General features: G+C 36.0%; 13 protein-coding genes and 1 long non-coding RNA gene across 36 annotated transcripts; 2 read left to right on the top strand and 12 right to left on the bottom strand.

Annotated features, from left to right (window-relative positions):
• On the top strand, window positions 6,062–9,301 carry LOC18784834 (DNA topoisomerase 1). 2 transcript variants are annotated; one of them, XM_020557519.1, is made up of 7 exons: window positions 6,062–6,405; window positions 6,442–6,586; window positions 7,295–7,387; window positions 7,531–7,683; window positions 7,778–7,838; window positions 8,555–8,679; window positions 8,848–9,301. In XM_020557519.1, exons 1-7 carry the CDS (start codon window positions 6,182–6,184, stop codon window positions 8,914–8,916), a joined length of 870 nt encoding a protein of 289 aa, XP_020413108.1. In that variant the 5' UTR covers window positions 6,062–6,181; the 3' UTR covers window positions 8,917–9,301. The 2 variants fall into 2 exon arrangements, with proteins under 2 accessions (XP_020413108.1, XP_020413107.1); XM_020557518.1 differs by having other exon boundaries at window positions 6,063–6,586.
• Window positions 9,475–13,657, bottom strand: LOC18784918 (vesicle-associated protein 1-2). The gene is made up of 8 exons (XM_007218166.2): window positions 13,384–13,657; window positions 13,168–13,238; window positions 12,970–13,051; window positions 12,749–12,864; window positions 12,491–12,652; window positions 12,343–12,393; window positions 11,205–11,282; window positions 9,475–9,945 (listed from the first exon to the last, which is right to left on the bottom strand). Exons 1-8 carry the CDS (start codon window positions 13,433–13,435, stop codon window positions 9,835–9,837), a joined length of 723 nt encoding a protein of 240 aa, XP_007218228.1. The 5' UTR covers window positions 13,436–13,657; the 3' UTR covers window positions 9,475–9,834.
• On the bottom strand, window positions 14,165–16,920 carry LOC18787723. The gene is made up of 2 exons (XM_007218260.2): window positions 16,449–16,920; window positions 14,165–15,546 (listed from the first exon to the last, which is right to left on the bottom strand). The coding sequence occupies exon 2, from the start codon at window positions 15,493–15,495 to the stop codon at window positions 14,497–14,499; it is 999 nt and encodes a 332-aa protein (XP_007218322.1). The 5' UTR covers window positions 15,496–15,546; window positions 16,449–16,920; the 3' UTR covers window positions 14,165–14,496.
• On the bottom strand, window positions 18,428–19,084 carry LOC109947414. The gene is made up of 2 exons (XM_020557375.1): window positions 18,952–19,084; window positions 18,428–18,855 (listed from the first exon to the last, which is right to left on the bottom strand). The coding sequence occupies exons 1-2, from the start codon at window positions 19,082–19,084 to the stop codon at window positions 18,428–18,430; spliced, it is 561 nt and encodes a 186-aa protein (XP_020412964.1).
• On the bottom strand, window positions 47,208–48,755 carry LOC109947413. The gene is made up of 2 exons (XM_020557374.1): window positions 48,732–48,755; window positions 47,208–47,708 (listed from the first exon to the last, which is right to left on the bottom strand). The coding sequence occupies exons 1-2, from the start codon at window positions 48,753–48,755 to the stop codon at window positions 47,208–47,210; spliced, it is 525 nt and encodes a 174-aa protein (XP_020412963.1).
• LOC18785380 lies at window positions 53,002–54,873 on the bottom strand. Its single transcript, XR_002270473.1, has 2 exons — window positions 54,792–54,873; window positions 53,002–53,641 (listed from the first exon to the last, which is right to left on the bottom strand). It is a non-coding gene; the product is annotated as an uncharacterized LOC18785380 (long non-coding RNA).
• On the bottom strand, window positions 57,933–60,814 carry LOC18785441 (SPX domain-containing protein 3). The gene is made up of 3 exons (XM_007218760.2): window positions 60,366–60,814; window positions 59,207–59,372; window positions 57,933–58,553 (listed from the first exon to the last, which is right to left on the bottom strand). Exons 1-3 carry the CDS (start codon window positions 60,798–60,800, stop codon window positions 58,177–58,179), a joined length of 978 nt encoding a protein of 325 aa, XP_007218822.2. The 5' UTR covers window positions 60,801–60,814; the 3' UTR covers window positions 57,933–58,176.
• Window positions 62,317–72,823, top strand: LOC18784912. Of its 21 annotated transcripts, none has more exons than XM_020556772.1 (18): window positions 62,321–63,366; window positions 63,645–64,184; window positions 64,266–64,385; window positions 64,464–66,458; window positions 66,538–66,654; window positions 66,819–67,001; window positions 67,086–67,148; window positions 67,649–67,720; window positions 67,819–68,082; window positions 69,039–69,158; window positions 69,807–69,866; window positions 70,327–70,367; window positions 70,570–70,647; window positions 70,745–70,829; window positions 70,970–71,135; window positions 71,256–71,319; window positions 72,010–72,097; window positions 72,203–72,823. In XM_020556772.1, exons 1-15 carry the CDS (start codon window positions 62,521–62,523, stop codon window positions 71,096–71,098), a joined length of 4,713 nt encoding a protein of 1,570 aa, XP_020412361.1. In that variant the 5' UTR covers window positions 62,321–62,520; the 3' UTR covers window positions 71,099–71,135; window positions 71,256–71,319; window positions 72,010–72,097; window positions 72,203–72,823. The 21 variants fall into 21 exon arrangements, with proteins under 21 accessions (XP_020412372.1, XP_020412370.1, XP_020412361.1 ...); XM_020556777.1 differs by having other exon boundaries at window positions 71,985–72,097; XM_020556767.1 differs by having other exon boundaries at window positions 71,256–71,323.
• On the bottom strand, window positions 73,155–75,269 carry LOC18785840 (putative pre-16S rRNA nuclease). Of its 2 annotated transcripts, none has more exons than XM_020556787.1 (6): window positions 74,850–75,260; window positions 74,696–74,755; window positions 74,483–74,595; window positions 74,170–74,238; window positions 73,695–73,746; window positions 73,155–73,525 (listed from the first exon to the last, which is right to left on the bottom strand). In XM_020556787.1, exons 1-6 carry the CDS (start codon window positions 75,141–75,143, stop codon window positions 73,388–73,390), a joined length of 726 nt encoding a protein of 241 aa, XP_020412376.1. In that variant the 5' UTR covers window positions 75,144–75,260; the 3' UTR covers window positions 73,155–73,387. The 2 variants fall into 2 exon arrangements, with proteins under 2 accessions (XP_020412376.1, XP_020412377.1); XM_020556788.1 differs by having other exon boundaries at window positions 73,409–73,525; window positions 73,676–73,746; window positions 74,850–75,269.
• On the bottom strand, window positions 76,014–80,114 carry LOC18786855. Its single transcript, XM_020556786.1, has 2 exons — window positions 79,096–80,114; window positions 76,014–77,886 (listed from the first exon to the last, which is right to left on the bottom strand). The coding sequence occupies exons 1-2, from the start codon at window positions 79,615–79,617 to the stop codon at window positions 76,342–76,344; spliced, it is 2,067 nt and encodes a 688-aa protein (XP_020412375.1). The 5' UTR covers window positions 79,618–80,114; the 3' UTR covers window positions 76,014–76,341.
• LOC18785850 (protein transport protein SEC16B homolog) lies at window positions 80,465–88,683 on the bottom strand. The gene is made up of 14 exons (XM_020556784.1): window positions 88,461–88,683; window positions 86,227–88,218; window positions 85,722–86,042; window positions 84,954–85,070; window positions 84,656–84,778; window positions 84,382–84,543; window positions 84,012–84,137; window positions 83,777–83,911; window positions 83,294–83,421; window positions 83,084–83,192; window positions 82,710–83,009; window positions 82,008–82,139; window positions 81,602–81,900; window positions 80,465–81,497 (listed from the first exon to the last, which is right to left on the bottom strand). The coding sequence occupies exons 2-14, from the start codon at window positions 88,033–88,035 to the stop codon at window positions 80,966–80,968; spliced, it is 4,293 nt and encodes a 1,430-aa protein (XP_020412373.1). The 5' UTR covers window positions 88,036–88,218; window positions 88,461–88,683; the 3' UTR covers window positions 80,465–80,965.
• On the bottom strand, window positions 100,167–101,787 carry LOC18785625 (zinc finger protein ZAT9). Its single transcript, XM_007219396.2, has one exon. It carries the CDS (start codon window positions 101,598–101,600, stop codon window positions 100,425–100,427), a length of 1,176 nt encoding a protein of 391 aa, XP_007219458.1. The 5' UTR covers window positions 101,601–101,787; the 3' UTR covers window positions 100,167–100,424.
• LOC18786527 (zinc finger protein ZAT9) lies at window positions 109,316–112,608 on the bottom strand. Its single transcript, XM_020557982.1, has one exon. It carries the CDS (start codon window positions 111,663–111,665, stop codon window positions 110,184–110,186), a length of 1,482 nt encoding a protein of 493 aa, XP_020413571.1. The 5' UTR covers window positions 111,666–112,608; the 3' UTR covers window positions 109,316–110,183.
• Window positions 120,108–121,588, bottom strand: LOC18787730 (putative expansin-B2). Its single transcript, XM_007220802.2, has 4 exons — window positions 121,348–121,588; window positions 121,106–121,218; window positions 120,776–120,963; window positions 120,108–120,516 (listed from the first exon to the last, which is right to left on the bottom strand). The coding sequence occupies exons 1-4, from the start codon at window positions 121,535–121,537 to the stop codon at window positions 120,189–120,191; spliced, it is 819 nt and encodes a 272-aa protein (XP_007220864.2). The 5' UTR covers window positions 121,538–121,588; the 3' UTR covers window positions 120,108–120,188.

Genomic DNA, 122,325 nt, shown 5'->3' with positions numbered 1-122,325 from the left:
TCGGCTATGCCTACGTCCTCGGAGAGCAGCAGTAGTAACTTTTCCACTATGTAAAATAATAGGGCTACAAGTTTAGTGTTTACAATATATGTGGCTCACTGAATTTTCTCTCTAGGAGAATTTCTCTCTGCTCTCTCTTTCCTCTTTCTTCCTTCTCTTCCTTTCTCTTTTTTCTTCTCTTCTTCTTTCCGTTTCTCTTCTTATTTATAGGCTGAAATAATCACTATTCATCACTATTCATCACTGTTCACCCGTGACAGACAAACTCTATCAAAGCCGCCAAATGAACAGTAATGAACAGTAATGAACAGTAATGAAAACTCTATCAAGCCGCCAAATGAACAGTAATGAACAGTAATGAATAGTTAGTGGGCTCCACATGTTTATTCTTTTATTCTTTTACAACACTCCCCCTTGGAGACCACTAATGATATGTCGGTTGTATCATTAAAGACTTGCTTGGAGAAAACCTAGTAAGGTAGAGAACTGATGGAAAGAAGAGTACAACAATCTATATAGCATACTTCTGGATGCTCCCCCTGATTAATATCTCCCCCTGATGTCTTCATGACTATCTTTTGGATTGAGAATCTTTCGGAGTGAGTGGATGATGTAGCCACCAACAATTCATATAGTAAATATATTTTCAGTGAGCTATCTCTATGTAAATCATAGAAATTTTCAGAGTCCGCATATCTAATAACGACTGGGCTATTTATAAGTTCACTTGAAAGAATATGCCCATACATGGTGTTATGCGAAAATAGCATCAAATATACCTCACATCATCCCAAAATGATGGTGATGGAGTTGAGCCTTATCTGGAAAATATGATGTCCGGTCCAACATACTTCCGGAAAATCCTTAAAGTGCCCAACGGATAATTCTCATAAAAATGCTTCAATACTTTCTTAGTATAAGCAAGTATCTCGTTGGCATAATGCTCGATCTTTAAGTCGAGACAAATATTTCTGGAATTCTTGAGAAGCTTGAATGTGTTGCAAACACATTATAATCAATATACTCACTGAGGCAATTTATGTACATTAATATTGAGTACAGATTTCGTGCTTCAGGCATATGTCCACAGACTTGCTTCATGCAATTTCAATCCTTTCAAGGATTTTGTTTAAAGGGATTAAACTCTATGACACATTATATAGCTTTAACCTAGCTATTTATACATCTTTAGGGAATCACTTCAGGTGATATGCTCTGTGCATTTAATAACCCTTAAAGATAACATGTTGGTCTCCGTAAATGTGCAATAAAGGGGCACAATTGAATCTATAAATATGGAGAAAACCCAACATCCCTTGTTTATGTCAAAAACATTTATTCCGAACACCCAAGTATAACTTTTAATATTAACATCTTTTAGGATTCGTACTGTGGGTTTGTTCTTTCACGTTCATTCTCATCTATAATGGAATTGCCTCATTCCATTTTGGCCAATGATATTGTCGACATTTAATAATTGAACGTGGTTCCAATCAACACAGCCCATTGATGATTTGAGTAGCTACTCCAAAACCAAAAATTGTCATTCATCAATTCATGATCCCACCATTCTCATGTGCATGCGCATGCATGAATTATAAGCATTTATTTGCCTTTGGGTACCCAAGCCACTTCATGGGGCTTTTATTATGTGAGAATGTGGATTATAACCTCCATTGGAGCGTTATTTAGTAGTAGGGCGTGGATAATCTCTATTTAGGGAGTTGGAACATTGAGAACCCATATATCTGTCATGCTGCAGGCATGCCACAGATTAATACATACATGTCAATTAATTTCTGGGACTTTAACCCATATTATGGGACTTTAACCCATATAATTTGCTACGCATTAGGCGTGCATAATATCAATATTGACATGTCAAAGGATTGTCCATTTGGGACTTCAATCCACATCATTTGCTACGCAACAGGCGTGCATCATATTGATCACTGCTATACCCATGTTATGTTCTTATGGGACTTTTAATCTGTGCAGTGTATTATCAATGTATACAACTTGCAATCTGTAAAATTTGCATTAATAATTCATGGATACATACAAGTCATTCTTTTGGAACGGACTTATCTCCCCATTTGGTTACCTTTCAAGATAAAATATCAAATAGGTATATAAGCATAAAATAACACAAGTATTGCTTACATCCTTAGGTGGGAGAAACTTTTCTCAAGTATCATTCAAGCTCATATCAGCCCAGTAAATGTAATGTAGCGCTTGATGATCTAGTTATATCCTGCAAGAGCAAAAATCACAACTCTTTTCCCTCTGTCAAAACAAATAACCCTTATAGTTAGGATTACTTCATGGATTCATTCTTCAGATGTTCATTCTAAAGAAATAAAATCTCTTATGAATAGAGAGTTATAAAAAGAGAAAAAATGCAAAAATAATGTGATATTGATTGCAAGAGAAGGTAAGCAATCAGGGAAGGAAGCTGGTGGGAGCAGACAATAAGCTCTCATATCTCCTAGTCTAGAAGGACCTCAGGAGATTAGAGCATAAGGCCGCCTTTACAATTCCCTGATCTTGCAGAAACATGATCAGGGATAGTCTTGCTTCCTAAATGGATGATCAGAGATAGTCTTGCTTCTCAGGCATATTAAGTGCTTACTGATAAGAAAAACAAGTAGATATCGCATCACTAGGTATGGAGTAAACTGGATGTCTTCTGCAAATAAAATTTCGTTAGTAACACATTTATGCACAAATACAATGAATAGGTAGAACCGGTGAATTTCAAATTAACCATAGGAAAATTGCGAGATTCTCGGGATGCTGTTGAAAAAGTGCGAGATTTTCGGGATGCTTTTGAAAAAGTAGCTCCGTGAAATCCGTAAAGCAAGATCGGCTTTGAAAATAATGCTTGAAAACGCCGAAAGTGCCGACAGGCATTATTAGAGGCCACGTGAAGTTTTGGACTCTAGGAAAGAAAAAGATAATATGGGGATTCGAGAAGATATTGGGGTCCTGAAAAACAGTAGCCATATTTCCTCCTATAGATATAGCCTTTGTAAAACTTGATTGGAGCAACTGCGTTTCAACTCAAATTTCTTCATTTTCTGAAACTTTAGTTTTCCTAAGACTTTCTTCGAAACCTTCTCAAAAATGGCTTCCTCTTCTTCCTGCCCAAATTATTTCAATTTAAATGATGCTCCAACAGCAAACAGTGACGCCAAAGTTTGGCGTCCATCCTTTGTATCCCAAAATCGTCATCTCACAGTTAATGATTCTGTGATGATGAATGATGCTACTGCTGTCATAGTAGCTAGGAATTTCATTACTCCAATGGATGAAATGCTGTTAACAGGGAGGTCTGAGGAAGAGGCTATTGATGACTCAATGGCTTTTAGCATTCAGAGTGCTGTTTCTGTTTCTAACATGGCTGATCGTTTGCGTGTTAGAGCAAACGAGGTTGAGAAGCTGACAACTGAAAATTCGTCTCTCCAAAGAATGCTTCATGAGTCTCAACAGGAGGTTGAGAAACTTAAAGGAGAGAATAATTCCTTGTTGAAACTGGTGAGTTCGTACTCAGTTGATACACTGAGAAGGCTAGACATGCTGCAGGTCTCCAATGAAAGAATTTTGGGAGACCACGAGAAGCTCATGGCTAAGCTTAAGAGGCGCCGTCCTCTTCCTTCAGAGGCTTCCAGAACATAATGTAATTTTATAGATTTTACAGGGCCTGCACCTTCATTGCAGGTGGAAAAAATCTATCTGTTGTATGTTTCTGTAATAATAATTGCGCACATTCTTAAACTTGCACCTGTGGTTTTTACGTCTTTTCAAAATGACGGTTTGGAACCTTGTGCCTTATAGGTTCAAATAACCACATTGTCTCTCCCAAATTGCATGGTAGCCCGGAACTTTTGGCCTGGGCACAAAACTCAGAATTTATTTGCCCTTTTCAAATGGACATGAAATATGAATTGAGTAAAAGCCACGATAATATCGCAATATAGTAGTGAAGAGCATTAACTACTATATACCCACAACTTCAAGTTCAGGATCTCTCATATATTTGGATCCATGGGCTTCTGGCCCAGGTATAATAAAATATGTGGGGAGCATCAATTCATTATTTGAAGTTTATATTGATATTATCCATTTCGCGGTGTATTCTTAACAACCGGAATTCACAAAATATATTTCTTCCTTGAGGTGTCGATTATAACAGAATCGAACTTTATTAAATTCATCATCTTCTTATGCTAAAGAAATATGTGGTGTACCACAATTTGTAATAATACCTCAATACTCTTAAATTTTGAACTTCAGGCCAAAGCCACATATTCTCATGGTATGGACATTTTTACAATTTTCTGTACATATTCCGGGACTTCAAGCCCTTACATAATTGTCCATATTTTGAGGAACTTCTGGCATCTCATTTAATTTCTCATCCATGAGTTTAAGGAACTGCAGGTTCCCTTTTGTATATAGTGACGGTTTACCCAAAATGGTTCATATTTATGCATACGTCACTATTCATGTGAATAGTACTATTCATCAAGTCATGAATACGTATCTATTCATCTGCCAGTACAGTTATCATCAATGTGTACGGCACCATGAAACTGCAGGTTCCCTTTTGTATATAGTGACGGTTTACCCAAAATGGTTCATATTTATGCATACGTCACTATTCATGTGAATAGTACTGTTCATCAAGTCATGAATACATATCTATTCATGTGTACAATACATCTGCCAGTACAGTTATCATCCATGTGTACGGCACTATGAACCAATACGGTACTATTACATCATTAAGGAACCCCAGGTCCTTATTCACATGTCAGGGATCAAGGACCTTTAAGTCCAATCACATGTTTACAAGTATAGTACCGGAGAGACTGCCAGCTCTCATATCAATATCATCATCAAGGATCTTCAAGTCCTGATGTAATTGTATGATGAGGATCAAGGAATTGCTGGTCCTGATCTGCATACTGTAAAAACTCATCATACAGCACATTTAGTCTATAAAATAAATTGCTGGTAAATAAATTACTGGTATGGACGATAAAACCCGCACCACACTTTAAATAAAAGTAAAGGCGTGGACGATAAACCCGCACCACCCTTTTAAATAAATGTAAATGTGCGGTAATTTAAATTCATAAATTAAACGTGCGTGTATGGGCACTAATTCTGCTCCATACTTTTAAATGAACGTAAAGGCGTGGACGATAAACCCGCACCACCCTTTTAAATAAATGTAAATGTGCGGTAATTTAAATTCATAAATTAAATTGTTAGTATTAGTAACGGTCTCCCACTGATAATATGTTTAGTATTACCAAGGGTCCATTTTTGTTAATGGTTAGTAATAGAAAAGCAGATAAATATAGTATATTATATTACCATCAACTTTTCATATATATATATATATTAGTGGAAAGCTAGATGCGTTGGCTTTTCTTCTTTACATCAACATAATGGTTAGTATTATAAATAATAGTGCAGCACAAAAATTATACCTGAGAGCTTCTCGTGCTGATAACGTGTTATAAAATAACCTAGAATATGGGCGATAATTCAGAGCTGCACGTAAAGTAGATGAGACACAGCATTTAACGAGGTTCGGCTATGCCTACGTCCTCGGAGAGCAGCAGTAGTAACTTTTCCACTATGTAAAATAATAGGGCTACAAGTTTAGTGTTTACAATATATGTGGCTCACTGAATTTTCTCTCTAGGAGAATTTCTCTCTGCTCTCTCTTTCCTCTTTCTTCCTTCTCTTCCTTTCTCTTTTTTCTTCTCTTCTTCTTTCCGTTTCTCTTCTTATTTATAGGCTGAAATAATCACTATTCATCACTATTCATCACTGTTCACCCGTGACAGACAAACTCTATCAAAGCCGCCAAATGAACAGTAATGAACAGTAATGAAAACTCTATCAAGCCGCCAAATGAACAGTAATGAACAGTAATGAATAGTTAGTGGGCTCCACATGTTTATTCTTTTATTCTTTTACAACAATAACCAAATATTGGACCAACAGCAACAACGATTTAATTCAAGCTACGGCTCGAACTTTTGAACGACGTGTCGTTATACATGTTTGTGAACTCCGCGAAACCTATTCTTCTCGGTTGAGACCTCGCATAGCGAATTTGCCAGAATCTGATAATCTCACAGCTCCATTCTCATAATCCAAAATGCCCAAACACGATCTCTCAGACACGGAACACGAAGAAACCTCCGAGAACTCAAGCTCAGAGTCAGAGGAGGTGGGAAAGCCCAGCAATGGCCAAAAAGACCGAGTGGGATCATCAGTCTCAGAGTACGAGAAGCAGAGGCTATCGAGAATTGCAGAAAACAGGGAAAGAATGGAGGCTCTAGGTCTGCCTAAAATTGCTTCTTCCGTAATGGGTTCGGGCCAGAATGGGAAGAGAAAGAACAAGAAGGTGCAGAAGGGGAAAGCCAAGGTCTTTGAGGACGATGAAGAGTATAGGCCTGAAGAGGAGGAATCTTGTTCATATTCTAGCCAGGAGGAAGCTATGGAGGAGGATGATGACGATGATTATTTGGGTGAAAAAACATCTGGGTCACGCAGAAAAAAGGTTAGTTCGTGTTCTGTGTACGTCTGTGTGTCTGGAGATTTTACTGTATGAATTGGTGAATTGGTATACTTTATCTTTGTTTCTGTTTTGCTTTTTCTTTGGTGAGATATACATTATGTATAAAAAAGAAAGTTTGTATTTTTTCCAGATACAACAATGCATACGTGTGGAAAGAATGAATATACGTTTTAAGATAGCTGTCATCTATTGATGCTTCAACTATGGATATGGATAGAAGAGTTTCATAATTGAAATCAAATATAGAAAAGGAACATGCGAAATTGACAGTGTAAGTTGTAACTTAGGGACATTAGATTTTTCACCAAATAAGGAGAGTTATGTGAAGTTCTTAAACAATGGGGGAGATTCTCGTGTTTTCTTGACTAACCTTTGAATTTGAAACCAATTTAGTGGATTGATCCCTTAGAAGACTATGAACTAAAGTTGCTAGTCTGGTGGAGCCATGCAGTGCACAGGTGGGTCTAGATTGGGTGCATTCAGGATTCTGCATGAGAGTTTTATAATAGTGATAGTTGATTTAAAGGTAAACAAAGCTTCAATGTACGAATTGAGAAGACAAGACGTTCTAATTTGACACCTTGGATTGGTCAGCAAGTTTTCTCATTATATAGAAAGACATATGCTATGGCATGACCTCTACTAGTTGGCTGACTTTTTAAATTCTTTCTTTGCTGAATCTCTATCCAGGTGAAGAATAAAGGTTCAAAATCTAAGAAGGCTCTTCCCCGAAGTATTTTGAGTAACAACGATTTCATCAATGATGACGAGGCGTTGAAGCAGGTATGTTTCAGTATCTTGTTAAACACAAATAATTTCTCATTGCCCAGTGTAGATTAATAGTGTGACCCTTAACCAACTGCTATGATACTGGTCCTAGGCGATTATTCAGACAACTATACTCATCCATTTGCATTCATGTGCAGGCAATTGCTATGTCATTACAAGGGTCGGTAGAAGTTTCAGCTGTGGCACATAGTGGGCCTTTACAGCGCCCTAATGTGGATAATGCTAAGGTTAACGAAAGAAAGGGAAACAATCAGATTCCGGAAGATACAGGGAGGAAGAGGAAAAAATCGGTTTGTTATCTTAAGCAGAGATGTTTCTCCTTTCTCCTATTGTTCTTAGCCGACTGTCCCATTTTGGTGGTTTTCTTTGATTTGTGTTCGGCAGTTTGCTAGTCGGCTGCAGATGACAGAGGATGAGTTGGTTTTGCATTTCTTCCAGTTTGATGGTAAATTCTATTATCTTTGTCTTGTAGAGACTAGAGTGGGGATTAGGCGATGCTTATTTACTCTCGAAGTGGGTACATTAAGGAGAGACGATGCACAGTTGCTCATCATCCCTTTCTTTATGTTTACTAATGGTAATACCCTACATGAAGCACAATTCGCACTAGTTAACATAGATCTCACTGCATCTTTAAAACAATTTCATGGTTTGAGAACAGAAGCATCCCAAAAGCGATAAATAAGGTTGGTTATGAAGCTAATAGTACAAAGAAATGGTCAATAATAACAGGATACTAGATCTGGTTTTGTCTAGTCATTTGCTGATAATTATAGCTCCCACAGCATGCTATATACATTTGAGTAGTTATCTGATTTAATGCCATCTTGAGAAGAATATCTTTCTATTAGCTTAAGTCTTGCTTGGTTGATGTTTGACTTTGTGAAGAAAGCTTTTAACCGCTTGCATTTGAGACTTCTCCGATGAGCATGTTTAGAGAAAACCCATTGCTACATTGGATAGCGCACATCTGACCATGGTGGAGTTTTGGTTTCACTTTCTCTTATGTCTTACTATGAAACTTGTGGCACATTCTCTTAGTTTATATATGTTTCCTACTCAAATTTCATATGCTTTTGAGTAGTACAGTCAACTCTTACCGAGCCAAAGTAGAAATATGCACAAGTGTTCTTAACCTTGGTCATTGCTCCTGGCATGCAGAGAACTGCAATGGAGGACTTTCTCTACGGGATTTACAAAGAGTGGCAACTGCTCATGATTTTATGTGGACTGATAAGGAGTTGGCTGACATGATTCGCTGTTTTGATAGTGATGGTGATGGGAAGGTCAGTTCCTGCTGCTCTGAATGTTTAAGCAACTTTTTTGTTTCCCTTTAACATCTCTACTAATTTAAACTTTTTTTTCCTTCCTTTCTTTGAATTGAATTGAAAAGAATTAAGTATTTTTCTAGGCTGATAAATGTAGTTTTGGATATGATTTGCAATGTATTGCAGCTGAGTTTGGATGAGTTTCGGAAGATTGTTGTTCGTTGCAACATGATAAAAGAGCCTGAACAGTCTTGATGGGTTGAAAGCGATTGTGAACTGAAAAGAATGTTTTAAATTTCAGAGGATTAGAAGGTACATAATATCTTTGAAGGTTGGAAGCAGATGTAAGATGATACCGGAATCTGTTTCGGTTTATGTGAGTTGATACACAAACAGGTGGGCAAAAACGAGGTGAAGATACTTTCAAGAACGGGAAGGGTGGTGCTTACTGTTTTAACTTCAGGGTGTGTGCTTTGGCTGGAAACTGAAAATTCTAACTTGCATTAACTCATTTAACTAATTATGTTAGAATTTGCTTGGCGGAATGAGATTTTTGGAATCTCGTACCCATTTCCATTCGTTTTGAAAATATTAAGCATAGAAATTGTGTTATAGTACACAAATATGCCATTATCATCCACCCATTTCCTTCTCTATCAAATTCTTAGGTTAAAAACTAAAGAATGAGAAAAGGGATAGAAAACCTATTCTTTCCAATGTTTGCACCTACCAAGTATGAAAATGACATGTTACCCCATTCATAAGTATAAAATCTGCAAGACAATACCTAAACACAAATTGTTTCAGACCACATTAAAATCAACTCTTCAATTCCGATTATCTCACAACACTACAGTCAATCCATAACAATTATTTCATTGGGGGAAAGAAACACAAACAATGTTCACGAAGGTGATCACACAAAGGAAAACTTTCAATTTCCATTGTCAATTACAAAACCCGCTTAAACAAGTTACCTTGGTGTCGACACCAGCTAATACAATGACCCAAAGTTCCCTCTAAAAGTCGCACATTTCACAACGTTCTCTACTGTCAATACAGATTGGTAATACGATAAGCAAAAGTTACTGCTAATCAATCACGCATTCAATTTCTGGTGGTTTTTTTACTTCCTGTTTTTACATTTCATTGTCCAGCAAAGGGAGTGCCTGGTCATGTCTTCTTCAGAAGGTACCCCAAAATAATGCCAATCAAGCCAACTAGAACAACATATATAAATGGGATGCCGCTACTGCTTCTGTTGGCCCCGCGCTTCAAAAGATCCTGAAAATGATAATCTTTTAGTTAGATCGTCTCTCTGGAAAGCTACTATAAATTTCTGTAATCGAAACCATAACTATTTATCGAGAATGAAAATTGAAATAGTTATTAAACACGGCCAAAAACAGTGTTAATATGCCTTGTTCTATGTGCCTATTAACTATATACTTCAGCTGTATATAAGTAGAAATTCTTACAATTCAAATATATTGTTTCTAATCCCATCCCCCTTCTTTTATTCTAATAACAGCCACAAAGAAAAATGTGGCAGCATATTAAGACATAATAAGGAAATTATAATACATTAAACACTTTGAAATGGTCAGTATTTAAACTACCACAAAGTCATTAACTAAGCTTTTACTTTAATCACATCTTCTCTTTATCATGGATTCCATGATCAGAGAAAGTCCAATAATCACCTGGTGGAAAGGAAATCAGTGTGGTTTAGGTAGTAACTATTTTGAAATTATGGGCATTTATGTTATGAAGAGGACTTCATTATGCAAGAGGCTACCCCAGTTCCAAAAGGCATACTTAGGCAATGACTAAATCAGATGGTTGCAATAAAATCATGGGAGGAATTTTCCAGTGGTATAATCCAGAGGTGATTAAAACAGCCAGATTTTTTATTATTGGCAAAATACGAAGCTAAGCCTGACATTATCCCACACCCAACCATTCACCTCACAAGGCCCAAATATGAAATAGCATTTAAAAAGTCTCACGCAGATGAATCACTTTTCACAATGTTCACCCTTTCCTTCTATAGCACACAATTCGACAATCTTGTCTTCACCTTCACCAAGATGCTCAATTCTATACACAGATTTGTAACACAGCTTAAACGTGCATAGGTGTCGTGTCATTGTGGTTATGTTATCATGAATGGTGGTTCCAAGAAATATCATATGCTGTCAGATAAGATTTGACAAAATAGCCACAGTAAAAAATTATATTCAGTATGTTGCCAAAACTTTAAACACCTAGGCCATTTAATGAAGAATGAAGCTTTCTAGATTTCAATAAGCGTTTCAGATATAATCAGCCAAGAATCTAAATATCATTATTAACACAGTTACACAGCCCATTTAGCTCAAGTCGGTAGTTCTCATGAGCATTTAAAATCATGAAAACTTCTAAAGATACGCATCCATAAAGAGAGGGCCAACAAAGTAGAAAACAAACACCAACAGGTTTGATATGAGCCTCAAATATATATCAACTAGACATTAGAACGATTGAAATAAAATGTCCCTCACCAGTTCTTGCTGAAGCCTGTTATTTTGCTGAATAGCAGAATTTTTCTCCTCAGTCAGCCTCACAATTAGTGTCCTAGTCTGCAATTACAAAAATTACTCAATAAATTAATTACCATGTACCACCATCAATATTGCAGCAACCCCACAAGTTCATTCAATTATAAGAAACATCCTCCACTATTAAAAAGTACACCATGTCAATGCTTGGAAGAAGGATAAACAAGGGTATAATTGGCAACGAAAATTCAGCATGGTCACCAGCAGTGACTCTAAATGACAAACTTGAAGTGGATAATCCAGTTGAAACGATGCTTAAGCTCACTATACAGTATTGTCAAAAGGACATTTTCCAAAGTGAAATTTCTCAAACTACACAAATACAAGGCTTACAAACTATACTGGAGTCCCATGCTCCACAAAAATCTGAACTGAGGGAGGGCCTCATAATTGAAAAATGGTAACTTCGGAATAGTGCCTTTATGAACAACAGAATCTAATGGAAGGCAAGCAAGGCAGTTCTCTCTGTTTCTATAGCCCAAAATATCTGAACAACTTCACAAGATACAACTAACCTTGATCTTTGACACTCAAGTAAGAACAGCCTAGAGTCCCCAATTGGAAACATAAAGCACACGCCCTCAGGTCTGCCAGGTCATTAAAATGCTTTTCCATGATGATCAAAGGCAGTTTAAATTCTGAAATTGGGAGTTTCAAGAATAGCTCAAGTTCTTATGGATGGTTAACATGAAAGGTAGCACACTTGGATAGGGTTATAAGTTTGAAATGTAGTCTTGGCTAATGAATTTATGGAGTGAAGCATTTTATTTTTATTTTATTTTAAATAAAACCAATAGTCTGAACTACTCTAATTTAATCTATCTACAGGGAGGGGGATTCGAACTTGGGTGCAAGGGGGCGGGCTCACTATGCTGGCCAACTGGCCTAATCCACATCTACTAAGTGAAGCATTTTATTAGTTGAATTGTACTAAATAAAACAAATGCAACTGTAAATCATGCAAAACAACCAACATTTATTAAAAAATTATAATTTCCTCCAAACAAACTTCAAGTGACAACCATACAACCCTCCAAAGTTCAAGACTTAATATTCCACATAGTTTAAAATAAAAATATACCTCGGATGAGTTATCTTGAGGCTCATGTTGCTCGGCAAAAGCTCTTGAAGCCTGAAACCAAAATTACATAATGACAACATATTATATTACAGTTAAAGGGAAACATAAATTGTTTTCTTTCTTTTACGATCTATCAAGAAGTACTCACAGCTTTAAACTCAGAAGCAATTGCACTCCCGTTGTCCACTGAAGCCCTGGGTGACGAACCTTCCTCTGAACCTTCATGAACCGGAGATGGTGGCCGAGGCGGAGCAACATAGAGAACCCTCAACTTACACTCTTCAACATTATGCCCCGACTCCTTATTGAACTGAAATGAACAAACACAAAAATTCAGTTGCACACATATTTTGCTAAGTAAACAATTAAACTCATACACAAAACCACTTAGAAGTCATGTGACTACCATCTCTGGAGTGATATCCTTCGGGGTAGCCCCGGGGCCAGCAACTACGCTCTGAAGAAGGAACTTGTCCTTGCATTGCATATCCGAAGGTGCTTCCTTTTGTGCTTGCATTGTTACTAAACCCACATAAATTTAAAATGTTAGCACATAGGGATATCAAAATTAAGCACAGAACTAACCACAAAGCGAAACCAATTTAGCATGAAATATAGTGTGTGTACCTATAACATCACATGTAGACCTTGGGGACACAACCCCAGTGTTGGGTCTAACACAATACTTTTTGGGATTTGTTGTCTTTACCTAAAACACCAACCAATAACACCAAAATCAAGATTACAAATCTCTAACAGGCAAAATTGAACAAACCCACAATTCAAATGGTCTGCTGAAGAAAAAAGAAGAGTGAAATTGAGTACCTTGAAAGCTATATAGCTATCGGTCTTATTGGAGAGAAGTAGAGAGCAAGAGATCTGCTTCCTCAATTCAACTGTTTGCTCAAATCAAAAGAATCAAAACCAAAGAAAAAGATAAAAGGAAAAATCAGAAACAGTGAAAACAGAGAAAACAAAAAACCCCGGATCTGAAAGCAAAAGAGAAACAGTTTAAGAGAGTTAAGTTTGGAGAAAGTTTACAAGGGAATTGGAGCTCTTGGGGTTCGATGCTGAGAAGCTCGCCGGTGCTCATATTTGAAGCGATCGGAGAAGACAGAGACTGGTGGTTTTACAGAGGAGATGAGCGGTTTTCCAGTGACGGAAAATGGATGAGACAGATAGAGATTCAAATGATTTGAAGAGTGGTTTCCGAGAAATGCAAAGAGTGAGAGAAAGAGATGCGAAGAAACAACGTGGGACTGTTGCCTTGTCTCTCTTTCGCCTCGGGTTTTGGTTTGTGACGTTCCTTCGGTTCGTATCAGGCGGTTTACTATTGAAGGTTGGAGGATATATTTGTCTTTTTCTTATTCCTCCATTAACAAAATATTGTTTTTGTGTTTACGTCCAAAATTCACTTCACTCTTTACTTTCATTTTTATTTATTTATTTATTAATAGAGAGGGAAATTTAAACTTGAACCACTACGGATAAATGTTTTGAGTCACTTGAGCTACAACTCCTTATATAAAATAGATAACTATAATAAAGCCAATTAGATTAAATTAATCTAATTTACAGTGAGGAGAATTTTCAATTAAATTTATTTAATTTAATCTACGATAAAGAGAATTTGGCATGCTCATTTCATGCCTTTTATTAATGTAGGTTGTTCAGTTCCGGCAGCTAAGGAGAGAAGCTATCAGATGTTGCTTGCAGAAGTGACGTTTTATAAAGACATATTCAATGACTCAAGTACGGGGATATAGTAAATTTGGTTGACTTTGCCACTAGAGACTCTTCCCATAGAAACAGAATCCTAAAGTTTTCTTCAAGCAAATATTACATGCTGAAATTTATTTTTCTGGGGACATAACATAGTGCACATAGACAAGAAAAATGTATAGTTGCATTGCTAAAGATCACCTTAAGGTCACAACAAGAAAATTGAGATCTTTACAGACTGAGACAAAAAGGACCTGTACTGCATGACACGACATTTCTTTGTAGCTCATAGATACATCACTTGTGCATATTGATATGAACAAAGCAAATAATAGCGTCACTAAACCACATATTCCTTCACCTATAAAACAAAACAAATATTTAAAGCCAGCGTTGATTTCATTTTTCTTTTCCAAGCTAGGGTATATATCACTAGTCATCATCAGAAGGCCGCTGTTGCTGATGACGAGTTCGAGAAGTAAAGCCAGCATACCAAGCAACTCTCATCAGCTGCATGCTAAGAATTAGCACCCACCAGGACACCAGTCCCCTAATTGTATGCATCATCCATGCTGGTGCACTGAGCTCAGTTCCAAGCTTCAATCCCCTCATCAGCTGCAACAGCCGGTAAGCCTCGTACACTACAGGGGTCACCAGCCAAACTGGTGACTGCCAATGCCAAGTCAGCATCTCAGTCAGTATCTGTACTGAAATAAGCAGAAGGTAGGGACCCATTAGAACTGAAAATGAGATCAAAGGCAACTGGGGTTGGAGGAAACCCTTTTGGGATCCAAAAGCCATCATCAGGGGAATGATAAATCCAGTCACAGTTGCAACCATATTCCAAAACTGGTAGCTAAAGGGAGGCTTGCTTTTGCAGGCTTGTGCTGGGAGTTTGGGGCGAGCACAAGAATCAGCCATGAGGAGAAAAAGGGTTGCACCAAGATTAAATATGCAATCAAGTCCGACCAAGGAAAGCAGGCTGGCTATGTTGGGGCCAAGGAATATGGACGATAGCGGTAGCCACAAAGTTGGCACCATGCCAGTGATGAGGAGAAGAGAAGGGCCCAAGAGCCACATTGGCCATTTGAGGAACTGAACCTCTGGTCTTGTCTGATTACTTGCATCAATACGCTTTTCACTGTTGGTTTCTTGTGCTTCATCAGTGCTAACAGAAGAAAGGGTTTCAAATATGTTGGTGGTTTTATTTAAGAAGCTGTCATCAGCACTCTCGGTGGGGGTGTATGTGGCAGATGAGGGCTCCCAGCGAGTCAGTTTTGTGCAGCAAACAGGGGAATGTTTCATCCGAATGTGAGACAGAGTATGTAAATGTACTGCATGTGAGGTTTTCAATACTTTCTGCATTGGGGAGCGGACTCTGGGAACTGAATTGGTAGACATCATGAATGGAGGTTGAGCTAAACATGCCATTCTTTAATTACAAGTCGAGTATAACTTTGATTAGGGCCTATGCTTTGCACTCTGAAACATATGAACATAAAATTAAATGAAAGAGAAATAGTAGAAAGCACAAGACTTAGAAAAAAGATAATGGCCTCTGGGTTCATGAATCATATAGATTATTCCTATAACGCAAGAAAAGTCCATATCATAACCTTAAAAGCAGACCAATAAACATATGAACTTTCAAACGTCATGTGCATTAGGCTAAGCATAAGAATCCCTTATGGATCGATATATAATTTGCAAGCAGATCCTGAAATCATCTTTACTATTGCCTTTTGACATGAAGGTTCCTCAAACAGCTCAAACGGGTAGTTGTACCACAACTTGCAAAATTCGCCTCACCAAATCTCCCCAATTTAGGGATGCAAGATTTACAACAGTGAACTGGTTTTCACTATTCCGGGGTATCGAAATGCCCCTTCTAACATGGAACACCCAACCAAAGTGACTAAACTGGATATTTTGTAACCCCATCTAGACCCAACTTGTTCATACTAAGTTACCAACAATCACCAAGCACCACTCTTTTTTTGGGGGGTTAAATTTAAGATCAAACTATTAGTGAAGACCCTCTGGTCTGGTTCATTAGAGAATAACAAATTCTCATACAACTCAGAAACTTAACACTCCCACAAGAAGGTGTGCTTCAGATTTAAATTGCCAACAATAGGACCCTATGAGCAACAAAACCCAATTTTTATTCAAAGATGCAGTCTTTCACAGAACCATTCAATTAGAAAGAAACCCTTTCCATATAAATCTATTGCCATTCAAGTACTCATGTTTTCTCTTAAAAAAATGTGATTTATTACATTTTATTTTCATTCCCCACACTTTCCCAGCAAGCAAACAGAACACAAAACAAACATGAAGGAAGAAACAGAGAATTGAAAATTTGGGGTCAAAATTACGTTTACCTGATTGAGGATAGTCCTTTCCTTCAGCCAATCTGGGAATCAATCTCACGGTCCACGACGTCGTCGGAACGTATACCGTTGCGACGATGGCGACGCTGCTGAAACCGGACGGCTAGGACCGGGTAAAAAAATAAAAGATGGCGGGTTTGTCGTGCAGTGTATTGGGCCTTACTTGGCCTTTTCTTTTAATTTTTTCGACAAAAGAGAAAACTCAAGCTCAAGCAAAATTATAATTTTTTCCCAATTTTTTCTGATTTTAATTGTCTTTTTCTTTTTGGTTTTGTTTTTTTGAGGTGTGGGGTCCAGATTTAGACCAGATAGAGATTGATTGAAAATAAGTTCATGTATATGATGCTTGCTATCAGTATTTTATGACTTGTGTTGTGTGAGGATTTATTTCCAATTTCAGCTTCAAATGTTGATGTGTCATATCGACCAACGCACACGTTTCACTCTCGTGCGACACATCTGACTTTTGGAGTTTTGAGTGATAGAATATGTGCATGGATGAATGAGCTTACAAATTGCAAGCAAAGATTGACTCCTGCTCAAGAAAGTCATAAGGGTCGAGTTTAATTATTGAGTTGAGCTTGGAGTTAATTGTTATAAAATTTTATGTACAACAATATAGACCAAGAGCTTCAATTTCAGGATCCCGCAATTGCAAGAATGTTATATGTGAATCTGGAATTCTGCAATTTCAATTTCTATGTTAATAAATAATGTTCATATTGTAAGAAAAGTATACACATTTTTATAGAATTACTCAATAATATATTTCAACAATGAGAACAATATACCTTTTAAGTTATCCTTTAAGAGTTTGAAGTCGTTTGGTCATATAAAATGTGCAAAACAAACAAAATTCTTTACATAAAACTGAAACGAAAATATGGATAAGTAGTTTCATGGTTCAACTAATTTGTTGCATAGATTATCCTTGAATGATGAATTAAAAGTTGAACGTTTTCGATCATTGATTTTTAGTCCAGCAATAAGATGTATTTAGTTGAACTTGGGTGCATGACTGATTGGCATCCATTGAAATATGTGTGTTACATTATGATAACCATATGCATTTACGAATAGAAATCACCTCTACATATGAATGACTCACCGCAATAACCCTCTATATATGAAAAAAGAAAAAGAGGTTGGATTGAATGATGCCTAGCATGTAATTAGGTTGGGCTTACAAAAAGTTTTTGCCAAAGATACAAGCCCAATGATGACATAGTGTATGAGAACAAAAAATTATTGAATAATGATTATAGATAATCCATTTAGATTACCATGGTCTCCATAGGTATATTTTTTTTATTTTATAAATAATAAATAAAAAATGACCAATAGTGTATCGAACTTATGGCAAAAACCTCAAGGATTAATAAAATCTTAGTATTCAATAATTGCTCAAGGATTGAAGCATAACTCACATACTCATCTTACATGTTTACGCTTAGAAATACTAACGTGGATAGTGGGGTATAATTCAGTTGGTTAAGCTCTTTCACCTCCTTATTTTTTTGTGTAAACCCCCTCTCCCTCAATCACTTATACTTTTTTTAAAAAAAAAATGTATTAATTGACAAATACGTAAGTCCTCAAATGTTCCAAGCATCAACAAGTTTTAATGATCTCATATCTCATTCCTAAATTGGGTATGCTAAATAAAATACTTAAAACACTTTGCTTTGCCTAATAATTCTATCAATTGTCCTATCTTTTTCTTTGAATGCCCATTTCTTATAAGACTTGTTTTTTTTTCTGGGTAAATTAGGAGACTAATCTATAAGAGGGTAAATCAATAAGAAACAAACACACACAACAAAAAGAAGCAAGAAATATAATAAAATAAACTAAATTTGATATAGTTTCTTTCTGAATTACAATACTCTTGCATCTATATAAACTAATAAAAGAATTGCATAATAATCAAAAAACAAAATATAATCCGAGCTACATATGAACTAAAATGTTCAAGAGAGACGAAGCCCCTTTGGTTCTGGTCTTGGTGGCACTTTGAAGCCAGAGTTGATGTCTCTGCAGTTGTAAATAGGAGTGATCAAAGAATCAAACACTTTACTCTTGCAAACAAGGCATTCCCTGTGAGCGCTGTAGATATTCAACCAACTGTACAAACAAGGCCAGCAATATAAATGCCCACATGAAGTCACAACTGGCTCTCTTGCCACTTTCATGCACATGTTGCAGTCAAAGTATAATACAGATCTTGGTGGGGACAATGGCACTGTCAAATAGCCCTCGTCATAATCACCATCTAGATAAAGGGTTGGATCTTGATCATCATCTTGATCAACGGTTGGATCTTGATCATGACCATCCAGGGACGGAGTATAATAATGATCACTTGTGAAGCTTTCAAACTCGTGTTGATCAATTTCATCTTGCACAAGCAGTGAGAAAACACTATCATCATCATCATCATCATCATCATCATCATCATCATCCTCCTCATCATCCTCATCATCCTCGTCATAACCATCATCATAATCCTCATCACCATCACCATCACCATCATTATGATAACAATAATCATTATGAAAATGACAATAACCAACCTCCTCCTCCTCTTCCTCCTCCTCATCATTATCATCATAATCATGATTATCCATATGTTCGTACCATTCGTGTGCTGGTTTTGGGCCATGGAAAATGTCGTGGGGCAACATGAAACTCATTGGTGGCTTAAGTGGTGCTCTAATTTCGTTGCTGGAAGCCATGCCCATGAATATAGAAACAAAGGAAATCAAAAAATTGAACACTAATTAAGAACGCTTAGAAGAACAAATTCAACAAGAAGAGAAATAGTAGCTATAACACTTGGGGTTTCTATTCTAAAAAGACCTGTGTATATATAGGGGAGAGAGTTCAGAATTTAAACCAAATACGATTAAGATTAGGACTAGGACTGGGATTTCTTGATTCACAAGTTTCCAAATCCGATATATATATATATATATACAAGAATAATAGAAACGTGTATATAACAGAATAATTAAACCTAATCCTAAGCCTACTAGGATTAGTATTGGACTTAGTTGATAAGTTTCCAAATCCAACTTGATGAGTAACAACTTCAAATTTATTTTTTTTTGAAGAAAAAATTTACATCCTAATTAGTGTAGGAAAACAATCCTTGTACAATTAGGACATTATTGCTTTCTATAAATACCTCCTTTGAAGATTAATACAACATACAGAAGTTCCTATATTTTCATATTTTAGCATCTTGAAACATAAACACTCAAAACAGAAAATTGTTGAAGAAAGAATGGGGAAGAGAAAGTCGTCGTCGAAGGCAAAGCTTGTAGCTAAGAAACCAAGGGAGAAGCTTGATACAGTATTCTGTTGCCCCTTCTGCAACCACGGGAGCAGCGTCGAATGTGACATTGACATGAAGAACATGATTGGAGAGGCTCTCTGCAGCATTTGCCAAGAGAGCTTCAGCACAACCATCACAGCTTTGACTGAACCCATAGACGTCTACAGTGAATGGATAGACGAATGTGAGCGGGTCAACACCATTGTTTTTGATGATCTAGCTTAGGATACAGATAGGGGTTTTTATAATATAAATTCATAATTAAAACTCCAAAATCTTTTGCGGCATGTCTGTAAACTCCATATCTTTAACTTGTTGATGCCATTATAAATTTATAATTTTATCTTGGTCCACAAGTTTCCAAATCCAACAAGTGACAACCTTCATTTTTTTTTTAAAGAAAAAAGAAAAAAGAAAGATAGAAACCTAGGCATATATTGGTCTGATTTGGGCTGATTAAGATAGAGTTGGATTTGGGCCTTTGACAAGTGAAAAATAGCGGGCTCTTTTGAAGTTTTACTCTACTAATCACACTGCAAGGTGACCCCCATCATCAAGAACTAGTACTAGAAAAGGGAAAGTTAAAGTTGCTTTTGGTTTTTTTAACAAGTGCTTTTAGCTTTGAATTCTAAATGTAGTGGGGTTTAGCGGATATATAAAAACAGAAGTGCGTGAGAAAAAACCTTAACGACCAGCTTGCCATCATACTTGTCAAAAGGGGTAAATAATGCTTTGATATTCTAATGACCTTGTTTCACAAAAGAACAAAAACGAATATGTTTGAACGCGTGCACTTACAACACTAGCTAAATTGGGCTACTAAATTATTATTATATGATAATTTTTACATTCTTTCTTCTATGAAAAAGTTCTAGTCAAATAAGATCAAGCTGGTCACCACCAGTCCAATCTACAAGAAATTATATATAATGCTTTTTTGAACAAGATCCCTTCAAAAGTCTAGGTCTAGGATAAATGTTGCCATCTACACCAGTGTTCCTAGAGGGCTTACACGAAGAAATATATGGCATGGTACCGTGTGTGTTGGGGTTATGGCTAGGTTAGGAAAATCGAGTAATTATAAAAATAAACTAGAAAACATTGTCGATCGACCCGGATCGATCCAGCCCTCTCTTCTATTGAGTTGTCCGGCTCAAACAACCTCTAGACCTCAACAAATAATTTCACTTGTCAACAATGTATATCAAATTAATGATATATGTTCATTTTGATTGCATATATGTATGGACAGTCCAAGCATGAGGACAAAGCTATATATATATATATATATATATATATATTTTTTTTTAAATATTATTTATTATTTATTTGGTTAATTTTTTAATAGATGGTCATTGAAGAAGGGTGTAAACATATATCATAAAATCACATTTTGAGGTGGGCTAAAAAAAAGTTATTTGTGATGTACATAGTAATACTCTCTGTCATTTTGGCCATTAAATATGGTACAAATCACATTATTATTTTGTTCACTTATGATGAGGTAACAGTTTATAAACAAAAATCTCATATAAGATCATATATAGGTCAATGAATCCAAGTGTGTCTGAATTTTTCCGAATTAAAAATTATAAAAATAAATTAACAAAATTAAAGGTACGAAACGACATACATGAACCAAAAGTAACTTTTTCCGTAATCAATTTCACTTTCTAACATTTTCCTTTTGGGCAAGCACAGCTGCACAGCACATATAGTAGAACACACTCCATTAATTTTGTACGCATCTGACGTAAATTACATAGAAGATGCTACAATGAGTCTTTTTCCCCATTCATTGTCTTGTATCAACTGATTAACCAATTTCATTGGTCTAAGTAGAAAGACTGCCTTGTTTCTTTAATTAGTTTGAGGGCCCGATATAGGTACTATTGTAAAAGCCAGCACAGTGGCAAGCTTACTTGTAATACTTACTATACATGGAGAGTAGGGAGCAGCACCACCCAGTCTACCCAACTGGCTTTGCGGTTGGGAGACCTAGCAGCAACAAAGTCTCCAAATGGCATCAGATCCAGAAAAGGAAAAACAAAAAATAAGAGGTATACGCTGTGAATGATCTCCTACTTCTCTTCTTCGTATTATTGCTGATTCTGCTAGCTGTTTTGTTATATACCAAGTCTTTATCAACTCATTATATATACGCGTACGGTACATGGAGGTTGCTATATTTTTCATCTTAGACATGGCCAAACAACCATGATCATGTCATGAGAGACCAACTTCAACAACAGAACTTAAGGGCCCGTTTAGGATCCTACTTGGATCTAATTTTATAAACTCAAAAATAGAATTGCCCCAAAAAGCTGTTTGGTAGGCTCATTTTTAAAAACTCAAACCCAAAAAGCTCTCTCTCTCTCTCCTTTTCTTTTGTTAATTTCAATTTGGGGATTAGTGTTTATGATTTTATTATTTTAATTTCAATTTTTTTAGATCTTAAAAATAGTTTGGAGTTTAATACCAAACAAGTTTTTAGATCTTAAAATCACTATTTGAAAACTCATATTTTAAAAAAGAATCATAATTTTTCAGTTTACTTTTTTAAATAGGATACCAAATAGGGCCTAATTTCCCACAACTACTTCTTCCCTAGCATAGCTAAATATTTTGTTATTACTTTTACTTGTACGCAAACAGTAAATGTAAGATTTACTTAAGGGGTCTTGGCAGGTTTTGAGCAGAACAGTTACCAAGAGATGGATCATGGCCGATCTGGATCATATTTTATTTTTAATTAACAACATATCCATCGTTGAAGGCTAGCCCATTTTCCACTTTTTCCAAACTGTAGGAACCGGCTAAGTGTGTTATTCATATAAAGTAAGGTAGTAGCTAGGCACTTTGCTCTCCAACACTTCTAGCCCTTATGTGAAACCCCTGTTTTGAGTGATTTTACACGTCTAACAAATGCTTAATTATGGTTGCTGTTGGGTGATCATGAGTTCTTAATTATGTGAGATTCATTTTAAGATTAACTTTTATGTTTGGTGGCTTTGATATAGCACATTGAATATTAATTTATGCTAAAATCTTATATAGGACTTTATTTGGATTAAAGGATTTGAAAGAAATGATTTGGATTTGACGTCAAGGCAAAATTTACTACATAAACAAGAACCGCATTAGATTGAATATGAATTTGAAATAACTAAATGACATTTGAAATGAATGTGAAATGACTATGCAAATAATCATTTGATGAAATCCACTTGTTTTCTTTCATTCTTTCATGTTCAAATCTTGGCATACATTGTTAGAAATCCATAGATTTAGAATCCCTCCATCCACCTTTTTATTTTGTTTTGCAATGTAAGCTATGGGTTGGATTATTGCCAACTGGATTATATATATATATATATATATAAAACAGTCCCATTTTATTGAGGGATTCCTCAAATAATTTGAGGGACACCTTTTAGAGTCTCTTACGATTTTTTTTTCAACGATGTAAATCATCTATTTTTTAAGTCTATATTCACAGATCATCCTTGCAAAAATTTAAACAAATCGGAAACCATTTCAATATCCAATTGTGTCCTATAAAATCAATAAACATGGTGCTTCAAGAAAGTTCTAAAATTTCAATAATTCAATTGAGTGGTCAAATGATATCAGATTCAAGTGATTTTTTTGTAGAGATGATCTTTGAATGAGTGTCTACAAAATAGACGGTTTGGATTAGTGAAATGCATTATGGACTAAACCCTACAAGGGTGTCCCTCAAATAAAATAATTTGAGGGATCCCTCAATGGAAGCTATATATATAGTGAGCTTCTATATTGAGGGATAACCTTGTAAGGCCCACCACACATTATTTTTCAATGATCCGAATCGTCTTATTTTTAGCTATTCCATCAAATATCATATATGCAAAAAATCATTTAACTTCGAAACCATTTAACCACTCAATTATATTATTGTTATTTTAGTATTTTCTTGAAGCATCATATTCATTTATTTTGTTGTTAGCAATTAGATGCCCTAATGATTTTCAGTTTTTCTTATTTTTTGCAAGAATGATCTATGAATGAAGACTTGAAAAATAGATGAGGTTTAATTATAGGGTATCCTAAAAGATATCCCTCATATAAAATTATTTGAAGAATCCCTTGGGACTATATATATATATATATATATATATATATATATATATATTAACCTACCTATTAACCCCTAAGCTTTTGGGCTTTATATATTGTTACTGGTAGTCAAACTTAGTAGCCATGCATTATATACATAACCATATTGTGCAGGTTATTGCAAGGATTCATTTCCTCAATGCCATGGCATACCATCTTTGCATTTCTGAATCCACTGCTAATCGACATCTTTCAAGTGAAATGTCAAGGCGCAAACAAGTCTTTATTCGACACACACCGGGGAGTCGTGGATATTTTTGTTGGCAACGTTAGTCTACTACTTTGCATTTGCAGCTAACATGAAATCACGCCGTAATTGCTCTACAGTGTACTCTCAAATCTCCAACCATTTTGCAATTTTCAGTGGATCTATTTCCTCGGTCTCGTTCAGTGTTTTCAAAGGCATGCCTTCGCGCTCGTCAGCTTTTGCATTGGAGCAAGGTGACAAAGAATCTCCTAAGGTGGTCGGCTGTTTCATGTTTAGCGTGGGAAGGCGTGAGGAGGTGTTGCAAGGCGTGGCCAGGCGGAGCAAGGCGGCGCTGTGTAATCTACAAATTGGCTGTGCGAAGAAGACGACGTTGCGAGAAAGAAGACTTTGCGTGTTTTTTTTAAGGGTTATTGTAATGAAATGACGTCGTTTCAATTTCAGTGTTTTAAAAACTTTAAATGAAATGACGTTGTTTCACTTTGAATGTTTTGAAAAAAATTAAACGCAAGTTTCATTTTTTTTTTTGTCCTTACCTTTATTCTAATAAAATTAAGTAAGAAGAAATTAATATATTTCTTGCCTTTTTTTTTAACTCCAGGTGGCTTTAGCTTTTATTCTACTTACCTTTATTTTATTTTTTTTCCCTAAATTAATATATTAACACATGGACTCTTATATATATATATATATATATATATATATAGTACAACCCTAATTTCTACCTCTACCATATAATCTCTATCAATTTCAAAAATTCTCTTCATCTTTAGACTACAAGTAAGCCATTCTATTTTTCTGAATCTTAGAAATATTAATGGTGTTGTTTTATAGCTATAAATCTAAAAGATCCTGTGTGGAAGTATGCAAAAGAAATAGAAGGAGAAAAATATTTGAGATACGCATTTTGTGATTAAAGATGTAGTGGAGGAATTTCTAGACTTAAGCATCATTTGGGTCAAACTCATCATGGTATGCAATAATGTAAGAAAGTTCATGAACATGTGAAAAAAGAGTGTGCCGTAAATTTGAAAAAATTTCAGCTTGAAAAAAGAAAGAAAAATGAAATGCTTAGAGAGATTGGGGATGGTCTAGGAGGAAGGGCTCAGAGTATGGAAACTTCATTGGATGAAGAATATGGAATCCCCTGTACTGGGAGTACTCCAGTTGATGAGGCTCTTAGAGCTCAACCTAAATCAAAAGGACCAATAAATAGATTTGTCACTTTAGAAGCTTAGCAAAGTACATTAAATTCAGCATATAAACAAGAAGAAAGAAAGGAAGTTTGTCAAAAGATGGTCGTTTTTTCTTCTCTAGGGCACTCCCATTTAATATTGTAAATGATCCATTTTGGCTACCTGTGGTAGAAGGGATTGCTGCATATGGTGTAGGATTTAAGCCTTAATCAATGCATGAGCTGAGGACTTTGATCCTTAAGGAAGAATTTGGCGACATTAATACGATGATGGAAGAACATAAAAAAGCTTGGGCAAAGTATGGATGTACCATTATGTCTGATGGTTGGATTGATGGTAAAAGTAGAGTGCTAATAAATTTTCTTGTGAATAGCCCTGCAAGTGCTTGGTGTTTGAAATCTATTGATGCATCTGATTCCATTTTTTTTTTTTAAAAAAAAGGAATGATATTGTTCCACTATTTAGATGATGTTGTCAAAGAAGTTGGGGAGGATTCAAGTAATAATAGATAATGCTTCCAATATAAGAATGCTAGAATGAAACTTATGGAGAAGATGAAGAAATTATGATGGACTCCATGTGCTGCCCATTGCATTGATTTGATATTAGAAGATATTAGCAAAATGACAGTTTTTGAAGATACAATTAGACTAGCCAAGCAAGTAGTGAAGTTTATTTATGGGCATACATGAGTTCTTGCTTTAATGGGATCTTTCACGAAAAATAAAGAGATAATTCGCCCTGCAATCACACAATTTGCTACTCCTTATCTTACTCTTCAAAGCATCTATAAGCAAAAGCAACCTCTTCAGGCTATGTTCTCTTCTAGAGAATGGCACAATGGACCATTTGTCCAACATAATGAAGGTATTAGGGCTCACTCAACTATACTTTATGATGTTAATTTTTGGTCCCATGTTGCTTTTTGCATCAAAAGTGTTATTCCTTTAGTATCTGTTTTTAAAGAAGTTGACTCAAAGGAGAGACCCGCCATGAGATTTATTTATGAGTTAATGGATGTTGAAAAAGAGAAGATTACTTTTAATTGTGGAAAATTTGAAAGAAAGTATAAACCAATTTGGAGAAGAATAGACTAAAGATGGGGCCCACAATTTCATCAACCTTTACATGCTACTGGTTATTATTTGAACCCTCAATTGCGTTATGAAAAAACCTTTCCTAATGTTGATGAAGTGAGGAAGGGATTGGAAGATTGCATGACTAAGATGTTGTCTTTTGAGGATTGTATGGCTAATTATATCCAGTTGGACTTGTATGATGAGGCAAAAGGAGAGTTTGGAAGTTGTCTTGCTTTGAATTTAAGGAAACTACGAACTCCATGTTATAATCTTTAATTTTTCATTTTAATTTGAATATAATGAACACTTAATAAATGTTAAACTTAATTAGATGGATTTTTTTTTTTTTTTAGCAAATTGGTGGAAGCGTTGGAATGGACACACCTAAGTTGACGAAGTTTGCTATTCGGGTCCTTAGCCTTACTTGTAATGCATCTGGGTGTGAGAGGAATTGGAGCACATTTGAGCAGGCAAAGTTCTTCAGTTAATTTATTGTTCAAATTTTGATGCTTCTAAATCTAATTTTGTATGTTTATGTTCATTTTAGATTCATACAAAGAAAAGAAATAGACTTGAACATCAAAAGGTCAATACTCTAGTATATGTGAAGTATAATACGGCACTAAGAGAGAGAATTATTAGAATGAGGTCAAAGATTGATCCAATATTGGTGAATGAAATTGAGTCTGATGATGAATGGATAGCTGAGGTTGAAGAACCAATTCTACCAACTAATCTTACTTGGCTTAATTCTCAAGAATTATAGGATGTTGGTGTCATCAGAAATATGCCCACTAAACCTTATGAAACAGATTTACATACTCGAGTGCCTATTTTTGTGGAGCCTATTGTTGATGCTAGGACTCAAAAAAGAGGCATATTCATGTTAAGACTCAAGAGCCTATTGTCCATTCTAGAACTCAAGATGCAATTATTGATGACGATCTTATTCTTGACGATGATATTCTTCTTTCCTCGCTAGCTTCAAAAGAGAGAAAAGATGGTGAAACCTCAAGTAAGTACGAAAAGTAAATCATGGAGTGAAATTTACAATTAGTGTTTAATTCATTACCATTAAATTTTATAATTTTAATTCATTGTTCATATATACAAGTAAGAGGAAAGTCAAAAGCAAGTCCATAAGAAAGATGCTTATGGATGAAGATGATGCGATAGATAAAGATCCTTCAACATTTGATAGTGGGAAATATCATTTTCATATTGATACAGTTGATCAAGATGATAGCGATACTAGTTTGAATGATATTCGTGTTGAGGAGTGGGATGAGTGAATTATGTTTTTGTTTTGATGTTGAATAAATATTTTATGTTTTGGGATTGATTATTATGCTTTGAATGACAATTAGTACTTATATTTGATTATATTTAAAAGATTGTTATGGTTCAATAAGAATTAGTTGTACAATTTAATTGTATTGTATTATTTATACATTTATCTTATTAAAATAAATTAATGTTCAAAAGGCTTACGCCTCACTGCTTTAAGGCTTACGCCTCGCATAGTGCGACTAAAACACCTCGCATCAACACCTCGCCTTTCAAAACATTCGTCTCGTTGTTCTCCATCTTTCTTCCAAGATTCCTAATGAGCAGCTTGTTTTCTTCTTGTGGATCATTATGCCTTTGATTGTTGCAAGAAAGTGGATCTATTGAGCGTGTCAAAAGCTTTGCAAATAGACTTCAGAGGAAACCTGACGGAGCAGCCACAATTTCCAGTGTAGTCCTAGCCTTGCCCTTCTTCAATGGGGTGGATGGGAACATATCTGCCAATAAGCTCTGTGTGTGTGTGTAAAATGGTCTGGAGTTAACTTTGTTATATATATCTGTGAGTCATTCCGTCCAATTGAGCTGTTAAATGATGATATGGCAATCAAGGTCCCACATGAATTGAAAAAATAAAAATAAAAACAAAAAAACTTTCTCCAGCACTAGCCATCTCCCACTCCCAAGCCACAATCCACCATCTCCGTGTCGAAATCTCTCTCAGTCCCGTTGCTCTTCTTGGACCTGCAACAGCCCCATCCCACCCACCCTCTGCCGTACCTCCCTAGCCCCCCTAAAAACATTTCGCAGCACACCTATCCCATCCCTCCCTATAAAAAAAAAAGAAAAAAAAGAACTGTGACCATCAAGCAGACCCATACCTGCAACCCATGACCACCTCAAACACAAAATCAAACCTGTCCCAAATTTGTTAAGCCTCTTTCTAATAATATGGTCTGGTGTGCTGGTTTGAGAATCTTGCCTTCAAATATGGTGATTTCATTTTGAGATGAGACATTAGTTTGAAGGTATAAATTTGTTGGTTTATGTCTGCAATTGAAGTTCATATTGTGATTTTCATACTGATTCTTGCTTGGGATGGACTTTGCTTGTGTCAGTACGTTTAATCCTTCACCATATCTCAACGCAAGTCGGCCATGAATTCAAGTTCCAACTCCATATGAAACAAACTCATATCTGGGTTTTCGGCAGACTTTTGAGATTATAAGAGAGAGGGAGTAGGACTGCTTTCATGGTTCATTTCCTCTATTGTGAATCTTTGAATTTGAGATGCTGGGTGTGTTTAGTTTAATCATTTTGTGTTTGACTAGGTTTCATTGATTGAAAAGGGAAATTTCAAATTGTTGAATACACTCTTGAAGATGCTCTAAGGTGAGCCGTCAAGTAATTGATGAAACAAAGGCAAAGTTACTTTTGGCTTTTCACAAGTGATTTTAGCTTAGTGGGGTTATCTGATAAAAAAATAATAATATCTAGTGTGAGAAAAACTATAACCACCAGCCTTGTCATCATATTCTGGAGAAAGATTAGCGATTAAATTATAAAGGCAGTACAATTGGGGTCAGAAAACTAATTAATCCGTCAAAAAGGGTAAATTATTAGTCTTTCTTCTTTGGACAAGTTATGGTAAAATAAGATTTAGCTGGTCACCAATCGAATCTAGAAGATCCCTTCCACCGCTTCAAAAGTCTAGGTCTACACAATGAAATAACGAAGTGTCTACATCTATTAATAGAAAAACTGAGTAAGTGTTTATAAATAAACTTGAAATGCATGTTCACTTTGTGGAGTCGAAAAAGGCTTACGTCAATATATATAAAGTTGATGATGATAGCAAATATGGACTTAGCCAAGTTGGTTAGAACGGATATGCTTCTTATTATACACCCGAATTCGTAATTTAGATTAATTTAAAATAGATTATTGCTTGTATAAAATAAAAATAACAACAGTTTATGATATGTTCAATTTGATTGCATGTATATCTAGTGGAAAGAAAAGTAAATACGTAGAAGGATCAGCCAACAAAAGCTCATACTTTCAATAATTACTCAGTTTCATATCATAGAAACACATTGTTGGTGTTATTATTTGTGTTTAATCATTCATGGTAAGTCTCTCTCTCCCTCATTCATATATGGGTCAAGTTCATAGAACACAATGATGTATCTGTTTTAATTTTATTGAGAACATAAAAGGTTTTCTTTTTTTGATGTGGTGTTATAGGCTTTTAGCTCTTTAGATGGTTAATTGTTTTAATCTAAATATAATATATTCGCTCGTGATGAGTTTTATTTGGAAAACATTTTGCAAATGGTACTGTTTTTTTAAAACCTCAGTTTCAGTGCAGATTTTGAATTTTGTTTGGGATTGCTTTTCTAAGAAGCATTTCTGTTCACAAGTGCTTCTATTAAAAGTGTTTTAATTATCAAAACCTTTAAATTTTCTTAAGAAATCAAGTGCTTCTTGGAAAAGTATTTGGGATCGCTTCTATAAAGTGCTTTTATGATCCAGAAGCACTATTAAAAATGCTTTTGGTTGTCATAAAAAGATTTTAGCCATTCAAGAAGCACTCCCAAACAGGTGTGCCATATACTAGCCCCTTATGTAAATAATCATCAATTATACTTCCTTTCCTCTCCAACTTTGCGAAAGCACAAGAGCACATAACAACATAACACACTTCATTAATCTTGTACGTATCTGCCTCAAATGACATAAGAACATATGTTGCCAAAATGAGTCCTTTTCCAAACTTGTAAAGCGTTGCTCACTAGTTAAAAATTCTTGAATCTTGCTATAGTAGTGTGAGGTTTTGTTCTATATGCTCTCTAATATTCAGAAATAAAAAATAGTCAACCAGTTAGGCAAGGCATGTTTATTTATTTATTTAAGTTTTTCCTCGAAGTAGAAAGACTGCCCTTGTTTCATTAATTTATTTTATTTTAAGAAGGCCCCCTATAGCCACTAGCTAGCCAGCTATTTATAAAGCTCAGTGGCAAGCATACTTGCAACTCTATACATGGAGATGGAGAGCAGAGAGCAGCGCCACCCAGTCTACCCAACTGGCTTTGCTGTTGGGAGAGCTAGCAACAAAGTCTTGAAATGGGCTCAGATAGAGAGAACAAAAACAAAAAATAGAAGGTGCGTGAATCTTCTCATAATTCTCTTCTTTGTATTTTTTTTCTGCGTCTGCTTGCTAGCTGTTTTGTTATACATACTATATAATATGCTTGCTTACAATTCTTCCCAGCTTAACTAAATAATGGTGGATCATATTTGGTTAATTTTACTTGTAACTGCACGTAAATTCATTTATGATAGTGGCGCATATATTGTAAATTCCTTAAAAATTATGGACATACTAGTCGCTTACTTGGTGATGAGAGTGAACTGCAATTGAAAAGGGAGAGCATGTGGACTACATCCATTACATCTTGATAAAAATGAACCTATGTCTAAGAAGTCCTTAATTAAAACCCTAATATAGCTTAAGATTTTTGGCTATATATATAGAGTTGGTTGTCTAACTTAGTAGCCATGCATATACATATAATCATATTGTGTAGGTTAACGCAAGGATTCATTTCCTCAATGCCATGGCATACCATCTTTGCATTTTTGAATCCACTGCTAATCAACGTCCTTCAAGTGAAATGTGAAATTGGTACTTAGGTGACGAGGGGTAAATTTAAAGGATATTCAATCAAGAACACAACAACCTTCACACACTCTAGACCTTGGCCAAATACTCTTATGACTAGTCATCTGTTAGATATGAATTATATCAAACAATAACATACACAGAGCATACCAAGATGTACCTGCAGGCCTAGAGAATTAGTAGTGACAACCTAGGCACTCAGAAGGACCCATCAATCTAGGCATCCCCTGTGCTAGCAACAACTATGGTGAAAGTGTGTGAAGACAACATAATCAAGCAAACACCAAACAGCAGAAAAAGATGACTAGTCAACCGCACAAATTCAGATGACTAGTCAACTATCAAGAACACAAACCCAGAAAATTTACAGAGATGGAAACCAGAAACTGTTCACCCAGAAACCCACCATTGGGAAAAACTGGGGGTCATCAACCGACCAGGCAATCCACTAAGCAAAAAAGATTCTTACAAAGAACACTAGCAAGCTCAAGAAATTCCTAGGTCTATTTAGGAAGATGAGCTATACCTCCTTTGTGCAATCTTCTTCTCCAACTTAGCAAAGCTTGAAGCTGAGTTCATCATGGCAATGGCAGCTCCTTCTCAGCTCGTTCATCCCATGGCACTAGCTTTCAAGCTCCAACTCAAAAAACGAAACCAGAATTTGGATTCAAAGGAGAATGACCAATTTCCTCAAGAAACCATTCTCTTGAAGAAATTAGTCTTGAATCAAACCTAGATATAAATGAGAGTGATTTATGCAGCTAGATGAGATTCAAAGACACATGCAGTTTTTCAAGAGGTAGAATTCATTTCGGAAAAACTCATGAATATCATATACGGTTCTCTTTTGAGCAAGAAGAAGAGAAAGCTTGCAAGCAATCTTTCCAAATCTTCCACCCAAAAGCGACGGCTCCAAAAGAGGAAATTGATAGCCTTTAAAGACAAAAATTCTCTTAGGTCAAAATACCCACATGGCAGCAGAGAGAGAAAGGAGAATAGGACAAAAAGGTTTGTTATCCAGCTGGAAATCCTACAGAGTAAGGATGACTAGTCATACGAGAAACAGATGACTAGTCATCATTTTATAAAAACAGTTTTAATGCCATGATATGCAATGCATACTTACCTTTGTCAAATTGCTTGAATCTCCATAGGATAGTTGTTAGTTAAGAATACCTAGAGAAGCTATTCTTAATCTAAGCTTGAGCTTGATAAATAACAATAGAAATCCTATTACAAAGTTGTCAAGGGAAGCCAAAAGAAAAACCCAAAATGCATACATTAACAATCTCCCCCTTTTTGGCTTTCCTTGACAACACACTCTCTAACAACACTCAACCCAAAACCAAACCTAAGGAGATGATGAAATGAAGTACCTGCAAAACAACAACCAAACTCCCAGGCACAAGACAAGCATATTATATCATATAAAGTTGAAGCAATATGCAATGTATGCAATATAGGGTTGAGAGTGTTCTCCCCCTTGTTGATAAGGAAAGAGCAAAAAGGCAAATATAGAGAAACAGTAATCAAGTGAATTAAACACAAGTCACATAATCATATTTGAACAATATGCACATGACACGGTTTGATTACAAAGCAAAACAGCATTTGCTCAAAACAATACAAGAAAACTCCCCCTATCAAGTTGCACAGACTACCCAAGCAAAAAGATCCCCAACCTGTCCAAAAATACTCCCCCTGAGTATCATATAACATAAAGGAATTAACCTTTGATGTACTAATCCAGCAAACTTTCCATAAATAGCCAACAAACACAAAAGTGCATCAAGCTAAAGAGAATAAGAAGTGGAGCACAAGTTGCAAGGAATCATACCTAAGGCAATTAAAATCAAGTGGTTGAATTTAATTTCAATGTGTACACATTACACATAAAGAAACTCCCCTAAAAAGACAGAGTTTAAGCAACATATTTATCAAAACAAGGGACAACCAATGAATTTTTCTTTACACACCATAATGCAAAATCAAGACAAAGCACCAAAATTTCAAAATTTAAGGCATCAATCAATGTCAAATTTGAAGAAAGCACCATGCAAGATGAACCCTAATTTTTTGCTCAAAATTGAGGACATGTGAGAAAGAATACAAGAAATAAGTCTCTAGATTGTCCAGAAAAACACAACATAGCTTCCAAAAAGCACAAGGAGAAGAGAGTGGACTATGAAATGCACTAGTCACGCATGTCTAAATTTGAGGTGGCATCAAAAGACCAACAACCTCATAGACACAGCCAAGAACAAAAGAGAGCAAATCAATGGAGATAAGGCTTAGGAAGGCAACATTGATGTATGAAAATGATAAAAACAACCAGCAAGAATGTTGCCAAAACACATGCATCTCAAAGAAACTCCCCCAACAAAATAAATTAGCCAACAATCCAAAACTCATATAGCACAACATACTCGTAAGGATTTCAAGATTATATTAGGCTAAATCATTGAATGTGGGACACACAACTTATTAAGATAGGGTCATAGACCAAAGTGGCATCATCCAAACACGACCACACATAAACACAGTACCAGTGTTGAAACAGAATGTATAAATGAGACAAGGAGAAGACAAGTGAACCTTTGTGTTTTATGTCATAACCAATGGTCTTGGTTCTTAGAGAGTGAAAATTAATTTCACCAAAAGTCACAAGATCCCTGTTAAGCAGATGACTAGTCAACCATAATCAGCATGAGCATATGTTGACTAGTGAACTCAAGCAATATCATTACAAGCAGCAATTTTAGTATTGACCCTGAAGAAGACATGATTTTAGTTTTAAAAACACAAACATGAACTAGCAAATATATCAAGTGATCAACGATGTATTAGCTACTATAGCCTAGTCCAAGTCTTCAAGCACAGTAAGTAAGAGAGAGAGAAGATAACCACATGTGCAAACAAAACAATTGCAACTAACTCTGATAGATAGAATATGGATTAGATTTCATGCTCAGAGAGATAAGGCAAGATGGACAGAGGAGGTTCAGAGCCAAAAGAAAAACACAAGAGATGAAGAAATATCACTCTTGGAGTGACAAGTATATAATGAACCTTCAAGACAAACTCAAAGCATAGACTCAACCTATTTGATTTTCATCACTCAATCTGGCTATTTATTATGTTTGTTATTTGCACATCCCAGACTTAAGTGCTTGAGTGGCCCAATTTTGCGGCTCTTGCTCTAGATTCTTCAATCATATCACCTTATACCTTCCTAGAGTCGTGACTACATTGGTCACACTTCCCTGTTTTTTTTTTTGTTTTTTTTTTTAATAAACAAATTGCCTAAGAAAGTGAGATAAGATAGGAGATTATAACAATGATTGTCCACAATGGATCACAACACTTGTCTCACCAAGAGGATGTAAAAACACCAAAAAATTTCATCTAATGGCTCCAAACTAGAAGGGGGGGAATTATGCACAAATCAGGCAAAGCATAAAATGATTCAAGCTTCACACCATCAGAGATCAGAAGAAACAGATATTTTTGACATTTGCACAGCAAGTAAACAAAAACTTATATTTGACTAGTCAACTAAAACGAAGATGACTAGTCAACAGTTCTACAATGTGCTGAAGATAAGGAACAGACAAGCTAATCAATCAATTGAGCAAGGGCCAATGGACTACATGTTTTTGAAAGTCCAAGGCCTTGGTGAGTATATCTGCTAGCTGTTTCTCAGAGGGAACAAATTCCAAAGATAGAATTTTGTCTTCCACAAGATCTCTAATAAAATGATGCCTAATGTCTATGTGCTTAGTCCTAGAGTGTTGAACAGAATTTTTAGAAATATCTATGGCACTCATGTTGTCACAATAGATTAGAAAGCATGATTGAGCAAGACCACAGTCTTCCAACATTTGTCTCATCCAAAGGAGTTGAGTGCAGCAACTCCCAGCTGCAACATACTCTGCTTCATCAGTGGATAAGGAGATAGAGTTTTGTTTTTTTTATGCCAAGCAACTACGTTGTTGCTTACATAAAAGACCCCCCGGAAGTGCTTTTCCTATCATCACTACAACCTGCCCAATAGGCATCACTATACCCAACAAGATTGACACGTATCATAGGTATGCCACAACCCAAACTCAAAAGTTCTACTCACATATTTTATGACTCTTTTGACAGCAAACAAATGGGACTCATTGGGATCACTTTGCAACCTAGCACAAAACTCCTATACTATAGGAAATGTCAGATTTAATTGCAGTTAAGTAGAGAAGGCTTCCTATCATGCTTCTATAGAGAGTTTTCAACAAGGACAGATGAGCTGGGATTTTGAGGTTGATTATGACAAGTTGACATGTCAACTGGAATAGAATTGTCAAGAGTTGACTGGTCAACCGATTTGCTAAAGGTTGACAGGTCAACCACTAGATTCAGACCTGGAGATTCTCCCTCAAGCATAGAAGATAAAAGACCATCCTCATCTAATGCCATCTCATAGAAGCAGCAAAGTCATCAATATTGACATGATATTGTATACTCTATAGGCTCGGCTTGAAGTGGAATACCCAAGAAAAATTCCTTTGTCACTTTTAGAGTCAAACATGGCAAGGTGTTCCCAATCTCTTAAGATCTAACATGTGCTACCAAAGACTCTAAAATAAGACACATTGGGTTTCTTACCTTTCCAAAGCTCATAGGGAGTTTGATTGGCACCATACCTCAAGAATACCATGTTTGAGACTTCAGCCCAAAAAAAGATTAGCAAAATTTTTGCTATTGAGCATCACCCTAGCCATCTCAACAAGAACTCTATTTTTTTTTTTTTTCTCTCCACAACTCCATTTTGCCAAAGTGTAATAGGTGTAGAGAACTCATGCTTAATTCCCATCTCCTCACAAAATTTCAGAAACTGAGAATTCTCAAACTCATAACCATGATCTATTTTAATTCTAACAAGAGGCAAATGACTAGTCATCTGCACTTTTTGTAAAAGATGACAAACAGATTTAAACCTTTGAAAGAGTTCTGATTTTTCAAGAAGAATGAGACCCAAATACATCCAAAGAAGTCATCTACAATGGATAGAATGTATTCCTTGCCACCAAGGGAAAATGTTTGGACAAGACCAACAAGATAAATGTGAACAAGTTCAAAAGAACATGAAATTTTGTTGATCACCCAAGATTCAAAGCACTGTGAGAGATGATTGAAAGATATGCATGCAATGACCACATTTAAAAGTAATAAAACAAAAGAACACGGTGCAAATGCATGACAATGTATCTAGACACCATGAAGCACACACAAATAAGAGAATGGTCTAGATACATAAAATAAAGAAACTAGTCACCAACATGAGGAAGAACATGGTCTTCCTTCTTGATCCAAACTTGCTTCACTTTTGAGACTTTATGAGGCAAAGAGATCACCTTAGGAATTTTGACAACTTTATAAAGAAGATCATTCACTTGAGTTTGAAGTGAGTCATCATTTACTTTCTTGAAATGAACAAAAGGCTTTTGCTCAAAATTCCTAAAATCAAAACACTTTGGTCTAATGTGTCCTAATGTGCCACAATGATGGCATATAGGAATGAACCTTTTTGGTTGTAGGAAACCAAATTTTGCAAGTGAAGAATGTTTATCTCTTGTACAAACCACAGACTTTACAGTCGCATACCCCTTAAAAGAGGACACATGAGTCTTAAACTCACTTTCTTTGGAAACTTGAGACTCAATCCTAAGGATATGACACCTAGGTCGAATGTGTCCTTTCACACCACAATGGTGGCAGGTAGGCACAAATTTGGATTGTGGAAGAGACAGCTTTCCCTTAGAAACAATATTCATAGAATCAAAACCCAAGTTGAGACCATGAACAAATTTTGGAGCTTCTTGAGTTGACACATCTTTGACAAAGATTGTCTCAAATGATGAAGGTGTAGAAGACTCATTTATATATCCTAAACCTCTTGTATCACCGAACAATTTTCCAAAATTGAGCATTTTATCAATCTTCCCAGCACCAATGGTTAAATCTTGAATCTTTTCTTTTTCCAACTTAAGTTCATGTTCCAATCTTATATTTTCAAATTGTAAAGCATCAAAAGATTCAGATTGTTTAACCATGTTGTTTTCAAGTGATTTTATCATCTCAAACAAGTTTTGAACCTCAATGTCTTTCTCAAATAACATGCATTGCAAATCAGAATTTTCAACCACAAACTTATCATGCACAACTATATTTTCATGCTCAACTAATGACTTTTCAAACTCAAATAAAATCAGTCTATGAAGGAACAAGGATTTGTCATTTTCAAGTACATTCAACTTCTTAATCAAATCAGAATTTTCTTTTTCAAAAGTGCTAACTTTATGATACAATTCATACATGTCAACTTCATTCTCATACAAGCTATCACTCAACTTCTTTTTGGCCATTTTGAGAGTTTCATTCAGTTCATCAAGTTCCTTGACCTTTTCTTCCATCATGAGATTATGTTCTTTGAAATTACAAGTTTCATTGAAAAGCATATCATACTTTTCACATAGTTCCCTGTATGACTGGTCATCTTGTTCCTTGTATGACTGGTCATCTTGTTCTCTATATGGCTGGTCATTTTGCATATCATCTCTAGACACAGATTCTTTCTTAACTACAGGAACTCTAGCAAGGCTAGAGTTATGAACAGAACCAACAAGGGCAAAATTATTTGCCTCTTCATAAGATGAAGTGATATAGTTATTGGAATCATCACTACCATTATCACTCCATTGTGCAATAATTGACTCTTCTCTCCCATTAAACTTTGTCTTGTGGTTATTTGCACATTCCATATCAATGTGACCAGTACCACCACATAGATAGCACTTTACAAGACCTTTCAAACTTTTATCCTCCCTAAAGCCATAAGAGTCCAAAACATTCATCTCCTTAAAAGCATTGTCTTGAGACACACATGTAGACAAACTAGGAAGATTCTGACAATTCCTAGTGACTTTGGTTTTATCTTTGACAACCCTTCTATAATTCTTAATAAACAAGGCAAGTTCATCATGAATGCAAGGAGCAATTTGATCCATTTTTATGTTTGCACACCTAATACCAACTAGCACCCAAAGGATCTCTCTATTTATGTTAAGAGCTGGTGCTCTGATACCAATTGAAATTGGTACTTAGGTGACGAGGGGTAAATTTAAAGGATATTCAATCAAGAACACAACAACCTTCACACACTCTAGACCTTGGCCAAATACTCTTATGACTAGTCATCTGTTAGATATGAATTATATCAAACAATAACATACACAGAGCATACCAAGATGTACCTGCAGGCCTAGAGAATTAGTAGTGACAACCTAGGCACTCAGAAGGACCCATCAATCTAGGCATCCCCTGTGCTAGCAACAACTATGGTGAAAGTGTGTGAAGACAACATAATCAAGCAAACACCAAACAGCAGAAAAAGATGACTAGTCAACCGCACAAATTCAGATGACTAGTCAACTATCAAGAACACAAACCCAGAAAATTTACAGAGATGGAAACCAGAAACTGTTCACCCAGAAACCCACCATTGGGAAAAACTGGGGGTCATCAACCGACCAGGCAATCCACTAAGCAAAAAAGATTCTTACAAAGAACACTAGCAAGCTCAAGAAATTCCTAGGTCTATTTAGGAAGATGAGCTATACCTCCTTTGTGCAATCTTCTTCTCCAACTTAGCAAAGCTTGAAGCTGAGTTCATCATGGCAATGGCAGCTCCTTCTCAGCTCGTTCATCCCATGGCACTAGCTTTCAAGCTCCAACTCAAAAAACGAAACCAGAATTTGGATTCAAAGGAGAATGACCAATTTCCTCAAGAAACCATTCTCTTGAAGAAATTAGTCTTGAATCAAACCTAGATATAAATGAGAGTGATTTATGCAGCTAGATGAGATTCAAAGACACATGCAGTTTTTCAAGAGGTAGAATTCATTTCGGAAAAACTCATGAATATCATATACGGTTCTCTTTTGAGCAAGAAGAAGAGAAAGCTTGCAAGCAATCTTTCCAAATCTTCCACCCAAAAGCAACGGCTCCAAAAGAGGAAATTGATAGCCTTTAAAGACAAAAATTCCCTTAGGTCAGAATACCCACATGGCAGCAGAGAGAGAAAGGAGAATAGGACAAAAAGGTTTGTTATCCAGCTGGAAATCCTACAGAGTAAGGATGACTAGTCATACGAGAAACAGATGACTAGTCATCATTTTATAAAAACAGTTTTAATGCCATGATATGCAATGCATACTTACCTTTGTCAAATTGCTTGAATCTCCATAGGATAGTTGTTAGTTAAGAACACCTAGAGAAGCTATTCTTAATCTAAGCTTGAGCTTGATAAATAACAATAGAAATCCTATTACAAAGTTGTCAAGGGAAGCCAAAAGAAAAACCCAAAACGCATACATTAACAAAATGTCAAGGCTCAACCAAGTCTCCATTCGACACACACCGAGGAGTCATGTGGATATTTTTGTTGGCAACGTTAGTCTACTGCTTTGCATTTGCAGCTAACATGAAATCACGCTGTAATTGCTCTACAGTCTACTCTCGAATCTCCGGCCATTTTGCTCTTCTCAGTGGATCTCTTTCCTCGGTCTCGTTGTTCTCCATCTTTCTTCCAAGGTTTCCTAATGAGCAGCTTGTTTTCTTCTTGTGGATTATCATGCCTTTGATTGTTGCAAGAAAGTGGATTTGTCTAGTGTGCCAAAAGCTTTGCAAATCGACTTCGAAGGCAACCCACTTATTAGTTCACTGCATTTGTCGTGGATTCTTCGGAAGAAACTTGATGGAGCAGCCACAATTGCCTGTGTAGCCCTAGCCTTGGCCTTCTTCGATGGGGTGGGTGGGAACATATCTGCCAATAAGCTTTGTGCGTGTAAAATGGTTTAGAGTTGACTTTGTTAAATTAATCTTAAGGGTAACTACTGTTTAGAAACATTCTAGCTTCATGTGAAAAATATAGTCTAAATTAATCTCGTTTTCATATATACCATCTTTTTTTTTCTTTTTATACATACTAGAAGTGGAGCAATTTTGTGGGATGTATCTGGTGTATATGTCGTTTGCATTCAATTACATATGTTCTAAATAATACATATAATGACATAAATACATATCTTACGTTATTTATGTTTTAGGGGCAAAATCACAAAATAATTTTAAAATGAAAAATATAAATGAATGTAACACAAAAGTCAAATGACTTAGATCAACAACACAAATGTGTGGATTTTGTTTTTAGTTTTGGATTTATCTCAAATTTTCTATAAATATGTAGAAAGAAGAAAGAGCGAGGTCATGCGAAAGAGAAAATGAGTAATAAGTGTACGTACATAATAACTTATATTGACCTTAGTCCTAAAACAAAAAAAGTAGTACAGTGATGGAGCAAGAGGCTTTGAATACCAATTGATGTAGTACAACCCGTAGGTATTAGATTGAGCACTTAAACAATAGAACAGAGAAGAATATACGAAATCGATGAGAAGAAAATATAGATCGAAAGAACGAAAGAACGAAAGAAAGAGCATAACAATAGAACAAGAAGAATGTCAGAGATTAAGGAGAAGTAAAAATAGATCGAAGGGACGAAAAAAAGACATAAATCAGAGAGTTCTAGAAAATGTTTACTCAACATTCAAATCTGAATATTAAAGAACTACATGGGGGTATTTATAGCAAACTAAAACCTAGACATAAGACCATCTCCAACCATTGGGGTGGAAACCTAAATTTTCATTTTTGAGTCCAAAATTCTTCTACAACCCATGTATTTTGGAGGGTGAAAATTTGAGAAATGTGAAATTTGGGGTGGAATTCTAGTCCAAGTTTTACCTAAATTGGTAATTTGTGTGGAGCCCGAAGCTCTGTTTTACAGTCCATGTGAAGAGGAAAAAAAGGTGGGCATCGAGTGACAACAAAGCTGTCTGGCCAACATCCCTTTTGAGCGACACATGGCAGTTTTAGGAGAGAGAGACGTTGGAATTCAACGACTGAATTTCAAAAGCTGGGTGGTTTTTTTAAATTTTTTAAAATTTATTACAAAAGCTACTCGTTTGTATTTTAAAGTGAAATTCTATTATGCTTTGGAATTTTAACTTTTTTAGGTTAAAATATGTTCACAAAATTAAATCACGAATGTTGAAACAAAAATAATGTCAAGAAAAATTAACGACAAAAAAAATATATGGGTTAATCATTCTTAAACAATTTAATAAAGTTGCTGACTCAAATTATGAGTCTGCAAGGTTGGAGGAAAAAAAAAACTTGAGTCCTGAAAATACATGAATAGTTGTATTTTGGAGGGTGGAAATTTGAGTTTAGCCTCAACATGGTTGGAGATGGTCTAAAAGAGATTTTCTATTTAAACCCCACACTTCTCTTAGTTCACCCCAACTTTTAATTTAAATTTTCACAATTTCTAAGAAAACCCCACTATCTTTTCAAGCTACCCTTCAATACATCCCAAGCTGAAAAAATAAGAAATAAAAGAGATTTTCTATTTAAACCCCACAATTTTCTTTATTCATCTCAATACTTAAATAATTAAACAATATTTGTAGTATACATGAGATTTTGTTGTTTTCACAAGCTGTTTTTATCATGTGATTAGATCTAATGGGAAACTATAGTTTGTTTAGTTTTGTTTTGTAATGACAGTGAAAACCAATGACCACAACATCCTCTTTTATTTTTTGCCCAACAGAAAAGTGACATTTAGCCTTCTGAGATGATATGATATAATGAAGTCATTTGCTATTTGAGAACATTGCTACAGTAAAAATGGCATTTAAGATGATAATCGTTATATACTTTCCGAAAACTAAATATGAAGAGTGGTGGGGTGAGTGTATAGATGTACTAGGGTTACGTATTAAGTTGGATGACCTTTTTTGTCTTTTTACACAATAATAAAACTTACGGCTTAATGATTTAAGCATTGGAGTGAACAAAGAGAAGTGCGGGTTTAAATAGAAAATCTCGTCTAAAATGATAAAAATACCTGGCTTAAACAGAAATCCTTACCCAAATAAAATATTAAACTTAAAACTAGAAATATGGAAATCTAGAAAAGTAAAAATCCTACTAGAAATTAGAAAACTAACAAATACATTAGGAAACTAATAAATTTAGATCCTACCCATCCTGCATCACCAATATATTTGTCAATTTTTGTCAATTTTTGAAGGTCATGTGCATTAGGCCAAGCATAAGAATCCCTTATGGATCAATATATAATTTGCAAGCAGATGTTGGGGTGTATTCAATTGAGATTTTAAGAAACTATTTAGGGATTAAAAATCCAATGGATTTAATCAGAATGTAATGACTTATAGGATTTTATTGATGGATTTGTATAATAAGGATTTTTAACTTTTGGATTTTAAAAGATTATATTATAAGATTTGAAAGCACCACATGGATTTATATCATAGAATTTATATCTGAGCGTGACTAAATAAGGCTATAGCCCAAACCAAATTTTGTAAGTTTTTGAAATACCTAGCCCAAACCCAGAGTTGTTATGCATAAGCGTAGATATCTTGTTATAATGCTTCCTAAACCACTTCTTTCTGCTCAAGTAATGATTATAAGTTTTTGGAAATATAATTTTCGCACTAAGACGAGGAAGTATCACTCTTTCTACATTTTGCTTGCTAAGTGACCCATTAGCATCACACAATCCACTATTGATAGCATCCACCAAGAGGTGCAACAACTCGTTGGTATCATCCATGGTCCAAAATTCATAGTTCTCAGAAACTTTACCATTTCCTTTGTTATTTCCTTGTTGTGGATTCCCCATTTAAATTACTACTTCAACACATGTAAGAAACAAAAGAAAATTGAAAGGTCGGCTTTGCATAACTTCCTTGTCGTGTTCTTACGCTTTGGAGATCCTTCTATCTACCTGAAGGATTGCTCAATTTCTTTTCCTCTGATTTTGATAGTTGGTTGAAGGAAAATTTGTGTTATAATGCTGGGCATTTATGGAATTTGAAGTGGTGTAGTGTTTTCGCTGTTGCTTGCTGGTTCATTTGGAAATGGAGGTGTTGTTCTATCTTTGAGCCTCAGTTCCAAATGCCTTGTCGTCCTAAGCAGAGTATTGTTGAGTATCTTCTGGAATGGGATAAGGCTAATAATCTTTTAAAGAAGACTACCTCTCAAACTCAGATGTTCCTTGCTTGGCAGCCTCCTCCTTGTGGCTTCTCTAAGCTTAATATTGATGGTTCTAGAGTGAGTGCCTCTGGGTGCATTGCTGCAGGAGGTGTAATTAGGAATTCTGAGGGTAGCTGGATAGCAGGATTTTCTGCTAATCTTGGTCATGGTGAAGTCTTGGTGGCTGAAGCTTGGGCTTTATATTATGGTCTTAATCTTGCTTGGCAGATGGGTTTGCGCCAGATAACTGTTAATTCTGATTCTGCCCTTCTTGTTGATATGATTAATGGAGAATGGGTGGACTCTCATCCTATGTCTGTGTTGCTTACCAAGTGCAGAGAGCTTTTGAAAAGCCAGTGGAATTGCAGCATTCTCCATGTCTATAGGGAGACCAATTTTGCTGCTGATTTTCTTGCTAAGATGGGTCATCATAAGGAGTTGGGTTACCATGAGCTCTCTTCTCCCCCGGATCTGATGCAGCCTATTTTAGATGCTGATAAGAATGGTCTCTTGAGGCCTAGATTTGTTTATGTGTAATCTTTTTGTTCTGGGCTTTGCCCCTATTTTACCAAAAAAAAATATCGACAAGTAAGTAGGCTCCACCAAAAACAAAAAAAAACAAAAAAAGCAAAAACACAAAAAAAAGAAAGTAGTGTACATAACTTCCAGCAAGTAATAAAACTTCTAATTGAAAATATTGACAAGTAAGTAACTTTTGAAAAGTATTGTATAATAAAAAAAATCAAAAAAATCAAAAACACAAAAGTTTAAAAAAAAAAAAAAAAAAAAAAACCATGAATTGATTGTACTTAAAATTTATAGCAAGTAGGCTCTGGCCATTAAAATATCTGCAAGTAGGATCCAGCAATTGAAATATCGTCTGCAAGTAGGCTCCAGCCATTGACGGATCTACATAGGCGCAAGGAAGTGCACTTGCACCTTCTCTCGCCTGAAAAACCATTGTAGGTGCTTCAAACTGCCCCTTTACTCAACTGGTGTACAGATTACCTTATTTCCATTTTCAACATTTAAGTAAATGTCTTTGTCATTTTACTTTAATTTATTTTTATATTACTCCATTTACTTAAGTTTACAATGTAAATAAGGAAGTACCCCCCATTTGGATTCAAATAAAAATACTAGAAAATCAAATTCCTATCAAATCAAAATATGAAAAATCGGTTTTAGTGCAAAATACGATTTAGGCTAAAAATGATGGCTCATTAAGTCAATATATACTTCATACTAAAATCCCATAAAATCAAGTTTTCTTATTTAATGTGTAAGGAATAAAAGCCGCCAAAAATTATCTTGAGAAAATGATTATTCCGAAAAACTATTTTTCATACTTAATCAATTTTGCACCTCCGCTAAAAAAATTTTGGGTCCGTCACTGGCTCCAGCAATTGAAAATATCGACTGCAAGTTGACATGACATCAATACATAAGTACAAGGGAACGTTATCATCATAAACTACGAACAAGATAGAAGATTCACAGTGAAGGAAGAAGAAATTACCTTGTTCGTGTAGAACTCCCGACTGCACGTCTGTTCATCTTCTCCATCAGGAAAAAAAAATCTCACATGAAAAAGTCTAATGGGTTAGGGTGGAATTTGAGATAGGGTTTGGTATTTATACATCCAACTAAAAAGTCTCATACAATTCCATATTTTAAAAAATCCTTTGAAATTATCAAGTTTTTAAATACCAAAAGACTTTTTGTTACTTATTTAAAGTTTTGATTGAATACTACTAGATTTGGACACTTTTAAAAAAAAATCCTAAACGTCTTAATGAAACCACAAGACTTGTTTAGATTATTTAAAAATCTTAATTGAATACCACAAGACTTATTTATCATAAAATAATCTTTTAAAATCCCAATTGAATACACCCGTAAGTAATCTTTACTATAAATTGACTTTCGACATGAAGGTTCTTCAAACAGCTCAAAGGGGTAGTTGTACCACAACTTGCAAAATTCATCTCACCAAATCTTCTCAATTTAGGGATCGATGCAAGATTTACAACAGTGAACTGGTTTTCACTATTCCGGGCATCGAAATGCCCCTTCTAACATGGCAAGAACATCCAACCAAAGTGACTAAACTGGATATTTTGTAACACCATCCAGACCCAACTTGTTCATACTAAGTTACCAACAATCACCAAGTACCACTCTTTTTTTCGGGGTTAAATTTAAAATCAAACTTTTAGCAAAGACCCTCTGGTCTGGTTCATTAGAGAGTAACAAAATCTCATACAACTCAGGAACTTAACACTCCCACAAGAAGGTGTACTCAGATTTAAATTGCCAAGCCAACAGCAGGACCCCATGAGCAAAACCCAATTTTTATTCAAAGATGCAATCTTTCACAGAACCATTCAATTAGAAGGAAACCCTTTTGTTACAAACTGATTGTCATTCAAGTACTCAAATTTTCTCTTTAAAAAAATTGATTTATTACATTTTATTTTCATTTCCCACGTTTTCCCAGCAAGCAAACAGAACACAAAACAAACATGAAGGAGAAACAGCGAAACAGAGAAATGAAAATTAGGGGTCAAAATTACGTTTACCTGATTGAGGATAGTCCTTTTCCTTCAGCCAATCTGAGAATCAATCGCACGGTCTACGACGTCGTCGGAAAACGTATAGCGTTGCAAAAAACTATTTGTTTCCTTCCTTTCCCATTTTTTTTTTTTTTTTCTGATTTTGATTATGACCATTTTCAAGGACTTCTCATATCATGTTAGATTACCATGGTCTCCGTAGGCATAATTTTGTTGTTGAAAATAATATATAAAAATTGACCAATAGTGTATATCAAACTTGGACTTACCCAAGGATTAATAAAATCTTGAGTTTTCAATAATTGCTCAGGGATTAAGGCATAATCCATAGTCATCTTACATGTTTACACTAAGAAATACTAACGTGGTCAGTGGGGTATAACTCAGTTGGTTGACCTTTTCCACATCTCAATAAATATTTGTGTAAACCACCCTCCCTCAATCGCTTAAACCACCCTCCCTCAATCGCTTGTACTAAAAAAAAAATTATAACGTGTACTAATTGACAAATGTGCAAGTCCTCAAATGTTCCAAGCATCAACAAGTTTTAATGATCCCACATCTCATTCCTAAATTAGGTATGTTAAATAAAATACTTAAAACACTTTGCTTTGCCTAATAATTCTATCTATTGTCCAATTTTTTTCTTTGAATGCCCATTTCTTATAAGACCTTTTTTTTTGGGTAAATTAGGAGATTAATCTGTAAGAGGGGCAAATCAAGAAACAAAGACACACAACAAAAAGAAGCAAGAAAAATAATAAAATAAGCTAAATTTGATATAGTTTCTTTATGAATTACAATACTTGCATCTTTTTTTTTTTTTTGGAGTATAAGTGATAGTCTAAATTAGAGAGGAGGAGGGTTTCACACACACACACATACAACTATGATGCCATGTGTGTTTGAACCTGAGACCTCTAGTTTGTAAATTAAGGCCCTTTTTTATTGGACTAGACCCAGTTGGATCAATACTTGCATCTATATAAACTAATAAAAGAATTGCATAATAATAAAAAACAAAATATAATCCGAGCTACATATGAATTGAAATGTTCAAGAGAGACGAAGCCCCTTTGGTCTTGGTGGCACTTTGAAGCCAGAGTTGATGTCTCTGCAGTTGTAAATAGGAGTGATCAAAGAATCAAACACTCTACTCTTGCAAACAAGGCACTCCCTTTGAGCGCTGTAGATATTCAACCAACTGTACAAACAAGGCCAGCAATATAAATGCCCACATGAAGTCACAACTGGCTCTCTTGCCACTTTCATGCACATGTTGCAGTCAAAGTATAATACAGATCTTGGTGGGGATAATGGCACTGTCAAATAGCCCTCATCATAATCAAGGTCTAGACAAAGGGTTGGATCTTGATCATCATCTTGATGAACGGTTGGATCTTGATCATGACCATCCAGAGACAAAGTATAATAATGATCACTTGTGAAGCTTTCAAACTCATGTTGATCAATTTCATCTTGCACAAGCAGTGAGAAAACACTATCATCATCATCCTCATCATCCTCATCATCCTCCTCATAACCATCATCATAATCCTCATCACCATCACCATCACCATCCCCATCACCATCATTATGATAACAATAATCATTATGAAAATAACAATAACCAACCTCCTCCTCCTCCTCCTCCTCATCATCATCATCATCATCATCATCATCATAATCATGATTATCCATATGTTCGTACCATTCGTGTGCTGGTTTTGTGCCGTGGAAAATCTCGTGGGGCAACATGAAACGCATTGGTGGCTTAAGTGGTGCCCTAATTTCGTTGCTGGAAGCCATGCCCATGAATATAGAAACAAAGGAAAGCAAAAAATTGAACACTAATTAAGAACGCTTATTAGAAGAACGAATTCAACAACAAGAGAAATAGTAGCTATAACAATTGGGGTTTCTATTCTAAAGAGACCTATATATATATAGGGGAGAGACTTCAGAATTTAAACCAAATACGATTAAGATTACGACTAGGACTGGGACTTCTTGGTATCACAAGTTTCCAAATCCGACTGTCAAGTGACAATATATATATATATATATATTTACAAGAATAATAGAAACGTATATATAACAGAATAATAGAAACGTATATATAACAGAATAATTAAACCTAATCCTAGGCCTACTAGGATTAGTAGTTGGACTTAGTTGATAAGTTTCCAAATCCAACTTGATGAGTGACAACTTCAATTTTTTTTTAAAGAAAAAATTTACATCCTAATAATTAATGTAGGAAAACAATCCTTGTACAATTAGGACATTATTGCTTTCTATAATTACCTCCTTTGAAGATTAATACAACATACAGAAGTTGCTATATTTTTTAGCATCTTGAACATAAACACTCAAGACAGAAAATTGTTGAAGAAAGAATGGGGAAGAGAAAGTCGTCGTCAGGGGCAAAGCTTGTAGCTAGAAGCCAAGGGAGAAGCTTGATACAGTATTCTGTTGCCCCTTCTGCAATCACGGGAGCAGCATTGAATGTGACATTGACATGAAGAACATGATTGGGGAGGCTTTCTGTAGCGTTTGCCAAGAGAGTTATAGCACAACCATCACAGCTTTGACTGAACCCATAGACGTCTACAGTGAATGGATAGACAAATGTGAACGGGTCAACACCATTGTTCCTGGTGATTGTGATTCGTGCTTAGGAAGCAGATAGGGGTTTTTATTATGGTCTGTCTGTAAAACTCCTTATCTTTTAACTTCTTGATGCCATTAGAAATTTATAATTTTAAGACATCGCTGAAGGATGGGCCTAGGGCCTAGAAGATAACCATTGTTTTTAGAAGATAACCATTGTTTTGATATAAAAACAAAATCTGAGAGAATTAATTGCTAGTTTTGTGATTCGAATAGAATGGTTTGCTGAAACTGGATTAATTGCTAGAAGAAGGAGGAGGAGGAAGAGGACTAGAATATCTTGGTCCACAAGTTTCCAAATCCAACAAGTGACAACCTTCATTTTTTAAAATAAATAAATAAATAAGAAGAAAAAGAATACTGTATATATCTTTCTGATTTGGGCTAATTAAGATACCGTTGGATTTGGGCCTTTAAGAAGTGAAAATACCAAGCTCTTGCATATACGTCCAAGTTTTACTACTTTAGTGTCCGTTTGGTATTACTTATTTGGGGTGATAAGTGATTTTTTTTTTTTAAATTTTGGAAAGCTCAGCCCATTTGGTAAACTATGAGAAATCACTTATTGTTTAAAGTTGCTGTGAGAGAAAGCTATAACGGAAATCAACTAATGAGGTGCTTTTTGATTATGCAGGAATCAGTTTCGAATAGGCGTTGGGTTTAATGATTATGCGGCAATCATTTTCTGATTATGTGAGAATTAATACCAACAACACTTTTAACAAAAAGTTTACCAAACGCCAAACTGCTTTCTCTCACAGCAAATCTGACAGCTATTATTTACACAACACAGCAATGTCAAACTGACCCTTACACTGCAAGGTGACCCCATCAAGAACTAGTAGAAGAAAAGGGAAAGTTTAAAGTTGCTTTTGGTTTTTCACAAGTGCTTTTAGCTTTGAATTCTAAATTATGGAGGGCCCAAATTTGGCCAGAAATCTAGTGGGGGGCTTTTTTTTTTTTTTTGGGAGAAATAATCTAGTGGAGTTTATCTTATACAAAATAATATATAGTGTGAGAAAAACCTTAATCATCAGCTTTGCCATCATATTCTAGAGAAAGATTGCAATTAAATTATAAAAGCCGTACAATTGGGATCAAAACTAACTAATCCGTCAAAAGGGATAAATAATGCTTGATATTCTAATGACCATGTTTGAACGCGTGCACTTAAAACACTAGCTAATTTGGGCTACTAATTTAATATTTTATGACATTTTTACAGTCTTTCTTCTTTGAAAAAGTTGTAGTCAAATAAGATAGTCGAGCTGGTCACCAGTCCCAATCTACAAGAAATTATATCTACCATTATAGTGCTTTTTTGAACAAGATTGATCCCTCCACCGCTTCAAAAGTCTAGGTCTATGATAGGTGTTGCTCTCTACACCAGTGTTTCTAGAGGCTTTCTTATACAGATATAGAATTAAATTACACACGATGTAGTTGTTTGATAATCATTTCATTTTTAGTTTTTTGAAAAACTCAAAACGTGTTTGGTAACAAATTTTGTTTTTAGTTTTCACAAAAGTGAAACCTAGTTTTCAAAATCACCCTTTTTTTTTGCCTTTTTCTTTGAGAACCTTTCTTATTGAGAGGAGCTAAACTCACACACACTACACGAATCTAGGATTCGAACTCATGACCTTGCTCGTGGGAGCAATTACTCCAAATTACTATACTAGTAGGTCCTTTGCAAATTACCCTTATTTTTTTTTAAACAACTTGAAAGTGTTTTCGAGCCCATTTGATAATTATTTCATTTTTCACCTTTTAAAAACTAAAAAACTTGTTTGGTAACTAATTTCAATTTTCAAAAAAAGTGAAAACTGAAAACTGAACAAAAGTTGTTTGATAACTGTTTTCAATTTTATGTTGAACTTGAAAATTGCATTTTTTTGGGGGACAAATTGAAAATTTGAGATCATAGAATGAAAGTGCATATTATAAAGAGTTCGTAGTATTTTCGGTGAATTGTTTGGAATTATGATGATTTTTTCGTTGTGAATTTTGGATTTGTAGGTTTTGAGGATTGGACTAGGTCCATGGCTAAACAGAAACATCGAGCGGCCGGGTCCAAGTCCAGAGGTCCTAAATATTGAGTTTTGGTAACTGGAGTGCATTTCATATGTAAAATTAATGAATGAAAATGAAGCGCAAAAAAAATGAAAACGAAAAACTGGAAACACTTTCAAGGTGTTTGAAAAAATAAGGGTGATTCTGAAAACTTTACTATCAAACATGTTTTCAGTTTTCAAAAAAAGTGAATGTACTTGTTATCAAACAACCCCTTCAAGTTTTTTTTTTTCGGCTCCTATTTCATTCATTCATTTTATATCACCACACATGAAATACAGTCCAATTACCAAAACTTGGTATTTGGTACCTCTCAACTTGAACCTGGCTGCGTTTGGCCATGGATCCAATCCAAGCCTCGGGAAATCCATATCCAAAATTCACTAAAAATTCATAATAATTCCAAAAAATTCATCCAAAAATACTACGGACGTTTTGTAACATGCACTTTTCAAGTTCCACATAAAACTGAAAACTAAAATCAGTTACCAAATAACTTTTGTTCAATTTTTACTTTTTACTTTTTAAAAAAAAAATGACAATATAACAAACAAGATTTCAGTTATCAATTTTCGAAAAATAAAAATTTAAAACTAAATTTTTTATCAACCGAGCCCAAAGTTTACACAAAGTGAAATATAATGTGTCTAGGTTAGGAAAATTTAGGAAAGAAGAGAATTTTTAGACTCTGTTTCAACATCCCCAAACTCCAAATTTGGGAAGGTTGTAGCACTATTTGAGACATTGGAAAGACTAAAATACCCTTCAAAATGGATGAAAAATTAGATGATGTTAAAGTCAAGTGACAAATCATGGATTTTGAAAACTTAAGGTAACATTTCGCTTAAATTTTTCTTTAAGGTAACAAATTGAAACTGATGTATAAATTCAAGTGACATTTCTATAAAAACCCCAACATATTATTTGTGGAGAAGCTTCTCCCATATGATATGCTTCTCTATAAAAGCACTTAAAATCACTTAAAATAATTATATGGAGATTTATTGGCCTATCCAAAATAACTCTTAAAACCACCATTCATGTCAAGCACAACCTCAAAGGTGAATGACAATTTGATCTAGTATAGCACTCAAATCTGGCAAAAGATGTTCTGAATTCAAATCTATAAATGGCACTTGGTGATTAAAGAAAACAAGAAAAACTGAACCCTAAAAAGATTTGTGGACCCTCTTAATCCGATATTCTACCATTAAGTTTTCCCTGCAAATTAAATATGGACCAGTCAAATGGTGACCCCTAATGGCCTCTTTGTTTATAATTATTAAAAAAGCAACTATCATTTGGTTGATTGAATTAGTGGGTTTGGAAGAACAATAAAAAAAATAAAATAAAAACAAACCCTTAGCCCAATAGCCTATAAGCACTGAGTAATCAAAGTTATTCAAGAATAAGAGGAATGGATATCATATTATACTACTTAGAATAAGTAAAACCCCAAAACATACTCATTTTCTCTTTCGCATGACATTGCTCTCTCTTTTCTACGTATTTATAGAACCAAGCCATGTATCTCCAGCGACTTACATGCTTAAATCTTTACCTATGCTCCAAACATTAAAAAATAAACATTTATATACAGAGACGGAACTAGAATTGTAAAGTTGGAGAGGTCGAAATAGAAAATTCAAGTATATAAAACATCTAAATATTCAATAATTACATGTCTAGAGCTAAATATTTCTAATTGAGTCATGTCTAATTTGTTTCAGAGGAAATTTTAATTTAAATTATAACTTGTTTATTACAAATTCTATATGTTATGTATAATATAATAAACAAGAGATAAAAATCTTAGGGGGCTAGGACCACTCCAGGCTTAGAAGTAGCTCCGTATCTATACTCCAGGCATTAAACCTTTATCTATATTCCTTCCATGTGTATAATAGTGAACCATTGGTTGAAGTTGAAACCCACACATCTATGCACTATAGAAGCATCAAATCAACATAATTTGGTTTGAAAGAAGCATGATTGTTGGTAAAATATAATTTGTGGGATTTGTCTGACATCTGATGACACAAATTGTAAATATATTTAATATAATGGACATATTGTTTGGCTATGCTTCCACACGACTGCAATCGAGGAACAACTGATGTCCAACATCTATAATATATTTAAGAACACTAATTGTTATCACACATAACTTGCAATGCATCTGTGTTTTATGATTCTAGACTCTAAACCATTTTACATATATATTCCCACCCCCACCGAAGGAAGAGCAAGGCTAGAGCTACACAGGCAATTGTGGCTGCTCCATCAAGTTTCTTCCGAAGAAGCCACGACAAATGCAGTGAACTAAAAAGTGGGTTGCCTTTGAAGTCGATTTGCAAAGCTTTTGGCACACTCGACAGATCCACTTTCTTGCAACAATCAAAGGCATGATGATCCACAAGAGGATAACAAGCTGCTCATTAGGAAACCTTGGAAGAAAGATGGAGAACAACGAGACCGAGGAAAGAGATCCAGTGAGAAGAGCAAAATGGCCAGAGATTCGAGAGTAGACTGTAGAGCAATTACGGCGTGATTTCATGTTAGCTGCAAATGCAAAGCAGTAGACTAACGTTGCCAGCAAAAATGTCCACATGACTTCCTGGTGTGTGTCAAATGGAGACTTGGTTGCGCCTTGACATTTCACTTGAAGGATGCCGATTAGCAGTGGATTCAGAAATGCAAAGATGGTATGCCATGGCATTGAGGAAATGAATCCTTGCGTTAACCTACACAATATATGCATGGCTACTAAGTTAGACAACCAATAATTATATATAAAGCCAAAAAGCTTAAGCTATTAGGGGTTAATAGCTATTACACGTTACATATATTCTTTGTAATACATTGCAAAATAAAAGGGTCATGTAAGTGTTAACTCCTTCAAAAAAGTGTAATTAGATTCATTAATATCCTCTACTACAACATATGGTTTCATTTGGATGAGGGATTCCAAATCTCTGGATTGGTAGAACATTTTAAGGTTAAATTGTTTGTTTAGACTATTACAATATTCTATATGTATGCCAAGATGATTTGAATAAGAAACGATGAAAGAAAACAAGTGGATTTCAAATTATTCCTTGCACTTAGTCATTTCACATTCATTTCAAATGTAATGCTGTTCTTCGTTCTGTATATCCAAATAATTTCTTTCAAATCCTTCCAAATGAAGCCTATAATATTTTAGGATAAATATATATACAATATTCTATCAAAGCCCACCAAACATAAAAGTTAATCTTAACATGAATCTCACATAAGAACTCATGATCATCCAAAAGAGCAACCATAGTTAACCATTTGTTGAAGTGTAAAATCACTCAAAAGAGGGGTTTCACATAAGGACTAGAAGTGTTGGAGAGCAAAATGCCTAGCTACTACCTTAGTATATATGTCGGTTTACAGTTGGAAAAAGTGGAAAATGGCTAGCCTTCAACGATCGGCCATGATCTATCTCTTGGTAACTGTTTTGCTCAAAACCTGCCAAGCCACAATCAGGCATGACACCTTAAGTAAATCTTACACCTATTGTTTGCGCGAGCGTGCCACTACTAGGCTATAAAGCTTTGTAGAATGACAAACCTATGTGCCTACGTACGTACAAGTAGAAGTAACAACATATGATCCACCATTATTATGCTATGCTAGGAAGAAGTAGTTGTGGGAAATTAGGTTCTGTTGTTAAAGTTGGTCTCATGACATGATCATGTTTTTTGGCCATGTCTAGGATGAAAATATAGCAACCTCAACGTACGTATATATACAGTATTGTGGTGGCATATATACAAGATTTAGTATGTAACAAAACAGGACAGCTAGTGGCAGACGCAACAATAATACGGAGAAGAGAAGTAGGAGATCATTCACAAAGTATACCTCTTATTTTTCGTTTTCCTTTTCTTCTGGTGCCATTTGGAGACTTTGTTGCTAGGTCTCCCAACTGCGAAGCCAGTTGGGTAGGCTGGGTGGTGCTGCTCTCTGCTCTCCATGTATAGAATTACAAGTAAGCTTGGCTTTTATAATAGCTCGCTCTTGTCGGAGCTGTCGAGCCTTGAAACTAATTAATTAAAGAAACAAGGCGGGTCTTTCTAATTGGAGGCTAACACGTAGCCAATGATGTTTTACTTTTGGGTAAACGCCAATGAAATTGGTTGGATCAACTATTTATTGTAGTCTCAGTTGATACAAGCCAATGAATGGGGACTTTGGAATTTGATATCATGGAAACAAGGGTCTTGATTTCAAGAATTTGGATTATTGGGTAGTGAATTACGATTTTGGCATGTTCTATGTAACTTTCGTCAGATGCGTACAAAATTATTATGTTCTGCCATATGTACTCTTGTACTTGCCCAAAAGGAAATGTTAGAAAGAAAGTAAAATTGATGATTATATTGAAGGAAAATGCTATACTTACTATATTATGTCATCAAGGTCCCAAGTTTAAAATTCTCAGCCCATTATTGAAAAAATAATACGCTTATTTGTTGAAATATCTTTTGTGGTTTCAAAATTGTCTCAAGTTGCCCCATTAAAGTTTATAATGACTCAACACTAAACTTTCATTATGTGATCAAGGTTACCCAATTCCGTTAGTTTTTAATAAAAATCATGAAATCCACTAACGTGGTATGGATATTTTAGTAATTTTAACTATTAAATATTAAAAATGCTTGAAATTATTCAAAATCAAATACGTAAAATAATTAAATAACATAAAAATTAAAAAACAAAAATGAATTAACACAGCCCCAAAGTTCTGCATCATCTTCTGTGGCTCCATCATACCACCACCCTACTGTACACCCCAACCACATCAGCAGCCTCTCACCCATAACCACCAAACTGATCTTCCCACACAAACCCAGTCACCGCCTTTCAATTCTGATCTCCAGCCGTCTTAACCCAACACTTACCCCTGCCATGTGAGACCTAGTCGCCCCACCCTCTATCGAAACCCCAACCTAGCCACAGCTCCCCTACGAGATCCATTCAACCAAGGTGGAGCAGCTTGGTTGGTAGGCTGGAATGTGGAGTGGCGTTGTGGTTATGGAGTGGGGGGAAGAGAGAGATGAGCAAGGATGGATCTAAAAAAGGGGTAAAGGAGGAAAAAACGGGAGTGTTAAGGGTTGTGGGCCCATTTTTATTTTCATTTTTTAATTCTCACATAAAATTGAACTAAGGTTAACCATAGGACATGTGTTACCTTTTAAGGATGGTGATAAGCATACACCTCTGGTTAAATTTTTTTTTAATGCCGTTAATGTGGTGAGTAAAAATGCTCTCATTACAAGTTAGTATCTAAGCTAAAGTAGGGATGGCAACAGGCCGATTAGTGGTCGGGTATGGCAATACCATTCCCGACCCCGCTCCCCATCCTCGTCCTCGTTCCCGGCCCCATCCCCAGTATGAAATTTCGGGGAATCCATGTCCTCGCCAGGGGATTATATCCCAAATCCGGCCCGAATCCCCGATTATATAATTAAAACAATATAAAAACTATCCATTCATATTACACTTCAATTTCACCTTAAACTATCATTAACTCAATTAAATTAAATTGAACTATAAAATTTCACTCAACTACTTAAATTCATCTCAATTCAATTTGACAAAAATGATAAAATCATATAATTTTCTTTGAGAAAATGGGATAAAAATTAATGGAAATAATACAACATATTTTTTTCATTGACAATTCATCATCAAGATGAATGTCCTCACTCAATGGAAAACGAAAAAAACTTGCGCAAGAAAATGATATGTGGTTGTACATACAGCTGCTGTATTAAGCGGCCATGCTACTTTAATAGACTAATTTAACTTAACTTAATATTATTTAATTAGTTATTTATACATATAAACTTTTGAATTGTTATATCTATTTGTTAATTAAAAATAAATATATTATTTATTAGGTCGGGTTTGGGAATGGGGATAACAATACCATCCCCAGTCCGTCTTCGATCGAGTATTTTTTTAAATATGGGATCCCCGTATCCGCCTCCGTTTTCCTTTGAAATCTCCCCCTGTTAGGATAGGAGACTCGATGGGGACTCGACCTGACGGAGATTTTTGCCATCCCTAATCTAAACTGACTAGTTAACTATTAATATAGTGATACTTCTCAAGATTTTATTAGAAGATATCCTAAATTTGGACTTCATCATTCCAAACAGAAAGAAATAAGAAACATAAAAGATGAAGTCCCCAGGTAACTTTTTAACATCACCTTATTACACTATCTTCCTATCTCAATATCCATTTGCAAAATCTTCCCCTATATCGGGCTCTTTATAGCATGGACTGATTTTGACTATTGTTATTTTCATCCCACTTGTCATTCATTTGAGGATAAACTCTAGTTCTGTTATCTCATCCAAAATTATATCTTACAAGCTCTTACTTTCTTCTTTGTCACTCATCACAAGGCATAATTTCCTTTTTATATTTGAACACATTATTTAATGACAAGTTTCGTTCTTTTCAACTTTATTTTTTGCTTAGTGTGAGTATTGCTATGAGAACTATGCCACTATTTGATTCATATTTTGAGGTTGGGTGATATATTGTGCATAAAAAATTGTGATAGTATGATGAAAGATTGCAATGTTTTGCTTAAGTTTCACTAGCTAAGCAAGTGCCACTTAAACATCCATTTTCTTATCTCTTATCCAAAAGCATTTAGTTGAAGAAATTGAACGATACGAGAGATGAGAGTCGATAAATCTACGGATTAATGAGTTTAGATGGTTGTAGAGTGGTGAGAGGATAAAGTAAGATTACTTTATTTTTCTTCGTACTCCAGTCATTCAAAGTCTTTTTGCAGAAGGGTAAACTTGACATTAAATGAGTGAATGGGAAAATATGACATATTGGTGGAATAACAACACTCCCCATTTTTGGCAAGTCTTTTTTCTCCCAATTGCTAAGCTTATTTTTTTTATGTTCCAACCATTATGAATAACAGTCATCATGTTATCAAATTATTATTTATCCATGACTCTAAATGATTTATAATATTAAATTATCTTCATATATAAAAATGAAAATACTAATCACTGAGCACATTAATCCTTCTCTCCTTTGCTAACCCAAGGGTAGCAGATATGCTAAAGTATATGACCATAATCTGTTGCCCAAAAAAACACAAAAATAGTATGATTATTTTCCAGTTCCTGTGCTATGTATTATATATATATATATATATATATATAATTATACCCAATTTGTCTGCTTAATCAGTTCTAGCTACTATAACTTAGACAATAGGTATAGGAGGGCTGAGTTGGAACAACTGGATGAGATCATTGTCTGCAGGCAAATTGAGAGGTGGCAGAGAATACTGGCTGTAAGTGGAGCTGCCTCTTCTAATCTCTTGCATGGTCAGCAGAGCTGCAACTGTGTTCCTAAATATTCCTTCTCCAGCAACTGTTATGGCTTCTTTCACTTCTCTTTTTCTCTCTTCTTCTTCTTCCTCCACTGGGAACACTGCATCTATGGTGTTTTCGCATTCCTTGACAAGCTTTGAGATGTTATCAGTTGTAAAAAAGGGCTCCTCCAGAATTTTTTGAATGAATGGCAAGCGCAGTAGAGCACCTGTTCTCTTGTCATACTTCTTCAATATTTTAGCCAATCCTACAAAACTCAAAAGATAGTGTAAGTGTGTATCCAATCATGAAGGTAAAATTTGTCATCCCACTGTGGCTTTACAAGGCCTGGTTTTAACTGAAGTATATATATATAACTACTGAATAGTAAATGTTAATCCCATTACGCCTTGAGATGGCGATGACCTTGAACTGCCGTTAATTGGTGTAGAGAGAGTTTTATCTACAACACGAATTATGCTACAAACAGTCACCCATGCACATATGGGCGACTGTCTCTAGCTATAGCATCTCTTTTTACAACACTCATATATCATGTCGTCGTGTTGATTCAACGAGTCAATAATAAAACGACATGTGAACATTATTGGTAGGACCCATTTAAATTTGAATTCAAAATTTTGTAAGACCACATGATAGAAATGATATTGGTCCCACCAATACTTTGTTGTAAGTATCTATTACGGTCCACATCAATCAACGACTAGTCAGTTATTCATAAACAAGTAATTCTACTATTTCGTTAAGTGTAAGTACTTCTTTGTTAGAAAAGTCTAAACTTAATCAAATTTTAAAATTGACGGAATGAAATTGATTGGAGCTGGATTGTAACTTCTTCAAGGTTTGCTGTATAAGTATTGGAGAATGAGGAGCTAATTAGCTTCATCAGCCATGGACTACCTGTGTAATTGATATTGCTGTAGTTCACCAAGAGCACCATTTCGCCGTGGAAATCAACAATGTCTTTCCTAACTTTTCCCACTTCTTCTTCATATATAGCCTTTGAAGGCTGGCTTCCATTCGAACCCCATCTATCAATCACCTTTTGAATTCTCTGCTGTAATTCCTACACATATATCCTGCAGTTAGTTTTTTATTACAATAAATACTCTTCTTCTAGGATAAAATAAATAAATAAAACTATTCAAAAACTTCCATCCAAAATTGTAACTAAAACTTTTAGCACTTATCATTTAGCTTCTAGCAACTCAAATTGAACATTATATTAATTTTTTTCTTCACACACATGATTATGTCCATGAAACTAAAATGAAGTGCTAATAACACTTGCCAAAAAAGATATTTCGACTCTATACTAATAAGTCATTTTCAACCCTTTTACATGAGTTGGACCCATAATATAGTGGAACTAAAGTGAGAGATTTTTTGTAGGACCCATAAGAGCTTCTTGATCTTTTTGTGTCACGTTTATAAAAAAATTCTTAAATTCTAATTTTTTTAATATAAAAATATATGTGTTATATTTACTAATTATATTGTTGGTCATGCTCACGTCATTTATACACATGTAATTTACAAGTAGATGAATCTTTATATTTATAAAGAATTTAAGAAAGAATGTCATTAGTAAATGCATAAATTTGTTAACATAATTACCAATTTTCCTTTATAAAAAATGAAAATAAAAAGTAATCGTCTTTTTTGGAGACATGTTTCCAACATTCTAAGGGCAAGATAACTAAGGTAAAATTCTTAATTGAGAATTTAATTGCTTCTAGATGTTAACTTAAGACATTTGGGATTAATTTTAAAACAACGTTCATAGTGGGACCCAGATTTGTAATTTATCTTAAACTTTGATCTTAGCAGCCTTGTTGTGGTAGTCGGCAATAGTCCCACCTTTAACCGAGTTATCCTGACACAGTCTATACCGAGTCAACTCTACTGAGTCAACCAAAACCAGGCAAACAAAGTAATGTTGGTCTCTCACTCAGACAAACTATGTATGCATTATTTAAGACTACACATAGCAGATCCCACTAAAACCCTGTTTGGAGACAGCAGAAAAACTATAGCACAATCAAGAACAAAAGCATACCTTATTCCGGATAATGAAATCCTCCTCCTGCTCCACAAAGAAAGCATTGAACTTGTCAATCTCATTGTTCAAGAGGTACACAAACTCAGCCTCAGCCTTGCCATACTCCAATGATCCATTCAACAACATGGGCGCTGCAGAAGCAATCAGCTTCACAATCTTCTTCAAATGCTTATACGACAAGAACTTATCGCGCCAACCGGGCAAAGTCCCCTGCATTTGCTGCTTCAATCTCTTCCCAAACTTCATTGAAAACTTGGTCTTGTTACAAAATTTAGTTGTATTTTCAGACCCAAAGAACCAAAAACCAGAAGAAAAAAAAAAATTATGAGACAAAATTTGAGAGTGTAAAAGAGTGAAGGGTTTGGTAGTGGGTAGGAGGAGAATTGGGAAGGTTTTTATGAGGAGGAAGGTTGGTAGAATATTAGGGAGCATATGCTTGGCGTGATGAAGTGGCTGTTGGAAAAAGGTATAAACGAGTCGCTAAGTGAAAGAATTCTTGAGCATATTCGGTTTACTGTGTTGGGTCATAGTTATGAAGTGTTATTATTTATGACCAATAGGACATTGACTCACTCTATTATTTATTTTATATGATGGTATTGTGCCAAATAATATACCATGATTATTGCAGCAACTAGGTCATCAAATCAAGAGGATGCACTACAATGCATGTGATTGGTGCCCTAGAACTTGTGAAGTGGGGTCCATTTTATAGTTGTAGATTTCTTATTGGTGCCGTATACTTTTTGAAAGTGGGTTCAAGTTATTGATCGTAGGGTTTGAGATGAGACTAGCTGTCACTCTAGAATTGTTGGTTCTCAACACCAACAAAGAAAAACAGTAGTGTGGGGGAGAAGGGTTTTGAGGAGAGGATGATTCTTGGGAATCTTCCGAGGATCAAGTATGGAAAAGGATATAGGGACTATTCTAGTAATGTGACTCTTTTGTTGTTGACCTTGGCAAGTTTCTGGTGAGATAGCATGACTTACCTCTATGAAAAGTTGATTTCTACTATACCAACCAAGAGTGTAGCTCACAAACGTCGCTATGGTTTGGGGCTAGGGTCACAAGGTTTGAGCCCCGTTCGGGCTAAGGTCTAATGATTTGGCCTCGAGAATTGAGTCCGATACATAGTGTTAGAGACTTTGTGCTTGAGGTCCAAACTCAAATGTTCGGGTTTCGCGCTTGGAGCATGATACTTAAGCTCCATACTCAAAATGAAAACTAAATGCCACTAGATATTCTTCAACAACATAAGATATAACATTCGTCGTTAATGTATGAAGTGTAGGATGAAAATACTTTCTGCAAATTACATAGTCTTCCATGATACTTCAACATTTTGAGATGTGCATGAAAATACACTAACCCATACAAATACCAACCATAATCCCTAATTTTTTTTGTCCATCAGTGAAGCCATGCAAATACTAACAAAATCCCAAATTCAAAAGCCTAGCTAGGCCATTTTGCCCCAATCTTCAATCTCATCAATGCCATCATCTTTGATTTATCTACTCAAGTGGACAATTTTGTGCTATTTCTCCGTAAGAGTATTTTAAGATGGGTGCACTGAGTTATTTATCATATATTTTACAAATGTTCAATATTATATAATCAACTAGCTCATGATCTAGTGTTACTTCTTTTCCCAATATTAAAAGAATTCTCAAGTTCGAAATTTCAAAACCTCTATTGATAAAATAAAAAAAAACATTATATACCATTTTTAGGGACATAAAAATTATTTGTCGGTAACAAAATTCACAAAATGTTTTATTTAGATAAAATTCGCTGAGCGCCTAATTTGGATGAACTTCATTGATAAACTAATGTGGAATATGACTTACAGCGTAAGTGAAAAAAGGCAATTTGACCCAAAAATTTCATTGGAAATAGAAATTGTTTTTGGTTGAAAAAAATAGAAATTTTTAGTGTATGATCAATGATCGTAAACTTAAATTAGGCCTCCGGGGATTGGTGAAAACAAAATTAGGCCTCCGGGATTGGTGATTGACAGTTGACAGTTTACGCACCGGAAAAGTCTACCATCTGTCTACCTGAAAACTCAAACTCGTCTCGGACTCCCGAAACCCGCATTTCACTCCCAATTTCTCTCGCCATTTTCATCTCTCTCTGAACAAAAAAAAACATGTCGAATCGAAACCCTAAATCCCCTTACGATTCGCTCATGACTCAGGACCAACTCATTGACTCGCTCACCTCCCACGTCTCTCTCTACCATTCTCACTCCAATACCTCAGACCTCAAACCAAACCCTAACCCTAGGTCCGCAATTCTCAAATGGTTCTCATCTCTAACCGTCCACCAGCGCCAAGCTCACCTCACCGCTGTGGATTCGAAGTTCGTACGGATCCTCATCCAAATGCTCGGCAAGCTCCGCACCAATAGCCATGGCTTCTTCATCATCCTCCCTGACCTCCCCTCAGGTGACCTCCCCACCCTATGTTTTAAAAGGTCGAGTGGGCTTCTGTCTCGGGTTTCCGAGTCGAACGAGCTGGAGAGGAGGATATTCGAGTCGACTCGGTTGTTTGCGTCGAGAGAAGGAGAGAAGATTGAGGAATGCTCGTGTTCAGTGAAGGATCTTGATACAGTGTCGGTGAGCGAGGGTTTGGTTGAGAATGTGGATAGGTTTGTGGCGGTGATGGATGAAATATCAAATGGGGACTTCTTGAGAGGTGAAGAGAGTGACTTGGGATTGGATTGGGTCGAATTCAATTGGTTGAAGGACAAAGGGTATTACAGTATGGAAGCATTTGTGGCGAACCGGCTGGAGGTGGCTTTGAGGCTGGCGTGGCTGAGTTGTAGTAATGGGAAGAAACGAGGGGTGAAGCTGAAAGAAAAGATGAGTGCTGCGGGCTTGGCGGCCAATGTGTATTGGAGGAAGAAAGGGTGTGTGGACTCGTGGGGAAATTTGGACTTAGCAACAAGGAGGAATATATTGACTTCGGTGTTGGGAAAATCAGCGAAACCTTTGGTACATTTTCAAACTTAACGTTTTATAGTATTAACTTTTTTTTGGACGATATTGTGTAAAAAATGTAATAGATTCTGAATGATTGTGTTGATAGATTAGGTTTGATTTATTGTGTTAACAAATTGGTAATAAAGAAAGGTTTAAAAAGATTGATGCATTAATATCCATAAACTGGAGTTCTCAAAATGGAAAATCTTTATACTGCAGGTCACAATCCGGTGTTTGATTTTTCAGATATTTTTGTTATTTTAGCTTGACGTAGTTCATTTTAAATTTAGATTCTTGAGATTCTGAAGGGGACAAGTAGTGAGGTGGGGGATGAAATGTGGCTCTTCAATACAGGAGTAGAACAGCCATTGAGGTACAACCATAATGTATCTATGCGAAAGACTGTTCCAAAACTTGTGGCTGACACTGAATTTGGGTCAAGCATTATCCCTGCTTCTCTTTCTGGGGAATCTGCTTCCCTAGTCGGTGCCTTTAATAATCTCATTTTGCTTCAGGATATAGTAATGATGATATCCTTATGTCGCCATAGTGAATATGATAAAGGGAAACTCTTCTATAGCACGTTGAGTTCAATTTCTACCATTTCTGATTTTATACTAAGAAAAGTACGTGGATTTCTTATGGTTATTTTGCTTGACTGCACAAAACTGGAACTTTTAGCAGAGGGTGACAAATCCTTACCTAAGAAATCAAAGGCAAAGCCTAGTGCTTGTAGCCGAAAAAGTAAGGGGAGGACCCGCAATATGAAAAGGCCAAGTCCTGGTCGTAGCCTGTGTGCAGATGATTTTTTGTGTGAAAAGTCTCTCAAGGTACTCTTTTAGTTCGCTGATGTTCTTTTGGATGCACCACACATTTTGTGGATAGTTTTAATTGCTTCAGTGTTATGCCAGGATCTTAATTGTACATTGGCTCATAAAGAGAAGGTAGATTTGGTGGAGTCCAAGAAGATGCATGGTATACATCAGGAGACCGAGACTTTCAAAGAGGCATCATCATCGAAAGATGAAATGGTTGTTCTAGTTTTTTAAATTTGGATCACATTTCTCATTGATGATTTGAATGGTTTGTAACTCGTAGCTTGTCATCAGGATCGTGCACAAGCACTGGTTGTTGCAAAAGCTCATACTGCTGCAAGGAAGGGTAGGAAAGATAAAGGAAAAAACAAAATAACTGGTTGTAAGAATGCCGTTGATGTGAGAAAATTTGAAAGTTCAGTCATGGAAGCTTCTTCTTCCTCTGTCATTCCTGAAGATTACACTGCAAAGTGCGATCCCGTTTCTGGTGATTCAGCCTTCCAGAACATCACAGATTGTTCAGCTGGTTGTAACATCCTTGTGACAAATTCGATGCCTCCTGATTCTGCAAATGGGTCGACTAAGGATGAGGATGCCACCCAAAGCATTCAAGAAAATTATGTTATTGGTTCTAGTGCAAGTTTCTGCCATAGAATTTCAGAAGAATACCAGTCATCAGACAATATTACTGAAATTCAAATTAAATCCACGGGATCAGAAACTGGAAATTGTGAAATAGTTGGAAATGTAATACCTTCTGTGCCTGTGGTGGATGATAATGCTTTCAGCCATAAGGATATTGACTTTCAGAACACACGTGTTGGTAAATCTGATGTAAAAGACGTCTCGCCAGACAAAGCAGTAAGAGCTGCTGATATTAAAAAGGAAGCTATTCTGTTTCAGGACCAAGAGCATGGAAATCCTATATGTGATACTGGAGCTTCAAGTTCTTTCGAATGCCTTCCATATGAGTGGCCTGGTGTAGCTTGTGCCTATTTTCCACCTGTCAACTCACATCTCCCACCTGCCACTGATCGATTGCATCTGGATGTTGGTCATAACTGGCAGAATCACTTTCGCCAGTCTTTTCTACCCACGATACATCAGGCGAGAAGTTGTCCAATTCAAGGTGGGTGTAATCCAGTTCTGACTCGACCATTGCCAATGAGTTTAGATTGGCCTCCAATGGTTCGAAGGGCTCGCGGATTGGCTCTGTCCCGGACCTGTAATTATGATTCTGGATTCTTCTCAAAGAAGCAGTGTAGTTTTCCGCAGGGTTTTTCCACCCAGAATGTCCAGATTAATACAACAATGGACATCGAAAGGAGGTATTCTTGGGATTGCACAGACCTGCCTGATCCAATAAGGGCACATGAACTAGCAGATGAATATGACAGCCACTGGATATCAGAGGATGAAGTTGAGGTGCAAGCATTTTCTGGGGTAGACTATAATCAATACTTCGGTGGTGGTGTGATGTACTGGAATCCTTCTGACCATCCAGGGACGGTTTTCTCTCGCCCTCCTTCCCTTAGTTCTGATGATAGCTCATGGGCTTGGCGTGAAGCTGACATGAACAGGGCTGTCGATGATATGGTTGCATTTTCTTCTTCATATAGTACAAATGGTTTGACTTCACCTACTGCTTCTTTTTGTTCTCCTTTTGATCCTTTGGGATCAGGAAACCAAGCTCTTGGCTATGTTATGCCGGGGAATGAAGTACCAGGCAAGGTGCTACATTCCTCATCAACAATGACAGACACAGCAGCAGATGAGGAATCATCTGGATCTTTGGCTGATGTAAGTGGTGATGTCGAAGGGAAGATAGGAGATTCACTTCCTTATCCCATTTTGCGGCCAATCATCATTCCAAACATTTCAAGAGAAAGGTCAAGAGAGTTTAAGCGTAGTTATGATCGTAAAAGCCCATGTGTTCCTCCTACTAGGCGAGAGCAACCTCGGATAAAGCGGCCGCCATCACCCGTGGTGCTTTCTGTTCCACGTGCTCCCCGACCACCTCCACCCTCTCCTGTGAGTGATGCCAGGAAACACAGGGGCTTTCCAACTGTTCGATCTGGTAGCTCCAGCCCAAGGCACTGGGGTATGAGAGGATGGTTCCATGATGGAGCTAACTTGGAGGAAGCTTGTTTGCGCATGGATGGTGCTGAAGTTGTTTGGCCATTAAGAAGTAATAATATTTCTGGCCGCCCGTTGATTCAGCCTCTTCCTGCACCTTTGTTGCAGGATCGACTGATTGCTATTTCTCAACTAGCTCGTGATCAGGAACATGTAAGCATCTATGTTATGAGCTTAAATTTACGTTGATGTTTTGGAAGCCCTTTCATCAGATGGTATTTTCATTGTACAGCCAGATGTTGCATTCCCCCTACAACCGCCTGAGTTGCATAACTGTCCTATGAGGAAGGCATCTCTTTCTTTGATGCACAGCCTTGTCCACGATGATATTGATTTTTTCTGCAAGCAGGTAGAATAGTTGATCGGTCATCATTTGTTTTTATCCCTTCTTACTGTCATCACTAGCTTTTATTTTCAAGTTCTCCAATCAAAATGTTTGTCAAATATTTGTAGCCTTGACCCTCTTCCATGTGTTGTTACATTCGACTGAATGTTTGATATGATGGATTGAAGGTTGCTGCAGAGAATATGGCTAGGAAGTCCTACATCAATTGGGCTGTCAAGCGGGTTACAAGGTCTCTCCAGGTGCTTTGGCCCAGGTCCAGGACAAACATATTTGGTTCAACTGCAACTGGTTTGTCACTTCCAACAAGTGATGTGGACCTTGTGGTTTGTCTGCCTCCTGTGAGGAACCTGGTAAAGACTTTATTGATCTAATCTCTCATTTACATAGACCACTACTTTCACGGAAAAAAAACTTACGTGCGGATATATTTGTAGGAACCCATTAAAGAAGCTGGGATATTGGAGGGCCGTAATGGTATTAAAGAAACATGCCTTCAGGTATGTTGTACATTACTGTTGTAGTGGAAGACAGTTCATGTGATTCATTGTGTCTATTGGATGTCTGTGTACTGAAACTGATTGGTTTTTCCGATAAATGAAGGAAATTGTGTTGTACACTAGCTTGTCACTGTTTCAAAGCAGTAGATGAACATTATTTTTCTTTATGAGCAGTTTATGGGCTTACAAGCTTAATGTGCATGTATGTACACTCAAAGAGGCTGCATAAACTTGGACACTTCACTCTGTTCCTGTTGGATCATTTTGAATTTTGAATCCTAATTTGTTATTAAACTTTTTATCTAATTTACTTCCATGTTTTTTACATCTTATAATAGAACTTCACTATACCGGACCAGTTTTCCTGGGTGAATCCCACAAACAAATAAACATTGTTTTGGTTATCTGATTTGTTCCCTCCTGTTTAGTTGTTACAGTGCCAATTGATACCTATAATTGTTTTTCCTGTTTCCTGGGTAACACTTATTTTGATGTTCCAGCATGCCGCCAGGTATCTCGTCAATCAGGACTGGGTAAAAAATGATTCGCTCAAGACTGTGGAAAATACAGCTGTAACTCCTGTTCTTTTAAACTTTTTGTTTTTACTTCTCTTTCATTTAAGCTTCTGTTGTTTTCATGGATTTTCTTACTGTTTCCCCTTTGGTCTTAGATACCTATAATAATGCTTGTGGTGGAAGTTCCCCGTGATCTCATTGCCTCTTCTGCCTCCAATGTCCAATCCCCAAAAGAAGAGCCACCTCACATGTCGGGCGAGCAAGGCAGTCATGTGAATTCTAGTGTGGTTGTTTTAGAAGAATCTGCACTGCCTAAATGTTCACAGATAAATTATGATGTTACAAAGGATTCAGTATCAGTTCGTATTGACATCAGTTTCAAATCTCCGTCTCATACAGGACTCCAAACTACAGAGCTGGTCTCTCTCTCTCTCTCTCTCTCTCTCTCTCTCTCTCTCTCTCTCTTGTGTGTGCGTGTGCATACATGTATTGCATTTTGTGTGTGAAATATAGCACTCTCTACTTCCATCTTCTGATCTTATTTAACTAAAGATGTCTACAGAGGTTGGCTCAAGTATTCTCTCATGTTGCAAATTAACGAGATGTAATGCTAACAGCTTCTTGACTTGTCATTAAAAATACCGATGTTGGACCTTTATTCAATAAGTTAGTTTGAAATATTTCAAAGAGTGTCACCCAAACACACAATATCCCTCTCTCAAAGATATCTGTTGTCAGAATGCCAAGTCTTGCTGGACAACACCTAAGTGTAATAAATTTCATTAGATTGTTGCATCTGTGCTAAAATGGGCCTTTATGTTTGTTGATACATAATTCCAGGGTAGTTTCTTTCAAATTGCTATTTGTTCGCAAATCCATGTCAATTGTGTGCTAGTAGGTTAAATTATGCTTATTTGACCTTTGTTGTTGGGGTCCTTTAGCATCCATTCTGTGCACGGTCCTTTTGGATCTCAGGGATGCCCTCTTCTTTTTTTTCATTCTCTTGAGGCATTTAATTATAGTTTAAAATTTTATTATCCAGAAGTATGCAACCATATTTTGTTGCGTATGAGAATAAATTAAATGAAACTTTCATGCCACTAAATATCTCTGTTATTCTTACCATGTTGGATAGTCTACAATTTTCTTTTCTTTGTGATTTATCCCTTAGGTTTTTCTTTAATATATATTTTTAATATAATTTATTGAGGCGCTTTTGTTGGCATTTATAGCTCAAGTTGAAGACTATTATATGTTTCATTCTTTACATCTTATTTATGCACTTTTGTTGACATTCATAGCTCATGTTGAAAACTATTATATGTTTAATTTATATTTTATTTATCTTTTATGAACTGTAGTTGGTCATTTGCAGGTTAAGGATCTAACAGAGCAGTTTCCAGCTGCTGCACCTCTTGCTTTGGTACTGAAACAGTTCTTGGCAGATCGTAGCCTGGATCAGTCTTACTCTGGTGGCTTGAGTTCCTATTGTTTGGTGAGTAATGCTACTTATTCCAAGACTTAATATTAAAAAATAATTTGATTTGAAGTTTTTGATTTCACCATGTTCCAGTTGGGACAGATGTTATGCGGAACATTGTGCGTTCTCAATGAATGTGCTTTAATACTTCTTTTTAGGCAGGCTGCTAGTAGAATTGAGATCTCTAATGCTTCCATAAGAAAGTATTGAAAATTTGATGCTTTAATCTGGCAGCATCCAGATCAAGGCCTAAATTATAATGCATTATGAACGTATAGAAAGTGCAGTTTGATGACCAGTCGACTAACTCAAGTATAGGAAGCATAAACATGACAAGAGTATTCAAGCAACACGTTGCACGTATTGGCTTGTCAGTTTTTCTTGATCCATGTCATTGCCTAACTTATAAACATAATGCACGTAACAACCTACTGTCACATGCTGTTATTGACTGTTGGAGAAAGGTGAACAGTTGCATTGGCTCCTCTTAACTGTTGTGTTTTGTAACCAGTGATTCTACATAAATATGTTTTAAATTTTGGAAGTTGGCTGCTGTGTGCCTGGATTTTGTTTCTAGACATCTCTCTTGTAAAAGAAAAATGCAAATAGTTCAGTATATCCTTTACAGTAAATAAGTTGTGTTTCTCACTCTTTTTGTTTCAGGTATTACTGATTATACGTTTTCTCCAGCACGAGTATCATCTTAGCCGACCTATCAACCAAGTAAATCTCGATTTTCAAGTCTAAATTTGCTTTGTTAGTATGTTATGTTTTCCCTGGGATGATATATTCTACAAGTATTGTGGAGGACCTTTGAACACCATAGACATGCATCAAATTAACGTGTGACATCGGTAATACCTTGTTTTTTTTCTAATTGAAGATCCAAGTAATGTGCATAGATTGAATGTTCCTCTCAGTACTGTTCATTATTGAAGTTCTGCGTGGTTGCATTTAATTGAGGGCCTCATTTTCCTTAAATCTCAAGAGAACCCAATTGTGTGCATCACTTAGAAATGGAGGTATCCTTTGCATTTTGTATAGATGTTCAAATTTCATGTGGCTGGGTTAAGTTCAAATTTCTCATTCAATCTTGTTCTTTTTGCCCTTTTTTGTTTCTCAGTTTTGCTGATGATTATTACTAGATTGCTTTCACTTAACCGCTACATTAATAATCTTGCAGAACTTTGGAAACCTTCTGATGAATTTTCTTTATTTTTTTGGGTAAGCCAACCACTAATAAGGATTTTTATTTCTTTTTCTAATGATATAGGAGTGCAAGTGCTTCTTGGAATTGACTTTACTATGAGGGAAAAATTGTTTAGCTTATTCTAATATGATTTAAATTACATAGTGATTGTTTGACGTTTGATCTCTCTCTCTCTCTCTCTCTCTCTCTCTCACTCCCTCTCTCTCTCCCTTCCAGGAATGTGTTTGATCCTCGCCAAATGCGTATATCAGTACAAGGAAGCGGTGTTTATATTAAGAGGGAAAGAGGTTGCAGGTAATACTATCACCCTCTGTTTTTGTTATTCGTGCATGACAGATAAATTTCTAAAATTTCATCCATTGTTTATATCTTGATATTCTACTCCATGTAGCATTGACCCAATACACATTGATGATCCTCTTTTCCCAACTAATAATGTGGGGCGCAATTGCTTCCGGATACATCAGTGTATCAAGGTAAGCTGTGTTCTTTTTGGATTAGTTATCCTGATATTTTCTGATATATTCAATGCTTATGTGATAACCTGGTGTTTGTCTTTAGCTAGCCGCTACATATGTCTGTTTCTTAATTTCAAGACTATCGTTGGATGATGCAGGCATTTTCAGAAGCATATTCTATTTTGGAGAATGAGCTTGCTTCTCTTCCCAGTGGTGATGGTGATTTATGTTCAAGGCCCTCATATAGAATGCTTTCTAAAATCATCCCGAGTATTGATCTATCATAGTGATGCTTATTGCATGGAAAGTTGTATGCCTTTGAAGGTAATCTTAGAGTTTGACATTTTCTTTTGCTTCACTTTTTTTCTTTTGATTTTTCTCTTTTATTGTGGATGGTGGGTGTGAATTGACAATTTCAATCGGATTAGTCTTATGTTAATCTAGGGGAAATCTAAATCATTGATCAAGCTAAGGTGTTCTTTTGGTGCAAACTGGAGTTTGCAATATGGTAGGTATGTACCAACATTTGCTATCATTTTGCTTAAATTTGAAGCTTTACCACCTCTTTGCTTTGAATGGTTACATCACAGACAAACCCTTGAAGATGCAAAATGACTTTCCTAGGTGATACAGAGGTTTTGGAACTTTATTGATGACTAAAATTTTAGTGGATCTAACAGAGGTGGAAAGTTTTGAAGTTCCAAGTGGAATTCATTTAAAAATAGAAATTTTCAACAGTAGAAAGATTATTGTTGCTTGGTTTTTAGTTTTGAAGGTGCACCATTTAGGCTTCAGAAAATGGTATTGCATCTTAAAATGGAGTTTGTGTCAAGTTGTAGTGACCCTAACCTACTAATTCCATGTGGAGTTTGTGGCGTTTTAACTTGTTGGGTTGAAAACTGCGACCCCTAATTTTGGGCACTAAGCATGATTAAATTTTAGTTAATTATGTACGGGTAACCATGTAAGTTTACTTGATTTTGTTCTTTTATATTGGAGGTTTTCTATAATGGTTGTTTCTGTTTTACTTAGTTAAGCAACTTTCCCACACATGCAGTGTCTTTCCCCTTTTCGTAATTGATTTCTTTTGGTTTATATGAAATTTCTTATTTTTCTTGCTAAATTTCTCTGTATATGTTTTTAAGTAAGATGGATCTGTAATTTTCACCTCAGATTGCCTCCCACACTTTTGGTGCAGATACGAACTCTCCTTGTTACGGTTCTGCTCCAGGGTTTGTCCAGAAAAAAGCAAGGTTCAGCAAACCGCCAAATCACTATGAATTTTTGTATGCCTCCCATGCAGTTGTTTATCGGCTATACTCTTATGATTTAGATATTCTTTAACCAAAATGTAATTAACTAATCTTCACTTTTTACTTTATCAGTCACAGGTTAGGTGCAGCCATATTGTCGTTAAAGACTGGATTTTCACCTATCATGCAACTGTTCCGAGTTCACTTTTGTAGCCGAATTTGCTTGATGATCTTGACGTCATGTGATCGGTAGTTTCCTGAGATATAAACCCCAGAGTGGTGAGGATGGCCAATAAGGCTGATCTTGTGAAGGGGACCAGGAACAACCTGAAAACGGGCTCATATCCGATTCTCCAGGTCAGCCCTCAGGCTCGATTCTGCAGGTCACTGCATAGAAAATGAACATTCGAGCTGAAAAAATCTTAAACCAATTGTACACATAGGTGTATAAATCTTATACCAATCGTACATATGTTTACATCAAAGTCAGGTTGATGTCATCTGACTAGCATATATTTTGTGTACTTATCAAAAAACAAAACTGTAGATTGTGTGTAGCTTAGCTATTTACCTAGCACTAGAGAGAGGTGGGTCAGTAGTTAGATGATTATACTCTGTGAAGTAACAGAAATGTATTGGGATTAGGATCATAAAAATATTCAACTGTACTTTGTGTATGGCGATGTGCTTGAAATTTTTACATCACAAAGATCGTGGATACATTTCGAGTTCAGTTGATAATTTTTTCTTATACGCGATGATTTTGGTGTCTTGAAACTGGAAATTGCTTTATAGAAACCTCCATTCTTTTTGGATATCTTTTCATTAATTTATCCGTCACGAATGTAAATTCCTTCACTGAATTATGTTAATGGATAACCAAGTTGTTGTGAAATGTGGCTAAGTTTTTTGTTGTTGAGTACAAGCGATAGTCTAAACTATAAGGCGGGCAGGAGAATTTTCTCATACTATGCATTCTCACCTTTCTTCCTGCTTATCCCTTCTCATTTTAATACAAAAATACCTGCACATTTTACCTTTATGAATTATATGCAATTACTTATAGAAAAGATTTAGAAAAACAAATAGGTGATAATAATGAAAAAATTCTTATATAATGCGATATTTACAACAGGAGAATGTCCCACGAAGGATTTCCATATTTGCATATTGCTCGCTTAATGACCAACAAAAGAATGAAGGAAAGTAAAAAAGAAAGATTAATCGCAAATGGGATTGCAAAACCATTGCCTCTTCTCTCTTGTTTATGCTCCTCTTGAAAATGTGTTTCAAAGAGTCGGGTTTACTGTTAATAGTGAATGGTTAATCCTCATAATCTTCGGGGTAAAAGTCAATATCTTTAGGAGGACCTCTTCGAAGTTTGTCCTGCAGATCCAAATTCTTGGGTACCACAAGCTCAGTGCCCTGTCCTGACATGGAAAAATATCTCTCCAGCACCATCTGCAACCAGAAAAATAACAAAACATACTTCAATTTATATCCTGGATTGCTCCTAAAAAAAGAACAGAAAACTTCATTGCTCCCTTCTTATACATGCACCAAAGACGAACAAATTTATAAAGCTTTAATAAGACAACGTATCGCACAGACATTATATTTTCTTGCATACCACGGCAGCGTAGGCATCGACTTTGCTTTGCCGATCAGACTTGCCGAGGCCCCTGAAAAGAAACTTGATCTCAGGCAAGAAATGGCAAAACATCCTACATTGGGTGCAAAAATAAATTCACAGAAGGAAGCATAGAAAGAAGATGAAGCACAAGACTCCTAATCTGATGAACTAATACCTCTTCAGTTTTGCATATTTTCTGACCTAAAGGTTTTCACGCCTCACAAAGAGTTAAAGAAGTCCGATTCACAAAGGATGCGAATTTATGGATAAATTTTGTTTGTTTTAATCTCATGATGAGCTCATGTTGTGTTCAATTTTGTTTCCATTCACATTCTAAACGCCATTTTACAGTTCAAACCAAACAGAAGCTACTCAAGAAACGAAAACATGCATTATGATAATCAATAGCCATCTTTAAACAAAGCAAAAAGTATTCAAACATTGAAAAAGGTGATTTGGTAGAAAGGATTACACGTTAATCATGCGATCCATGGCTTCGATGGACGTCCCGTTTTCATCCTGCAGGTATACCCTCCAACCCCTGCAATTAAAAACTCCGGTGAACATTGCACTATCTCAAGCACACACACACAAAAAAAAAAAAAAAAAAAAAAAACACCAGAGTCCTCGTATTTTGAATAAAGCAAAGCATCCAAAACAAAGAGACTATAAATTTTCATTTCAAGCAAGCAAACCAAACAGGAAAAAAGAAAAACAGATACATACATGTAATACTTTCATATCTACATTGCATTGTATAGATGACCAAATGCTTGATTTTATACCTCTGAGCAGCACTAACAGCAAGCCTCCCAGCAACGCTACGAACTTTGTTGGACTGAGGCGTCTCTTTCCCATCACTCGATTTCGGAAGTCCGACTATAAACTCATCTGCCTCCTACAACTTTTCTTCTTCATTTAATTATTTAATCCCATATTATTACCAAAAAACAAAAGAAGAAGATTATAAGTTTAAAAATAAGTAATAATTTTAGGACCTGCTGCTTTGCAATCTCAAGGAGTTGATCCTCAAGCTTCTGCCCTCTCAAACTCAACACCTAAACACAATGAAAAACGAAATTAAAAGATATTTTCAAAGAATAAAAAATGAGTTGTTTTGAAATCAGGGGCATGAGGTTGGGGGATAATTACGGTGAGAGGACGAAAGTTGAACCCTTTGCTAAGAGCGAGGCCGGTACGCGACATTCCTAAATCTACCCCTACGCTAAACCCGCCTCTCCAGTTCGGGTCACGCTTCCGGCGGAGGGCATTTGGAGGAATTTCATCTGTGGAGATTGCACTTATTCGAGGGCCGCTTTTACGGTTTTTGGTGAGAGGGAGTTGAATGGACGTGGGGGCATTTCGGACTTTGGGAACGGTGCCGATTGGGAAGGGAAGGAAGAGGTCGGTTTGTGCCGGTAGAGCTGCCAGTCGCTGACAAAACATTTTTTAGCGCTGGAGGGAGAGGGATAAGGAGAACGCAGCGTTTTAAACTTTGTCGAACTCTCCCATCAAAACGGCTCGTTTTGTTGGATCTGTCTTGAAGACATGTTAAAAAATAAATAAAAAATTTAATTTTTGTTTTTCAACATAACGATGTTCTAATTTCTAACTATTCTAAAGTACCAGAAAAATTTATATGAAACAGGGACAATATTATTTTGTTATCTCTGGCTAATTACACTATGCTAAGTGGAAAAGTTTTCACACATAACATAGCATGATTGATCGGGGAGGAAGACTGAACTCGGATGCAAGGAGGTGGGAACACCTGTCTTGGCCAACTCCGCAGATGCTAAAGAGACATGTTCTATATGCAATGCAAAAGATTAGTAGGTTATTATTGATATTTCTTTTCTCAATGTCAGATATTTATATGATATGTCTTCTTCCCAGTGCCGGGATTTGTTGAACAATGTTATAAAACTAAGTCCACACTACATCGTTACATTGGAAAACTAACCATGTAATGAAACCCTATGAAACAATGCCATACTAAAGAAAAAATAGCAGAAAGGAATATCATTGTCCGAAAATAATGAAAGTTACTAAATTTGTTCTACCAAATAATGTTCCATTTCTTCAATTTAAAACTCACTTAAACTGCAATATTTCATTTGTTTAACTTTCCAACAAGCTATTAACATATACACGGATACATTATCGGGAGAACATAATCGATGAACATAAAAGACAACAAAGATAATTGATCTGTTCCTGTTTTCATATCATATGCATAAAAAAACTGTTGTTAGATGATTTGCAAATGGTCCATGAGTTTGAAATAAAGAAAAAAAATCCAAAAACGGGGAAAAAGGAAAAGAAATGGGAACTTTGTCATACTAAAGAGGCATCACTTAACTAGTCAGCATACATACATAACATACCCATAGGGCAAAACAGCAAAATGGCTAATCGATAGATGCCAATGAGATGTATATTCAGCAAAAAGGTAAAGACATATGGGTAATTCTGAACGTCCCACGACCAAAACATGTGTTATACAAAAGAACATAACCATTTAGTTCAATGTAAAATAAAACTGTACCATGGCTGAAATGAGTGTATCTTATTCAGTCATTGAAGGGCCTAGCTTAGGACCTCACTTTGCTCAGTGGTTTCCCCAACAAATATGTAACTACATCTATTCAGTTCGCTCTTCTTTCTTGGACTCTGGTTCCTGCATTTGGTTTTCAGCTTTTGGCTGAAAAATTGGATCTGAGGGGGCAGCTCCACACTCTTTATCTGATGCTGTCTGAGAAACTTGCTCGCTTGTGACTGGATTCTCTGCTGGCGCCACAACTGACGTATTTATAGGAACACTTACCTCCTTTGCTTCAAACTCTGATGTTCTACTTATAGGAACGCTTACCTCCTTTGCTTCAAACTCTGACGTTCTACTTATAGGAACGCTTACCTCCTTTGCTTCAAACTCTGATGTTCCATTCCCAGTGTTTGTTTCTGGGTTCCCAGCTGCTGCACATTGCAGCTGACGTTTGAGTTCCAAGATAACCGCATTTTGGCTCCCATCTTGACACATCGTTTGCAATCCTTGAATCAACTCGAGCTGATTGTGGGTTCCGACTGGTGCAACTGCAGATGCAGGCGCTGGGGCTGGTGATGACCCTTGTGCTTGGGTTTGAGTGAGCACATAAGTCATCAACAATTGGGCCAAGAGGGCCTGAGGATCATTGTCACCTTGCTGGACAGTGGGGGCGGCTGAAGTTGGGGTGGCTGAAGTTGAGGCGGCATTGAAGTTAGATGGGTAAAGTGCTTGAAGCCCCACTTCTCCATACAAAGCACGGTGGCCATGAAACCTTTTAAGGGTGGCTAGGTGCTTTTTACCACTCAAATGACTATCGAAAACCACCTGTGACTCACACTTGATATTGCACAATTCACATATAAAAGGAATCACTTGTTTTGGTTTGGGAGGCTCAACTGATCTTCGTGATCCTTCATTAGTCCTCATATACTTACCCCCTCGTCCCCCCCTCATCCTACGCTTGAAACCACGTCCCCGAGCTGCAAAGTGATCCCCGGACTTGTTCCCAGGTCCTGCAGAAGCTTCAGAATTTGCCCCAGTATCTTTCTGATCTGTTTCATTTCTATTATTATCAGTAATTACTTCAGAAGTAAGATTTTCTTGTAAGGGTTGTTTTTCCTCAAATCCCTCAACTTTCACAGGTTGACCAACTTCTGGTTTTAATTCAGTGTTGGGCATTTGAGCATTCTGCTGTTCAGTTTTGACTTTGTTGAGTTTCTGCAACTCCTCATATACCTGCATATATTTTTTGTGTCGCTTTCCATTTTTATGCTGCTCAAGGATTTCAGGAGTGTTGCAGTCAACCCTACAAAGTTCACACCAAGCCATACGAGGAGGTCGCCAGAATGAAGTAGAAGACACTTGTGTTGGTACAGGTAATGGTGCCTGCCCAGGAACCAATGCTGAAGGCGGCTGCATTAAAGCAGCTACACCTTCAGCAGGTACAGATGCTGAATTTAGATTGTTTGATGCAGCACCATACTGTGGAAAGTGTCTACCACCACCCTGGCCACGTCCCCTACCGCGGAAAGGGTGGGCTGAGCCATCTGGTCTAGAACCATGGTAACCAAAATGGCCCCGACCACCCCCTCGGAAGGGCCTATTGCCCCTCCTACCTCCACCTCTATATGGAGTTTGCCCAATCTGCAGAATAGCATTTAAGGATAAAGCAATCCATGTAATGGTTTTATTACTAATGCTACCATGAACAGAAAAAAGTAACAGAAATAATGAAAATTTTGAAATAAAATGCACAAAGATAGATATAAACCAGTAATGACGATAAGACTTAATATATAGAAAGAATGGAAAGTATATAGATGAATTAAATGCTAAAATTAATCTGACCAAACACGTTAAGTGATTTCTGATAAGAGATTGCACAGATTGAAGTAGCAATACATGAATAAAGATTCAACCCAGAAAGGCAAACCACATAAACAACGGGACCTGAATAGAGAAGCTATGAACCAGATCCCTCAGATTCGTTAAAGAATTTTTAAAAATGCATTACACACTAAATTAAAAAGAAAGTCTGTTATACAGAGATATCCAATTACATATCTTTTTCTTAAAGCAAAATATCAAATCCAAAACATCGTCAAGGCTACACTAGTTTTCTGAAAAGCATCCTAAGATGCAATTTTGGGGAAGAATGGAAGATGCTGCCATACTTAAGAGAGATCCTGATATATGTCAAATACACTCTCTTATAGAGTTTTTTATTGCTTCGACATGGCATCTCCTTCATGGGATAATAAGGAAAAGCACACACATGAAGACACTAAACCACCCTCTTGCAGACGAGTCTACTGTTTTACCATGATTGCATCCCCTCAGCAAGTGTTTAAAAGAAAAGCATGAGCACACACGAAATGTCAACTCACATGCATGTGTCCCTAGCAACTTGTAATCAGTTTTTGCTTATCTTCTTGGCTTGGAGGAACGGCCATCAATTGATGAAGAAAACTTTTTTTTATTTTTTATTTTTTTGTTCTTATAAATATGCTCGAGCCATTAAAGAAAATAGAAACATAAGAGAAGCTTGATGGAAGCTCGATGAAGAACACAAGATAGGTTTGAGGAAATGCCATCAAATTTTTTTCATTTGTTGTACTTCATTGGTATAATTCTTCCTCAGTGAATTTCTTATATCAAATATATAACACATTTTGCAACAATGTTTTCAAACTCTACATATCAAATCAAATGCTAGAAACATGGCCAACTCCAAGTAGATTATAAACAACAGATTCATAAGATTGGTCAAATAAACAAAAAAAAGAAACACATTAATTCACAAATGCATAATTTCAAAAATTGCAATCAAAACCAACAAAGCAAACCCCTTACCGGCGGTTGAGTGGCCCTCTGCGCCGCATCCATGTTCGCAGAAAGTTGCGTCAGCTGCGAAAGTGCAGCCACAGCCGCCGGTATCAATCCACCCGAAACCGAATTCATTTGCTGCTGCTGCTGATCTTCAACAACCCCATGTGCATAATACGCATTCTGCAAATGGGTTTGCCCGGGATCCGCGTTGTGTGGCGGTTCAGGCGGGATTGGGACCCCAGGAGGATGAATCGAAGTGGGTTCTTGATGGAATTGATGTTGGGTGGTGGCGGTGGTGGTGTCGTAGGAATTTCTGTAATCTTGAGTGGGATTGTAATATTGCTGGTATTGGTGGTGGTCATATTCATATTGTTGTTGTTGATGATTGTAGGCATAATAGGATTGATATGAGTGGTCGTAGGCTTGAATTCTTGATGGGTCATATGCTGCTGCTGCTTCTTGTTGTTGTTGTTGTTGTTGGTATTGTTGGTATTGCTGGTATTGGGTGTGGTCTTCTTGATGCTTTTGTGGGTAGGAGTATTCCATGGCTGGCTCTCTCTCTTTTCTTCTGCTAACGGATGCTTCTGTTTGCGCCCTTTATAGTAGGAGAGCTTCTGTTTGGTTTTTTGTTACTTATTCTTCTTTTCTTCCACTTTTTTTTTTCATTTTTTTCATTTTTTCATTTTTTTCATTTTTTCATTTTTTTCTTTTTTTCTTTTCTTTTCAAGAAGAGGGAGAGGGGACATTTCGGTTTCCATTATTTTATTACATTTTAATAAATTGGTGCTTTTATAATTTTCACATTCCCATCTTTTCATTCTGCACTCATACTCTTGTATACTTTTTTTTTTTTCCTGAAATATTAATTTGACAACATGGTTGACAAAATTTTCTTCATTTTCATCAATGAGATAATGAATTTGGATTTGGGAGCTCTTCCAAAATCGGGTAGAGTACTAAGTTGAGAAAATGTTTGACATAATAACTCGAAGATAAAATGAAGTAGCAAATCTCTTCTTCCACAATGTTTAAGTTTATTTCCTTTTAGCAAGGAGTGTATATCTTAAGTGGAGCATTTAACATGCACCGGAAGTCCTAAGTTCGATTAAAAGAAAAGTTCATTTACCTTTGGTGAGAAATGTTCAAAAGTTATTTAGACTATTACAATTCATGAAACTTCGTAGGCTGTAGGGGGACAAAAAGAAAGGATTGGGACTTTGTTGGGCTTGAGTGCTTTGAGTGCAAACCTTGGTGCGATGCAGAGACATATCACTTCAATTTGGGAGAAAATAAAATTACAGAGTGCAGATGTGGTGGGAAAAAAAATACAGGTGCACCTGATCCATAAAGGAAAAAGTATATGATAACAAAAGTTTAAGGAATCACTTCACCGTGTCAAATATAAATCCTGTCATTATTTGTAACAAGAAGAAATAAGGGTAAATGAAAGGAGAAATCTTAAACAAGAACTTTCAGACTCTCATTTCAATGTTATTTATTGATTCGACAAAATTCTGAATAAGATATGTGAATGGGAGAAATGGTATATCTTACATTTGCAATTATGCTAAGCAATTTTCCCTCCCAAATTGGTACAAGGGCTGCTTACTTTCTGTTTCAAGGCCCCTTTCGTTTTCCTCAGGGCAATCTGTTGACCTGTACAGAATGCCATCGCATGTCCTTTCTGGTTTGAGGACAAAGGCAACATATCATTCAAACTAATTGTTGGTTTCAGGTATATATGTAATTCCTCTAATGGGGTTATAGGGGCTTCACCAAAAACCTGAACTCCCCATCTGTGTCGTCCCCATCACTGAACTTGCAGAAGGATCAGGTGACACCAGCCCTGTCTAATGCAACCCTTTCTATAGATTTACAACTATTCCCTAACACTTCAAAGTTCAACTTCATGAAGGTCGTCTCCGAAACTACCACCACTTCTTGAAGACTGCAATGATGGCGGACCACTATGCATATGCGACAATGGAGACCTACCAAGTGCTTCTCCTAGAGGTTTTATTTCATTCCTCATAGAAGGATTGCTAGCATGATTAAGGCTTCCACTCCATGATGCTACACGGCGAGATTCAGGGGGAACAAAGCTACTGCCATTTGCCATTTCTCCTGCTCTCTTTTGTACAATGTTGTCCATGCTAGGAAACCGTTGCATAGTGGTCATTGAAGATGATGTTGATGTTTGTGGAGTGGGCAATACATCCTGAAATGATTTTGGGGGATTGTTGATGGTCACCAACGGCTCCTGCTCGCTCTCTCCAGGTGTTTGAACTGTCTTCTCATAAGAAGTTACAGCAGTGGGGATGAACATCTTGGGATTGGGACCAACCACAGGTTTAGCAGATGGAAGAGATGGTGACTGAAATAAGCTTCCTGGGGTCCCACCACCTTTGTTGAATGTATCAACATACCTAAGAAAATTTGAATAAACTGTACGTTAAGAGACATTACACTTCTTGTCGAAAAAATACAATGAAAAGCAACAACGAGAGAGAGAGAGAATCCAGGAGTCTACCTTGAGCGAACACCTGTACGTCCACGTGCAGAGAATTGGTTTGAACTGGGTGGGATGGGTGGTATTCCTGAACTCTGCTCAGGGGCCACCGGGCTTTTGATTTGTGGCCCAGCAACTGCATCGAAACTTTTGGTGTTCAGTGCGTCATTTATGTTGTAATCTTGAACTCTATTCGGGAAGGCTGCAGTTGGTGGTGGAGGTGGTAAGGCTGCTTCCTCGGCTGGAGGTTCAGCACCTTCTTCAACCCATCGTTTAAGTTTCTCATCATAGTAGAATTTATTCTTTTCACCCAATTTAGCCTTCAGAAGAACAAAAGCAGGACAACTTATGAGGCTAAACTGAGATAATATAATCTCTACGAAGGAAATCCCCTCATTCAAACTTAGTAACAATAATATTTAAGTACCTGCCGATCTGACTGGGATCTTTTGACAAATCCCAGAGTCTTTTGGAATATCTGTGAGCCAAAATTACCAAAACGAGATGTTGATGCCTTTTCTTGTGTTTTAGAAGAGTCCACTTTCTTGGATGCATCAACCTGATTGAACACCAAATAACTGCTGTAAATTTCTTTCTGCCTCTGTCTCTCTTCTCTCTCTCACAGTAAAACACAAGCCAGCTACTGAAATCCAGTTTCTGCTCAAATCTAAAGAGAGCAAGGTTCTAACTTCTCATGCATGTAACTGATGTTTTACATTCACATTTTATAAATTTCTTCTATATGTCCATTCACTTCATATGCACGAGCACCTCCCAATAACCCAAAACAACAGTAATGAAAAAGAAAATATAGACGTGCTTACTTGTAACCACAAACTTCGATATTTTATAAGTTTAAATCGTTGATCTCACTAGTAACTCAGAAATTATAAAATTTGTCCAATCCTTAATTACTTATCCAATACTGTAATGCACAATGTGTGAAGCTAAGTGGATTACTAATTTTTTTTGCTCTTTGATTGATTGAACCAGAAGGGATCTGCCCTGTTCAGTAAGTTTGGCTGAACTTCAAGACTGATCAACCCCACCCCCCCAACCAAAAAATATATATATAAATTCATGACACGGTTGGTCAAAACAAGGTCTAATGGCAAAAACATTTATCTACCTTTCCCGGGCTTCTCCCAAAATCTGGCTCCGAAATGCTTCTATTGGGGATATTCAGTTGATTGCTCTCAGCACTCCATTCACTTATTGGCTCCATTGATGCTGAAGGCATTAATGGAGACACACCCATTGTTGATTGATTGTTGGATACGCTTGGGCCTCCTGGTTGATGAGCATGGCCTTGTGATGTTGCAGGTACAGGTGGAGGCAGGCCACCGACCACACGATGAGCAGTATTATCAAATAATGTAAACAATTTTCCCATCAGTTTGGCTGGGGCCAAATTTGTATTGTAACCACCCTGTACAAAATGTCGCTGTAAGAAAACGTATAGACAGAAAGACTTGATAAAGGAACTGAATGTTGGAGAAAAACCTGTTGGTGGGCTCTTATCCGCTCTTCCAGAGATGACACTAACTGTCTCCATGTGTCCAATTCAGGTGCTCGACCATATTTTAAAGACTTTAAAATTGCTTGACAGTATCTGACCAAACATAATGTGTAATAAGCTAGAGGCAGATTAAAAAAACGATCATTTTCAGTCTATAGATAAAAATGGTTTAGATGAACAACACCCATACTTACTTCAGAGCATCTCCAACTTTTCCAACTTCAGCCAGCATGTGGGCATAAATAAGCTTATATGGCTGAAAAGGAAGTAGGAGAAACTGAGAATTTCCAAGAACCCTTGAGTATTCGTACAATTCTGTCCTCTGCCAACATATGCAAAAGGTTGATTTAGTTACAACAAAAAGAACAGCCATAGTAATAACAATAATGAAAACAACAATAACAACAACAACAACAACAACAACAAAATAACAATAATAATACAGTGAAACATTTTCTGCTTTCAAACGGTTATGCTACATTCTCCAAAAGCAGACTGCCACATACTTCTGATCAAATACAGAGAAACTATGAAAACAAAACTTTTGGACTCCACAACACAATGAGTAGAACGATCAGTACATGTCAATCATAAGTGTAAGCAAATCATGCATCAGTTAGTGAAATAAAGCATATCAAAAAATGGAGCAAAAACACAGGACTGATAATGTAGACCACCTGGATAGCCTCAGGACTGGCATATGTTCGTGGAAATTTCCAATGATCCGCACCAAGAAGACACAGTCTTGCACTCTCTGAATATTGCTCAAAGTTCGCTTCTGCAACCAAATAACATATGTGTGCAGCAGTGTTCTGCGCAATTGCTTTCCAGTCAGGATAAAACCAGAGAAGATAACATCTTTTTGAGGCATAAAAATAAAAGGGAACTCAATCCAAGAAACAGACAAAATACCTGGCCCCTTTCCTTCCATAGGCAATCTCCAAGATGGATGATAACAAGCTCATCATCTGTTGTTCTGTTTGCAGTTAAGATGGCTAAATTCTCTTCCCATCCATCTAACATGTAATTGGCCCCAATCTGTAGTAAGGAAATAATCAATATCTTAGACAAAAATATACAAGGAACTTCAATAACATAGGATCATGAGCATGACAATTACACACATGCCGTTTCAGTGTTCTATTCAGTAGAGAAGCAAAAAATGAATTTAGGAGAAGAAAAAAAGGGAGTCCCAGGTCTAAGCCTGAAGATATAACCCTTTTTCATGACACAAAGAGATAACCCTTTTTTTCTGCACAAAATAACCAAATTTGTAAATCACCTGTGTATGTTGTTGTGATATATTCATAGGTAGATTGCTATCTGTAGTGGCATTGGAAAACACGTCTGCAGGCTGCCTGGCAATTAACAAGCACAACGTCCTCAATGGTGATCCTGCTACTAACTGGTTTAGAGCCATATGCTTCACAGCATCACCATAAAACTGCATGCAATAATGAACAAAGCGAACAAACATTAGCATAAAGAACAAATTCTGAAATTAGATCAGACACGTTTCCTTGGTGTGTTTTGATAAAAAAAATGTTTTTGATAACCTGATCACCAAGCTGCGATGCAATGACCAGTGCTGGACCCCACAATTGACCTTCCTGTGCGCATTGTAAAGCCTCTTTCTTCCTACCAGAGACAAGAAGCTTCTGTACCTCAAGAGCAGTAGCCTAAAGCAATAACATATATTCATTATGGAAGGTACTGATAAATTTCTATAGCCAAAAAGGAAACCCATAATTAAAAACCAAATTTAAGATAGACAGATTATATATATATATATATATATATATATATAGAGAGAGAGAGAGAGAGAGAGAGAGAGAGAGAGAGAATATGACATACTTGACTCTGTGCTTCAGAAGGCAAGTTATGTAAGCAGCACATAAGAGCACCATACTCGTTACTTCTCTTAGCAGAGTAAAAAAGCTTAGCAACAGCTGACTCTGGACTATCAGTTTCCTAATTTTATGATAACGAAAGTGGTTAATAACCATACCAACCGGAGAACTGGTAGATGCTCTTGAATATATAAAGAAAATCTCTGCAATTTCAATCTTCAAATGAATCAATAAATTGCAAGGATTTAGGGTTGAAACAGATATTTTAAACTAAACTAAACTCACACCCAAAACAAAAACAAAAGAATTCCAAGTTCATATGAAATCATGGACTGCAATAAATTTAGGAAGGAGAGGACCACATAGGAAGATAAAACACTAATAACAGGTAGTAGAATCAAGCCATCAGTAGAATTCTAAATTTCTAATGATGAAAACACCAGATTTATGGAATTGCAATTTTTTAATCTATATGCTTATTACACTGCCATATAGTTATTTAAATATAACTGAGGGGCCATTCTGTTGCATTTAAATTTAAGAGGCAATTATCAATATCAATACAAACATTTAATTTGAAAATCTGTCTACTGAACACACCCCATCAAGAAAAATGTAAAACCAGCATAATTAATGTGATAGAATTAAATCTACGTGCTCATGAAATGCCCAGGTTTTGATATTTATGACTGAAATACAATTAAAATGTGATATGGCGTCCAAACAGTCAAACAGGTCATAAATAAACAGTTTACAAACCAAAAAAAAATACCTTCAATGCCAGGTCAGTGCCAAAGGGAGATCGAAGTTTTCCATAATATTGGCATGCTATTTTTAGTAAAGAGAAAAGCAACCTCAAATGGTCCCCCTTTCTGAAATCCATGCAAGGAGTTTTGCAGTTTGCAATCTTGTCATCTATCCATTTGTTTAATTCCCTACTTCCAGCATTTCCCCCAACCAAAGGGCCAGGAAAAGATTGTTGGCACAATGCATGGAAATAATCATGACAACCAGTTCCAAAGCTAGCAGCATCAGTTTTGTCTACAACAACTTCCATCAGATTGAGAACATTAATCACACCTCCTACAGAGTCCTTCACATGACAAAATTGAAAGGGAAAAGAAATTAGGGCCTACTACAGCATTTATGCCAACACCAGACATACAAGTATAAACATGTACGCATCTACATATATATTATATATGTATATATAATGTATATATATGTATATATAGGTATGTGTCTCAGGAAATTGAAGTCAGAAAGTAAGGCCTGACCTGGCTTTGATATGTCATGTTTGCAGGAGAATAACTATTATCTTTCATGACTATAAGTTTCCCACCAAATCCAAAAGTAACTAGGGCATGTGGAGGTCGTCCTGCAGATGACCTCCCCATTCTGGCCTCATGAGAAAACTGACTTCCACTCTGGACTGGCTGCTGTGAAAAATGTACTGGCTTCTGACAATCAAAGTTAGCAGGTGAGAAACTCATCACTTGGTTTGGCTCCTTGGCTTGATTCTGATGCTGAGAAAAGTTTCCTGCAGGATGAAAGCTTTCAAACCCACCAACCCCACCACTGATACCATAGCCATGACTTACCTCTTCATTAGGAGCAATTGATCCAGAAGGATTGAATCCTGTTTGTTGATTCACAGAATTAGCTACATGCTCGGCTGAAAAATACTGGGTTGCATACTGCTGTTTCTCAGGAAAACTAACAGTGTCGCTCTTGGCAACATTCTGAGTATGCCACATACTCGCACTTTGCTGATCATAGGTGCTCACAGATCCACCCCAGTTTGCAACATTTTGTTCATTGAGCAGACTCTGTGACCCATGATTCTCAACATTGGTATTGTGATATTGCTGATTATGCTCCACACTTGTTGACTGATCAGAAGCTGAAGCGGAAGACTCCAACTGCTTCCATGCTTGAGCAATTGTATCATAGTACCACCCGGGGTACTGGGGATCAAAAACCATATGTGCAGGGTAATCTGTGTTCCCGCAAGAATGCTCATTCCAGTTAGAACCAGTGCTAATTTCACTTCCCTGGGCCACACTCTGAGAAACAGACTGCGCTGGTTGCTGGAAATAATAAGCATCTTCTTTCTGGTCTGAAAAAACCACATTATCTACAGACTGAGAATTCACATTAAAACTCTCTTGAGTATTTGCATTAATGTTCACATCTGTATTTGTATTGGCACTCACATCATAACCCTCCAACTGATACCATTGCCCAGTATTTGGATCAAACCTCCATCCCGGGTAAAGATTTTCCCAATTCTGACTACCATTCAAGTCCTCCCCATCTAAATTTTGTTCCTCAATAGCCCCACAAGGCTGACCTTCTTGATTCTGCCCGTAACTAGAAGCACCTAAATCAGCAACTGAGTTCTCCAAAACACCATTAGTGACCATAGACTCAGCCCAAGATTTTTCTGTATTACCCAAATTTGCAAATGGGTCTTCCGAGTAATCTCCAAATTCACTGAAAAAATCCGAGTTCCCAGCAGAAGGTTTCAAATCTGAGTTAAACGAACTCCATTGAACTACTTTCACACCAGTTTCCGCCGATACAATACTAGTACTCCCTGCCCCATCTACCGCACCTTCCTTCCCTTTATGCTCCAGTGCCTTAGCCTCATTTCCATTACCGGCTTTATCATCCAATGCACTAGCCTCATTTCTATCATCTGCTTTATCCTCCAAAGCCCTAGCCTCATTTCCATTATCGGCTATATCATTCAATGCAATGAACTCATTTTTAGAATCAGGTGTCGGTGACTTGCTTTCTTTAACAACTTCTACAGGGTCCTGAAGTGGATCCAACGATTCCAACACAACCCTATCTTCATGACCCAATTCATCATTAACCCCAAAACCACCATTGCCGCTGATGTCTACTCCTAGAGAACCGGCTTCTGAAATACTCAATTTTGAAAAAGCTTTGACCTCGTCAGGCTCACTGTTTTGTACAGAACTAGGCACATTTCCAGTAAAATCAATGTCGTCATTAACCAATCTGTCAAAGAAATCCTCGTCTGTCTGATCCTCCAACTCAAACGAAGTGGTGGCCATCTAAAAAAACGCAGACCCCAAACCCTCCAAATCAACCTCTCTATGAAATCAAAAACCCAGTTCCCCAATTTGTTTTAGACGACGAGATTCAGTTTACCAACACCACAAAAAAAAACTTTGAAGAAACACATCATTCAATCACTGGAAACTTCAGAATTCCCAAAAACTACTACCAGTTATCATCTGAAACCAATTTTATCACAACCAACAAGAAGAAGAACAAAATCAGGGCTCTATAAGTAAAAGGCAAGACAATTGAAAACTCATATTGACTTTTCTGTAGAGAGAGAGAGAGAGAGAGAGAGAGAGAGAGAAAGCGTGTGCGTGCTTAAGGTGGGGCTAGTTGGATAAGAAAACAATAAACAATAAACAGAGTACTAAATTGATAAAAATGAAAACTTTGGGTTAAGGAGAGAGTAACTTACTTGTTAAACCCTAATAAATTCTGGTGACGAAGACAGGGAGAGAATTAGAGTCTATTTGGGACGAAGCATCATCCATCTTGCAGAGCAAAAGAGCAGCCTAAAGATCACCGCACCGCACCCACCCTCCAAAGCTTGCATGTTTTTATTAGTCTCAGAGTTCGGTGTGTAAATCTTGACCAAAGAGAAAAACAATTGCCATTGGCCACGTGCCAATAGTGACAAGAGTTCTTTACGCGCACGTGATGGGCTCTACTCCTTCTATCGACAAGAGAATACCAAATTCAATATTTGTGGGGGTTGGTCTTTGTGTTCTGATTCAATATTTGGAGAATGCCAAATTTACCAATTAAGGATTTGGTTGACTTTTTTACCTCTTTTTTACTTTTGTTTTCTTTCTTTGTTCAAAGTGAAAATAGTGTCCTAATTTCTAAATAATTACCACAATTACGGTAATGTGATATAAGGAAAATATGAAGTGCGTTTTGGTACTTTTATCATATTTCTATTTAGTTCTTGTGAATTTGGTCAGAGTTTGGTCATGAATTTGTCTCTGCAGTAACATTTCGTTGAATTAGTGTGAAAAAAACGAAACTGATTAATTTTTTTAACTGATGTTTTTCATCCCTTTTGATCGTTGTATTTTACCATGTTCACCGATTTTGGCATTGTTCTTAACTTCAAAAGCATTATTTAATGTCAAAATTGGGAATGAGGTAATAAGTTGGTAGAGGATAAGTTCTACATTCAATGGTACATTAGGACTTGCACTCGATTTCTCAAAGTTGTTTGCCACCTTATTAGATATCGTCTTCTTTTCTCTTTTTTTTCTATTTTGGTCTTTTCTTTTTTTTTTTTCTTTTTTCTTTTTTTTTGCTAGGCAATTTCTTAAGGAACATTTCTTTAGGGATTTTATTAGACAAATTATAAACGAACTGAACGAAGAGTTTTTATCATAAATAGTCAAAATTTACCCTTTAAAAATATAAATGTCCGTTTTTATAAAAAATTTCAAATATAGCAAAAAATACAATTAAAATACTTAAATGCCCTTAAATTTAAAACTGAGATAAAACCCAAAAAACAAAACTAGTTCTTCATTTTCAATGTTCTCCTTCTTCGTTTGGTTGCTACTTTTTTTACTTGTTTCTTCATTTCTTTAACATGATTGGAACTAGGAATTAATATATACATTAATTTAGGCGTCTTCGATGGCTTGATTGGGTGGTATAGTGCCAGATACTTGATAATGTGCGTTTTTGATGGCTTGATTGGGTGGCATAGGGCCAGATACTTGATAATATTGCTAACAGTTGCAGCCTCTTCTCTGCTTTCTGCAGTAACCAACATATAGATTTAGGCAAGCAAATCAAACATAAGCTTTAAACTTTCTCATATAATCTACATGTTAGAGTTAAGCTGAGATTAATTAGTAATTAGTAAGGCTGTTTGTAAGGCCATGTGCTATCATGTGAAGTGGTTAGAAAGTCAGAAAAGCTAATCAACTTTAGTGCTTAATCAATAAGCAAAAAGCTAAGAATTTATAAGCTTACAATTGTACTGTTCAGATTTATTGAGAAATATACATAAGCTTTGATTTCTATTGATCTCTCTGTTCTCTCTCTCTCTCTTCCCTTCCTTTCTTCTGTTCTTGGATAATCAAACCTTCATCTTAACCCAGTTTGGGCTTACTACAATATTTATAAAAATGTTCATAATTTATAAGAGTCAATTTTAACTTGTCAGTTCTAAAGAAAGAGAAACGGGTTGCAACTTTGGTGACTGAATTTGACAAGTCTATTTGTGAGAATTTTATTGATGTGGCTCACCTATTTTAACATTCCGAAGTTATTGAAGAGGCTATTGGAGATGCTATAAGAGCTTGACCATCAACATTAAAAGTATGACATAAAACATAATCCACTCTTTTTCAGTACAAACAATTGAAAAAGGGGAGTTTACACATATATTATTGGGGGTATGGGGGTTTCGAACCTCTGCCTACATAAATAAAAGTAGAAAAACTCAACCAACTAAGTTATAACTTTCATATATATGTTTGTTTTTTATTATGTGTTTTTGTTAATGAGGTTTTCATAACAAACCTTTTCATAATAAATTACTATAATAAAATTCTATGCACTTTAGTAAATTACTATAATAAAATTCTATGCACTTTAGTTAATTACTATAATAAAATACTAGAGTTGTAAAAAAAAAGGCGATGTAAATGCCTTTTCATCGTATTCTCCTCTTCTTGTTTTTTTTACGTAGTTGTGGGCATGTCGTTGGGCAAACCCACGACCATGAAGTCCATCCTTATATGGGCCTAGGTGGGCTCTGTTTCACTAATATATCTAACATTTGAGATATTTTCTTGCTTCAAAACTTTGTTGGTTATTCAGACAGTCAGACGACAACAGAAAAAAAGAAGAAGAATTTACTTTGTTAGAATAGGTAGCTTGAATCTGCTTCTTGCCCCCTATTAAGGCGGTTTCCGATCTGAATAAAACAAGGTAGAGTTTTGGACTGATATTCCATACGTTACTTTTAACATTTTTTGCCTTTAATCTCTTTCACCCTTCACCCTTCCACCTTTATACGAAAATGCACAATTCGTACATGCTGAGACTCGAGATCCCTTCTTTTTACGGCCCTACTCTCTCACTAACCCTCATTCTTAAGAGTGACAACGAGGCACAATCAAGAGGGTTCGTGAGTTTGTCATTTTACGGCCCTACTGTCATTTATAGCCCTATCCTCGTTCTTTTTTTGTTAGCTATGGTCGTGATGCAATTGCATATATAAACTTCTTATAAAATAGAATTTTACTTCGTCCTCAAACTACAAAAGATATAAATAAAACAAGTAATCGTGTATTTCTATAGGGAATCATACGACAATTGTATCGAGAAATGAGAAATATAAGAAGAAAAAAAAAAATTATATAAGAGATTCTATTTTAAACCTTGAACTGAAATCCAACAATATCAGATTCAAAGACAAGTGGGAAATGTTGATGAAAAATGACTAAGTCAGTCTACTCCTGGTCTTTTAAAACCACAAATTTGCAGGTGACAGTCTAAGCGCAGCTAACAAAAATATACTAAGACCAGACAATTTCACAATCTGTTACATCAATGCTAGCATATTTGTTATTTCGAATTTAAAGCATTAGTTGAATTCCTTCTCACAAATTTACACTATCAGTGTATACATCCTTTTCATGTAAGTTTTTCTCCCGAACAATAATCCAAACCCCTTCTAATATAGTACTGTTTGCATGTCATCGAGGAATCATTCCTAGAAATTCATTTATTCGATGGCATGTTTTAGGGTGATGACAACAAAAAAGAGAGGCATGTTTTAAGGTGGTGATTATCTTAGTTTAATAATAGTTAGGATACTACTTGCCTCCTTACTGGTAAGGAGATACTCCTCATTCTTGCGAATCACAGTTTGATACATATGCAAAAATAATTCATCAAAAACACAAAAAGAAAAACTTTTGCAGATATCTCACACTACTATTGACAGAAATTTAGAAACTCCAACTTACCTAGTAAGGACGGAAATATTTTTCTAATAATTATTTATCTCACTAAGCCAATAATTCTTTATTAAAATCAAGATATATTCTACATCACACAAAAGAACAGGAAGAGTATAGTAGTCCACATGAGCAGTTCATAAGAGTCACAACCATGCGCCAAGCTATGGGCAACCAAAGTTAAATGATGTGTTGACTTTGTTGGCTAAGTTATGCCCAACCTAGCATTGGTTTGAAATCATCATTTGTTTATTTTCCACCGTACTGGTCCACTAGTTCATCAATATGTTATGATGAGAGCTGGGTTTTTAAATCACTGACCAAACATTTTACATGCACTCTCTCTTGGCATGTAAGAAACCATGACTTTTGGAGTTGCTTAAGGGTCACAACAGTCATCAGCTTTGTACCTTTTAAAACGCCAAAAAAAAAAAAAAAAAGGAATTGGTCATATAGGCCCAGATCTATCATTGAAAATTCTTCTTGGAATTAAAAGCTCAGTGAATGTCCAATCAATTTCAATGGAATAAATACCAGAATCTAAAAAAGTGAAACACAGGGAAAAAAAAAACATATAGGAACAAAGGGAGATACATATATGTTTTGTTTTTTGGGTAAAATAAGATGCATATATGCTTTAGGCTTTGTCTTTGGTTCGAGCTTCATTTCTCCCCCTTACTTTCACAAAGATTATGTAAGAATAGTTCACAAAACAACAAAAACGCACGAAAAGTTACATTGATCGCCACTAGATTCACTTTGGGGCATATTTTGCATATAAAGGATATCCAAGATTCGTTATAAAAATAATAATTAATCTCATATAGTGCCGACTCATATAGCAGTTGACCTTCAATTTGAATCTGTCATTTATGTGTATGTGGACGACTTTAAACTGTTGATTAGTAGACGATTTATTATAAGAACCACACATACGAATGGCTATTAACCGTGTCTACGCAAAATAAAATCCCAAGGACATTTCAACAGTGAGCAACTGTTTGTCACAAGTTTCCCACTTACTGTCCTAAACGGTGGCATGATCTTGTTGTTGATCTAGCTTTATGGAAAATTCATGGAACCACAGGTAAATTTGTAAGTGTCTTAAAGGACAAAGAAGACAAAGGGAAATCCAAAGCATCTCTCTCTCTCTCTCTCTCTCTCTCTCTCTCTCTCTCTCTAGTGAGTCAGTGGGTTGGAGATCACATGCGAGACACACACCACTTGGTATGTAGTGTGAGGCTTTTGAGTGCCTGTGACTTACTAGGAGGGGCATGGAATCATGGTGTTTGTAGCGTGAACCAAAGGTAATGTCGACAATACGCATAAAAAGAATACCCAAGTAACAATAAAATAGTTAGCAAGGAGGGTTCAGAAAAAAAGGAAAGGAAGGCGAAAAATGTGTGGAAGAATATGAAACCCTAAAAAAAACAAAGCTGGTTGGATATATAGGCTTTCTTGAATGCCCTAATTTGTGATGAGGAGCCATATGGTTAATTCACAAGTTGAGCACTGAAACTCCACAATTTGTTTTTTAATTATCACATTTCTCATTGCAACGGAACTTATTTATGCGAACGAGTCTTACTTTATTGAAGAAACGTAATGAATAAAATGATCAATAACTTTAATTGTTGGTTTTGGAATTATTAATCATCATGTTGCAATTTTGTGTTAGCCTTTCAAATCCAAGTTATGGGTCGCTAAGCTATTATTTCTGTCATTTGGCGTGATTCAACGATTGCTCACATGTTAGGTAAATGTAATGTAAATTTGCTTACAAATCAGAAAAAGCATTTGCAATTGAAGCTATTTGACTTTTCATGCTTAATATTGGGAATAAAATTTGTGGCACTAGACCTAAGTGGCTAAATATTTATAAGGCAGCTTGATAATCAACTCCTACATATGGAACTAGTCCACCAGCCTAAGCGCAAACGAATGGTTGCCATTCTCTATGGCTTTTGAGAATGACAGAGCCAATGTCCTTTCTGCCCAATCTTATATTTATCTGTTTTCATGATAATGGAATGTAACGGAATCTAGACCTTCAATAGCTAGGTGATCAGTTGGGACTAAGAGACAAATGCTAACTTCGAATCGATTAGTGGTCTTCATAAAAACCCAGTTTGGTAGATCTTAAATTGAGAGACTTGACTGAGCTCATGAAAACTTATAGCTTTATGAACATGCATGGTTGGTGTAGTGTAGGTTTGGCCATGCCATCGATGGCCTTGGACTTTGGCCTTGCACTTAATTATCTCTATAACATAAGGTTTCTTGTTTGGTGACTCGGTTTAAATTTAAACTGTACTGAAATTGAGTTTAAGTTAGTTCTTATCAGTCTCGTCCTTTTATGTCATTTGTACGACACAATATAATGGATTATTTTCTAATTTAATATAAGTTCATTCATCATATATAAGTTCAATAACAATCATGACAATTTAATTGAAATAGTCAAGTCTAGGAGAAAGACTTCTATAAAACAGGAATAATATTATTTTGTTATTCCTGACCAATAAAATTGTGACATACGCATGATAATACTTCCACATAATATAACATTATTGATTGAAAATAGCAAAACAATGATATTATGTTGCAACTATCTTGAAATCTAGGCCAAGCCACCGGAGTTACAGGTGTTGTGTCGCCCTCACACTGAGCTTATCTTCACAATACTAGAGCTAGGTCAATTTGCTAAGAATTCGATTGGGCTCAAAAGTCAAAACCAAGCTTTTTGGTTGAGACTTGGAAATTGCTTAGCGTAGTAATCAATTAGCAAATTGTTGATGCATGAGTGACGTCACTGGCCTGCACTGCACAGAAGTCAACCTGCAGCAGCAGCCACGCGGATTAAACCAAAATTCCCGTCACGACCCGCACTGATCAAATAAATATAAATATTGGTTGAAAATAAGGGTTGGAAGAAAGACCGAAGATGGACGAAGGTCATGGCCGGTTATTTTGGTCTTCCAAGTCAGGCTGTGAAAGATGCGACTCTAAATTCAAATTCAGTTAATTGGTGAAGATTTATTTTTTATTTTTATATAAGTGATAGTTTAAATTATTTTAAATTAATTTAATTTACGAAATAGAGGATTCAAATTTAAGTGCAAGCCAGCGAGCTCACTGTCCTGACCAACTGGCCTAATTCACGTCTGCAATTGATCAAGAATTTTATATATTGATTAATGAGTATATGTATTGAAACTTCTAAATACACCACAAGATCTCTTTAGTTTGGCTCAATATATACATTAATCACTATTTTTTATTTTATAAAATCATATTTTTAGCTATATGCACCCTTCATAATCCCAAAATAACTCTAACCAGACCATTTCTTTTTCCCTTTTTGGGGGCCTCTACACATACCCATATCTCTTCTCTCTACACTCATTTTCTTGATGCAATAATCACAAAAAGTTTGGATAACACACAAGATTTCATCACATGGGTGGATGTATTATATATAGAGAAAAAAGTAGAATTATATATTGCCTTTCCCAAAAGTAATCTAAGCAAATAGACTACACTAAATATATCCAGAGAAAAAAGCTGTGCTGCAGCGAGCTTGAAGAAGGAACACAAGTTCAGAAGGGCCAAAGGGGCCAACTTTATTTTATTTACTTAGAGTTTGATGTTTTCTATTGTTAGCCCTTCTTTTCTTACCCAAGTGTTTGGAATTATAAGAGTGGGGAAGATACATGCGTGACCCTTTTTCTAGTCTACGCCATTCTCAGACTCTAACTCAATGCCATCTGACTTGGTTTGAAGTTTGTCGTTGAAGTTTGGATATGAAAGTCCCCCCAACCAAGACTGATCAAACTTTCAAGGTTTCACACCCATATTCTTTGGACCAAATTAATTTCTACTGGAAAATCCATGCATTGCAACATTATGGCAAGCTCAAAAAAATATTACTATATACTTTAATGTCATAGTAATATTTCTTTCTCTGGCTACATGATATGTCATGTGACGAGAAAGACAGATTATTGTTGTATACAACTGATTGCAGGTAATAAAGTTTCTTAACTACATTGATGGAATCCATGTAAAATCCATCTATGCAAATGAATATCGTATCGATAAAATATGTGATTAAGGATAAAGTATGGTATATGTAACATTAGCTTATACATATTTGCTTCTCTCAAGTCTCAATCCACATGGCCAAGTGCAATGCTCGGTTCCTTAATCAGCGGATCACTAAATTACTTTTGAAGTTTATGGCTTTTGTACTAGTGGCCAGTACCATTGGGAACTTTCAACATAGATTTGTGGTTACTACTACACCAAATTGGCCAAGAAGTTAGAGAGAGAAAGTTCATTTTTCATGAGGATAATGATGAATATGAGGATGTTTGAGTGTGCTAAAACTCTGAAAAGAAAAAGAGTGGAAAAGAATCAATCAGAGATTGTTGACTCAATCTTTCTTTTATTGGGCCTTTTTGAAGTCACAAGCCGTCTAATTTAGGGTGTTTTCATTTGTTAGTTTTTATATCTTCATTCAAACTTCCACAATCTTTCCACCACTTGGAGTGTGAAGAATATGAAGTGGCAGTGGCACTCACACTCACAAAAACCTTACCCTTTAAGCCTTTACAATGTCCTTTTTAATTTAGATCGATCCTCACTTTCTTTAATCTTTTGAATGGAACATAAACCGACCCACCGACTCTACGGCCCTCTCAAATTTCTCAACTATATATATATAAAGGCCAGCCAGCCAACCAACCAACCCAAGCTGTCCTGCCAACATTGCATTATCGTATGCAAATGTACCTGGTGTTTAGGCAACCATTAGAAATAAGTAACACAATAAATAGTGGTGAATAGGAGACACACCATGAGGACTTTTTACCAAAAAAATGAAAAGAAAAAGAAAACCGAAAAAGCATCTTGCCAATAATATTATAGTGAAAGCCAACGGAGTCTGACGAGTGAAAAAGGACCTTGATTTATAGACTTGTCATGATCGTTGAAAATGAAGAAAAAAAAAAAAGAAGTGTAAGATGGAAGAAAAGCAAGGTGCAGGAGATTCTACCAACTTGCTTATATATCTTTGGTTGTTGGTTCATACATGCACTTTTCGTTTTATTTTTTCCTCTTTATTTTGCCTTTAGATTTTGGGATATGATGTGCAGGAATATATGTGGCCTTATAGGTAGAATATTAGTATGATAAGTTTGACATAATGCAGTGGGAATTCACGGCTGAAATGGATCAAAAATTGAGAGTAGAATATATATAATATCTTTACGTGTAAAATTTAATGTAGTAGCTAGTAAAATCAGCAAATTATATGCTATATGGACATCTTTAGTCAATACCTGAGTTAGCTTTTCTTGCTTTCTAAAGGTCTACAGAAACAAAGCTGCGATATTATTGCCCAAGAAAGCAAGAAAACTGTTTCGCTCTTCTTTCTTTTTTTCTTTTTCCTTTTCTTTTTTATAATTTTTTATAATAACCATTGGGTATAAATCGAACAAATAATATATGATAAAAGTAATAACATAATTAAATGTGGCAACAGAATCTAACTCAGGGGAAAAGTAGTCTTAACTTGCAGACTAGAGATTTCAGATTCGAACCCTCATAACCTCTTGGTTGTGAACTTGTGTGTGTGAGAAATCCCTCTCCGTATAATTTAAACTATCCCTTATACTAAAAAAAAACATAATTAAATGTAAGATGACATCTAAAGAGAATACCATGATTTATTATTTTTGAAAAAAGCAAATTCGTACATGCAAGCTTTTTGCAAGAAGTCTTGACTTTGATCATAACTTCCCAGTTCATTGTTACTAACTCTTCTAGAAATTACTAAGATCAAAGCAAGTTCCGCGTCATTTTGGACACTAACTTTAGATCAACACAAAAAACATAAGCAGATTAGTTGCACCAACTAGCCTGTAGTTCAATTGTAGTTTTTTTTTTTTTTTTTCAATAACGTTGAAAGAGGTTTCGAGTTCGAATTTTTCTTCCCTCATTCGTAGAAAAAAAAAATATCAATATGGCTCCTAAAGGGGAGAGAATAGTACTAGAGTGAGACAACACAACAGTTCCAATTACTAGACTTTCTAATTACTCTTTTGAGCTAATTAATCAATTTCTTTCATCCTCCCTCCCAACCCTCTTTCTCACCACAGGTTCCACAGGTATATTCCTAACATATTTATTTTAAATTTCCACATAGAATTGATGGATGCAAGTTGACTTTTCCTAGAACTAGGAAAAATATTACAAGAGGCTCAGAATATTTATTGTGCAAAAGCCATATCTATTATCTATATCACTCAATAATTCTGTCACAATAATAAGATTGAAAATTGAGTGATCAGGAAAATGAATGCTCATACCATGTTGTAGTATAAGCTGTAAGCTGTTACATGGAGTTAATTATGATTTTATGCATGGTAAATAACAGATTCGACTACTAATAGTAGCGAGATCTTTTATGATAAAATTCTTATATAAATAGTTAAATTGAGAATAATATCGGTCTTGAATAATAAATTTGACTAAATCTAGAATATTGTAAGGGGCATCCATCAGTTTCATGAGACACTGGTGGTTGGCTCTTTAACCCTTTTTGCAGACGTTTATAAAAATGTAGTCCCACAACAAAGTGTGTACTCAAATGTTATTTAAATCCCCCCAATTGACAATTTCAGAAAAATGGTTCCTGAAAATTATGTGTGGAGCTTCTTTGAATATTCATTTTGTTGCTTTCTTCCCTTTATTTTTCCCTTTTTATAAAATATTATTCTTTTCTCAGGACAAATATTTGCATGCTTTCATTGCTATTGAATAATCAAAATTCCGGAACTTCGGTACCATATAATAATTTCTCCTCTCGCGCTTCTCAACCCCAAAAATATCCAAAGAAAGCAAATTAACTGGCAATTGTGTCCTATTTTCTTTTTGGTCCTTGGTTCTAGCTCTACCTTAATGACAAACCATAGCTAGCCTAGCCTTATAGTTATTTTCTTCCTCGTTAAATTTTGTTGGTGATCTAGCCAAGTATAGATATACCCTAGCTAAAAATAGAAAAGAAAAACCCTAATTTAGCCAATTTTCTGTTTTCTTTTGCCAAATAAGCACAATTTTTTAAGGGAAAACTTTGTTGGGTGCTTAACAAATAAAATTCTGTCGCCTTTTTATATATATATATATATATATAAAAAGTAAAACTCTCATAACCACCTCCTTCATTCTGTAAAAAAACTCTCATAATAGAATTTTTACTACTCAACCCTATCCTACAAACAGTAATAATCCAAAAGAAAGAAACAGGGTGGTCTTGACCCTGGATTAGCATCCTTTTTATTTATTTATTTATTTTTTTAAGAACCTTTTCTATTAAGAGGGGTGATAGCATACTAAACTCACATACACTACACAGATGCTAAGACTCAAACCCACGATCTTGCCTTATCATCCTTATTAAAAGGTCAATTAAGTAGCTAAGATACATTAAGGTATTCATTAAGAAATGGAAAGAAAAAAAAGAGGGTGAAAACTGCCATTTATGTCATTAAATACAATTAAATGAATATGACCAAGACTTTCATAATTTCAACTGAGCCTGCTCTGTCTGGGCAGATACTTTGGGTCACGCCAAACACCAAACACCAAACACCAAACACCAAACGATCATAATAGTCTCAGTAAAACAAGGATTTCCACTCATGGAAAACATAATTTAGTGGGAAAATTCAGATTCTTTTTCTTTTTCTTCTTCTGGGTAATCAATGAAAAATCAGATTCATTTCAAGTCATTAAATGGTGTCAAGCTCTGTTTCAAATCTCACTGGTTTGTGCAGATCTCTGTAATGTATGTAAAGCTTGCAACAGGAGTATCAGACAGAGACAGAGACAGAGTTGTACAGTGGCAGGCAAATAAGAGAATTAGCTTCCCCCTCATCAACTGTGAAATGTCAGTTGTAAAAGAGGTGGGATTTGCTCAACCTCTTTTGAGAATGACCTTTTCTCAATTAAATAATAATAGTAATATTTAAAAGAAAAAGGATAGAAAGCTAGAGCAGTTCGCTTGAACTGCTTGGAAACAGAACACATGACCAGAATCGATGCCAGTTTTTTTTTTTTTTTTTTTTTTCCAGCAACAGAAAATGAACAAAACCCAGAAAAATTTGAAGTAAACATTTGTAGTTCCTGAATTGTTGGATGTTGTGAGAAATGAATTACAGTTAGAATTATGAAGGAACAATTTTGATGATCATACAGCAGAAACCATGTAATCAATCCCATTTGGCATAACAAGTTTGGCAGAACAACAGATCCAAGCAAAGCAATACTCAAAAAACTTGACAAAATCTTGTACCTTTTGATTCAAAGCTATGCCATATGTGTAAAGAAAACTCATTTGGCAATTAACTTCTTCTTCATCTTCTAATGGGGTTCACAAACTCAGCATCAGAAACTGCAGATAGCTCAATTTGGCTGATCTCATCATCTTCAACAGGAGCAGGAAGATTAAGATCTATCAAATTGTCACCAAGCTTGTTTAAATTTTTCACATGGGTAGCAGCAGCTGCTGCTGAACCAGTCACATGGGATCTTTTGTGCCCACCAAGAGCTTGACCAGATGAAAAGACTCTAAAACAAACTGGGCATTCATGGGTTTTCCTTTCTGCTACAGAAGAAGCACCTGCATTATTTTCTTGCTCCAATTCATGTTCATAGATGGGGTTAGGATTGGAAGCTTTGATTTTCTTGTGGCTGGCCCTGTGCCCACCTAAAGCTTGATAGGATTTAAACACTTTGTTGCATGTTTCGCATTTGTACTTCCCTCGCGTAGTTCTAGTTCTTGGAAACTTCACCAGCTGTTCCTCGGATTCATCACTGTCCTCCATTGATCTTTCAGCTTCGTCGTCCTGATCTTGTTCTTGTTCGTGTTGATGTTGTTGTTGATGATGTTGTTGGTCTTGTTTTTTCCATTTGTCCCTTGAGAGCATCATGAGGCAAAAGGCAACATCTTCTTCTGTGGTGGCATCAGAAATTGAACTAACCGGTTCGGGCTCGAAAGAATCGGTCTTGCTGCTGCTAATGACTTTGTTTTTTAGCTTAATTTTCTTCAAAGCTTCAAGCTTTTGATGGTGGTTTTGGTATTGATGATGAAGCTCTAACATGGCGGATTTCCGAGTCCTTTTGGATCGTCTCCGAGTTGGGTTCTTAGACGACTCAGTCTCACTCTCTCTATCTTGAAGAACAACAGAGCCAGCATCCACAGCAAAAGAAAACTCAGGATCTACTAGCCTTATGCTTCTCTTTGGATTCTCTCTGAGCCCATAAAACATACCCTCTTCCCCTTCTTCCCCTTCGTCCCCATGTTCATCTTCTTCTTCAGAAGAAGATGAAGAAGCTGAAGCAGACTCGGCAAGTTCATCAATGAGAAGCTGGACTTGGTCCTGGTTCCTACCTGGTGGTACTTCTTCCTCCTCCTCAAGTTCTGGTTTTGCAGGAATTGGAAGGTTCATCATATGAGACCTCATGTGACCCCCCAAGGCTCTGCCATTGGAGAAGCTCCTCATGCAAAGCTTACACTTATGCCTCTCCATTGTAATTAACAAAACCCAAAACTCTGATCAACCAAAAACAGAGCCAAAATATTTAAAAAAACAGAGCAAATTTTTTTCTGTACCTTTCTTCCTCTGAGGAGCTCACAAGCTCTTCTTTGTTTCTTGGAGAGAAGATAGTGGAAACCAAAAAAAAAAAGAGTAGGTGACAAGCATTCCTCCACCAAGAGAGAGATATATACAAAGCTACAATTTGTTTTCCTTATAAAGAAAATGAAAAATCAGAAATGAGTTTTTTTTTTCTTTTAAATTTTGATTTATTTTATTTAATTTGTTCTCATAAAAACGGCAAAAATTACAATAAATTAAGGTTTTAATCAATTAAAAGCGTATCCAGGAAGGTTGAAACTTGAAAGAGAGACATGTAACATGCGAAGCTTGCCCGTTTCTGTATTTATTCCCCCCCATCTCTCTCCTTTATTTTTTCACCATTTATTTCCCTTTCCCAAGATGCCCTTCCCGACCCGTCATTTAATGGCCAAGGAAATTGGATTTCCCCTTTTACTTTAAAAGGGTATTTCTGGGAATTTATGCACTAGGTACCAGAATTAACCGGTGGCTTCCTTGTCCAAGTCAAGGAAACTGCTGGGTTTGTTGTAACGACGAAGCTGAATGAAAAACCATGGTGTCCTCCGAAGGAAAAAACGACCCCACTTGTTTTAAACTCACCAACCGGTGACCCGAAAACAGTAACAGACACAAAACACCCACGTGTCGTGATGGTAGCCCATCAACACCTTGTGGGCCCCACATGAGCGAGCAATGTATTTTTTTTTTAGTAAACAGTTACTAAAAAGGAGAAAACTGAATCGGATTTTATTTTTATTTTAAGATTCTGTAACCTTTTATTTATGCCGGTGATGTTAGGGCCAACTGTCAGTGTGGTAGCTTTAGCACGCCGGCTGGTCTATGTACTTATTTATCTAATTTATTTTCACTGATTTCCTCTCAAATAGAAATTAAACGAAAAACCCATAAAAATAAATAAATAAATAAAAATCAGTTTGAAGCATAAGTTTTGTTGGGTCTTTGTGAGTGCTGATTGGTATTAGTTTTCCATCAAAATTGGATCTTTGGTTGAAACGTGTGATGGGAATGAAGAGTGGGGAAAAGAGTTGGAAACTAACCTCCTTTTGAGAAGGGAGTTTTGTATGGGGGGGGAGAGAGAGAGAGAGAGAGAGAGAGAGAGAGAGAGAGAGACAGTAAATGCCGTTTTGTTAGGGGCTTTGTTTAGACCAGGTCCTCCTTCTATGTGCTCCCCACAATTTGGTTTCTAAGAAGTAACAAATCCCTGCCCAAGTGGGTATTTTAATTCCACATTTTATTTTCTACATGGCTGGGTAAAGGAAATTCCCATGAAATTCAATGGCATTTCTCCTTGTAGGGATATCAAATGTCTTTGTTATCTGTTTGCATATAGGAAGGATGACCATTGGAGTTGTTGACATTGTTAGACTTGCCGACTGCAACTGCATGTAATTTAAAAAGTTAGGCCAAGTGAAAGCTAAGTAATGGCAATTTAGAGATCTTTTTGGAGAAAAATAGAAATGAGTGGTGGTATATTCTAGCTAAAAGATGGTATCGTAAGTCTAAATTTGATGATGGGTTTTATTTTTTAAATACATGGCCTCTTTTTAATGGGATTGTACTGACACGTAAGATTGCCGTATGACACGAACAACATTATCAAAGTTATTATTCACGTTATGAGTAATATGGGTAAGTATCGACATAATTTAACAGTATCAATTTTAATACTTATTTATCTCAAATTGAGAAGAAAAGAAACCATTGGCATTTAGCATTGCATCATTTTATTTGTTTTAACATGTGCTACTCAATTAGATAATGTGAATGATCGCATATGTAAGTTAAGCTAGTTAGTCAAGATAATGTGTTGATCCCCTAACACTTGAGTTCGGTTCCCTCCTTTCATGACATGAATGACCATAAAAGTGGTAAACACGGTGCTCTATGCTGAAACAATGATGATAAAGAAGAAGAACTAGTATATGGTCCAGGCGTCCAAAGGGCCAATTAGGTGTAAGCATGGCTAGGTACTAGTTTTATGGTTGCGGTTATTACAATTGAAAAAGTGGTACCTAAGAATTCATTGCATAACCTTATTGATCATATAGACTTTGGTATTAGCGACGGATGACTAGCAGTAACAATCCATCTTTCATGTTTCAACAGTGAAGGCAACAATAATTGACTTTTGAAGTTTTAGTCTATCACTAAACTGGTGATTTGTGTCGATTTTTAAGCGAGAAAAATGTAACCTTGGATAGAATTAAATTAAACTGTAATTCACTTGATTCGGTTCCGTTTGGTTGGTTTATACGGAAACTACCTCGAACCAAGTCACATATAATAACCGCCTCGACTAATTCTATTTTTACAAAAAAAATTTGCCAAAGTTAGAAAGAGGATTATGGATTTCTTACACACATACAGACAATGTGTTATAAAAGTTCGAACCTGACACCATTAATTTACAAGTCAATGCCCTTTTCCACAAGATTAGATCTCGTTGGCAATTCTATTTTTACAATTAACCACCTAAACTTAACGTCATATAACAATTTGGCACCTCCGACCACTTCTATCCACCTTTTTCAAGAGCAAACTTGTCATTCCTATTGACTAATAGGGTACCTTGAGATATCTTCCTTGCAGTGAGCTTTGTTAATAGCATCGGGACATTTCCATCTGTGAGTCTTCACTTGAGAACGACATCTATGTCGTCCTCTTTTCTTTCTTGTGCTTTAGTTTTAAATCTTTTGGGGACAAAATCCCCATTTGATGGGTTGATACATTGAAAATTATATTTGATGAATCTGTTTTCTTCATAAAGTTCTTTGTTAGTTTTATAATCTTTGGTGGAAAGATTCCTAAAGATGAGCTATGATCACGAGCCTTTACAGGTTTTTTTTTTTTTTTTTTTTTTAATGAAAAATTTATGGGGGAAATTCTAATAACAACAATATTAATGCCTGATGTAAAGAACTTCTGTTTTTAATAGAAAAAAGAGATATTTAGTTATATGTTTATTTTTAATATTAGTGATATAGATAAACACTACATCATTTAATTTTTAAGCTTAATTATTACAATGCACCTTGAAACATTGGTCAAATCCCACTTTACCCTCTTAAAGTTAAAGTGACTCACTTTTTGCCCTTGACCAAGGTTTGATGTTCCATATTACCCCTTATCATCAACTCCATCTAAAAGTTCGTTAAGTTTGATGACATGGCAGGGGTGTTTTAGTAATTTTGTGCACCTAGGTCATTTACTCACCAATTTGAGTGGGTGATGTGGCAAAGTGGAGCCACCGCCATTATGTTTTAATCTATGCTGGAGGTGAGCTCCATTTTGCTACATCACCCACTCAAATTGGTGAGTAAATGACCTAGGTGCACAAAATTACTAAAACACCCCTACCATGTCATCAAACTTAACGGATTTTTGAATGAAGTTGACGGTAGGGGGCAATGTGGAACATCAAACCTTAGTCAAGGGGGTAAAGTAGATCACTTTGACTTAAGAGGGTAAAGTAGGATTTGACCAATATTTCAGAATGCACTGTAGCAATTAAGCCTAATTTTTATAAACAAAAAAAAAAACTCAAAAATTACAGCTGGCCCTATTGAATTTAATTTTAATTATTAAATTACTTTAATGCCATATTGGGTATTTTGGATTTTTTTAAAATGAGGTTTTGGGGTTTGGGCTTGTTTTAAGAAATCAATGAAAATTTTGAATTTATAGAAAGTTCGAAGCCTCTTTGTTATATTGTAAATGAGCTTTTGATGTGTTTCTAAAGTCCATTTTATGTAAGATTTTTTTAATTATAATTTGGGCCCCCTATATTGGGTATAATAGTGAATCTCCAAAAAAAAAATATGTTTTCATTGTAACATGTAGAGAGGAATGGTAAAATAAGAACAAAAAATCATGTGCTTACCTGATAAAGAGGGAAGTATTTTCGCGCTTAAAATATGTTATGATGTGCAGAAAATTGGAATTCCTTGGGATCTGTTTTATAAGTATTTTTTTTTCCCAGTGTTTTGTTTTATTCAGTTAAAAAACAGAAAGAACCACGTGGTTATTAAAGAGGCTGATGTCCAAATTACCGTATGGTTATTAAAGAGGTTTAAAAAATCTTTTCAGTTTGAGATGTGTGGCTTCAAATGTTGAATCATTTTTGAATGTGTGTGAGAAGATAAAGTTACTTTTGGTTGTTTGTCTAATCAAATTACAAAAGCTCGAGATAAAGCTTGGTGTGCTCCTAAGTGAGACGTTTACTCCTGATGCTGCTGTACATCCTTAGGTTTTGTCTCCAAGCAATTATGTGATCTTTTTGCCACTGGAGGCGGCTTTATAAAGTTTAGAATTTCAGCACATCCCCTAATTTCTCCATGGAATGCGGGGCTCTTCATACATATTATTAAAGGTGATAGTCTAAATTATATACATATTATTAAAGGTGCTATAGAGGTTCGAATCTGAGAGTCTGAGACTACCGGTTTGTAAGTCAATATCAATTTTCACTAGACTAGACTCCGTTAGTGGCCTCATCATGCTTCATTTGCGTTTGTGCATGTCTTCTCAAATGCCTCATCTCAGCCCAATACCCTTCTACGAAACGTCATAGCACACGAATAATATGTGTACTTTTTGTAAAATAAAAAAGAAGTATTATTCATGAAAACATGTACGTGTATAATACTTGAATACTATACATATTTTTCCCTATAATTTAGAAGTGTATGAAAAACTAGAGTCTTCTTCAGAAATACGTACATACACATATATAATACGCAAATTGAACAAGTTAATATGGTACATCTCAATTACTCTAGTAAAATTAATGGTTATTAGGATAGAGTTTGGTGGCTTACCACTATTCCCAAAACTCTAGCTGTGACAATGTGGACCAACACTTTCTAATACTCCTCTAAACTTGTGGGTATTTCTCCATCATTAGATTCCACAGTACATGTGAAATTAGTTTATATCATGAGAATGACCAGAAAGATAAATCATTCATAAATTAATGAAAAATACTCTCCAGTGGCAGTATGTGTTTTGCTTTAGACACACACACAGGCACACTTTTGAAGTCAAGGCCTTGGCCAAATTCTAGTAAAATATGAATAAATAGAAGCCAAATGCAATTGCCTAATGGCTTAGAAACTTGTTTACTTTCTAAGCTAAGTGGACAAAACTTTGAAAAGTCATACCTCTAATGGCAGGCAGTGTGTGGAAAGATTCTACTCAAAGAATACGACCCCTTTAATTTCCGTGACTGAATGCCTGCCCTTAAATATGAATGCTAGGCACCGAAGAGGCCTTTTGGCAAGTCTCAATCATTAAACCCTAGAAATTTAAGCAAACCCATGAATAACAATTTTGCCATGAAATCTTATGGTGATGATCGAGTGGCTGGTTGGTGAAGAAAATATGATGGTTTTGCTACCAACTCTGTCGAGCATATCTTCGGTGGTAGTGGTACTGGAGAGTGGTTGTTAGCTAGGTCTTGACAGCACAAAGGGAGCTGTTACTTTTTTCTTTTTGTGGCTAAGTAACCAAGCAAATGAAGCTAACTTTGTTGCGTAAACCGACTCATGGACTTGATATATATGACTCATGAGATGAGAAGATGGTTAATGTATAATGTATGCAGGTTTATTCGAGTTTGTGTATTAATTTGTAAAAGTATGAAGTTCGGGACCAAGTTGAAAATAATCTAAAATATCTCATTATATATATATTTGTTTGAATATGTGATCCAAGTGGAATGAATAGGTGATCACCATAAACTTTTACTTTTCTTGCTACTAAATCATTAAATTGGTGATTTAGAATGAATCATTTAGCATTTTTTTAAAATAGAGATTGTCGAGAAAGCGAAAAACGAGAGTCTTACTTTTATATTATGAATACAAAATAAATACTTTCCTATTTCATGCCAAGCAGATTTGATCCATGGCTTTGAATAAACGTGATTGAAACATATATATATATATATATATATATTTCGTGTAGTTGTTAGGCTAAACCCATATATTATTGTGCCAGATAAATTGCACTAACATATTGTATTCAAAATGCAGAACTCTAATAGTAGCGAATTATTTAAGAGTCAACCCTCAATTACAAAAAGACCTCCTGACATATAATCGGGTCCCCCTAAAAGAAATTTGTAACACTCAATCAACCCCATGAACTCTTTTCCGTGTTCCAAAATTCCTCACAACTTCGTTACAATTTTCCCCTTCTTTGTCTATATGACAACAATTTCAAGCTAAAAACAACCAATAAATTGAAGCTTCATGCCCAAAAATCAGAGAAGCTTCATCCTTTATCGATCAAGCTTCAAATAGTATAAATACTCAGTTCAGATACATCAATTGTCAAGGATGAGGTCGTACCACAGTATGCCTGAAATTCGATATACTTGAATAAAAGCAGAGGGTTTTCTTGAGTAACAAGTGTTGTTCATGTTCTACTTTCATTCTCATGAAGTGAATCAAGAGAAATCCAACATGCACCCTAAAAACTTGAGACCTGATTACAATATATATTAAATGATCATGAAAATTAAAACTAAACTACTTTTACAATGGATCAATACACCTACAATAAAGTCATGCTAAATATCAAACTCATCACAAATATAATATATATTGTCATCACCATTTATATGAGTTGTACCTGAAACCTCCTCTAATCACGTTGAAGTAAATACCACTCGATCAAAAGGCCAATCGGTTAATTCTAAACTAATTTTGGAATATCCAATGTATTCTCTTTAAAAACATTAATATAATAAAGATAAAACATTTCATGTGGTCAAGCGACCCAAAAAAAAGTAATTTGGAGAACAAAATGCCAGCTTGATCATAATTTGAGGTGTGTATATGAAATTGACTTTTTTTCTTTTTATGTCAGAATTTTTTATTTTTTATTTTTTATTTTTTTCTGAAACCAAATCATTTCAAATATGAGCAAAGTAAGATCCCAAGACACGTTGGGAAATTTCTGAAGAGATTAAATTGAGTAGGTCCCATTGTGACCACAAAAAATGGTGGGCCCATCGTGACCAATAGAACCGCCCTCGTCTTTGTAGGTCAGCGCTTAGCCAACTTAAGGGCGGTGCGCGAAACATGTTAGCACAGCTTTTGTCCACCTGACACGTGGCAAACCCAGCAGAGCCTATGTCAGTCAAATGTTTTTCTTATCCGTTGAGGCATCCTGTCTTCTTTCTTAACGATTTACCATAACCTTACATTTTCATTTCTATTTTTGGGAAAAATTTAGCAAGCACCTTGAACTTTTGGACATTGTTCCTCTTTTCCCTTGGAATGTTTCAAAATGGTTTTGAGTCTTCTACACTCTCTGTTCTTGCCAATGTCCTTAAGACTGTCAATTATGTCACAATATTCCGTTAGTTTCCATCATGTGCAATTCACATGGTTATGTTTTAAGAACATATGCATCAATTGACATCGCAACCAGCCACGGACCCAAATTTGGATGTTGGGAGTTTAGTTGAGTGGTAAAACATGAAGGAAAATTTTAGTGTAAGGGGCATAGTGAAGTTGGATCAATAAAGCAAGTCCCAATTTGAATGGACGAAATGACCTTTAGTTTGACAGAGTAATCGACATAACAAAATATCGGCATGAATTGAAAGTTCTGGGGGTTTCAGAACCAAATTGAATGTTTTAATGTTTAAGGGACAAAGTATTGAGGGGGCATTACTAAAGTTTCTTTTATTTTTATTTCATATCGAATGAGGATATATTGAACTATTGAACTCTTTCTCATAAATGAGGATAAATATTTTACAGAATCCTAACCTTAAACCAAATGTGATAATCTGCTGATAATTTTAATGTTGATGTTGTACTGATGTATAAACCCACGTACTTTTGTATTTTGAAGTTTTTTAAAATTTTATTTAAAGATTTATGATAAAAAGATAATTAAATGAAAGTTTTAAAACGAAACATTCTTAGACATGAGTATAAGACCAGCACCAAAAACATCAGCTCATTGAGAAAGAAAGAACTAAACTATAATTATTTTCACCAAGTGTTTTTTTTTTTTTTTTTTTGGAATTCTAAAGCAGATTACATAGAGGTCCCCTTAGGAACCCAAGATTCATAATTTCACGAAGTTTGTGTGTGTGTGGTGGTGACTGACACTAATGAATTCTTCCTAGATATCATGACAGTAGTCTTGGAGCCTTTTTTTTAATCAAATAATTTTTCAACAAGAAAAACTATATAGAAAATTACAATGTTTTATTAGAAGTATAAATGCCATGCATATGCATGAAATGAGATTGGGGCTTAATTAAATTGACCCACTATAATGTACATTTAACAATTCAAAAGGAAAATTTAAAATTTAAAAAGAATCTTGAACTATGAGCTTGTTTTGTTATATAATTACAGTTTTTCTTGATACATACAAAAAATCTTTGAGGAAAAAAAAGAAAAGAAGAGAGAGAGATAGAGCTGAGAAAATCTCACTTTCCTTAAGATGAAATTATGGTTCAGCTCCAACATCAGTTGTTGAACCAAGCCCCACCTGCAACCATGGTGAGGAGCCCCCACTGGTATTGATATCCTTTAGTTCACTTAGCTTTGCTAACTTCACCTTACTGTCTGCTTCATCAACCACATTCTGCATTGAAAAATCATTACTAGTGTTATTATTATTTGTATTGTTGTTGTTGTTATTGTTGTCGTCGTTGTTAATGTTGTCATTGTCGTTTTGGTGGGAGGAGTGAAGATGGGGATTGTCCTCCTCTTTTGTCCCAATCCATGGTAGTAAAAAGAAATCTGTCGAGACTTCCAAGCTTGATTGATTGGGACGTTCTCTTCTTCCTCCACCATTCTCATCTGCCGGAGCTGGTAGGTTAAGATCAAGCTTCAGATCAAGTGGATCCGAAGAAGCATCAAACTTAGGCCTTTGGTTCATCATTTGCTGCTCCAAACTTTCTTGAAACTCATGGAACTTGGCTAATGTAGACGTGTCTGTCGCGGCGTTGGACGTGATCCAATGGCACCTCTTGTGTCCGCCCAATGCCTGCCCGGAAGAGAAAACCCGGTGGCATATCGAACATTCGTGCACCTTCGCTTTTCTCTTCGAGGTATAGGCTGACGGGGTGTTAGAGCCGTGGTCGAATTGTAGGGTTGAATTAGGTTTATTGGGGAAGAATTCTTCATGTGTGATGACATCATCGTCGGCCATACTATCTTCGAGGTGATCGAGCCGAGCGGCAAAGCACCCTTTAACCTTCTTGTGGCTAGCCCTATGACCTCCCAAGGCTTGGTGGGAATTGAACACTTTCTTGCATGCTTTGCACTCAAACAAGCCTTTGTTGGCAACCCCTTTGGCCTTATTGTTGTCTGTGGCCACCCCACGTGACATAGGAGCCATGACGTTCATCGGTTCTCTTCTTTCCTCTTCTTTGCTAGCTGAAGCACAAGACTCCTCCGGCTCAGCCTCCATAGGATCAACCGTGGCATTGGACAACATCATTAAGCAATTCGCAAGGTCTTCTTCCTCATTTGATGGGCAGTGTGAATTGAAATTGCCCACTTTGGCTCTCATCGATCTCTTCCTTTTCGACCACCCACATCCTCTCCGACCGCTGGCCCCCTCCTCCCCATCGGAGCACGGGGAGGACATGAGGGGTTCGGCATCTATGGAGCTATTACATTTTCCATGTTCAAGGAAAGATTTCCAAGACAAGAACTCTTTGCCGCAATTCTCACAAACCCGGCAGCTCTTTAGGCGATTAGGGTTTGTTCTTAGGGCATACATGCACTTGTTGGTTGATGGAACATTGCCGCCGAGTTTGTCCTCCCAATCACTCGGAGGATCGTCGTCGTCGATGTGACCTTCATCCCCTATTCCATGTGCCCTCATGTGCCCTCCTAGCGCTCTACCACACCCAAATCCTTTCTTGCAAATTTTACAAAAGTGTTTGAAGCTTGATTGCTGGTCCACAATCAAAGCCATTAAATTAAAAAGACAACAACAAAAAAACCCCCAAAAACAATGGAAAGCAAATTTAAAACCAAAAAAAAAAAAAAAAAAAAGCTAGAGAAAAGGGGTGATGATGGAAGTGGGTCAAGAATGGAAGAGAAAAGGAAGGTGTTTGTTCTTGTAGTGTACGGAATCGTGGGGTTGTATGGTGATAATTAGGAGTTTCTAGTCCTAGTTTTTAGTTGAAAGTGTTGGTTTGGATTGAATTTGCGGATATGAGAGAGAGAGAGAGAGAGAGAGAGAGAGAGAGAGAGAGAGAGAGAGGGGAGGAGGGGTGTGAGAGTTCTTGATGAGCTTTGGCTGTGATGACATTGTGACATGTGGACGGAGGGTTAGATGGGTAGAGACTTTTTCTGTGGAGGTGGCGCCGCCGAGTCAAAGCCACAACCAAGGGATGGACGTCCGTACATCAAGAGTACGTTTTTGAGTTGTGTTTGTGTGAGTGTTTGTTTGTTCGTTCGTTTGTGTGTGAGAGTGTGTGTGTTTGTGAGAGACTTAGAGAAAGAGTGTGTGTGTGTGTGTGTGTGTGTGAGGGAGTGAAAGAGAGGAAAGGAGAGAGTGGTTCTAACTGCCATACCTATTCATATCCCTTCAATTCCAAGCCAAGAAAACTAATCTATGCTTCTCCTTCAATGTCGGTTGGTTCAAGCTGCTTTTCCACACATTAAATTAATTATTTCTATTCTAGATAACTAATCTTTTTAATTAATGTTTGTTTGTTTCTTTTTTCTATTTTATGAGTTGCCCAAATACAGAATATTCCCTTTAACTTCAGAAGAATGCTAACGATAATTAGGCATTTGATCCTAAACTTAGATGTCAAATGACTGGATCAGCTATTTGAAGTGACACTAATTTTTTTTTCAATGACTTTTGTACATGTTATTTACTATTTTATTACATTGTATTTTTCCAATTTTCTAACAGCTAGTACTAGGGCGGAGTGTTAGGATCTCAAACTACGTATATTAAGCTAGCTTGTCATCAATCAAGTCATAAAATTAGTTCAGTTGATCTGATTACCTCTTAACTTAATTATTCGACCCCAACTAATCACTCGTTTCAGCTTATTCCACAATCATCTCGTAATCCAAACTACTCATTTCTTAGGGTATTATTTGTGATTATTAGTTACACAAAATTATACTCGAACCCCATGCATGTTTTATTTATTTATTTATTTTGTAACATTTTAGTTTACTATTTTTTCCTATTTTTAAACAGATTTAGGGTCGTAGAGCCAATGGTAAATGTTTCTTCATGTAATGTCTCCACCGGAGTGTTGTTGGGATCAAAGGTGGGTATAATGAGCTTAGTTGAGTTCCTAATGATTCAATCCCTTAAACTGTTTTCCTTGAGAAAATGTACTATATGGTTTCTTAAGTAAAGAATCGTATTGAAATGAGAAAATTTAGCATCATCATATCTTTGGTGCAAAAATCAGTATATGAATCAAATGTATTTGTTATCGACAAGAATTAATGGAACGATTCGAATTCGGAAGATAGTTGGCGCTTAGCATGGTCAATAAATGTGGTACAAATAACATTATTGTTTCGAAAATGACAATGAAAAAAATGAAAAAGCATAAGTAGGTCGTCATAATATTTCCATCATGTTAGAGTGTCCAATATAATCAGGTCCACTTTCCCTAATGTCAGAATTTTATGAATATTTGTATTGAGTGAAAATTTTGATATAACTGGGACCAGAATAATTCGTTGAATTTTGTAATTAAGGCATTAATTATTAGTTAGAGTTTGTACTTCCTAAATAGTTGAGATCTCAACGCAACACAGCTTCTGGGTCAAGAAGGTGCACTATGACTATTTCAATTCGTCAGTGAACTCTTGGTTAAGCAAAGACATTACTTTCACAAGTGAAGTGGGATTAGTCACAAATCAATCATTTCTCATTCTGGCATTGCTTTTGCTTTGATTCAAAGCATTCACAGAAACAACTAGTAGCTGAAGTAGTGAGAGTGATTAAGCAAACAAGTACACGCTTAGTTCAGCCTTGGTGAAGCTCCCTTATATACTTAAGTAACTTGACTGCACCTTACCTACAAATTAAAGCACTAAGAAAAAGTTGGATGGTCCATTATTAAACTCAACATGTATGGCATGCACTTGGATGTGGGTTGTAGTTTAATGTCTTTTATAAATTTTTGTTACAAATTTTTAAATAATATTGAAAAAAAATTAACTTAATTCATAACATGTGTAAATAAAATACGAAATTTATTAAGTTATCCTACATATTATATTATTTTGATTAAGTTTAAAATGAGGTTAATAAGTGCATCAATTAAGTCTTAAAAAAGAAGGGCCTAAATGGGTCGGGCCGGGGGTTTCAAATCCTAAGTTCCAATCCTACTCAATACAAGAGCAGGTTGGGCTGAACGAGCCTAATTAAAGAACAAGTTGGGCCGGTCTTTGGCCTATTGAGTCTCGATCTATTCACTTCGGCTATGGACTTAAAGTCAATTGATGATGTATTATGAATGAAATAATAATGTTTAGAAAATTTTGGAATATATATAGGAAAGTTCAATTTCTAATTATCAATTGCTATTTACCAAGAAAAGATTGATTAGCATATGTATGGCATCCTCTGCAAGACAATTAAACAGCCAATTTGGGCAAACCAACACCCAAGAAATGAGCTCCTCACTTCTTAGACACAAACGCCCCCACTTCATCCTCTGTTATCTCACTTATTAAATGGGCCTACTTTGTTTTTATCTTCTTTTTTCCTTTTTCTTTTTTTTTTCTTTCTACGTTTTGCTGTGTTTTATCTCCCTTTTTTCCATGATTCTCTTTCTTTGTGCTAAGTTATCTCCCTGTTTTGATGTGTTTTGCCGAAAAATATTATGGTAATATTCATAATGAAATAATTAAAAACACAAAAATAATTTATTAAACTTCAACATCACAACAAAAATAATTAAAAACACATAAACAATCTAATCAATTTTATAGAAGTATCCCGCCACAGTTATGCTATCTTACATGCCTTTAAATTTTGAATTTATCGATAAACAACATCTCTGGAACAATACCCAAATGCCTCAACAATTTTACTACTTTGGCTGAAAAAGGAAGTTCAAGCCAAACTACTATCCAGCATTCCTATAGAATTCAGTTGGGAAAATATTTATATGATTTGCCTTATGATGATGAAGCATCTTTAACATGGAAAGGAGTAAGGTCTAAATACAAAAGTACACTTGGACTTCTAAAGAGTATTGATCTCCCAAGCAATAAGTTGATTGGAGAGATTTCTAGTGAAATCACTTATCTTGTTGGCTTGATTCCTTTAAACCTGTCGAGAAACCAATTAATAAGTGACATACCTTCATCCCCTATTCCATGTGCCCTCCTAGCGCTCTACACACCCAAATCCTTTCTTTCAAATCTTACAAAAGTATTTGAAGCTTGATTGCTGGTCCACAATCAAAGCAATTAAATTAAAAAGAACACACACAAAAACCCAAAAACAAGGGAAAGTAAATTCAAAACAAAACAAACAAAATGCTAGAGAAAAGGGGTGATGATGGAAGTGGGTCAAGAATGGAAGAGAAAGGGTAGGTGTTTGTTCTTGTAGTGTACGGAATCGTGGGGTTGTATGGTGTTAATTAAGAGTTTCTAGTCCTAGTTTTTAGTTGAAAGTGTTGGTTTAGATTGAAATTGTGGATATGAGAGAGAGAGAGAGAGAGAGAGAGGGGGGTGGGGTGTGAGAGTTCCTGATGAGCTTTGGATGCGATGACATTGTGACAAGTAGACGGAGGGTTAGATGGGTAGGGACTTTTTCTGTGGCGGTGGCGCCGCCGAGTCAAAGCCACAACCAAGGGATGGACGTCCGTACATCAAGAGTACGTTTTTTAGTTCTGTTTGTGTGAGTGTGTGTTTGGTTGTGAGAGAGTGTGTTTGTGAGAGACTTAGAGAAAGAGTGTGTGTGCGGGAGTGAAAGAGAGGAAAGGAGAGCGTGGTTCTAACTAACTGCCATACCTATCTATTCGTATCCCTTCAATTCCAAGCCAAGAAAACTAATCTATGCGTCTAAATGCTTGTCGTGAATCAAGTGATGATTAGTCGAGTTTCTAATTATTCAAACCCTTAAACTGTTTTCCTTGAGAAAATATAGTTTATGGTTTCTTAAGTTGAGAGTTTACACTTACTAAATAGTTGAGATCTCAACGCAACACAGCTTCTGGGTCAAGAAGGTGCACTAATACTACTTCAATTAGTCAGTGAACTCTTGGTTAAGCAAAGACATTGCTTTCATCAGCGAAGTGGGATTAGTCACTAATCAATCATTTCTCATTCAGCCATTGTTTTTGCTTTGATTCAAAGCATTCACAGAAAGAAAAGGACTAGTAGCTTAAGTAGTGAGAGTGATTAAACAAACAAGTATACGCTTGGAGAAGCCTTGGTGAAGCTCTTAAGTAACTTGACTGCACCTTACCTGCAAATTAAATCACTAAGAAAAAGTTTGATGGTCCATTATTAATTCATAAACCGTATCATAACAACTACCTAAAATTTTCATTTCCAGTTGCAAACTTGCTAATCATTTTCCCTTTTATTTAACTTAGGGGTAACAACTAATGTATTGACTCCTAACTCAGTGAACTTAGGTGCTCCACTACACTTATATTGATTTATATTTGTGTTTGATAAAGCAGGAGATCTGGGCTGGATTTTAAGTTGCATTTGGATGCTCCCAGTCCCAGCCTAGAATTTTGTATGAGTTTGGGAATTTTTTTTATTTTATAGAAGTGATATTGGGGAGGATGGATTCGAAAACATGACCTCAGATGTATGAGTAATTAAAATTTTATTTTTTAACCACTTGAGCTACGAGTTTCTTACCGTGATACTATAAGATTCAAAAGTCACCATGAAAAGGATGTTATTTTTTAAAATTTTATCTTTTATTATTACTAGCCCTTTAGCACTTGGTTTTTTTTTAAATTTTTATTTTATTTTTAGAATTAAAAAGAATAATGGGTAGTTGTGTTTCATAAAAATACGACCCATTCTCTAATTTTGTTTTGAATTTTTTAAATTATTTTTAAATATGAAAAAGTGTGAATTTATCATATACCCTCAGTCCTGATCTCTTGGACTACAGGGGTTCAAAAAATTTGTGGTCACTCACTGTTGGATGTAAATTCAACGGTTCACTCATTGTTGCACTTATTTTAAAAAACCTTTTTCAACCATTGGATTAATATCCAACGGTGGGTGACCACAATCTCTTGGACTCCTGTGGTCCAAGAGATCGGGACTGATATTACCCTTATTTAATTTATAATTTCAATTCTTAATGTTTACGTTAACCAATGGCATTTTATGATATTTTAAATGTTTCACAATTCTCTGCCTTTTGCTATATATATACAATTCCGATCTCTTGGACTACAGGAGTCCAAGAGATTTGTGATCACTCACCGTTGGATGTAAATTCAATGGTTCATTCACTCTTGCACTCATTTTAAGAAACTTTTTTGAACCATTGGATTAATATCCAACGGTGGGTGACTACAATCTCTTGGACCCCTATAGTCCAAGAGATCAGGATATATATATATATATATATATTAGACTGAACATGATAAGGACTTGTTGAGAGACAAGACTTTGTCTACCTTGTCTAATGGCCTTAGATAAGGCCCTCACTATTGAACGACTCATTGTTGGTGACCACAGTATGTTTTGGGCTACGTTTTAGTAAAAGAATCCCAAGGGTAGGGCCTGGATTAGAGTGGTTTGCGCCTTGTTGATGCTTCTTGCCCATCAGCTAATCTCAACTTGCCTAGTTTCTCAACTTTGTCTCCTTTCCTCCTTTCTTAGAGCACCTCCACCACTTCTGACTTGCCCGAGCAGGAGAATGCCCAAGGGCCAAGTTATAGCTCCAGTGCAGCAAGTCTAGCCCAGGCAAGGGTTGGGTCCCATGAGCCCAGGCAAGCCTAAGGGAAAATTCAACCCAAGCTGCTGCCTGGGTAAAATGACACAATGCTGACGTTAGCAACTAAAAAAATTTGAAAAAAAATACCAAAAATTCAAGTTTTTTTTAAACAAAAAATACCTAGCCATATTTTTTACTTTCCACACCAAAAACTCTATACAAATTCATCTCCTCATATCTTATTTGAATAGTAATTGCCCTTTCCCTTTGTGGTGGAAATAAAAAGGCAAGGGCTACCACTATTCACGTGAATAATGACAAACTTTGCCTTGCCTTTGCCTTGTCCTTGCCTTTTGGGTTAGAGGTGCTCTTAGACTCAACATAGATGGCATGTGTCATGAATGAGATAATAACATTTAGAAATATATTATTTACCAAAAATATAGATCAGCATATGTAGTCATCGCAGTTGATCATAACAGTGTGCCCATTCCTTTACACTTAAGTTTGAATTTCCCTCCTTGTATAAATTAATTTAGAGTAATTAGCCTATCAAATGTATTTTTTTTTAAAGGGTGGGGGGTGGGGTGGAGATCCTCTTCCTAATGGGAGGGGAATAATTATGAAAAGTTACCCAACTTGATACCGCAAGATCCATACCCATCCAAAATATTTTTAAGGATTCTGAGCCTCTGCATTTAGCATGGTTGTCCATGGCTGTGTGTTAGGGTACTTTTATTTTTTATTTCTAAGTTATTGGATAGTTATGATAAGGTGTAAATGGTTGTTTTTGGTTTAATACAATTATGATGATGTGGACTTATTTAAATTCATTGGATTAATAATGGTTAATATTCTCTTAAATGGGTGTAAATGCACAGATGCTAAATCTGAGATCCCTTTTTTAATATTATACCAAAACCTATTCAAGAAATTTAATACTATAAAAATAAAAAACTTGAGAACCAAAATGTTAATCAAGAAATAAAAATATCGTGCCAAATACAATAAATGGAAATATTAAGCTATCTAATTAAACCAGTGACTCTCTTTTCAGACTCATAAATTATATATTTTGTGTGGTAGGTAGGCAGGTTGCTCTATATAAGTGAGTTATTCTCGTACAGGGTTTTCCAATCCATACAAGAAGAAGAAAAACAATGGGACTACAAAAAATTATTGTGCTCTCTTTAGTTGCCATGGCAATGGCTTCCCTATTAGTTCACGCAGGTACTCCCCCCTTTCTTTCTCTAGAGTACTTTTTCCTCTTTGTTTTTGGGAAGTGAAACTTTTATTTATTTTTTCAAATATCACATTTTTCAGGCATCTTTGATCTATATGTAGTTTATTGAATTTTTCACTTCGATCCATGTAGTTTCAATTCAAACAATTTAAACTTGTAGTTTGACATCTGTTTATTTGATCATGTGAAGTTTATTTCAATGAAGTATAAATTATTGTCACTTTGGTTTTTTTTTTTTTTTTTTTGGCCATGCATTGTCACTTTGGCATTGATGCTATGTATTTTGAATGTAGATGTGGGAGTGAAGGAGGCACCTGACCCCTTTTGCTATGAAACCTGCGGACCGTCGTTTGGAATGCTGCAATGTGTACAAGATTGCGCTAAGAGGCAATTTAATAACGGACGTTGCATACCCATGGGAGCCGAGACACTTTGTTGTTGTAGCCCTTCCCTCCGAACCCCTTAACATATTTGTTCAAAAACTCATTTTAGCATGAAATATTATACAAAAGTTCATATAGAGCCTATTTGTAGAGAAAAACTCCAAACTAGTCATTTGTTATTTTCCAATCGGTTCTTAGTGTGTTAAAATTTTATAAGAACTAATAAGAAAATGACAAGTGACTAGTTTTGGATTTTTCTCTTCAAATAGGTTCTATAAAAGAATTTTTGTATAATATGTCATGTTGGAATGGGCCTATTTGTGCAAAGCCCTAAAATTCTAGGCTACGAAAAAATATTATTTATTCAGAAAATAAAATGCACACAATTTTATTGATGTAATGGTCTTTGGCTTAAAAATCCTTTGCTGAAGTATGTAATAATAGACACAGACTTCTGCAAATTGATTATTTTCTTAAGATTTTCCTTTGGAATTTATCTATCTGGTTTATGGGCGCCCCCCTAATCATCCGTATGCATGTAAGTATACGAAGCTAAATATATATGAATTAATAGTAATGCTAGCGACACCAACTTAAATCCTAATTTTTAGTTATGTGACAAATGACATGTAAATATACATGTAAGTTGTCTAATCATATTGCAGCTCATGACATCTTTCACGGTGGTAAGTGATCCAATTAAGTCCAAATGTGGCCTGATTCATTTTCAACGATCTATAAAATCCTCAAGATCATACTACTAATTAAAATAATAATAAATATGTCTAAACCATGAAGAAAAGGTAACATATTTTTTCACAATTGGCAGCTTACGGAATTTCTTCATAAAGACAAACCGACTTCAGTGACGATCAATAATTAAGTTGACTACTGGCAACTAATTAATCTTATTTATTAAATCATCAAACCAGTACAATATCCCAGATTTTATTAGGATTAAAAGTTTACAAGGGATCGATAAGTCTGGCCGGCTTGCCAACCAGCCGGAATGACATTGTTTGCTACAAGGGCTTGGCCGTTGCTTGCAGTGAGCCTAATAGAGAATGGGGCTTGCAATGCTGAGCCTGAGTCAAGTTTCCAAACAGCACCCCAAGATTCCTGCATGAGAAGCCATGAGTCCGAGTCTCCACCACTTTGCTTGAGATGAACTTCAGTTAGGTCACCTGCTCCATCTTCATACTCGATTAGGGTAGCAAAATAGTTAGGGTTTGAACCCGAGTCGACACGAAAGATGAGGGTCACTCCAGGATAGTTGCAGTCCACTCTGTACATATATTAAGAATAGGGGTAATATCATTTTGCAAGTCTGACACGTTGCGTTACAATAAATTGTAGATTCAAATCATATATTTAAATGGTATCCATGTAATTCATAGTTCAAATTGACTTTTGAATGACGTGTCAGACTATTTGGTAAAAGAATATTCTTCTAGGTAATTGAAATTAAAACGGAAGAAGATTGACCATAGAAGACGGTATAGGAGATTCAGCTTTCTTTTATACATATTATTTTTTTATTTTACCTTTTATATTGAATCTGCAGGACTCCAGCATTCCGTAGTTGTCCCTCCTGGCCGGAAACTGCCATGGCTCCAAACGCAGTGCCGCTCAAATCAAAGTGAACCGACTCTGAAGTACATCCGGGGCACTCATCGGTTATAACGACAGTCGCCGAGTTCCCTGAGCATGCAGCATTCGTCGTGCACTTCACCTGAAATTTGTGCTATTAATTTCAGCTTCGTAATAAATTCTTAAAATTGAAATTGAAATTGAAATTATTTTGTATAAGCACATAAATTAATTTTCAATATTTGTGTCACATCCATATACATAAGCCGCTACATATGTTTGACCTGATAACAAGCTCCACATCCTTTGCCTGATTTGAATAAAGAAGGGCCTCCAGCAGACACCATTTTAGAGAATGGAGAGTTTTCTACAGCATTGCCATAACCACAAGCACCCCCTAAACACAAGATCAATAATTAAAATGTATATTTCTAATATAAAACCTCAAATCATGAGACAAAAGTCACGTATTTTAATATGAATATAAATAACCAAAATCATTTTTCTATATATATATATCCTTTACCATCAGTCCCAGCACCGTCGGGGTTTCCATACCAAGTTGCACCGGCTGCCGCCCAGTCAGAGTCAGACTGAAGCCTTGACACACTGAAGAGTTTTGGGTTGAAGCATGAGCTAGGGTTTAGGTTCAGAAGAATAGAAAACAAGGTTACAAGAGTAAACATGGACAATGAAGGTTGAAGAACAAGAGCCATTATCTGCTTACTTAATGAGTCTAGTAAACCAGGGGCAATTGAAGTCTTGGCTTATTTGCCAGATTTGAATTTGAATGGATGATTGGCTGGTATTTATAGAGTGGGAACAACTGAAGCAGAGGCTTATCACTTTCAAACGCACCCAACTATTGAATGCCACGTGTGATAATTTATTTTCTTAAGAAAAAAACCAGATTTTATATTTTTATTACAAATAGAAAGTCAGTTTGATTTTGCAATTACATACATCTCCCTCACTTCACGTATGCTCTTCATTTGAGGTTCTTGGGGGTTCGTACAAGTTACAAGATATGGGTTATATATTCGCACTTCAAAGATTGTCATCAGCAAACATGGAGTATGGAACTTCTAGCCACCCATCCTCAAACAAATCCAATATCAAAAGGCGAACTCCAGAAAAGATTTTGATAAAATATGTTTCTAATATGAGATCAACCAATGATTTACAGTCCTCGTCGTGTTATATAAATTTAATCAATATATAAAATTTATACATAAAAGAGTTCCGGTGAACACGGTTAAGAAAATAAGAGGTCACAGATTTGTGGAAAGAAGCTTTTAAATGGAAGACTTATGATATCCTTAGGAAATTTTCTACAAGTCCCAGTGAACACGGTTAAGGTCATTGCATTGTGTGTAGCCTCATTAGTGTTCGAGTCCAGCTACCCGCAGTCCTCGTTGGTGCAATCTGTAATTTCCTACATAAATTCATACCCATGGCAACTGGCAATTGGGTACCACGCGTAAGTCCTTCCGGCTCAAGATTG

The sequence above is a fragment of the Prunus persica genome, chromosome G2 (assembly GCF_000346465.2).
Source record: "Prunus persica cultivar Lovell chromosome G2, Prunus_persica_NCBIv2, whole genome shotgun sequence".
NCBI classification, from domain to species: domain Eukaryota; kingdom Viridiplantae; phylum Streptophyta; class Magnoliopsida; order Rosales; family Rosaceae; genus Prunus; species Prunus persica.
The sequence above is the reverse complement of the archived record's forward strand: the minus strand, read 5'-3'. Positions and strand labels throughout refer to the sequence as shown.

What these genes read in the sequence shown, in the direction of transcription:
- LOC18784834 (XM_020557518.1), top strand. Translation starts at nt 6,182, where the DNA reads ATGCCCAAACACGATCTCTCAGACACGGAACACGAAGAAACCTCCGAG. An exon ending in GGAGGAAGAGGAAAAAATCG is followed by an intron (nt 7,684 to 7,777) that starts GTTTGTTATCTT and finishes TGTGTTCGGCAG; the next exon opens with TTTGCTAGTCGGCTGCAGAT. An exon ending in ATAGTGATGGTGATGGGAAG is followed by an intron (nt 8,680 to 8,847) that starts GTCAGTTCCTGC and finishes AATGTATTGCAG; the next exon opens with CTGAGTTTGGATGAGTTTCG.
- LOC18784918 (XM_007218166.2), bottom strand. Translation starts at nt 13,435, where the DNA reads ATGAGCACCGGCGAGCTTCTCAGCATCGAACCCCAAGAGCTCCAATTC. An exon ending in GTCTACATGTGATGTTATAG is followed by an intron (nt 12,865 to 12,969) that starts GTACACACACTA and finishes ATGTGGGTTTAG; the next exon opens with TAACAATGCAAGCACAAAAG. An exon ending in CTCAAGATAACTCATCCGAG is followed by an intron (nt 11,283 to 12,342) that starts GTATATTTTTAT and finishes TTGTAATTGCAG; the next exon opens with ACTAGGACACTAATTGTGAG.
- LOC18787723 (XM_007218260.2), bottom strand. Translation starts at nt 15,495, where the DNA reads ATGGCATGTTTAGCTCAACCTCCATTCATGATGTCTACCAATTCAGTT.
- LOC109947414 (XM_020557375.1), bottom strand. Translation starts at nt 19,084, where the DNA reads ATGGATAATCATGATTATGATGATAATGATGAGGAGGAGGAAGAGGAG. An exon ending in TGATGAGGATTATGATGATG is followed by an intron (nt 18,856 to 18,951) that starts GTTATGACGAGG and finishes TGCTTGTGCAAG; the next exon opens with ATGAAATTGATCAACACGAG.
- LOC109947413 (XM_020557374.1), bottom strand. Translation starts at nt 48,755, where the DNA reads ATGGGTTCAGTCAAAGCTGTGATG. An exon ending in GTTCAGTCAAAGCTGTGATG is followed by an intron (nt 47,709 to 48,731) that starts GTTGTGCTATAA and finishes GATGGTGATGAG; the next exon opens with GATTATGATGATGGTTATGA.
- LOC18785441 (XM_007218760.2), bottom strand. Translation starts at nt 60,800, where the DNA reads ATGCTCCCTAATATTCTACCAACCTTCCTCCTCATAAAAACCTTCCCA. An exon ending in ATTTCATTATCCGGAATAAG is followed by an intron (nt 59,373 to 60,365) that starts GTATGCTTTTGT and finishes ATATATGTGTAG; the next exon opens with GAATTACAGCAGAGAATTCA. An exon ending in CAGCAATATCAATTACACAG is followed by an intron (nt 58,554 to 59,206) that starts GTAGTCCATGGC and finishes TGAGTTTTGTAG; the next exon opens with GATTGGCTAAAATATTGAAG.
- LOC18784912 (XM_020556778.1), top strand. Translation starts at nt 62,521, where the DNA reads ATGTCGAATCGAAACCCTAAATCCCCTTACGATTCGCTCATGACTCAG. An exon ending in GAAAATCAGCGAAACCTTTG is followed by an intron (nt 63,367 to 63,644) that starts GTACATTTTCAA and finishes TTTTAAATTTAG; the next exon opens with ATTCTTGAGATTCTGAAGGG. An exon ending in TGTGTGAAAAGTCTCTCAAG is followed by an intron (nt 64,185 to 64,265) that starts GTACTCTTTTAG and finishes GTGTTATGCCAG; the next exon opens with GATCTTAATTGTACATTGGC.
- LOC18785840 (XM_020556787.1), bottom strand. Translation starts at nt 75,143, where the DNA reads ATGTTTTGTCAGCGACTGGCAGCTCTACCGGCACAAACCGACCTCTTC. An exon ending in ATGGATCGCATGATTAACGT is followed by an intron (nt 73,747 to 74,169) that starts GTAATCCTTTCT and finishes GTTTCTTTTCAG; the next exon opens with GGGCCTCGGCAAGTCTGATC. An exon ending in TCGATGCCTACGCTGCCGTG is followed by an intron (nt 73,526 to 73,694) that starts GTATGCAAGAAA and finishes TTCTGGTTGCAG; the next exon opens with ATGGTGCTGGAGAGATATTT.
- LOC18786855 (XM_020556786.1), bottom strand. Translation starts at nt 79,617, where the DNA reads ATGGAATACTCCTACCCACAAAAGCATCAAGAAGACCACACCCAATAC. An exon ending in AGAGGGCCACTCAACCGCCG is followed by an intron (nt 77,887 to 79,095) that starts GTAAGGGGTTTG and finishes GCTATTCTGCAG; the next exon opens with ATTGGGCAAACTCCATATAG.
- LOC18785850 (XM_020556784.1), bottom strand. Translation starts at nt 88,035, where the DNA reads ATGGCCACCACTTCGTTTGAGTTGGAGGATCAGACAGACGAGGATTTC. An exon ending in TATGGAAGGAAAGGGGCCAG is followed by an intron (nt 83,912 to 84,011) that starts GTATTTTGTCTG and finishes GCAATTGCGCAG; the next exon opens with AACACTGCTGCACACATATG. An exon ending in GATCCCAGTCAGATCGGCAG is followed by an intron (nt 81,901 to 82,007) that starts GTACTTAAATAT and finishes GTTCTTCTGAAG; the next exon opens with GCTAAATTGGGTGAAAAGAA.
- LOC18785625 (XM_007219396.2), bottom strand. Translation starts at nt 101,600, where the DNA reads ATGGAGAGGCATAAGTGTAAGCTTTGCATGAGGAGCTTCTCCAATGGC.
- LOC18786527 (XM_020557982.1), bottom strand. Translation starts at nt 111,665, where the DNA reads ATGGCTTTGATTGTGGACCAGCAATCAAGCTTCAAACACTTTTGTAAA.
- LOC18787730 (XM_007220802.2), bottom strand. Translation starts at nt 121,537, where the DNA reads ATGGCTCTTGTTCTTCAACCTTCATTGTCCATGTTTACTCTTGTAACC. An exon ending in CGACGGTGCTGGGACTGATG is followed by an intron (nt 121,219 to 121,347) that starts GTAAAGGATATA and finishes TCTTGTGTTTAG; the next exon opens with GGGGTGCTTGTGGTTATGGC. An exon ending in GATGTGGAGCTTGTTATCAG is followed by an intron (nt 120,964 to 121,105) that starts GTCAAACATATG and finishes CACAAATTTCAG; the next exon opens with GTGAAGTGCACGACGAATGC.